General features: G+C 38.3%; 1 protein-coding gene and 1 pseudogene across 1 annotated transcript; both read left to right on the forward strand.

The window, feature by feature from the left end:
- The first annotated feature begins 22325 nt into the window (after positions 1–22325).
- Positions 22326–29346, forward strand: LOC126631484 (developmentally-regulated G-protein 3-like). Its single transcript, XM_050301627.1, has 10 exons — positions 22326–22528; positions 22835–22888; positions 22981–23154; positions 25117–25188; positions 25455–25514; positions 26461–26570; positions 27263–27562; positions 28254–28445; positions 28788–28839; positions 28979–29346. The coding sequence occupies exons 1-10, from the start codon at positions 22487–22489 to the stop codon at positions 29027–29029; spliced, it is 1107 nt and encodes a 368-aa protein (XP_050157584.1). The 5' UTR covers positions 22326–22486; the 3' UTR covers positions 29030–29346.
- Positions 29347–55503: 26157 nt separating this feature from the next.
- Positions 55504–94812, forward strand: LOC126629906 (sugar transport protein 9-like; annotated as a pseudogene).
- The last annotated feature ends 33850 nt before the right edge of the window (positions 94813–128662 follow it).

Raw genomic sequence — 128662 nt, forward strand, 5'->3', positions numbered from 1 at the left:
TCGGAGGTCGGCCCGTTTTCCGGCGACGGCAAGCTCGCGAGTCGTTGCAATTCTCCCGAGATATCACTGCTGCAGGCAGAGAAATCGCTGAAGGCTTGGGAGAGCTGGAGGTACTCCTCGTCGGAGGAGGCGGACTTGGCGGCGGAGCTGTGGGTGCGTAAGGCGAGCTCGCCGAGGCGCATGTCAACGACCGAATCAGTTAGGTTCTCGGAGACAACAGGCGATCTTTCGGCGGCGAAGGAGGTTCGGGAGTCCAGGTGTGAGTCGTGAACTCGTCGTGGTTAGTGGATCGCGTTTTTGGTTGTTGTTGTCCATGAGAATCGATCAGGACGATCCGCCGTGGAGTGGTGGATTGTAATCCGCCGTGAGAATTGAGCATGAATTTGAAGGATGAGGGAGAGAGAGAGCTGGGAAGGCTTCTGATGATCAGGCCGAATCTGCCGCTGGGCTTGGATTTTAATTGATGGGCTGATGAGAAATGGGTTGAGAGAGACTTGGGGAGCTGGATTTATGGCTGGGCTCATCACGATTTCAAGCCCCAATTAAATGATTGCTGCGCCTTCTAGATTTTCTAGCCCAAGAACTTTGATCCATCCACTTCCTTTTTTTATTTATTTACTTATTTATATATATATATATATATATTTTTTTTTTTTTAATATATGTAAATTTTTTTTTTTTTTAAGTACATAGTAATAACATATGTATTCTTTTTTTTTTTTGTAATGAAATTGACTTTCATTAATAAAACCCTTATTTTTTATTTTGATGTGACTGAACTCGAAATTGAATATTCAAGCTGCCTACGTACCCTTCCAAAGAAGAGATCAAGTCTTAACGTAGTTCGAATACATTTTTTTTTCTTTCTTGGTATTTTCTTTTGGTGCCGTTTGCAGTTTCAACTCATGCAGACAAGGAGTGTTGGCGTCGTTTGCAGTTTCAACTCGTGCAGACAAGGAGCATTTGGTGCCGTGTTGCAGTTTCAGCTCGTGCAGGCAAGGAGCTTTGGGTTGTCGCCTTTTAGGCTCGTGCAGACCAGGAGCGTTGGTGTTGCCTTTTATGCTCGTGCAGACCAGGAGCTTTGGTGTTGCCTTTTATGCTCGTGCAGACCAGGAGCTTTGGTTCGTGCAGTTTTAGGCTCGTGCGAACAAGGAGCATTTGTTGGTTCGTCAAGCGATTTGAGAGAGTCGTTCCTCGCAATCTTCATAGCAATGAGCCTTGACCGAGTGATTGAAGAAGTCTTCGGGTAAGAAATCACGCATCGTGATGGGGATGGACGATCTATATGTCGAAATTTCATCATCTTCAACACGTTCACGTTGCTTTGAAGGTTGACAAGAGCTGCTTTGCCCCCTTTCCGATTGGCGGACTTGTGGAGGAGACGTATGCTTCTTGTGCAATTTCTTAAGAGTGACTTGAGTCCATCCTTCAATTTTGCTTGTCTTGGACGATGCCCCCAGCGGTTGAGGTGAAAACTCTGAGTCGGAGGAGCCAGAAGTGAAGGTGGTATAGTTTGACTTCACCACATCGTCCAGATCTAGCTCGATGATTCCTTTCTGAGCCAACTTCATGATGAGATCTTTCAGCACGAAACATTTTTCTGTCGGATGACTGATGAAGCGGTGGAATTTACAGTACCTTGGACTGTTGGTACGATTCATCTCTTCCGGCCGTCTGCACTCAGGCAAACTGATCACCTTTTTGTCTAACAGGTCATCCAGCATGGCAACTACATCAGAGTCGGGGAATGGATAAATTTTTTTCTCAAGCTCCTTCAAAGTGCGTCTACGCATCTCTTGATCACGAAAAGCTTCGGTTTGAATCGTCTTGCCTCATGTGGAGATTTTGACGGGAGCTGTGTTGACCGTCATCGCTTCCTTGGTGGGTTTCCATGCAGCCTTTTCCACCTTTGTCCCAAGAACTTTGTCGTTCTTGTAGTCGGCGATCGGTTATTTCTTCCCATGATGAGCGATGCTCAACTCCATGTCATGGGCGCGAGTGGCCAATTGCATGCCTTGGATGCACATCTCGAAGGTCTGTGGTTTAATGCCTTGAAGGATGTATTGTAAACCCCATTGCATGCCTTGGATGCACATCTCGATTGAAGAGGTTTCCGAGAGCCTGTCTTTACAGTCGAGGCTTAGAGTGCGCCATTTGTTGATGTAGTCAATGACTGGCTCGTCCTTCCACTGCTTTGTGCTTGTTAGCTCTAGCATGCTCACAGTGCGGCGGGTGCTGTAGAAGCGATTGAGGAATTCCCGCTTCAATTGCTCCCAACTGTTGATGGACTCAGGCTCCAGATCCGTGTACCACTCAAAGGCGTTTCCTTTCAGCGAGCGCACAAACTGCTTGGCGAGGTAGTCCCATTCGGTTCCTGCGTTGTTGCAAGTTTCAACAAAGTGGGCAACATGCTGTTTCGGGTTTCCCTTTCCATCAAATTGCATGAACTTTGGTGGTTGATAACCCCTCGGCATCCTTAAGGCGTCGATCTTCTTTGAATACGGCTTTGAGTACAACCCGGAGGTATGTAAGCTCCCTTCGTACTGTGACTTGATGGTGTTGGTGATCATCTCCTGCAGTTGCTGGATAGAAAGAGATCCCATGAGTGCCGCTGCTTGGTCTGGCTTCGGCTTCGCATCGTTTTTCTCCACCTGAGGCTCCTCTTCTTCGTCATCTCTTCTCTTTAGTGGATCATTCTCTAGGTCGGGTTTATCGCCGTCCTGCACCTCTAGTCGATTAACGAGCACTGCAATTTGCAAGTCTTTTTCTTCCACAGTTCGGGTTAGCCTTGCGATCGCTTCATTCATTTGAGCTAGTTGTTCTTCGATGGAGGTAACGCCGATGGTCATGACTTGTGCAACCAATAAACGTGACTTTCCTTTAGACATCCAGGATGCTGACGAAGAACGTTGTTGGCTGTTTTGGGGTGTCATCTTGTGTGCCTCAGCAGCATGCTTCGGTGCCCCCAGCGAGGTCAGGTTGATGACAGACTCACACCTTTGATGCTCCCCTTGCTCTTTTAGCGGCACCAACTTTGAAGTGGCATGTTGAGGAGCGGTTGTGGTGCCAATGGATTGTCCGTTTGCGGCAGAAGTGCTTAGGATCCTTCCCTCAGTGGTTGCAAGAACGGCTTGTCCCTTGCTTGATGCCATTGACTTTGAGGTGTGCTTGGATTCTTTGAACGGAGGAAGAGATGAGAGGTAGAGATGGTCCCACTGGGTGTGCCAATTTGTGAACACGGAAAATTCCTGAAACGAAAGAGACAAGAACGAACGCGCACAAACAAATATTAGGTATTTGATGATTTTGGGTTATAATCTCTCTCTATTTTGATCATCTGATTCGATCTCCGTAAGGTGTGTATTTGTGGATGTGTGATTGATCCAAAGGGCCGTTGGGCTTGATCTAAGGATGAACGTTCTTCAAGGGCCGTGGACTTGATCTTGAAGGTGGATTTGAGCGGATCTTCAAAAGGGCTTTTGGGCTTGATCTTTGAAGAACAGTGATGAACGGATCTCCAAGGGCTTTTGGGCTTGATCTTGAAGAACAGTGATGAACGAATCTTCAAGGGCTTTTGGGCTTGATCTTGAAGAACGGTTGGATGTGTGGATTTGTCGACGTTGTTGATCCAAAGGGCCGTTGGGGCTTGATCTTGGATGAACGGATGATGAACGATGGTACTTTCTTCAAGGGCCGTCGGGGCTTGATCTTGAATTGGTGGATGGTTGATCCAAGGGCCGTCGGGGCTTGATCTTGGAAGAACGATGAACGATGAACGAAGAACGCTTTCTTGATTCTTCGGGAACCTGGATGCTTGAGAGCTTCGGAGTTTCAGAGCTTCAGGGCTTCAAGGTGTAATATGAATTGGTCCCTTAAATGAATGAAATGGGCTTGTATTTATAGAATTTTCCAAGGCCTAATTTTGAATATAATATCCCGGATGAAATAAGTCGTTTCTGCCAGGTGTTGACACGTGTCCTATTTGATGACTTTTCCAACTCATTTCAATTTTCGTTGAGTCACACGCTACGTGTAAAATTTATGTAATACATGAGCGTTGACACTTTGATTTATCGGTCAACATTTATTTACCGAAATTTCGATGTCTACACCTACATCCCTACATCCATCCTCACACCAAGCTCAATCATTCTTTTTAGCTCAGAATCCTTGTACATCGTTTTCAAATCTTAAGTTCTTATTACAATGTCTTCTTCAAGGAGAGTGTATAAACAGTTGCAGGAGCAACAGAAAAGGTTGTTGGCACAACAGGCAAAATTGGCCAATCTCGAGGAAGGTGGAGGTGGAGATGAGGCTTTCTTCATGGAGGAGGATTAGGATAATCACCATAGAAGGCAGAGGGTCTCACATTCCTGCCGTGGGTTAAATAGCTAAACCAAGACGTGCTGCAAACCTCGATAGAAAAAGGGAAAGATGAGGTAAAGATCACTTGGACGATTATTTTATTCCCAACAACATATTCCCTGATCATGTTTTTAGACGTCGTTTTAGAATGCAACGAAATTTGTTCGACAAAATCATGAGTGCTATTTGCAACCATGATCCATACTTTGTGCAAAAAGAGGATGCTTTTCATGTTCTAGGTCTTATTCCCGAGCAAAAAATTACGACCTCCTTACGAATGCTTGCATATGGAGTATCTACAGATCAAGTGGATGAGATCGCGAGGATGGGAAGAACAACTGTTCTGGAGTCCCTGATGCAATTTTGCTCTGCAATTGAAGCCCTCTACACCAATGAGTACCTCCAGACACCCACGCCAAGGGACATGCGAAGGCTTTTGAGGAAAGGTGAGATGCGAGGCTTTCCTGGCATGATTGGAAGCATCGACTGAATGCACTGGACTTGGAAAAATTGTCCAAGTTCGTGGCAAGGAGCTTATGGCGATAGAAAAGGAGCCAAAAGCATCATTTTGGAAGCGGTGGCTTCATTTGATATATGGATTTGGCATGTTTTTTTGGTGTTCCAAGAGCTCAGAATGACCTAAATGTTTTTGCCTAATCCCCAGTGTTCGACGAACTGCTGCAAGGAAAATCACCGAGATGCACATATTGGGTTAATGGTACCCAATACGAGGGATCATACTACCTTGCAGATGGCATTTACCCAAGGTGGTCAACATTTGTCAAAACAGTGTCACATCCACAGACTGAAAAGGAAAAACACTTCGCAAAATGTCAACATTTGACAATTTCCCAACATTCCCATTTGTTGAATGATTTGTTCTGTTTCTTTGAATTGTAGAATGCTTGAGCTTGTAGTGTCTATAAAAATGTGGGATAAGATAGTGTTAAAAAATGCGGGTGTAACACAAATAAATAAATTCAAATATTGATGCGGGTGGAATGCATATAAATTACATAAAAATGACATAAGAAATTAAATAAAAATTACATAAGAAATTAAATAAATTAAAATTTTGATGCGGGTGGAATGCATATACAAATTACATAAGAAATAACGTAAAAATTACATATGAAATTAAATAAATTTACATATTGATGTGGGTAGAATGCGTATAAATAAATAAAAATATTGTCACCTGATCCGCTAAACTTGTCCCACTACGGAGGTTACCGGAAGCATGAGAGATGGTGTTTTTCCAACAAGTAAAGGATGCGTTGAGTTTTTTTCCAACGACCTTGAAGACCTGGAATAGTTCTGTCGTCTTTTCCATGTACATCGCAAAACGTTTTTGTAATTTTACTCCACATTTCTTGCTTATCCATCTCATTACCCATAATCGGGTCATAAGTAGTGTGAACCCAACATTCACACAACGTAACATCTTCAATGAGCTTCCACGAAGACATTTTTTTCTCTTGAAGTGTAGAAAATATTGAAATGTAGATAGTATAGAAAGTGTAGAAAATATTGAAATGTGGTGTAAGATGGAAGATGAGAGTTAGGTATTTATAGAAAAAAAATAATAACATTTTAAAAAATTTTATGTATTTTTTTTTTAATTTTCTGTACTTTTTAATATTTTTCTATATTTTTTTATAATTTTTAATATAGTTAATTATTCTGGATCGTTGGATTTGAAAAATATTCAAATCCAAGAGCCAAGGAGTTGCCATGTGGCCATCGGTCATATTTCTGACTGTTGGGCCTTTTTTATTATTTTTATTTTTATTTTTTGGGAAAAAGTGGACCATTGATCTGTGATCGGACGGTCCATTTTAAAAGTCAAATTTAAATTTTTTTTACCGTTGGAAATCCAACGGTCTACAAAAACTAGCCGTTGGAAATCCAACGGCACTGAGGAGGGCCACGTAGTCCTAATCCAAGTGAATACAAGTGGGCTGACAAGCAGGCCCCGCCGCTTGCACCCTTGTGTCCTACTCGCGCCCAGTCGCGAGGGTGCTGCACGCGCCAGCCAAATAGGCCGGCCTCTGGGTTTGTCCGAAATGGGCTGGTCTGTTGCCTGGCTTAGGCTGGGTGCCAGGCTGTTTTGTGGGCTAGAGCAAATTGACAGGGTGCTAGGCTGCTTTTTGAACTGGGTGCTGGGCTAAATTGTGTGGGGTGGACTTGCTCTGATACAATTTCCTACAGTGGAGATGTACGCCACGCAACACGTTCCCAATTTTAAAGAAATTTCTGCCAAAATCATACTCCGTTAGCCATTAAATTATCCATTGAACGATAACGTAGCAGGCCCTTGGCTCACCAAAATTAAAATCATAAAAAAGTGTTTGGAGAGAACTACATGAACATGTTCGACGCACAGATGGACATGATAAGCTCATATATATACACACACATACATTTTACATTAAATTCACTTGTCTTTTCTTAGTTAGTTCCTCATATTTTTAAGCTATTTACTTTGTTTTTGTGTTTTGTAGGATTTTTCAAGCAAAAAACAGAGAAAAATAGCACAAGTTGGAGTTTAAATAACAAATTCGTCAAAACTGCTTCTGCAGATCAGCTGACTTTGGAAGCGAGTTGAGAATAGCTCAGAATGAATTAGAGAGTGAGCTTTATATGCTTGGAAAGCTACGGATGTCTATATCATTTTTCTAGAAGAAGTTATACCTGTTTTAACTGAAAGGTTCCCAAAAGACTGAGCAGTTTGTAAGAAGCAATGAAAGCAATAAACCCAATAAATCCTATCAGCCAAGAAAACCACTACCCATAGAGTTATAATTGTTTTACCATTTCCTCTTCACTTATTGTCATCACTAAATGGCTATTAGTGGGGTGAGTTATTGAGAAATAAGAAGATGGCTGACTGAAAATTTTAAAAGAAAGAAAAGCAAGAAGGCTGCAGGTTGCAGCGGCAAGGTGGGAAGAAAAGAAGAAAATAGAACAAAAATAAAATGCAAGGAGAAAAGGAAGCTGATGGGAAGCAATAGAGGAGGAACGAGGAAATTTTGACATTCTCTTCTTTCAATTTTATCTTTTCAAATTCATGTTTTTCTTTTGGTTTTGTTTAAGGATTATGTGTAACTAATTTTTAGAAGTTAGGGGCTGTTTTGAAGCCTCGAATATGACTGCAAATATGTTATGACATTTCTTTTCAATTTCTTTTATGAAATGATGAAAATTGCTTCACTACTTGTCTCAGTGATGAATTCTTTATGTGTTTTCTATGGATACATACTTAGTAAGCATATCTAGGGTTCTAATGCTATGAATATGTGTGTGTCTGCCCTTGTTGAATGAGAACCTACATATGTTCTAGAGTAGTCTTGTTAATAGCAATTAACATGTGAACCAATATCTAGGATAAGTAAGACACCACTATTTATAATGTCTTATGAAGACTTCAACTCTTTTCGTTTGTAATGATTTCTACTTGTTAAATCTATGAACACGCCATTTTAGGTTGCATGTTGGGGACTAAGTTAAGTTAAAAACGTCATTTTCTTAACATACTAACTAAGAAAGAGTAATAAGTTGAGTTCTAACATTGAGCCAACTTGAGTATCTTCATCCGGAAATAAAAGGAATTTTAATGAAACATAACATATTTGAATGATTATTTGGGGGTGGAAATCAATTCCCCTAACCTGTTTTCTTAACTTGTGAGCTACAATCTATTTTATTTATTTAAAAGCCGTTTTTGTCTTGTTTTTGTTCGATTTAATTAAAATAGAAAATGAACTCCCAAAATTTTATGTGAGTGTACCTCTGTGTGTCTAGTGTCTACATATAAAATTTCGTTGAATTTAGATAAGTGTAAGTTGGTCTAATAATTATTTTTTGGTGGCTGGTCAGTAGGGACAGCAGCCCAATTTTTGTGACATTTTAAATAGTTAGATAAAACAATTTTCTGCTGGAAAGACCCTTATTTTCATATGTTACAATTGACTAATCTTAGTGTTAATAAGGAAAATCAATAGGACATTTGTGTGCTACTTTGTGGTGTGCTTTTAATCCTATCAGGACACGGGTCATAGGAGTATCCGTTGGAATAAAGAGAGAGGGGAGGAGTCCAGTGGTGGTGGGGATGATGTGCAAGAGATTGCATGGGTGGGGACGAGATGGGAGTGGTAGAGAGATTTTTTTTTTCTTTTGTATTTTAATTTTTCAATACTTATGTTTTTTTAGTAATAAAGATAAGATTTTTTATCTTTAATTAGTTTTAAATTTTTTTGGTGGGGCTAAAGGCATGCCACATCATCGTTTAACGAAGGATTTAATGGCTAGACTAACAGAAGTAAGACTTTGAGAACAAATTGTAACTTTAGGTGTGAAAGTGAGATGGAAAAAACACTAAGGGTAGCAAAGTGCGAATTTCACGATATTTGAGCGTTGTAAAATGACAATTACCCTTGAATTAAACATATCTAACAACATGAAACTGAATTACAAACTAAAATACTACAATTCCTAATTTCCATTGTCTCTGCCACTCAGTAATACGGTTTAGTGATATTCCTCTTCATTTGGAAGTGAGAGATATTAGGTTCGAATCTTGTGGATGACAAATTCATACCAAATTAGGTTGCCCATTGTGTGGCTTAGCCGAGCTCCCCCTCCCCTTAGTGTAAAAATATCGATATACTCAAAAGAAAAAAAAAATTTCCACTATCTCTAACCTAGATTTCTAATTTTATGAGATTCATATGTAACTACAAAGAACTAAATTGCAAACTAAATAAATTTACACAAGTACAACGGGAGGGATGAGAGTCGAAAAGAGGAAAGGGCTAGAGTTAGGGTTAGGGTTTCGAATTGGGGTTTCAAATTTCTCTTGTTTGGCCCCAATTCGGCTAATTAGTTTAGGAAATTGCTGTTGTTGGAAATGTGTCCAAAAGCCAATCATAAGATAATACTTTACGAACATTTCGCATATTAAACTAATTTAGTTTAATGTAAGGGCAAAAATTATTGTTTAAAGCTGTCTCATTAAATGTTTTACGCTTAAACAATAAGTTCAAGGAATATGTAATTAAGAGAATGTGATCTAAAGAAGTTAGATTCATGAGACATTTCTCCTTCACACACATAACCTAGAAGTTCATGATCATATGCTTGCTAATTGAATTGACAATCCAGATTGATTAGTACATGATATGTCTTCTCTTCGAAGAGATTGACTGGTCTCGAGTCATTGTTGTGTATGACCTCAAGACAAGTATGAAGGTGTTCAAGATGGTGAGTCCATTGAACGTGATCAACAAAGAGTTCTCATACTTATGTCACATGAGAACTCATCGTTGGGATATTGCAAAGTAGTCCTTTGACCTGAGACATCATACTTATCTTATGGTTAGGTCCTTAGTCTTTAACTGTGTTAAAGGCATTCCATTTGAGGGTGACATAGTTAGGGTTAAGCTACTTAATCATGTCAGTATGTGAATGTCCAACAAGGGATCTCTAACCTTCAAACCGTTGAGAGAGAATAATCTATGATATGATTAAGCATCTCTGGCCAAATTATGAATGAGATGTAGGAAGTTGTCCAAATCACATTCAAGGTAGTCATATAGACAAGAACATCAAACTAAATAGTAGACATGAATTAACTATCATCCAAACAATGTGATGAAGAGTATTAAATTAGAGAAGGGCCGTATTGCATTGTAATCCCAAACTAAATAGGTTTTCCAACCTCAAAAGCTTAGTAGCCATGACAGACTGCTAGGTGTCACTCATAGTTTGTGGAAGACCTCAAAATAAATTATCACTGAAAGGAGAATTGAAAGTAAGGTTCAATTCACAATCGATGAGTAAGACTTCTAATCCCCTACTGCCTCACTAAAAGAAATCTAATAGATCGCACACCGTCTAAGGTAGTGATTGAAGGATATAATGAAGTTAAGTAAGAACAATTAAGTAGTTTAATTTTTTATGGCTAAGAATAGTTAAAAGTTAATTAATCAAAGATAAAAGGTTCGTATTGAGCCTTAAGTTAGTTCAGGGGCCCAAATGAGTTTTGGTCCACAAGGCCCATTGAGTTTAAGTTATACAATAACTAAAACAAAATGGGAAATTTGTCCACTAACAATAGGGAGGTTGACCATGGAGGGTAAATGTCTTTAATTTCAAGTTTGCTTCTCAATTGTTGGGTGGTATAAAAGTGTGCTTCAACTTATTTAAGTAAACACAAACTCTCTCCTTGCTTAGAGAGGCCGGCCATATGGAAGGAAATAACTTGTAATCTCTTCATCCCATATCACTCATCTCCATCCTCAATCCTTCCTTGGTGTCGAAACTTAGAGGCCCTCTCCTTTGGGGGCTTCTGAAGAATTTCTTCCATCCAAATCCAACAAGGAGCCAAGAAGCAAAGTTCATCTATCCATATGCATGGAGCCATGGAGCCATGGAGCAAGGATGCAAGAGAAATGAAGGCCCTCTCATGGGTGATTAACCTTTGCTAAGCAAAGTGGTGCTTCAAAGGTATAATGTTTCTCAACTCTCTTTGTGATTTGAGTTGGGTCTTGGTTCACCACCACTATTGGGCTTTGAATTTCATGGTTCAAGTTTTTATTTTTATTTTTTATAAGTGCATACAAGCTACAAGCATGCTTCCGCCATTTAATTGTTAAATGCATGTGTTATTTTGCTTAATGAGCTTAGTTTATCAAATGTTATCCATCAAGTGCGAGATAATGGTTTATTGCGATTGGGGAGCAATTAGATTAAGTATATGATTAGTTTATGCTAGATTTAAGTTCATCAAGCTATTGACCCTCGTCAATTTAGTCTGGCTAATTTGCCATAAAGGTTTGGAAGAGATCTAGGGTTTATTGGAAATTTCCAATTGAGTTTTTCTCCTAAAAGCTTGAGATATTATTTGAGTATTTGGCCTGGATTTAAGAAAGATAAAAAGTGTCTCTGCCGTTTCATTCCTCTGTATGAATTTGTTAACGAGTTGGGAGGAGCCAGTAATGATGGTGAGGAGTTGTTTGGTTTCCATAAGGGTGCCTACGTGTGGATGTTTGCCTATGGATAGTCGATAATTACACTGTAAGTCTTTTCTCACAGGGAAGTTAAATAGCTTGCTTAATGTGTTTATTTTCATGTTTTTCGAAGCCAATTATATCTTGTGCTTGCCTTTGGACTTGGAGTTTTACTATTTTTCTGTCTTTTCGCTATGTTTCGAGATAATTATAGCAGTTGGTAAGGAAATGATTGAGTTTGGTAGGCTAAGTTTTTTAGGGACTAGTTCCAAGAGATGCAAATTGAGAACAATAAAGCTAATTGATGAGATATTTGACTAGTCCCAAACAACAATAAAAACTACATATGCAACAATTAAAATTGCATAGCTATTCAACCTGTTCAATTGATTGCACATAGGACAACATACCATCGAAGATTTTTATCTCCTCGATGGACAAGAGTACTTGTTAGATGTTTAACTAGCTGTTTCTTAAGCGGTACTAAGACTAGAGCACTTTGTCATTCTTTCCAACACTTAATCAATGAGATGAAATTCAGTTTCAAAATAATTTGTTGATAATTGTTGAACAAGATTCATCTAGAAGTCAATGTTACACACGAGATCACAATGAAAACAATTAGCAAAAGGTTTCACACCAAGATTATTGAACATATACAACATCCATACCAAAATATCACAAGGAAACAAAATAGTATGACACATGAAGACATATCTTTGGTTTTCAATGCAACAAGCAATTAAGATTGTCATTATCTTCCTATGAGACACCATTAGATTTTGGTCATTTGAGATCATTTCAACCAGATGTGAAATTATTGGAATTTTATAGTAGGTGACTTCCATATGAGACATCATAGAGTGCTTTTCCACATTACGAGATTCACATAAGTGGCATTTAGAGAAGAAAAGCAGTGGCAGCCTGTTTGTGATAAAAAATTCATTAGTTTCTTTACCCCACAAAGACCATTCATTGTTTTTAGAAACCACAAGAGTGCAGCAATTTTCTTCTGATTTGGGAACAATAAGCAAGTTCTTTCCCTTCTTATCAACCACCCTGCAGCCTTTCTTGGAGAAACAGACTTCATCGGCAAAATCATCACAAATTTGGCTAATGCTAAGTAGGTTTGTAGTCAATTCAACCACATAATAGACATCTTCAAGTTGAGGAAGACCAGGAATCTTGACTACCCCATTTCCACTAATTTGACACATGTGTCCACTATCAAACTCAATAACATTCCCATTATTTGGTACAAGTGACACAAAAACATCTTTATTTCTCGACATATGACATGAGCAACCATTATCAAAGTACCAAACGTTTGGTTTTGAAACTAAAAGAGCACAATGAGTAACTACACATTTATCATAACCACTTTGATGCCTCCGTGAAATAGTCTTGGTATTGTTCGAAATAGAAGAACCAACAACTTGTGCCATTCTGTTGACTTCCATGGCTAGTCGATCAACCAAATCCTTTAAGTCATCCTTATTTTTCACGGAACTTTTCATGCACAATGGTCGAATATGACCAAGTTCACCACAGTGATGACATGTGGGAATGAATTTTTTCTTTAAGGAAGATTTAGCCATATAGGTTACAGGTAATGAATTTTCCACAACATCAATATAAGTGCACACAGAGTTTGAACCTGCTTTGAATGAACCTACATCACATAAGTCACTAGCTGGTTTTCTAATACCTAATAAATCATTGAACTTCTCGTCCCTACTGATTAAGCACTTTAAGTGGTAGTTAGCCACTTTTAGGTCTGACGTTAACTTCAAGTTAGTATTTCAATATATTTCATTATTGGTCTTTAACAAATGAAGTTGATGCAACTGAGTTTCTTGTGAAATCATCAGCTCCTGAACTTGAGCTTCAAGCGCAGCAATAAGATCATATCTTTCATCTTCATTACCACAAACATAACCCCTTTGAGCCTCAAGGGAGATAACTTGTTCACTTATATCAATTCTTGCTAGTTGGAGAGACTCAACTTCTTCTTGCAGTTTAGTAATCTTTAGATTTAGCTTAACATTGTCCAATTTGGCAACACACGTCTCATCGAACAATGATTCATACATGGTAAACAGATCCTAACAGGACATCTTCTCATCATTATTCAAAGTTACCTCATCATTGTTAGAACACACTTCTTTAACAGAAACAACATAAGCAACTACATCTTCTTCAGCATCTGATGACTCTTCAAAGCTGTTAGAAACTTCATCTTCACTATCACTCCATGTCGCCATCATGGCCTTATCACGTTTTTGACTTGACATTTTGTTGTTTGCACACTTAGCAGCATGATGACCATTTCCACAACATGCAAAGCAAGGTCCATGTACATTTAAGAAAGACTTGTCCGTTCTATCAACAAAGTTCTCTTGCTTTCTTCCAAGGTTGAGCTTTTCATGAGGTTGAATCATGTAATTAGTTGATGACTCTCCAGTCTTTTTGACCTCATTCCCCTTGGTTTTAAGTATCATTTGAAATTGTTTAACAAATAAGGCAAATTCATCTTCAGAGGATTGATCACATGATTTATTTTCAACACAATTGTTTCTCACGCTTTGAAAAACCACACAAGCTCAATTCCTAGATCCTTATCTACAGAGTAGCTTGTACCTTTGTGCAACCTTGCCTTTCACGAGATGAACTCATTTGGTCTTCATGAAGTGGTAGCTCCTCCTGATCTCTTCACCTTGTGGCACCGATATCCGATCAACATATGCAAATGATATTATGATGAAGTTGATGCAAATCTGGATTCAACCGTCTAGTTAGTTTCACCAGTCAAACATTTGAAAGATGAAACTGACTCGAATCCAAAAAGAGGTTAGCTCAAAGATTTGAAACTTAAGAAGCTTGACCTAGAACAAAAATCAAAATCACAAAAATAATGCTACCCTAATATGCAATGATGTGAGTGATTAGTGCATAAGTGTGATTTTGTGGCTAGGGTTTTCAAGTGAGAACCAAAGGGCGGCTCCAAGTTAAAATCAACCTTTAAAAAAAAATTAAAAAAAAAATTCTCCTAGCCAAATTGAAATGAAACCCTAAATTAAGCTTTTATAGTGGTTTGTTTCAGACAGAGAGAAGGGGATCGAAAAGCCACGTGTTATGTGCAAAAGCAATTTGAAAAGATCTAGGGATGAAAAACTGTCTTGGGGAAAAAGCTATTAGAAAGCCCATGTGGGTTGTGTTAAAGTGTGTGCCCAGCTCGCTTGAAAGCAGCGAGAATATTTGACTAGACAAAGCCATTAAACAGAATAAAGTGGAATTAATGACATGAAATGAATATGTATGAACGAACCTTTGATGTTGATAAATTAAGCTCTTGAGATGAATATTTCCAGCAGCATGATCCCAAAGAAGTATTTTAACCCTAAATCTAACTAGAGCATGTGTGATACAATTTACAACATTTGACAAGGGAAGCTAAACAATAAAACTAGACTTCACAAAGAGGCTCCTTAACCAAAAGAATTCCCAATTGATAAAAACACTATGAATGTCATTGATGCTTGGAATCATTGTGAATTTCTCTGAGAAATTACATTTTCAATGAACTAGACAACAAACTTTATGATGTGTATGTATCTTGTAGACAACAAACTCATCGAGGGGAATGAGGCTAAAGCAAATTGAATGAGTTAGTCTGACGAAAACCTAACCTAGATGATTAGACTAGGTTCAATAGGCAAACTAGTTAGATATATTTCAAACAGACGAATACACCGTACTTCATTCTTAAGGTGATTTTGTGTATTGTTTGCTAGTGTTAGGATATTCATATTTAATAACACTAATATCTTATTCACAAGAGGAGTATACGCAAAGTACTTTTAATTAGTATTACCTATATGGGAGTAATGTGGGGTCCCATTTATGAGAATGAGATGGCTTAATTTCTCTAAAGCTCCCATAAATTCAGGATTTGTTCAGGACCAAAATGAACACAACCATAAGCGCTGAACAAGTGTTAAGAATTGATGTGTGTGAAGCTTATTGTTTTAGTTTTTTTCTAAAAATGGTGAACAGTTCAAGATGTAATATTCACTGCATCACTATGTAAGCGTGGTAAGTTCTCACTAAGGAAGGTTCAAGTCTAAAAGACACCTATCTTGATGCATATCATTTCGACGAACTCTCTCTGCTACTATTATATATATATTTTAGATAAAATTGCATTCATTTTTTCCAATTCAAAATGTGGGGTATTGTTGGAATTTTGAATGGAAAAGACCATGAGTTTATTTTAATCCGCATTGGTGGATTGGTCTTTGCACATTCAAATTATGTCTTACAACATTAGATTTAGCATATTGAATTAAGTATGAATTGAAAGAGTTTGGTATGGATTAGGATGCAGCCCATAATTAAAGCAATTTAGATAAGGGCTCGGGCATTGGGGCCTCACAGATAACTATGAGTTTCAATTTAAATCAAACGTTGCAACTGAAATGATCAGTTATGTATCAAACGACACAACTGCCAAGGGGAGTTGTTTATTCTCGTCCAAATAGCATGGACAAGTCTATAAATTCACCAACTCGTTCCATTCAGAAAATCAACTTTTTTTACAACCCAATTTTCATATAACATTAATATTTTGCAGAGAAATACTCAATACTTCGATAGAATCAAAGCCCTAGTGCAAGGACTTTGATTGTGATAGTTGAATCCTAGTGACAGAATCTTACAAGAACTACCGCACAAATGTAGAGGCCAAATTTTTGTCTACAAGGACATTGCAAACTTGCAAGCCTTTATCATCCATCGGTTAGTAAATTCTTGCTCATTTAATATATTTCATTTTCATTTGCATTGTCCTTATTATTATTAGTAGTTTGTCATTTCTAATACTGTTATCAATAAATCATATTTTCAGTTTTGTTTCCAACACCAAGTTGCCTTGAGTTGATGGGTGATGAGCTTTAAATTTCAGCTTAAAGATGAGACTTATAGGGCCAAAATAGTCACCCATCTTGAAACTTCGCAAAACAACGAAAAAAATCCTCAACAACAAAGACATAATTTTAGCTAGATAAGAGACATGTCCTAAGACATTTTAATCACAAAAACACACAAATCAAATAAAAATAAAAAACAAGAAAACATATATGGGCATTTTGGTATTTTTATCTTAAAGTTCATTTTCCCACTTCTATAATGTTTCAAGCTTTGAAAAAGTATGTAATACGAAAATAACCAATGACTTCTAGGATGAAGTAAACAACTAAACCCCTTTTTTTGTTGGCCTTATGTCACTTTTATGTAGTTTGAGGTTTTAGGTTATTAGACAAGTGGGAAAAAAAGTATAATGAGATGACTGTGCGATATAATGCACGCCTTATGGCATAAGGTTTCTCTTAAACGTTTTGTGATTGATTGCAGTTTATGAATGTGGATATTGATATAGAGATTTACTTGTAAATTCCTGAAGAATTATATGGACTAGTTCAAATAGTTCCAAACTACGAAATACCATTTCAACTCAAATAAAACAATTGGAGTGGATGTGGCATCCTCTTCTAAGTGATTATTTCATCAGTTAGAGTTATGAATATAAAATGCATTTGCATGTTAACTAAGAAGTATTCTGAGTTGCTAGAGTTGTAGTCTATGTTGATGACATAAATCCCACTAAGACTCTGGAAAAGCTTGAGAAAGCTGCGTCACACCTGAAGATGGAATTTGGGATGAAAGATCTTGGGAAAACTCATTTTTACCTTGACCTGCAGTTCAAGCATTGTTTTGACGGTATTCTGGCTCACTAGCTACACCTCGAATGTGTTACCTTTTGAATATAGCCATGATCATTCATACGCTACATGCAAATGAGACTCTTTACGAGGTGATAGGAGCATATTTATGTGACTGAGTTAGCTTGTTCTCATGCATTTATGTTGTTATTTCTTAGTTAATTATGTATTTTAAGCTATTTTCGTGTGTTTGTAGGTCCATATGCCTTATCAATCAATAAGATGCATTTTGATGCATTTTGGAGCAGTTTTGGGCTTGGAATGAATAGCACATGCATGGAGCAAGGTGGATGGACGAAATTGAAGACTAAAGAGGCTAGGAAAGTGTTAAAGAGAAAGAAGAATTAACGTAAAAATGACAAAGAGCTCAGCCACAATGGGGTGTCACTCCACCATTACCTTTCCATCATTGTCATGCACCACCATTGCACCCCCTTTGGATTCCTATGCCGTGCATCATCATCCATGTTCCCTCCATTGACTCATTTGTTGCATCATTCCACTTCCTTTCCTTTGTCTACCATGTGCACAATATCCTTTCACCTCCTTGCACTCATTGATTCACCACTTACTCACCTTTCCACCCATGCCATGCATAATCACCCTTATTCCCTCCATCATTTCAGATTTCATGCATCATTACATTGAATCATTGCACTCAATTGCTACATCATTCCTTGTTCCTTCCATCATTTCAGATTCATGCATCATTACATTGAATCATTGCACTCAATTGCTACACCACTTCATGTTCCCCTCCATTGCCATGCACTTCCTCTATAAAAGGAAGTGTGTGTAACATAAATTGAGTCATACTTTGTTAGATCATTCACTCCCATTTCAACACAACCTTCATCCAAACACATCCATTCATCTTCACATCCATTTCTCCATACAAACAAACCTTCAAACACTCACCAACACCTTGTGCCATAGCAAAGGAAGGGAAGGAAAGTGCTTGGACGTGCTTGCTGTCCAACTTGGATCGTTTGAGCGTTTAGGTGTTTTCTTTCTTTTGTTTCTAATGTTTAAATTCATTTCCTTTCGTTTTTTTGTAAATATGAGTGGCTAAACCCCTCTTGGTTAGGGGTGATTTCAAAGCCATGATTATGTGTGCAATATACTTTGATAAATTCCAGTTATGAACTCTTGAATTGTGAATGCAATTGGCTTAATTATTTGATTGATAACTTATTTGTATATTTTAATTAAGGGTCGACACTTAATTGGCATGTATAAATCTGTTGCTAGAATATAAGAAAGTTTCACATAATCGTTACAAATTTATATTCACATGTAGTGAAGGTCGCTTATAAACGATCACGTTAAGTTCAATTCCTAGCATGAGTGACATAATGTCATAGTTGCAAGTGATTTGTCAATGCTTATGATTTTCATTAAACGTAATGATCTTTGATTGTATCTCTATTATGATGTCATGTAGGGAACTTTAGAAGAATGTTTTGGGTTGTCGAATGATGTCATCCAATCCAATAAAACAAGGAAAATCTGAGAGTTAACTAGTGATGTCACGATTAATTTGGAGCATTGTCGTTCATAATTCAATGAAGTAGTAACTGGAAATCAAATTATTTGCATACATATCATGTGTGGAGAAAAAACCTCTAGCTATCCCATCCATCATCTTATTTCTCAAATTTGTTTTACAATCTGTCTAGTTTTTCATACTTGTTTGTTTGTTTCAACTTCGTCCAAAACTCAATCCCCCTTTACTTTAGTGTGTCTAATTAGTTAGAATCTGTTTTAATTTGTGTTTTTAAATGTTTTGATTCAAGTAAAAGTCAATTTTCGTCCAAAGTCATTCATAGTGTCTAGTTTAAGTTTATTTAGTTGTTTTAAGCTGTTTTGAGTATTTTAAGTTGGCTTTGAGTCTTGTGAGTCTTGTTAAGTGTTTTTAAATTTAGTTTTATGTTTTTGAGTCAGTTTAGAGGTTATTAGTAAGCCCTCCTAATCCCCGGTCCAGAACGATCCCTACTTATATTTGTACTACAATTGTCAAAAGAGGGTTAAATTTGTGTGTTAAGATAATTTTCGCATCACGAGGTTATGGAACCTAAAATTCCATATCTAAGTTCAATTTTGCGCTTTGTTGTACTTAGCTCATTGCATTAGACATATCATCTCCTTCGCTATTAATCTGTTGACAAGATACATCACTACGCCTATAAACAACCATTGAATTGACATTAAAGACGGTTTTTCGCTACCTTGAAGTTATTACGGATTTAGGCCTATCCCTACGCATTCCGAGAAGGATCCAACCTTATGATCCTCGAATGATGCTTGCCTTGTTTTTTATGCTGACACTAGTTACTTATCAATCCCACACAAGATACGTTCCCAAATGGTTATGTCTTTACCACTTGGTGTACTGCAATATCTTGCAAGTCCACGAAATATATCTTAGTTGCGAAATCTTCAAATCATTCCAAACTCATCGCACATCCTACACCATACCTGAGAGATATGGCTGAGAGTTCTTGTTGAGCATATTCGAAGTATCTGTGGTTTTTCATACATCATTGAGTTCCAACAACGATTTACGAAGATAATGTTGTATGTATCGACCAGACCAAGACATGATACATCAACAAAGTCAACGCCAAAAATATTGCGCCTTCATCACATTAGCAAAACTTTAAAAGATTGAAGTCAAGCAAATTAGATCCCAAGACAACCTTGCTGACCCCTTCACAAAGTCACAACTGAAGTCAACCTTCCAGAAACTTTTATGAGGAATTAGTATCCGTACATTGTTTGATTTTCAATGCTTATAGTTCTCATTTAGGAGTTTTGTTAAACTCAGGGAAGTATCCCGAGGTATACTCACTTGATCTTAATTACTATTTTTCCTGTGTTAGGTGTATTTTTTCTATTGGATTTTTGCTACCTGATGAGGTTTTAATGAGACATCTATCTTGGGTCGGTCATACCCTTGTGTGCTTTCTACTTGCGTCCTAAAGGCATTTAGTTTTGACTTAATGCAATTTTTCATTTTTCTCCTTAGAGTATGGGTATTATCCTACCTTGGGTTTTACCATAGCCAGGTTTTGTAAGTTTTACTACTTATGCATTTTTCCGTATATTTTGAGATTCGCATTCGCTCATTGTACCGACTGGATGAGACAACTTTATCTACTATTTCTACATCATCAGTGAAGAGTTGATGCACCATTTAGTTTAGTATTTACACACTAGTCCAAATTTCATTAGGAGTGTGATTGTGTAAATCCTAGTAGATTATGTATAGGAATTCTATGAGCCACTTACTTAAGTATTTACATACACTAGTCCTAATTTGATTAGACTTGATGCGCCATGTACTTAAGTATTTACATACTAATCCTAATTTCATTCGAATTATGTTATGAAATTCCGAAATAATACTGATTCGGAAAAAGTCTGAACATTCTGAAATTGATATAGAAGTTTGGTTTCGAAACTTTTTGGATTGGCAATAGAATGTTCTCATCCGATTTGATTCAATTAAAGTCACCCCTTGGAACGTCCATGCTTATGTGGTGCATTTTTTAATTCTCCTATTTACTTTTTTGTGATCTCATTATACCTAAATCTCTTGAAATTTGAGAATTCCTAACCTAAACATATGCTTGAAATCAGTCTCATAATTACAAAAAAATTAAATAAGAAACAAGTGAAATAATTCGCATCAATCAATTTAACAAAAATTGTAAATCTACATAACATACATAATTTGTAATATGTAGCACGTAACCAAAATTTGCAGTTTCTTTGTCGAGCACACGCAGAAAGGCTAGTTGAAGGGTAAAATGGGATTCTACAAAGTATTCATATTTCATTCATGCTTTCTCACACTCTGAAGTGTATACTTGGCATTCGTGTCGTGTTTTTCGTGTTCGTGACATATCTGATATTTTAACAGATTGTGTTGTGTAACACCCGTTAAAATAAATGAGTAATATGACTCAACCCGAAATCGACCTGTTAATATTAATGGGTAATACGACTCTAAAGAAAATATATTTTAAATCAACAAATAATTAAATGAAAAACATAATACTAAGTATGTATATACTATATTGTCACATAAATATTACTTTAAAACATAAAAACACATTTGTCTTTCAAATATAACATACCACAAAATAAGAGTCTAATGACAAAACATTAGTACGTTACTACAAAATATCAAATGTTCAAGGCTATGCAAAATGAAGAGAGTTTTTTTTTAAGGCTCTAGAGCCTTTCTCACAAGTCAAAAGTTTTACATTAATTATTGTGAATTTTTATGAGTTTTGCATTCACATAAAAACCTATTCATGAGAGTTTGGAGGAATTTAAGAATCTAAACGACGATGTAACCATTGTCTAAGGGTATAGTGTGCAATCACAAGCGTTTATTATTCTTTCATATTTTTCAACTTATAAATTAATTATTATGAATTTTTATTTATTTTGAATTGCCCTAAAAATACTATCCATGAAGGTTTGTAGGGTTTTAAAAATTCAAACAACGATGTAGCCATCATCAAAGAGTAAAGAATGCGACCATGAGCGATTAAATATTATTTTTTTCCACATTTTTCACACTTGTAAATGAATTATTATGATTTTTTTTAATGTGCTTTTGTATTTTTAATATGTTTTGGAAATTTTTAATCTCACTTGTATGAGATTATGTAAGTAACTAGTAAGCTTTTTTTTAGTAATTTAAAATTATCAAACTAACTTTTTCTTAACGGTGCGTTAAATGGGTAATCAGATTAGTTATTGTGTGAATAATGAATTATTAACAAATGACTTGATTAGTTATTGTGTTGATAAAAAAATTCATTATTTGTGTGTTCGCTTTGTGGGTGTTAAGGTCATAGGAAGTTACTAGGTCTATTGTAGTGGATAGGTTTGTGAAATATGTGTTTTTGGTATGCAGACGGGACAAAACGAGATGAGACGGAACGAAGGTGTAATTTTTGAAATAGACATGGGGTATATTTGTCTTAAAATGGTAAAACATTGTGTTCCACAGATGTGGAACAAACCCGTTCCGGGGGGAGGCGGGACGCAAAAACACCCGAAATCTGTCCCATGCAACAGCCCATTCCACCCATTTTTGGCGCACCAAACGCGGGAAGGAACGAGCGTCCCGTCTCGTCCCACGTACCAAACGCACCTATGGGGAGGAGGAGGACGTGCCCTAACCCCATTTACTTCTGGTACCTTCTCCTCTCTCCCTCTCTCTGTGGCGTAGTAGGCTAGTAGCATTTGAGCAGAATCATTACAATCCGACGAAAACCCTTTCCTCTGTTTCGGAGCTAGCGTGCTTCAACAATGGCGACTCTGATGCAGAAAATCAAGGACATCGAAGATGAGGTACTTTTGCCTGCACCCCCAGTCTCGTCTACTTTCTCTGCCAACGACAAATCCTAAATTAATTTAGGGAAATTGAATGCTTTATATATACCCTTATCACTTGTTAGATGCTTAGGGATTTCAATAAATTTGTCGAGTGAAAAATTTGCCATGACGAACTCAACTCTCTCCAATCAACGAAAATTTGATTTATTATTTTCTCAGTTAACCGTCGAAATCCGTTTATTGTTTCCGAAGTGATGCTTCTGGAATCTGGGTATTTCATATTAACTAGAATTTTAATATTTATTTGCTTATTAATTGCAGATGGCTAGGACTCAAAAGAACAAAGCTACTGCCCATCACTTGGGATTGCTGAAGGTGAGTTATTCTTTTTCATTCTAATGTTCGTCATGAAATTGCCTTTCATGCTCAATTTTTCTTGACAATAGTGATCCATCATTTTTTGCTAGGCTAAACTTGCAAAGCTAAGGAGAGACCTACTTGAGCCTCCGTCAAAAGGCGGTGGCGGTGCTGGTGAGGGTTTTGATGTCACTAAAAGCGGAGATGCAAGAGTTGGTTTGGTGGGTTTCCCTTCAGTTGGGAAATCTACACTGCTGAATAAATTAACTGGGACCTTTTCAGAGGTACAGAACTGTTGATTTATCTCACTTCAAACGTTATCTGTGTGAGGCAAACAAATTTTTTATTTGAAGAGAGACAATTATGTCCCAGAGATTCGTTATGTTAGGCATGAAAGCATGTAGAGTTTGATTATATCACTTATTATGTTTTAACTGTGGGTCTCTAATATTAGGTCGAATTTGAGCTTCTAACTCTCTGTGCAGTCTACTGGGAATCGTCGCCTGGTCTCCCAGAGATTCTTTAGAAGCGGTTTCTGTCTGTATAGAGATCTTATATACTGTGGAAATTCGTCACTAGTACTAGAAATGTAAAATTTATTTAAGTGATGCTTTTTTATTTTTTATATTTTATATTTTATATTTTTTAAATATTAGCTGAATATTCTTCTCTTAGATGGATTAACTTATTGGGGAGTTCAGGTGTGCACTAAAACTAATTGAACATAGTGATAAGCCCTCTTTCAAATGTAGTTATTTCTTAGATGGTTGCTTTGTGATTTCAACATTTTAATGTCTTTTGATCTATTTATTTCAAAAGTTGGTTCATGGACCATACAAATTGCTATACTCTTATTGATGTTGTTAGAACAGGATGACCTGAGACTGTAGAGGAATGAGACATATAATTATATGTCCAGTGGGAACATTCTGCTTTGCTGACATTCATCTTAGCTTTTGCATATGCAAGTGACCAATATTCCAATGACTCTGTTTTGACGGTTATAATGTGTAAATATGTATATGTAGCACCTTCCAGTTCACATGGATAAAGAAAGATGACATCCCAAAATTTAGAGGAAACTGAAGGCGCAAGGATGCCAAAAAGTAAGACACTACCCCACAACCTTCCTCCTTCCTAGAATTTTCAGAAGTCGAGTTTCATTTCATTCACACTGCCCAAAAGTGGCCAGCCCACAACTCCCAAGAATTTTGCTCTCCACTTCTCCAAAAGCATAATGCTTCTCAACAAGCATGGAAATGCAGAGTCTAGAAATCACCTGTTACGCAATCAATTACTGTCGAAGATTAAAGTGGTACAACAATGAAAAAATAGGTGGTCTATACGTGCAACCTCATTTTTGTAAATAAGGTCAATAGGAAGATAAACAAACATAAGGCCTCCTTTGGACTATGTCACAAGTATTGATTTGATCATGAATGCTAATCCAATCTAGGGCTAGAAGATCTGTGGGAGAGGGTGGGGTCCTTTGGTCTTCAGTTTCGTCAGAATTCAGACATCTACATTCTCCTTTCCTTGTAGTTGTTTTCGTTGTTTTTCTTTTGTAATCAGATGTACTTTTTTTATTAGTGGACCTCCTTTTTCACTATTTTTGTGTACCTTTATTCAGTTGAAAGGAGCCATTTTCAAGCAAAGAGAGTGGAGAGATAGCTCTCCTACCTCCAGATTATTTAGACTTCTCTGGAAAAGAAAGTTCCAACTGGTTGGAAAGGATTCAACAAAGATCGGCAAATTTGGTAGTGTTAGAGTTTTAAAGTCCTGAGTCCATTAAGTTGTAGAAAATTATATGGATCGGATACTTCTGGATCATCACCTAGAACCTAATATTAATGCAGAAATGGAAAGAAACAAATCTCAACTACAATATTAGGGTCCCACCATTTACAGGTTCCTCGTATTCTATTTGGTCTGATGTCTTCCAAGCTTTATATTGCACTGAAATCTAGGAAACTGTTTGGGAACGGAGGATTGTATTGAAATCCTTTTGAAATTTTGATTTCTTTTGTACCTTCTGTGTGAAAACTTAGGGGTAGCGGGTGTCAGGATTCCTGTGTGTGATAAGACCTAAATTGTTGCTTGCTACGTGAAACCTGAAAGTTATTATTGTTATTCTTTCCTTCATTGTGCAGCCATGCAATAAATGTAGGCTGCCTACTGAGATAATTTATATCATTGCAAAGAAAATTCTTGATGTTTTGAGGACCACCTAATGTGTTTGTGTACAGGTTGCTTCCTATGAATTCACTACTTTAACTTGCATACCAGGAGTGATCGTGTATCGAGGTGCGAAAATTCAGGTACTATAATTTTATAATTTGCTTATATAATTGGAATTTAAATAATTAGTTGGTGGTTGTAGTTTTTTGGTTTTTTTTTTGGATTTGGACTTCTTGTTCACTATTCTTGTACTTATGTCTGTTTATTTTTGTGTGTGTGTGTTTTATAAGCTCTTTCCCAATAAAAGAGAAGCTTTTGATATATACTCAAAATAGCTGTTCTAGATTTATGATCCATTTGCTCCCTTACAATAAATATTTTTAAATTGTCACACTTTAATGTGCAGTTGTTAGATCTCCCTGGAATTATTGAGGGTGCTAAGGATGGAAAGGGTAGAGGAAGACAGGTAAAGTGTGATATTTGTTCCTCATTTTCTACCGTAACATGCTGGTGTTTTTTTTTCGGTGCACTTACTTCTTATACTTAGTTTTTTCTTCATATTTATATTCACAGTAACGGTTGTGAAATACGGGTACTTGACACCATCGCAATAACATTTGTGTTTGACATGCAAAGCACATGACATGAATGTAACGGACATGTTAGAGAATGGGAATTGCAATCTCTCTCTGCATTCCTTCTCATGTCAAGAGAATGTTAATGTTGACTGTCTTGAGTTAATCTTAGGCATGAGGCAGAGGTCATGTTCCTGACATGCTTGCAGCTGTACATTAATTTGGGGGCAAGCATGTTGTAAGCATTGATTTGGGCAAGCATGTTGTACAGTATGCATATATGCTTCAATACCCTGTCCATGTCCTTAGAAAGTAGGCTATATTTTACAAGGCTGCTGGACAAGACCTGAACAATGGTGTTCTATGAATATAGATGCATGCCTTAAGATCAGTTTTTGTAGCAAGAAAATTTGTACAATATGTGGTTGGATAGATAGACCAAACAATGTTTGAATAAATAAATGACCAATATTGTACCCTTGCATGGATTTACAAGTATTCTGATGGTTTTTGATCATTTAAGTGTATGGAATGGCTTTCAAAAAAATGTTTGCATAACAATGATCTTGGCTAGTTTATAAAGATCTGGACTAACATAGTTCTGCAGGCAGACCTTCCGTATATGTTGTGAACCTTTTCTAGTGGTAAAATATGCTTGAGGTATATTTTCCTTTTGGCTGTGAATAATGTTATAATTTGTTTGATATATCACACTGATGAAGGCTTGAGATATGGCAGAGATTGTTTGGAATACAGAAAAAGTTTGCTTTTGCCCTTTGTCTTTGGGTATTCCTTATGTGCTTTTAGATTCACTTATTGGACTTTCATGTCATCCAGGTTATCAGCACTGCTAGGACATGCAATTGCATTTTAATTGTTCTTGATGCAATAAAGCCAATAACTCACAAGCGTCTAATTGAAAAAGAGCTTGAGGGATTTGGTATAAGGTGAGCTATAGCTTTGTTTCTGGTCTGTATAGCTTTATCATTTTGTTACTTCAGTTTAGCAGATCTTAAGGCCATTTATGCATTGGTCAGTAATGCATGACTTTCAGAAGTTCTCCGTTTCGTTTACATAATTTCAATCTGCTGGATTTTCAAAATTTGATTATACCTGTGCTCTACGTTATGTTTACATCATATGAACTCTTTTGTCAAGCCTTTATGAGATGCTGATTCAACCTTATTTTTAATTTAAAAATAAAAATTTATGCGAAATCTTCTAGGATGTACATTTATGTGGACGATGTGTTGTTGAATTAGCTTGTATAGGCTTGTCTGGATTCGAAATCTTTTTCAGGTTATATAATGCTTCAAAGTTCTTTCCCCCTTTTGGTAAACATCAGAAGCTATTAATCCTTCCTTTTATCAAATATGGAAAGTTCAGTTCAGTGACCTTTATTCTTTTGCTGCAAACACCATGTCTATTGAGTTAGTTGACAAAACCTTTAAGTTGCATACTTGTGACAATTTATTCAAGTGCCCACACGCACACAGGTAATGCTTACAAAAATGTTTTGCATGTGTATATGTAGATGTATGCGCATGTAATCTTTCTCACACTATCTAGACCCTTTGCTTGTATCTTCTCTTCCTAGATAGTTTATACTTATAATTAGCTAAATGTTTATTGTGAGCAGGTTAAACAAGGAACCACCTAACCTTACATTCCGGAAGAAAGATAAGGGTGGTATTAATTTCACTTCAACGGTTACAAACACACATCTGGATCTTGAAACTGTGAAGGCAATATGCAGTGAATACAGAATTCACAATGCTGATATCACTCTTAGGTTTGATGCAACGGCCGATGACCTCATAGATGTAATTGAAGGCAGTAGGATATATATGCCTTGCATCTATGTTGTGAACAAGATTGATCAGATTACACTTGAAGAGCTTGAGATTTTGGATAAACTTCCTCACTACTGTCCTGTCAGGTAATCTTTTATCTAAACCACAGTTTATAGTTTCATAGTGGATTATTGTTGCAAAATGTTTTTAGGATAATTTGAAATTTTTGGATGTTCCATCTCCCTCTCTTTTGAGAACTTGCACTTCCATGTATTATTGAGATATTACACGTTGGAAACTCCAATTCAAAATGTTAAAGCTTGTTAGGGGAGTAGGCCTAATGTAGTTTCGAAACATTACTGGCAGAGGATACTATCGATGTTTGACAACTCTACATTGCATCAGTTAAATATATTATAGCTTGTTAGAAGAGTAGGCCCTCCTAGGGTAGAAACACGACTGGCAGAGAACATCTCCATTTTTTGACAACTCTACAATGCATAATGTATCAGCAGCTTATATAAAACATTGTAACTGAAGCATATAGAAAAAATTGTAATCCTAAATAATGCTTAATTATACACTGGACTGAGTGTTAAAACTGTCTGCAGTTGCACGAAGATGACAAAATGAATAATTTCAAATAATAGCATATGGATTGTGTAGCGTTCATGAATCATTGTTTAGATTTGTTTTCCTTGGAAATATTTGTTATTTATATTAATGCTGTTTATTTCTTTTTAACTTTTCTTCATTTTCAGGTATAGTTTTGCTGGCTTATTATTTCTGAATTTTTTGTTAATTTTACTTGTGCAATTTGCCATGACTGATCTGCAGTGCTCATCTGGAGTGGAACCTTGATGGTTTGCTGGAGAAAATATGGGAGTATCTTAATTTAACTCGCATATATACAAAACCTAAGGGGATGAATCCAGACTATGAAGACCCTGTGATCCTGTCTTCTAAGACAAGGACGGTTGAGGATTTCTGCGAACGGATTCATAAAGATTTTATCAAACAATTTAAGTTGTATGTACCTCTCTTTAATTTTCTTAGTTTTGATCCGTCTGATATTTTATTGTTTTTTAAATGATAACAAGCACTCTGGAAATGGAGAAAGGTACTTTAGCCGCTTGTGTTAACGGCTGTGCAAAACTAGAGCATAAGTAAATATAGGCTTCCACTTTGTTTAGAAGTTTCAACTCAATGGTATGTTACTTTTGGACATTAAAAGACTCTTTTAAGTTTTTCTGATCTGAAAAAGATAACACAAACTTCTGGGGAAAGAAAAAAGGTGCTTGTGTCAACATCTGTGCTAAGTTAAAGCTTTAAGGAGGATGTGAATTTGAAGTTAACTTTGTTTTTTGGCAGTGCTCTTGTTTGGGGGTCAAGCGCAAAGCACAAGCCCCAAAGAGTTGGCAAGGTTGGTTGGTTTGTTTTTTTAATTTTAAATATATGTTACACCATGCTTATCTCTTCCACATGCGACTACTTGATTTATTTCTATCAATGGACGTTGACTGCGTTAATTAATATGCATATTTGCTGCTTTGACACAACAGGAACATCTGCTTGAAGACGAAGATGTTGTTCAGATTATCAAAAAGGTGTGATTTGGTGCAAAGTCGGTAAGTCTTATAAACTTAGCACATCAGAATGTCACCGTGCGAGAGTAAAGCTTTTTGAGATGAGGCTTTCCTTTTCAACCAACTTTGGATCGTTGTAATTTGTAGACCATACAGCACTCCTCCGGTGTCTGCTTATTGGGGTGTAAGGCTAGGCAGAACTTGAGGCAGTTTGATATTTAATATCACACTGCCCTTTTTTTGTGTTGTCGTTTTAAAAGTTCTTTAGTTTGTGAATTGTGATAGTATAATAATATCATGTATTACGAAGTTCAGAGGATTAAAGAAAGTTGTTTAGTTTGTGATTTCCCTTGCTTTCGCCACTTATATGTTTAAGTTGGCCAAGTTTTGCAAGTCCAAAGGGCACAAGGAATGGGATTAGGAAGCTCTTTTTTTTTGGTAAATTTTTTACTCTTGGTTTACTGCGATCACAATGTGCGCTACATTTGGTTCGGGCCGTAATGATGGATTAGTCCAGTTTAAGAAATGAAGAAGGGGAAGGGAGGAAAGAGTACACAATATATAATGGGGAACTTTAACGAAAAGCACCTGGTACTGTTCAAACTCTGTTTTTCAAGTTTCATTTAATCGCGATTCCTAAGGTGCGGATAGAGCTTTGTGGACGGTGCGTGCAGACGGGATATGGACTGTAGGATTGAACGGCTGGAAACGAATCCATTAGAAAGGATTTAGTGTGAAACCGGGTTAAAAAAGACCCGTAAGTTATTGAAAACGGTACCCGTGAGATTCAAAAAATTAAACTCTCCTCCCTCCCATGACAGTAAAAGTTGAAACCATAAATTTTTTTCTTCTCTCAAAAATCTATTTCTCACCCTGAGATCGTGCTTATTCAAAACTTTGGTAGAGTACGAAAAGTTCGTTTCCATTCGAAATCTAGTCGGAGTATTGGTGTGGTTGTTTCCGGCTCAGTGTACTTTGACATTCAGTCATCTTTGGTTTGAGGGTTAGCAGTTGCTTACATGGAAAAAATCCGGTGGTTCCTTGATTGGAGTGGGTTCAGAATGGTTGCTTCCACGGAAGTCGACGTCAAACTTGATTCTGGAAACTAAATTTGAAATTTGGTGAGTTTGAAAATTTGGAACCCTAGAAAATAATTTTGTTATGTATGTAAAATTGTGTATTTTTTTAGGGTTTATGGTTAATTATGCAAGTGGGTTGATGAAATTAGTTGATGCGGAAGTATTTGAAAAATTTAGTGAGATGTAAGTTTATGAACTGTGGTTGACAGGTTGTGTACAAGATATATGTGCTTCAGTTTGTTTTGTTGAGTTTATGTTGTTCACTTTGGAATGAATTTTTTTTCTATCAATCTTTGTTAATTTTATGAATTAATTTGGGATTTTGTAACTCATGAAAATAAGTTCATAGAATTGGTGTATAACTATGAGAATTTGTTGACAGACTATGTCAAGTGCATGTATAGATATGATAACCTGTTGACAGCTTGTGTCAATGATAAACATTGTTGTACTTGGTTGTTATCAGGGTATATGTTGTTCAATTTGGTAGTGATGAATGGTTGTATTGTTATGTGTACACAAGATGACAAATCAGGTGGTTGAGCTTGCAACAAAACAGGAAGAATCTTATAGAGGAAGGGTTAACAACCTTTCTCAAGTTAGTCATGTTGTAGGAGTCTTGCGTCACAAGTTTAATGATGCACAATTTAGGGCCTCATGATTTGGACACTTAGAGAGTGTCGATAGATTAGCCTTTAATAGGCAGCTGGTGCATCAATTGTCGATTCATAGAGTGGCAAATCAGGGGATGAAGGACCTAGAGGAACTCACATATTTAATAGGCTACGAGGTCATCCGGTTCACAAAGGACTTTTGCCTCATTACAGGGCTTCATTGTGACGAACCCTATGATCTAGAGGTTTAGCTTTCCAACATTAGGCTATTGACTAAGTATTTTCCTCAGAAGTTTGGTTTTGTTGGAGAGAGTAGCAAGGGTAAGGGCAAGGGTAATGGTAAGGTTGTGAAGGGCAAAGGTAAAGTGAAGACCACCCCCAAGAAAGCTACGAAAAAGGTTTTAGTGACAAGTGTCGAACTTTAAATGGCGTTTAAACAATGTGAGGATGAGGATGATGCATTGAAGATGGGGTTGGTTTACTTCGCCGAGGGTGTGTTGATAGGGGTAAAGAGTAATGTGAGTGTGAACCTAGAGTACTTGGACCTCGTAAAGGACATGGATAGGTTCAACACTTATTCTTAGGGTGCCATATCGTTCGAACAACTACAAGACAACCTTTGTTTTGCTGCTACTAGGGGAGGAAGATGAAGAGGGGATGGTGATACGGAAGGAGATGAGGAGGATGAGGAGGATAAAGAGGAACAACCGAGGGAAAATAAGAGGAGGCAGAGATTCAGATGGGGCTACAAAGGGTTTAGTTATGCCTTTCAGGTACAATTTGTTGGTTTGATTGAGTACTAATAAGGGTCAATTTATTGTGATTTTGATGAGCACTAATTCAGTGTACGTGTAGGTGTGGGCATAGGAAAAAATTGTGCAACTGCATAAGCCACTATGCTATTACAAGATGACTGATTCGGTAGCCATCCCAAAATTCTTTGGTGGTTGACAACGAATAAGCAACCGATTGATGAACAGGTCTAGATGCACATAACTGAGAGCCGAGAGGTATGACCTTATTTCAAAAGTTATGAAATTATGAATACATGTTTTGAGAAATGTACATAACTGAGAGCAGAAATGTACATAACTAAAAACAGAGATGTATGACCTCATTTGAAAAGTTATTAACTTTATGAGGAATTGTGAAGATATTTGAATATCAGTGTGTTGACCCTAGAAACTACCAAGCCTACGTGGCGCGCAGGCCGAGTAATCTATAAGCTAACTACGTCTTTCGATGAATGCGGGGCGTGCCAACTCGTCGGCCGAGCTCGGCCGAGGAGTAAATTTGATGATGTTGCGTTGGGTGTGCGGCTGACTTCTACGTCTTGCGATTGCGACCGAGGAAGGAACGCGTCTCGGCCTCTTGGGCTCTCGAACCTGAAGACAAGGTTACTATTCTTACGAAGTTCACGAGTTGTCGTCGGATTCAGCCACCATGATGTTATTCGTCAGAGTAAACTCTCGCCGAATCGACACCAAAGTGTAAGGGCATAAATACTCAAAACAGATATAAGTTTTAATAGTGAATGTGGTTCGGCCGTCCGAATGCCGAACTCTAAATCCCACTTAGGAGTATCCAATCATAAAATAACTCGGTGTGTAATGCGTCGAGCTCGATATACTGTAACACCTCATTTCGCCGAGAAGGCTAATGAGATGACCTCAATCAATAAGGATCCGGAAATCCTTCTCGACCGAGACTTGGATAGGTAACCAACCGTTCTCGCCGCAGTACTGTTGATGCCAACGGAAGATACTGCGAAACCGACTGATTCTACGATGACAGAGCTATCTATGCTGACTTAAGATATCACCGGTTGCTTCCACAGTGCTATTGATGCCAACGGAAGATGTGTCAGCGAAAAAAGAAGGAAAAAATCTCAAGTTGTTGAGAGAGTTTGCGCAGGGTAGTTTTGTGTTGAATTCCAGGGCCTTGAACGATGCGTAGCCTCTTCTATTTATAGCAACGGCTCCCCCCAAGGTCGAGTTAAAACCCTATTCGGACAAGGACTTCTTTTCCCGATCAAACACTGACTTCGACTAATCCTACTTTCATTATGACTGTGAACCTAGTCCTTTATTGAGCCGGATTCAGTCTCGGGTTATTAATCCTGCCGAGACTCCTTATTGCACCAGGACTCGACTTATCCTACGTCCTAACCTAGCCGACCTAGGTTTGGAGGCCCACGTACTGAACGATCCATGCCGCTAGGCCTTCCGGGCCGAGAATGATTCTCTACTCGGCCCAAACTATTATTTTGGGCCTAAACACATGGTCAAATTTGGTGAACCTTTATGCATGTTTATGAAAGCTTGTTTGGAGAAATGTAATTTTGATGACTGGCGATAAATGGTAGATGGTGGGAATTCGGGAGATAGTGCCCACTGTAGCGAATAAGAACTTAGGCTATTGGACATAGGGCGATAATGCTGATGTTGTGATGCCGAAAACCCTGACTCCGGATACAAATGATGTCGGCCAGCTTAAAGCACAAATTAGGGAGTTGAAGGTGGCAGTGGGGTGTTTGGCCCACAAGAAGGATATTTTTCAGAGGAATGTGTTGAAGAAGGTGGAAGAGTTAACGGAGGAGGTGAATGTGACGAAGAAGAAAAAGAAGAAGATGTAGATGATGATGATGATGATGATGAGGGGAAATAAGTAGGTAAAGAACAGGTAAAAGAAGAAGAAGATGGCGGTCAAAGTTGCGGCGCTGTATGAAATGGTGTCCACAAAAGGAAAGAACAATAAGAGGGTGGTCAAAACAGGGGTGAATAAGGTTAAGTGGGGGAAGCCGAGGGATCAAGAGGGAAGGAGATTATGGGAGGTGTGGAGGAAGTGGGTTTCTAGGACCTTGTAGGGGCTTTTAATTTGGAATGTCCTGGAGATGTGTGAGAAAAGATGCTTGCACTGGTAAGAGAAAGGATAGCGCATGACCACATAAAAGTTCAAAGTTCCAACCAACACAAACGATTGGTATCTGGTAAAATATCCAACATAATTTGTGCTACTTATGTAAATATATGCAATTGTTATGCTGAGTGTGATTTTGGGCAGTAGAATTGTTGTACATGTCTTTTACTTAATACTTTGATTGTGTACAGACGTACTGTGAACACGACCACACTCAAAGGACAGATCAAAGAGCAACCAGAGGGCGGAAACCAGAAACGTCTACTCCATTTGTACCTGTCATTTTGAAAACAGTGAAGGAAGATGGGGAGCCATTTTCTACATTTTGGCTGGTTGATGTTGAAAGGGTGTACATGCCCCTTAACCTCGATAACCATTGGGTTGCTGTGGAGATGAACTTAAAAGCTTCGAGAATCACAATGTTGGACTCCTTGCAATCAACAACACACTCTCGAAAAATGATGAAAAAATTGGCTCCAATCTCCTATGTGCTGGCCGATGTCCTACGAAGCATGTCGAGGGAGGTGAAAGATGGGCCTTAGCCCATCGTTGTAAGTAGAAGGGTTCCACAACAAAACAACGGGTTAGTTAAAAATTTATTGAATTGTTAGTTAAGTTAAATGATTACATTGTGTGTGAATTGTTTCTGAAACTTGTTGGTGGCATAGGGGGAAGTGTGGGATTTTCACTTTAAAAGTCATAGAGTTCTTGTCTGCCGGCATTCCTCTCGATCTTATTAAGCCGCAAAACGTCCCTGCATTTAGATTGAGGATGGCGGTCGACATGTTGCATGAGGTGCAAAATGTGTAGGCGGCGTTTGATAATTCAATGGTTGTCAATGTAATCTTGTAGTTGATAAAACAAATAGTATTACTATTTTGTAGAATATGTGGTGGTGTATATATTTTTATTTTGTTAACACATGTTCCATTGCTTGGGAAGAATATAATTTAATGTCCAAGTCTTTCATTGTGGATGATGTTACATAATGAATTTACTTGTCCTCGATGATTTTAATGAGTTTTGGGATGCTTTGGTTATCTCATTCCTAGTTTTTTGTTGTTATGGATCAGTTAAATGGAATGAATTTGAGCAGCAGTGTTTCAAACCACCTCTTATGTGTTGTGAAAGCAAGTGACAATTTATGAATTCTTTATCTCAAGATATGAATGTTTGTAATCAATGATATCCTAGAGCAAGTTGGAGTACTGTGAAACCTACTTCAACAAATAAGTTTGACAATGAACTAGAATCAGACAAAGGAAATTGGAAGGTAAACTTTAATAATTGGACAATTTGTACTTGGTGTGGAAGAATGTAATGGGGTTGGGGATACTTTCTTTATCTCCTTCCAGATGATTTGTTGTTATGGATGAGTCAAGTTGATTAATTTGAAAGAGAATTTTTGAAACATCGTTTATGCATTATGAATACTTGTGAAAAATATATGAATCGATACTTATTTCTTATGAATGTTTGTGATCAAGTAGTAGGAAAGGGTCATGCACAAATGACAGGAGACAGTGATACTGAAAGTGACAAAATAAATTGTACAGTGCAATGTGATGTTTCCATCCCAACCAACACACTAAAAATAACCTTCTTAAACGTAAATATTTCAAACTTAAAACCAACTTAATTGGTTAAACATAAATATAAATTAATACATGCTAAAATGAAATCTACTCATCCGACCACCTGAACAGTGATCTATAAAAAATGTCCAACATAAAAGACTAAATCTAAAACATTAATTAAAACATGTTAACATTTAATCTAAACTACTTAAATCCATTTGGCCACTTCATTACGTCATCCAGCGTCATCAATTATTTGCACCTAAGCCATCACCAGCACTGTACTTGGACCTGTAGCCTTACCTTCACCCTTTCTTTCATCTTCATTGTCACCTTCAGTTTCTTTTTTTTTTTTTTTTCCGAGTTGTCCGCACCCACCCCAGAGTGTGCACCATCAGTGACAGACTTTGGTGGTTGAGGGAAGCAAATGATGAGGTCATTGTCAAGGTTGCCTAAAGTGAGATTCATATTGTTGAAATCTTCAGGTAGCATGTTTGGCTCATTGCTGAACACCTTGTTCACCATAAACTAATTGGCATCCAACACATTGACATCGTAGCCGCATTTGAGTATTGTTTTCCTCTAACAGTAGGAGTAAACCTCAAACAAACCTTCATAATTGAGGAAGGTTGGCAGCTCTTTGTCTCCATTCACCACAAAGATGCTACAAGGGGAGACGAACATCCACTTCCATTAACACCCTTATGGCCATTCCATTGAGGGAGTTAATACAAGGGTCATGAAGCCTAACAAGGTCGTCGATGGGTTTAGTGATAGTTTTCAAGATGTTCAGCTTCCTATATTGTATTGGTATTCTAGGGATTTTAACTCATACCCTCAAGTAAAATATAGGGTCTGATTCCCTAAAGTCTGCCGTCCACCTTTGTAAGTGGAAGATCTGGCCCATCACAAACCACAGATGTCTCTCCACCACGTTTTCTTGTTCATCCTCGTCAATGAACTTTAATGCAAACCAACTCCAGCCGAAATGGTCGATAAAGAAAGGGTTTTTAACGGCTTCACCAAATGACAGAGTTAGTTCGGTTTGTATGACCTCGGCGCTCTTTGGTTTTGTGCACAACCTCCTTATCAAAACCTACCACTTTATACGTTCGACGTTTGTGGTGGAGACGACATCGGTGTCAACCATTATGACACCCCTTTCAAATTTGAACATGCAATTGTCATTGCGGATGACAACTAGGCCTTCCCCCGAGTTAGGAAGTGGGAATGGGTTTGCCCAGGAAGAAAGTTTGAGCATGAAGATTGATTGTCATGGATGGGACTAAGTTGCAGCGAGGGCTAAATGTTGTGCCATTACTGAAACCAAACAGTAACGTGCAGTTTGCAGGTTGGGTTTTTAATAACGTTAGAGTATTTGAGCTATGTGAAGATGGACAAATGTGACGACCAATAAATATAGGGTTATAATGACCTCTGGAAGAACGCGAAAAGTCTGCATGCCAATAGGTGGTAATCATGGCAGTTATTCCCAACATGCGTCTTCCCAGCAGGCATGTTTTTTATGACAGCTTGTGAAACATTATGACTAGAAAACCCTAAACCATTACGTGTCTGCCTATCATTATGACTGTTAAGAAATCCAACGGTCTACGAAAAGACACCTCTTTCCGTTGCTAACCGTGAGATTGACCACATGGGTGGCTGAGATTTGCCCCTACCTGTTACCATGCAACCTCACACATTCTCTCCCTCTACCATAATGCGACTCAAAATTTCTGACGTGGCCCCTTCAAGGTTTCCATGTGGATTAAAATGTGTACTAACATGATATTGTTAATGAAAATTAATAATAAAAAAATTTCCAAACGGGGAAAATGCAAAAAAAATTACAATTAAGCTAGGGCTGTCATCATGCACGACATGCGGTTCATGATCGGAAAAAAGGCTGCATTAAAGGATCGAAACACCTGTGAATAGTGAGTTCACTGTCAAGGGGACTAACATTGAAAATCAATTAGTAACTAATTTATAGCTATTAAAATTTGAGAAAATTACTGCAAAATGTCGTCACCACAACGGCGGCAACTTTCCTGAAGGATGGTAGTTGAAAACCTGCACCCATCATGCAGATTGGGCAATGGCCAATAATAATTGTCGGTTCGTAGTATTCGTTTGCGCTTCAATCGGGGATTGCCGTAAGGGTTTGGGGGTAATTTTTTTTTCTTTTCAAATTATAATCTTTTAGCGGGTTGCAAGAGATGAACGGTTTGGATAATTCACATAACATTCGGACATTTTTGGATTGCTGAACTATTGCTTGATGTTTTATATCTTTTAGAAACTTATCAAACATTGAGCAATATTTCAGCAAACTAAATTTTTTTGAATGCGATGTCAACAATTCGAACCGTTCATCTTTTTCAGGCCTCTAAAATATTATACTTTTAAAATAAAAAGTTACCTCGAAACCCTTACGGCGATGACTAAAGAAGCCGTAATCGTAAACGATAATTTGATGGTTAGCATTGGCCCCAACGGATTCTCCATGATCGGGTTGTGGGTTAGACTTCCATCGTTCACGAAAGTTGTATCCCTTGTCCACATGATCATTGCTATTAATTTTTCATATTTTTCCAATTTATGAAAAAAATTACTTTATTTTTAACAAATTTATAGCCAAACTAGTGAAACCCCCTATTCACCAGCGTTTCGATCGTGAAAAAAATTCCACAGCACCATATGCCCATGTTCATCACATACAAGATGTTGTCTCGAGCGTGTCCATAATTTTTGGGTATTTTTAACATTTTAAAATTTTTTGTTTGAATTTTTATGCATAAAAATTCAATATTCCTATCATTTTCCACGTGGCATTAGTTGACCTGCTGGCGAGAATTGAAAAATGTGGGGATCTTTTTTCCTAAAAAATCGTCTGATTTTGCAAAAGGCAGGAAAAAGGGGATTTTAATCCCACATTTTCACCTAGTTCGGCCCCTACTTCCTGTCAAGATAGTTGATCAATTCACATCTCTATCTAATGCCCACCTGTCCTTGCATGATTAAATTTCCTAACTATCTTTACATGTGTGTTGAATAAGTAACTCCACTTAAACATCCCAATAGCTCTCAAGCGTTATTGGAAGAAATGTTCATATTCTGTCATAAACATTCATAAATATCATAACATGTCACACCTTATGTAGGCCAATTTTGAACAGTGGTGTTATGCTCAGTTGACAAAAACAACCATGGTTTAAGATGACTGTACCCCTCTCTGTAGTGAACAAAAACACCTCGGTGAGGCAAAAAAAAAAAAATTAACGGTCTAATGTTTCAAACTCAACCCATCATTGTGGCAGACAAAAACACCCCCAGTGAACCAAAATAATTTGTATGACATTTTATGTAGGTTTGATAAAGATTTTATCATGTATGTTAGTGTATATGAATCATCAAATTTTGGCGTATGAAGCAGTGCCAATAATAGAAACCCATGGTTATGTTATGAATACTTGTGAGCTTTTTGTGAGAAATTATTTATGTATTATGAATCAAGGGTCTTACGTTTTTATCTTTTTACCATATTACATTTACAGTTATCATTTAGAAATAATAGTACGAGCAGACATTTAGCGATCAGAAAAGCAACTATATTAAGGACTGCAAGTTGGACTACTAAGTGGTACATTCCCAACAACAGAAGGAAATTTAGCAAAAAACATTACGTCTCTACGTACTATGTAAACCTTAAAGCATAAACCATCATATACATCAAACTTAACAATCTAAAGCATTACTTAAAACATGAAAACATGAAACTTCATATCATACTAATTCTTCCTAATCACCACTAATTTTCACCCACGACATGACTACAACCTGCACCTTCGCCTATCAGATCTCGTCTTCTTTTTTTTGGTGGACCCTCAACCACATGAGTGACTGTCTTGTCACTGTCATCCAGGCCCACACTTGACTTGTCTCCTGGTCTATCTTCCTTGATAATTCCTAGTTGAGGGAAGCAAAAGATTAGATCATCCTATGTGTCTGGCAATGCAATCCCTAAACCCTTAACACCCTCATCCGATAGCACATTGGGATCATCACCGAACACCTTCCTGACCATGAACCAACTGACATCCTTATCTTCCTCATCACATCCACAATTCTCTACTTTATGTTTGCCACACTAAAAGCAAACCTCGAACAATTTTTTTTCGTAACTGATGAAAGTTGGTAGCTCCTCAGATCACGAAAACCTACTTGAGTGGCAGACAAACAACACCCTAATGGCCTTGCATTCAGGGAATTAATAGAAGCATCATCAAGCCTTACAAGTCGGCCGATGGGTAGAGTGATGTTTTTCATGATTTCCACCTCCCTAAACTTCATTGGTATTAGAAGGATTCGAACCCACACCATAAAAAAAGTTATAAGGTTTGATTCCCTGAAGTCTTCCATCCACCTTTCCAAGTGGAAAATCTAGCCCCTCACATACCAAGGAGGCCTCTGGAGCACATACTCCACTTCATCTTTGTCAGTGAACTCCAACGCAAACCAATTGCGGCCAAAATTGTCCACAAAGAAGGCGTTTTTGGCACCTTTATACCAAGATAGAGCGAGTTCCCTGTGGATGGCATCAACTTTCTTGGGTTTACCAAACAGTTTCCCCATCAACACCCTTGTCTTTGCATGCTCAACATTAATGGTGGAAATGACGATGGTCTCAACCCTTAGGACACCCTTTTCGGCTGTGAACTTACAATTCTCTCTTTCGACAACAACATGAGGCTCCCCTCAGTTAGGAAGTGGGAATGGGTTCGCCCAGTCAGGAAGCTTGCTCATGGAGATTAATCTCCTAGGGCAGGAGGAAGTTGAATCAAGTTGGAAGTTTGATGCGAAAATCACTTAACACACAAATTAAACCCTCTTGTATCAATTGTAGTAAAGAATGTAAGTAGGGATCGTTTTGGACCGAGGATTAGGAGGGCTTGCTAATAACCTCTAAACTGACTTAAAAACATAAAATTAAGTTTAAAACACCAAACTAGACTCAAAAGATGCAATACAAACTAAAAAGACTCAAAACTAGTTTAAAAGACTCAAAACAGCTTAAAACAATGAATTAGACTCTAAACTGACTCTAGGGATGGTTTTGGACGAAATTAGGTTCTAACTTGACTCAAGACACTTAAAAACACAAATCAAAACAGATTTTGACTAATAAACACTTTAAAGTAAAGGGGGATTTGATTTTGACGAATTTGAAAACAAAACAAACAGATTGTAAACTAAAACAGATTTTGGACGAATTTGGGTAAACTATGGATGATGAGCTAGCTAGAGGGTTCTTCTCCACACATGACACACTTGCACATAAACCAATTTTCAGTTGTTCTTTCGATAAATCATGAAACTTAACACCCCAGGTTAATTAAGTCCGCTTAAATTAACCTTCAAGTTCTACTTAAGTTATTGAATTGGATGGGAAAACGCATACAACAATTCAAGCATTCTTCAAAAGTCCTTTATGTGAACAACACAAAGATCATTAAGCATTATGAAAACTATAAGTATTGATGAGGCATTCGTTACTATGATGAGCATGAAACTCCTGCCAAGAATTCATTTAACGCGATCGTTTATAAGCGACCTCCACTACTTGTGAATATAAGTTTGTAACTATTAGGTGAAACTCCCTTATACTCTAGCATCAAATTCATGCATGCAAACTAAGTGTGCACTCTTAATAAACATACACGAATAAGTTATCAATCAAGCAGTTAAACAAATTGAATTCTCAACTTATGAAATCACCACTGAAGGTAAGCAATTCATATTGCAAGTATGTTCATGGCTTTGAATTCCCCCCTAGCTAAGGGGGGTTTAGCTCCTCATACTCACAAAGCAAAGATAAACAAATTTAGATATTGAAAACAAAGAATGAAAACACCTAAAAATGCTCCAACAATCCAACTTCAATGGCAAGCACGTCCAAGGGTCCTCATTCTTCTCTTTGTTGCGGCACAAGGTGTGGTTTTATGGATGAGTGCTAAATTATGGTGGTGGATGGATATAAGTGAGTTATGGTGAAGGGTGGATGGGTGGATTGTGTTCTCTCGGCCAAGGAATGAAAGTGTAAGTGTATGGAGTTGTGAGATGTGAATGTAGTGTCTTTTGATGGATCTTTTTCTCCCCCCTTTGTTATGGTGAAGGGTGGATGTATTTATAGGCTAGGGAGAGGACCACCATCTAATTAAGGTGGTAGTGGTGTATGTTGTGGTAATGAGTGGATGTAATGGATGAGTGTTTGGTAATGAGTGGATGTAATGGGTGTAGTGGATGAGTGTTTGGTGTAGTGGATGAGTGTTTGGTAATGAGTGGATGTAATGGGTGTAGTGGATGAGTGTTTGGTAATGAGTGGATGTAATGGGTGTAGTGGATGCATGTTTGGTAATGAGTGGATGTAATGGGTGTAGTGGATGAGTGTTTGTAGTTGTAGGTCAACACACTTGCACACACACATGCTGATTTCTAGCCTTCTAATCTTGAAAAACGTCCATCCTCATGTCTCCATGCTTGCACTATCCAATCTTGGCCCAAAAATGCTCCAAAGTGTTCCAAATAGCACTTTGTTGCCAACTTTGTTATTTGAACCTACAAACACACGAAAATAGCTTAAAATACATAATTAACTAAGAAATAACAACACAAATGCACAAGAACAAGCTAACTAAGTCGCATAAATATGCTCCTATCAAATTCCCCCACACTTAGCTTTTGCTAGTCCTCGAGCAAAACAAAAGAAACAAAACGAAACAAAATAAACAAAACAAATAAAACACAACCTAACCTTCCAACATTTGCCTCGGGGATTTTCAATGAAACATGACATGCCAAAGATCACCACTTACATAGATTTAAGCAATCCTTACCCTCGAGCATACTTAATCATTACCACCATTCACTAGCTCACATTTAATTAATTAAAACAACATTTTGAATGTAGTAACATGCCTTAGAGAATTTCCTCAATTCCTTACTAGATACTCTCTATTTTCACACACATTTTCTGACTACACACCCTACACTAGTTATATGTGAGAAGATTGATGTAAACATGGAAGACTAGTACTCACATATGTTATAACAAAGAAAGCAATTTTTTGGAGTTAATAAGCATGTTTAGATATGATCTCATGAATAGTATGCTACTACTTAGATGCGAGAACCAGTGACACCATATGCTCATACCAATTTCGAACTCCACAAATTGAAACACACAACACTCAAGATTGAAGTCAAGGGTTGTAACAAGGCTTGGGGGTAATGGCTAACAAAGAAATGATAGGAATAACGAACGTTCTTAAAGCGATAGCAAGCAAAGCAATGAAATAGACACTTGGAATTCACTTTAGAATGCAGAATCAACTTTTACATATAAAGGGAAGATTCATGCAACACTTAGGGCCGAATTCAATGTTTTTGGACCCTTTCTTCAACAAACGACACTTTAAAGCTCTTTTTCACAACTTTTCTTCTTTTCATTCTATTTTCCACGAATTTTTCTTTTTCTTTTTCTTTCCTACCCGTGCCTTATTAAGGACTTTGGCACACACACACAACAAGAATCACTTCCCCTACACTTGTTTTCTGCAATACATTAATAAAAAGGAATTCATTTTGAGTCATGCTTTACTATGTTTCAAGAACAAGGGTATGGATGGTTCTAATCTAGGCTAGGTGAGGACAATGTGGGTTAACAAAGAACATAGGCTACACAAGGCTCAACGGGGTTAAACTTAAACATATAATGAAGTAGGATACACGGTAGTTTGGCTTTGGTGGTGGTTACTACACAACTTCATCTTGAATATGTGTTATGCAAATCAATAGCATACTTTGAATGAAATGGGCATGAGTTCTAGCATTTGGAACTAAATGATGAAATGCCTTCTAAGTAGTAACCAAGCAAAGAATAATGAGATCATGCAACGACTTTAGAAAACAAGTATGCACAGATTATTAACTCCCCAAATAAACGTTTTAGGCTCAAGTCTCACAAGGTTGTAGCGTTAATTTGAGTTCCTTCCTTCAAGCATGTTACAAAACTGATTTTTCTTTTATGATTGCATGTGAATTCATAAATTTAAACCACAACCAAGCATACACCAAAGAGTAAATCAAATTTTCATCCATGTTTATAATTCTCTTTAACAGTCATGTAATTAAAAACCAAATCCTCATCATTGTGTTGGAAGGTACCCTAAGACACAAACAAACACATAAAAACAACTCTTTTTGGGTTTTTCAAAACAATTTTTCAAATTTTTATGAGATTTTCGAATTTTTATGTCAAAACACACTAAAACAATCCAAAACAGCTTAAAAACACTTAAAACAGCAAGGAACAACACTGGAAGTAATGGGTGATAAACTCCTACGAATTTCATGCAAAACAATGGTTACCCCCCACACTTAGATCAAACATTGTCCTCAATGTTTCAAGCATAAACTCACACAAAAACAAGCAACCAAACAAACAACGAATAAACATGACAAGTATAGCAAAGTAAAAACCAGACAGAGTAGAGTTTAAGAACGCAAATCTGGTTTTGGAGATAGGTGATCTTGTTGTCTTTCCACAACTTTGATCTCGAACTGGTTCAGAATTCTGAGCGAAAGTTCCTTGGTTTCAAATCAAACTCCTTCTGCTGGGTTGATTTGATTATGCAGTCTGCATTCTTCTCTGCTTGTTTGTTTTGCACGACAGGCAAGCACGAGGTAGAGGTGATGGTCTGTTTTTTTCTTCAATCTTTCCAAGTGCCCACCTCTTGCTTTCTTTCTCCTTGTCCCTAGCTGAGGATGAATTAGCACATTGTCTCCACATGCTTCGAGTTATCATTTTCACTTCCCTTATCTGTTCCCCAGGCAGATGTGGTAGACGAAGAGGAAGCATAAGATGTTGAAGATGAGTACTCGAGAGCAGGGCTAGGTAAGCAATCAGGAAGGGGTTCTAGGCAGTCAGTTCCAGATTGGAAGATTGATACCAAGTGTTGGCTGATTGCTCTTTTTCTCCTTGTCCCGCAGATGAAAACAATGACAAGGAGAAAGACAGGGAGAAAACATGATATGAGATACTCTTGCTTTCAACCTTCATGATATGAAATACTTTTTCTTTGGATGAGTTGTTTGCAAAGGTACCCCAAGGAATAAGGAACACTGAGTGACTCGAGAGGCTTCGTTGGGAAGGCATTCTAAGAGATGACGGAAGGTTATGTATGTCTGCCTTGCTATGGAGGGTGAAGGTCGACATTTATAGGAAATAATAGTTGGTACTGAGTGGATGTAATGGGTGTAGTGGATGGATGTTTGGTAATGAGTGGATATAATGGGTGTAGTGGATGAGTGTTTGGTAATGAGTGGATGTAATGGGTGTAGTGGATGGATGTTTGGTAATGAGCGGATGTAATGGGTGTAGTGGATGAGTGTTTGTAGTTGTAGGTCAACACACTTGCACACACACATGCTGATTTCTAGCCTTCTAATCTTGAAAAACGTCCATCCTCATGTCTCCATGCTTACACTATCCAATCTTGGCCCAAAAATGCTCCAAAGTGCTCCAAATAGCACTTTGTTGCCAACTTTGTTATTTGAACCTACAAACACACAAAAATAGCTTAAAATACATAATTAACTAAGAAATAACAACACAAATGCACAAGAACAAGCTAACTAAGTGGGATAAATATGCTCCTATCAAAGTTGTAAGCCATTGATAACGTGAAACAGTGACTTCCAGTTTGCAGTTAAGGGTTTCAATGAAGAGATAGCATGTGTGGTGATGTGATGCACAAATAAGAGGACCCAATAAATACAGGTATATGGTAACGTGCACAAGCACATGAACAACCAATGATGATAGCAAATGTCGCATTACATGTGCAGATATGGCAATTATGTTTGCATTTACAATAATTGGCATTTGTTCCCAACACTGGGTTTTCCAACTTGGGTATTTATGATGAAGCCGTCAGTTTAGTTATTTTCGAATGATGGGTTGTGAAAGGTTATGACACTAAAGCCTGCGTTTGTAACCCAGAAAAGAAAACTACAACCTATCAAGATGGAGGCTTATAATTTGGTCCCTATTGGGAAAGCCAAATGTTGAAGTCAAAGTCCCCCACCCCACCCCTCTTCCTAACCACTTGATTGAACACATGGGCGGTTAAGATTTTCCATGGTCTTCATCAAGCACCTAAAATTATGGACGTGGTTGCGTCATGGGACCGCCACGTGGCATTTCATGATGTGTAATAACACAATTTTTGTCAAGTGCAATTTTATCACAAATATGAAAAAATATGGAGATGGTTGAGATGACATCTAGTATGATATGATTGGGTTCATACGCCGATCTTGGGCTGGGGAACAAACTCAACGGTTGTGAATACTGATTAAACTAAGATATGACATTGTTTTCGACAAAATTGTGCAAAAAAAAATTGGAAACGCTCTTAAACTCAAGGGCCAATCAATGTGTACGAAGGGTTGAACTCGAAAACCTTAACCCATCGTGCATAAATATGAGTCATGAAAACTAACTGTCTAATTTGAGTTTTAGTTGACGCCCTCATGGTCATTGCCGTTAAGGTTTATGGGCCTTTATTTTTGTCCAATTTTCATATTTTGGTGGATTGCGAGAGATGAACGGTTTGGATTGTCATAGATGAATGGTTTGGATTGGAAGAGATGAACTGGTTCACATAACAGTACATTTGGTTTTATTTTTATACAATGTTGTTATTAGACATGCAATGCCACGTGGCATCCCCTTGAGGCCACCACCTGCATCATTTTATGTGGGAAATTCGGGCGGTAAATCAAAATGAAGGTGAACTTTTCCCTCATAATCCCTCAATTTTTGCACACACTCGCAAAATGGGACTTTAATCCCATGTTATCAGCTTTTACCCCCACCTAATTGCATTCCACTTATTTTAATTGACCCCACCCCTCTCAGCTCTACAGTTTCATTTACTACACTAAACCATGGCAACATCACCCAATTCGCCTCCATTCTAAATCAATACACCAACAACACCTAAAAATCCATCCCAAATCTTCTTAAATACACCAACATCCATAACTTCTCCTCCAATTAATACCCCACCTCCCAAAATAAATCCCATCATCTTTAATACTCCCAATGATGATTGTGTTGAGGCTACACCAAACTCCAAATCTCAGCATCCAATCACCCTAAATGCACCCCCTATGAAAGAATCAAACTGTGGTAAGAAGCGACCCCATCCGAAGCCAGGTGCTGGTACCCGTCTTTACAAGCGTGTGTCATTAGGTAGACATATCTCAATGTAGTGTATTTGTTTTGAAAGAGTATACACCTTGAGTTAGAAGGGGAAATGGAGCGTATTCGTGGAAAGTTGAGTACTGTTGAAACCCAGGCCGAGACTTAAGGATGAAGGCATCTAGGTTGCTATCCGACATCCACCACATGAAACATTTGAATGAAAATTATACAATAGAGATTTCCAAGGCGTCCACCTACATTAAGGAGGAAGTTGAAATAAGGAAGAAAGATGATGCGCACAAAGGGGTTAATTCTATGAAGTTTTATGCCCAACTTGTGATGCCTAATGATCAAAAAATCCTTCAAGTAGCCATACACGAGGTCCTTGGTTATGGTAATGCTTCACCTCTTTAAGTTTGTGGGGCTGGCTGGGATGACTACATGTTTTTTGGAACACAAATGTTTGTAAAATGTCCGCAATAGTGGATGTGGGAGTAGGATGAGTACATGTTTTTTTTGGAACACAAATGTTTGTACAATGTCTTCAATAGTGGATGTGGGAGTGGGATGAGTACTTTTTTTTTTTGGAACACAAAATGTTTGTACAATGTCTTCAATAGTGGATGTGGGAGTGGGATGAGTACTTTTTTTTTTTGGAACACAAAATGTTTGTACAATGTCTTCAATAGTGGATGTGGGAGTAGGATGAGTACATGTTTTTTTTGGAACACAAATGTTTGTACAATGTCTTCAATAGTGGATGTGGGAGTGGGATGAGTACTTTTTTTTTTTGGAACACAAAATGTTTGTACAATGTCTTCAATAGTGGATGTGGGAGTAGGATGAGTACATGTTTTTTGGAACACAAATGGTTGTACACTTTCTTCAACATTGGATGTGGGAGTGCTCACACGTTTCTGTGTAATACTAATTTTTTGTTTCACTTGTGTGTTTCCAAAAACATTTTTTGCTACTTGAAGGACCAAAGTGACAAGACTGCGTGAGGGCAGACAATGGTCATCATAAATGCTCATAAACACACACATATATAGAAAGGTCAATTTTTTTGCCCTATTAAAAGTGACAGTATACGAACTCAACATTTTGATGCCATTACAACACTTTCTTAATGTCGTTACAGTAAAAGGTTTAGGATTTGGAAGGATTTTTTTATGAACAAGAAGTTGCAAACTTAGTTCCTGACAGCCTGAACACCATTGTTCACAAGCCATCATATACCTACAATAGGCAATCACAAATCAGTCAAGTCCATCCAGTTTTTGTTGGTCTCACATTTAATGACATCTAAATTAATCATCTACACATGGAAAGCAAGGACAAGTCATTGGAAAACACTTGGTTTGTACACGATACATTCCTAATATAGTTACACAAAAAAGGGTAAGCAATTGGAAGAAGTATTGCTAACGAACTAGTTGTAAATAGATAATTTGTTTCCATCCATTTATATCTTCCTGTGACATTTAATGACATCTAAATTGATCATCTATAAAATGAAGGCAACAAAAATTTACTAGCCATGGTTTAGCCACACATGTCATGGCTCTGTCGGAGAGTGACGGTGATTCTAATGATCTAATCGATCAAATTTCAGAATCAAAGGCCAAATTTTTTGCAAACTCACGCTCTATCAATGAGTGGCATGAAAAGTGCCTCGAAAAGGAGTACACATTGGTTGCATTATAGCAACAGCTGAACGAGGCGTTGTGCAAATCAGCAAAGTACAAGCGCCTAATACATAGCCAAAAGTGTAAGTATGAAGCACTAGTTGAAAAAGAGAAGGAAGATGTACGTCGTAGGTCAATCTATTCATGGCAGACGAAGCATCTCCAAGAAGAGTGTGACTCGGCTTTCTATGATGGGTTTGACAAATTTCATTCCTAACTTCATCGGGTTCGGCTGGATATGATTAGGATTGCATTATGGCCTCCCAATTGGAAGACATTGTCAGAGATGGTAGTGAGTACACCGAACACAAGTACATGAAGACGGCTCACAACACACCCAAAGATGCTTAACTTCATATCTCCCTTGCTATATATTTCCTCCCATCCTAATTATCTACATTTTCTAGGGAGTTTTGTAACTATATAATGATTCCAAGCTTAAGTACGTATTGCAACTACAAGTTTCATAGATGTTCCTCTGTATTCACAAATATTCATACGATCTCATAACATGTCAACTGCAGTTGATGACACATTCCAACAGTAATGTCACCCACACAAACTTTGAAAAACCAACTGTGGCCATAGGTAAATAATAGTTCATCCCCCTACAAAATTAACACATCTTGCTTAAAAAATGAATATCCACAATTTTAATTATTCACAACCCATTTAATGGTCATTCATCATATATTCTTAAAAATCATCTAGCACCCCCGAATTACCACCCGTAAGTTCAATGTTACTGCTTTGGGTTGGCATTGAATTAGGCTCAGAGTCAGCAACTTCATTTCGCCTTGCAACATCACCATGACCGGGCCTCGATGTGGCCTATGTACGTTCTTTGGGCTCGCTCTGGCAGGAACTAAACAATTATAAATCAATCCAAAGTTATTTCAAATATTACAGCCATAAATATATTGTCAAGCAAACCGTATTTATGTTGCGGACCTTCTGTCTGGCCTTGGACAATTCTTCTTCCCACCCCTGCGTCTCCAATTTTGATGCCTCTTTTCTTGTAACTTGAATGAGATCTTTAAGCACCTTAAGTTAGGAACTCCTAGCCCTCTTTGCAGTTTGTTTTCTTTACCGATCGCGGTTACCACCACTTAAACAATTCAGCTTCGTATCCAACGCTTTCAAAGTCTGGGAAAGAACTGTGGTACCTTCCTCTGACATCACCGCCTTGTTAATCAAGTCTGAAGTTTTTTTTTAGAAAACTGAGTTGTTTTGGACACGGTAGAATTGTCAATGTGTTTGCCTACTTCTTTCCCTTCCTTGTCCAAAACAATGCTGCATTTAACGTTTTAAAGCCACCTTTTTAGTATGTAACGTTTCGGCAGCAGCTCTATTTGTTTCATTCTCAAATATGCCAATATGTGTCAACAAGGTGAAGGAAAATATTTATGAAAACTAGTTGATTTGAGCAACATCTATGCATGCTATTCACAATTAAAAGGTAGAATCATGCTTGTATGCACTCAAAAACAAAACTTAACCCATTAAATTCAAAACCTAGTAGTTATGGTGAACCAAGACTCAACTCAAAACAAAATGAGTTGAGAAACTTTATACCTTTGAAGCACCTCTTTGCTTAGCAAAGGTTAATCACCCATGTGAGGGCCTTCTTTCCTTTGTGACCTTGCTCCTTGTCTCCATGGAATTGGATGGAGGAACTTTGCTTCTTGGCTCCATGTCTTCTTGGATATGGATGGAAGAATTGGGTTCTCCAAAAGTCCCCAAAGTTGGAGACTTCTAAGTTTCGACACCAAGGATGGTTAAGGAAGAAGATGAGTGACCATGGAAGAATTAGATGCTAGTAAATTCCCACATGGTGGCTAGCCTCCTAGAGGGAAAAAGGAGAGCTTTTGTTCTCTCCAATTTTCTTAAGAAAACCCTAATAAAGAAAAGGCTATAAAGTCACATTTATACCTACCTTCAATGGAGTGGTAAACTTGTAATAAGTCCAAAACCCACTCCCTCTCTAAGAATGGCCGGCCTCCCTATTTTTAGTGGGTTAATTGCCCATTTTGTTTTAGTTGTCACACAACTTAAAACTTATGTGCCTTGTGGACCAAAACCCTTTTGTGTCCTGAAGCCCAAAACTAACTTAAGGCCTAAAACGAACCTTTCGTTCTAGATTAATTAACTTTTAATTAATCCTTGCCATATACAATTAAACTATTTAATTGTCCTTACTCATCTTCATTATATCCTTCAATCATTACCTTACACGGTGTTCTATCCATTAGGTTCCTTTTAGCGAGGTAGTGGGCGATTAGAACTCTTCAAATCGATTGTGAATTAAAACTTACTTTCAATTCTCCCTTTAGTGATTATACACCTTTAGGGCTTCCACAAACCATGAGTGACACCTAGCAGTATGTCATGGCTACCCAAGCTAATCAGAAGAGGTGGATAACCTATTCAGTTTAGGATTCCAATGCAATACGGTATTTCTCTAATACAATACTCTTGACCACATTGTTTGGTTTGATAGTTTATTCATGTTTACTATCCAATGTGATTCATTTACGTATATGATTATCTTTAATGTGATTTGGAACGACTTCCTAAATCTCATTCATACTCTGGCCAGAGAATCTTAATCATATCATAGAGTACTCTCCCTCAAATAGTTCGAAGGTTAAAGATCCCTTGTTGCGCATTCACTTGCCTCCATGGCTAAGTGGCTTAACCCCAACCATGCCATGGACACCCTCTGATGGAGTGAGTTTGACATAGTTAAAGATTAAGGACCTAACCACAAGACAACTATGATGCCTTAGGTCAAATGACTACTTTGTATTATCCCTACCATGAGTTCTCATGAGTTCTCATGTGACATGAGTATGAGAACTCCTTCTTGATCGCGTTCAGTGGACTCATTCTCTATTGAGCACCTACGTACTTACCTTGGTGTCAGTCACACTAATGACTCGAGACCAGTCACTCTCCTTAAGAGAAGACATAGCACGTACTGATCTTAACAGATCGTCAATGCCCAATTGGCAATTCTATGATCAGGAATGTTTAGGACATGTATACGAAAGAGAATGGTCTCATGAATCTAACTTCTTAAGATCACATTCTCCCAATTACATATTCCTTGGACCTATCATTTAAGCATATAACATTTATATGAGACGGCTTTAAACAATACTCTTTTCCCTTTATATTAAACTAGATTAGTTTAACATGTGAAATGTTCATAAAGTATCATCATATGATTGGCTTTAGGGCACATTTCCAACACGGAAGTCCTCGAAACTCCATCTCTTTGTAGATGCATTTAACATAACCTAAGGTCGTATCAACCACCAACCTTTTCATCTTTGTCACCTCTACATCCCTCTCAAGTACTCCATACAATGCCTCATTCCTGTGCCCAGACCGCTCCCTCAAGAAACAAGTCAAACTCTTCAATTCCTCCACGTGAAACTTTTCGAACATAAACCGTATGTACAATTTGGCCATTTGCTCTTCCATTGGCGTGCGAAGCTGCAATGGAGGGACACGATTTTCATCATTATGGTCACCAACCACCTCCTTCTGATGTTGCCATCCAAAAGCTTGATTGAACTGAATGCTCAATTCTACCAAAGAGTACTTCTTGTGCATATATTGCTTGAAAAATGAGTGACTACTCTCAACACGTTGACTGCTCGACATTCCGTAAAAAAAAAAGCGTGCTTACAAATTTCGGAACCCATTGTGCACACAAGTCATAAATGTCCTAAAGCCACATTTTATCAACCAACTCACGTTCTACCAACATCTTCCACCTTGCCTCAAATTCTTCTTTGCTTTCGATATCCCATATGCAATTATGCAAATCCTTGAAAGCACCTCCAACCCAACCCTTGTCATTGAACTTCCTACTAATATGCCATATGCAATACTGATGAAATGTGGTTGGTAGTTTGCTGCCAATAGCCTTTGCTATGGCTCCATCTTGATCCGTAATTATGACATTTGACTGCTCACCCGGCATAGCTTAAGCATTTCTTCAAACAACCACTCAAAGCTCTTAGTTTTTTTATTTTTCAAGAATACACAACCGAATATCGTGGTTTGACCGTGGTTATTAACTCCTAAAAATGGAGCAAACATCATCCCGTAGACATTAGTGTTGAAAGTGGTGTCAAACACAATCACATCACCAAAAAGGCCGTAACGACATCGTGACTTGGCATCTGCCCAAAAGAAATTCCCAAGTGTTATACCTTCATCAATCTTCATTTGAAATAGAATGAATCATTGCTTTTTTCTTTCTCATCCTCAAAATGCTTATCCAACATTTCGGCATCATGCCCGATTAGATGGGCTCGTAATTGCTGTTCCGAATTATACATAAACTTGGGGGTGCAACCAATATTTTCAATTCCTCCATTTTGCACCTCCAACAAAGCCACTTGTTTACTTACAAAAATATTGGCCTCCGTACATTGTTCAATCATCACATTCTTTTCCTCCAAAACTCGATGGTGTGATCTAAATAAGTGTGACGCACTTGACATAGGATGATTGTGTCCTTCAATGAAAACCATTACAACAAACTTTTCACAACACTTCCCCTATTTAGTGCAAGTTTCGCCTTGCACTAAGCTATAACATCTCCCCCTTTCCCTTTCTTATTAGGTTTAGGATTACCTTCCTCCCTCTTCTTCCTTTGTTTGCAACAAACAGATTCTTTCCTTAACCAACATTCACCATCAATGGACTTTCTACTACTATGCTCCCGAATCCCAAACCCCACTGCAAGTGCATAATTGTTGTGAAACCTATACCTTTCATCTAACTAATCAAACTCCATTCTCAATTTCGGTTTCAACTCTTCCTTTACTCTTGGTACCACAAATTCAACCCTCCATGCACCTAATTCATCCCCTGCATCTACATCCTCCCAGTCGATGACAATTTCTTCTACTTCTACCTCACCCCCAATCAAATTATACTTCAATGTCTACCTGTAACAAAGTTATACAAGCACAACACAACTTATCACAAGCCAGCACAACGTTTACACCTATATATCTAAAATCCACTTTCACAATTTCAACCAAGTACACTGATAACCACCGACCATTATGGTTTCAAATCCCAGGTTTAAAAAAAACCACACTTGAATGGAAATGCAATATAACATAGGTTATGCAATTATTCAAACACTTAACTTTACAATCTGGGTTTTTTCTGAGGTTGTAGATGAACCAACTGTGTCAACTCCAATCCAAGCACAACTTCAATCATCTATAAATTGAGAGCACACACACCTTTCAACACTGCCCTCTCTCTACCCCTCTTCCCCAGTGGAGAAAACCCTAATCTACCCTTCCCTTGCCGTCACAAACACACCCAATGAACAATTTTTTTTTTAAAGTTAAGGGATTATCGGGTCGCAGCCGCAGCCCAACTTCGATCCACAACAAATCTGATCCAAACTCCAGCTTCGTATGTTTGCCTCTCTTCCCCTCTTTTTCCTTTTCAACATGGGCAATGACTAACCCTTATTTCCTGCTTGCCCCCATTTCTCTCCGTTAGACAAAAACATGCCATCTGAATAAAAAAGTTTAAAATTTTCTAAATGCACCGAGTCATAACGACCGGGTTCTACTCGTCAGCTCGTCCATTTTTAGTTGTTAGATCCTTGTTTGCACCTTAGACTCGCCCTTCATTTAATAGTCATTGCAAAATGTTGGGCCTAAATAATTGAGACATCTAATTGCGCATAAACAAGTCCAACTGTTTTAAGAAACATTAAAATTTTATTATAAAAATGTAGAGCAAGCCCCACAACCACAAGTAGTCCCCATTCACAAAATAGGGAATGCGGGAATCCCTTTTCTTAAGGCGTGTCCATATATATATAGCCTTTAAGGGAAGGGATCCTTATTTTTTTTTATAAAAATGAGGATTAGCTATGGGGTCCACACCACATCGAATTTAAATGATCCGAATCGTCCATTCTTCAAGTTGTACCTCATAGATCATCCTTGCAAAATATTAGCCAAATCGGAAATATTTAAGACACCTAATTGGATTCAAAGAAATGAACAAATACTTAGTTATATAAGAAACAATGAAATTTGATATTGATAATTAAATAGGCAAATGGTTTCGGATTGAATTGAATTGATTTTTTGCAAGAATGATCTATGAATCTAGACCAACAAAATAGACGGTTCGGATCATTGAAATTCGATGCGGAGGAGGCCCCACACCTAATGCCCTTTTAAAAAAAAAAAAAATGGGAATCCCTTTGTATAAAGGGCCTATATATATATATATGTATATTATATGTATACCTTATTTAAGTTGCCTTTAATTTAATTTATCATCGATAAATCTTCCTTAAATAAATTTGAACAAATTTAAAACCATTAAGACATCCACCATTTAGTACTACGGTCTAGTAGTATTTCTGTTCATGTGTAAATGAGAGGTCTTAAGCTCAATTCTCGCCAAAGGCAAATTTGAACGACATTATTGCTAATCTATTATGAGGCTTAGCCCACTCCCACACCTCTTAGTGTAAAATATCATTTGTACAAAAAAAAAAAAAAACAAAACAAAAACCATTAAGACATCCAATTGTAATGAAAAAAATGGATGAATACGGTTTTTCAAAGAAATACCAAAATGACTACCATTAACTCGTCACATAGTTTCAAATTTGTGTATTTTTTGGTAGTGATAATCTTTGAGGGAAGACTTAAAGATAAGCGATTAGATCATTCAAATACATTGTGAAGTGAGCCGTAAATAAGATCCATTAAAGAAGTTTAGTTGAAGGACCCCTCAACTGAAGCTTACTCTGTGTGTGTGTGTAGGTATATATATAATACCTTTTTTTTGGGCTGGGTAGTGACGGTAGTTGCGGCAGCGGCCGTCGCGGCGGTGATGGCTGGGGGGGGGGTGGATTTGGGGGAATGCCCAAACAAAACAACACAAAACCTAATACATATGTTGGGAATCGTTAGTTACAACAGTCAATCAGTCGGATGTGGTGGAAAGTAATTATGTCTTTGCATACTCTATTATTACATGGTGTCTGTCAAACTGCTTCAACAATTCAGGCCAAAAAAACCAAGCAGAAATTACAAATTGTTCAACAATTCAGACCTAATTATGGCATATAGAAGGGATGGAAAGAGTTTCACACATTGATTACCGAATGTGGAAGTTGTAAGATTATTTTTACATGTGTCTTAACAAAACAACCGAGCTAGCTAGCTTGTTGCATTTTTTTGGGTCTTTATAAATTAAGTTGAGCAATTTGATGTAATTACGGAACCAAAGGAGTGTCTTGATTTCTCTTTGGTTTCAGTATCTTTGCAGACTGATTGATGGCAGGAGAAGGAGCTTCTTTTGGTGAGGGAAGAGGAGGGACGACCAAATATGAAGGAGGTGTCACCAACTTTGTGGTATTAACTTGTCTGCTAGCTGCCACCGGTGGTCTCCTCTTCGGATATGATCACGGAATCTCAGGTTTGAATATGTACACGCGTGACGCGCTCACATACACACATTGATTTTTAATAACAAACTGATTATTAAACAAAGAAAGAATTTTTTTTTAAAAAAAGGTGTATATATGCAGGTGAAGTTACTTCAATGGAGTCATTCTTGAACAAGTTCTTCCCATCAGTGTTCCACAAGATGAAGAATGAGTCTGGTGAACATAACAGTACTGCAAATTTGACAGCCATCTCCTCACATTGTTCACCTCTTGCCTTTACATAGTGACGTTCGAGGCCTCCTTTGCTTCATCTATAACTCGGATCTTTGGCCGGAAAATATCCATGTTGGTGGCAGGCGTTGTATTTTTCATTGGATCCTGTTTGGGTTTATATTTGACATTGGACTTTGTGATAATGAAGGCCCAAAGGCGCAAAAGAAAATGAAGATTTGCCCGAGCCCAGTCGATAGGCCCGAGATAAATTGAAAACAGCATAGGCATAGGCCACATGCCTATGATTGAAGTGATGGGCAGTAGAGAACAACTCACCACCAGCCAAGAAGTACTTTTTCAAGGGCATGATGAGTTGGGACAGCAGGGCAAATTGTCTATAAAAGCTAAGAGAGGCACCAGAGACAAGGACACTCAGCCAACCAATCAAAATCATACAAACTTTGCTCTCAAACAAGTTCGTACCCAGAAAGCTGAAGTTTGTCTAGATTAGGTCCTTTATAGCTATAATTTCCCTATAGAAAGCCATCTTATGTAGAGATTAGAAGCTCTACTACCTTCCCTTAGTGTTGTAGTATCAATTCCCTCTAGTAAAATCCTTTTACTTTTCATCCTTCAAAGTATTTAAACCCTTGTAAACATAAAGAGAAGTGGCAACAAGAAGTTGAACCTTGCCCGACAAGGTTAAATCTTGCCCAACTCTCTTTTGTTCGTACTTTCATATAGTAGACACTACTAAGAATAACTACTTGGGTGACGAAGGGGAAAGTGTAGCGCAAAGGCCAATACCGTCATCGGAAACATTAGGCGGCCAAGAGAGCATTGCACAAATTCTGTCGCGCAAAGCTTGTGAGATCAGGCATTGCGTGACGGAGGAAAGCTCTTTGTCGCGCAAAATGAAGATTGCACGACGAAATTGGTGGTCGTTACGAGTACCAAGCAACGAAACTGGGGTTCGACCCCCAAACTCTTGCATGATGGACGTAGATGTTCGACCCACAAACTCTTGCGTGATGGATATAAAGGCCGTCGCAGTAAGATTTTAAAATTAGTTTTTTATTTTTTATATAATTTTTTATTTATTTAATTTTTTTCCTTTTAAATGTTGCTAATATTGTTTTATGTAAAAATAAATTTGATTTTTAAATTTGAAAACAATTTAAAACAAAACTAAAATAGGTAGTCCTTGACGTCACAATAGCCGGCTAATGGTGTTGTTGCTGCGTCGGGTGTAACATCCCACATCGCCCAGGGGAGCGATCCTTAAATGTATATTCCCATCCCTACCTAGCACGAGGCTTTTTGGGAGCTCACTGGCTTCGGGTTCTATCGGAACTCTGAAGTTAAGCGAGAAGGGGGCTAGAGCACTCCCAGGATGGGTGACCCACTGGGAAGTTGCTCGTGAGTTCCCAGAAACAAAACCGTGAGGGCATGGTCGGATCCCAAAGCGGACAATATCGTGCTACGGTAGTGGAGCGGGCCCGGGAAGTGGTCCGCCCCGGGCCGGGATGTGACATGTGACATCGGGGGGCTGGGAGGTTGTTTTTAGAGGTGGTTCAATGTAGGGTAAATGAATGCCAAAGATTTAAAGTGCGCGACGAATTTGGTTCATCAAATTGTTTTGGACCGTAATCTGCTGGGCAGTAATCCGCTCCTGTAGGTCCACCACTTCATATGTCAACGTTTTGACCTCTTATGTTCTCTGCCTGGAGGATGAGGCAGACGGGCCCCAAAGGCCGGCTTGCCCAAGCCCCCGATGAGCATTCCCACGTCGACAACCAAGGGTCTGATTGAGTGTGTCTGTCATGATCTGAAAACTAGCATCCTCAGGGGTAAACACCTCCTCGATCGAGGTCTCTAGGGGAAGCTTGGAAGCCACCTCCTCCAGAACGGTATGGCCTTTCTCCACCATGGTGGACTAGAAAAATGAAATAAACAAATTAATTTGAATATACATGTAATTAATATTAATACTAATTGAATATTAAAAAATTGAAATAACTTACATGAAGCTGCTTCGTCAGCTCATCCCTGGGCCGAATGTACACTTCCTTGAACCTGTTAATTTTAGGAAACTTTAACCCCTTTGAAAAAAATTGAAAAGTGTTAACATAGATTACCAATTGTGTAGTAAAGAGTAAAAAGATCGAAAACTTAAAATAAATATACGGTTACCTTACGTCTCTCCTCTAACCTATAAGAGAAGCGTCGTGAGCCGGATCGGTGAGGAAGTTTCTTCTTCGACCGAATGATCGAGTTTGCCTTCACATTTTTTTGTTGAATTAAAAAAACCTATTAGTTTAGATATTTATAACAAATGAATGAAAAAATGAAATTTTTATTTAAAATTGTAAATTTTTTTATTAATATATTATTGAAATATATATTATACGTATGAGGTATTTCTCATCTTGAAAATGACTGCAGAGCCACTCCCATTCATCCCGACGGTCCATCAATTCTATAGGGCACCCAACTGCTTGAGCGACCTGCGGACTGTCATATAGCTCATAATGCTTGTGGAGGTTGCTCTTCCATTGAGTGAACCTACCGGAGCAAAGGTCATTGATGTATTGCATTTAATTGGCATCGAGGTTGGAGAACTCATAGTGATGCTGCAAAACTCAACAAATAAATAGTAGTTAAAATTTAAAAATCTTTGTATACTTTAATAAAAAATTAGTATTTGAGGTTGAAAATACTTACTGATAATTCATGAAGAACGACTTCCTTGACTTCATGTGGGACAACTTTCCATGACTCCCACATGTTGGTGGCCAACGCACTGTGCTGCTCCTTTGTTGCAGCCACATGATGTCGAGGATGCCACGTAATGGTGATCTTCTCGGTTGTGGTGCGAGTGGTTTGTGACATCTTAAGTAGTTTGCAAGGGCCCCTAGTTTTTTTTTTGAACTACCAAATAAACAAAGTAAACACTAGACAACTTCTATTTTCTACTGAAAATTTGGCAAAACATCCCCTAAAACTTTAACATTTCCTAGAACCTGCAGACAATATAACAACAAAAACAACACATCCACCCAACAATTCAATTAGTTTATACCAATTGGGGACGTTAAAACAAAATTTACAACTTGTTGACATGACTTCACATTGCGATTTGCAACAAGCTTTGGCTTCCAAGGCCAGGTGTGCCAACTTAAATCGTTTACAATAGTGGTTCTACTAATATAGAGAGCATCTATTTGTGCGATTACACGAACTTTCAACAATAGAGGCAAAGCACTCAAAGCCAAGTTCTTAGTAAGTTCGTTCTAATTAATGGGAATGTGATAGTTTTAAAGGTTCAAGCATGCCTACAGACTAATGTCAATGTTGCTTTGCCCATCATGAATCTAGAAGCAAGCTTATCAATGGACAAAGCAAGCTTACCTGTCTGGGACCTCTTTCCATGGATAGAGGAAGTCCTTACTAGACTGCTGAGCCTTCTCAGAACTCCAGGGTCGTCAATGAGTCCGCTGGACGCTTAGTACATGATGCGTCACTGAAGAAGTCGATGACGTAGGAATCGTAGACATCGTTGGCCCCAAAGGTGTGACCGAAGGGACACCCGTCGTGCCCATATCAGGTGTGAAGATGGCAGCAACACTACATCCTAGAGAAGGTGTCTGACTGCGCCTACTAGCTGCCCGATGATTTGATATTAAGTTTGACATCTACAAAAACAATTAATAAAAAAGTTACATTCCACTACTTTAATTTGGTTTGGATATACTAAAAAATATCCTAACCTTTGATAGGAGCATATTTATACGACTTAGTTAGCTTGTTTTCTTGCATTTAATTAGCTAAACTATGTTAATTATAGTGTTTAAAGTTATTTTCGGGCAATTTCAGGTTTTAGTGTCAAAGTATGCAAAAAGAAGCAATTTGGAGCATTCTAGAGCATTTTTGGGCCAAGATTGGATAGTGCAAGCATGGAGGCATGAGGATGGACGAATTTGAAAGGCTTGAATTCAGTTAGGGAGCTGCAAGGGGGCCTAAAAACCTGATTTCTAGAAGGCTACATTAGTGCCACATGTTTTTAGACCTTGTTCTTCTAGAAATCAGCCATATAAGCATTCCTTCTAGAAGGCTTTATCTATTCACACATGGTGCCTAATTTCTGCCTAATTTATGGTACAAAACCTTATTTCTAGAAGGCTTTATCTATTCACACATGGTGCCTAATTTCTGCCTAATTTCTGGTACAAAACCTTTTGGTTTCAACTAAGTTCTAAACCTTTCCTAGCCCTATAAATAAGGCTTTGCAGCAAGGCACTAAGGGGGATCACTCATTCACCCAATTTTCGTCCATTCATCCAGCCACACCACTCTACACATCCTAAAATCCTAGAAACACAATTCCAGCCACTTTTACCACCTTTGCCGTAACCTTCCATCCAAGCAACCATTCAACCACCATAACCACCTTGTGCCGCCACCATTGAAGGAGAGGAGGAGTAGTGCCGTGCAGTCCAAAGGAAGGAAGAAACCTTGCACATGCAATCTGCAACTATTGGAGTGTTTGGAGTTCTTTCTTCTCTTGGTTTTGTTTTCATGTTTAATTTAACTTGCTGTTCAATTATGTTAAACATGTGGAACTAATTTCTTTTTAGTTAGAGGCGAATTTGAAGCCATGGACATATGTTGGTTATGATTTGATTTACTCCAGTTATGAATTCATGAGCTTTAGATGTGGTTTACTTTTCTGTTTTGATTAAGAACTTGTTTATGTATGTGGGTTGAGGGTCGACACTTAATTTGCATGCCTAAACTTGATGCTAGGATATAAGGGAATTTCACCTAATCGTTATGAACTTATATTCATGAGTAGTAAAGATCACTAGTCACGATTGTGTTTAAGTAAACCCTAGGCTGGATTAACATGCGTATTCCATAGTTATGAATGCCTAGTCGATGTTTATGATTTCCGTTGAACTTAATGATCTTTGTTGAATGTCTCTATCATGCGTATTCCATAGTTAGGGACTCTGATGAGGAATAATTTGGTTGTAATGCGTATCCCATTCAATCCAATGAATCTAGTGAAATCTGAAAGTTAATTTAAGCGGACCTAATTAACTTGGAGCATTGTCATTCATCGTTTGTTGAAGTCATAACTGGGAATCAAATTATATGCATCTGTTCATTTGTGGATAAGGAACCCTCTAACTAGTTTCTCATCATTCTATTTCATCACAATCTGTTTTGTTTGAAGTTTGTTTACAAGTCTCTGTTTTAAATTCAATTTCGTCAAAATCAATCCCCCATTTATTTTGAAATGTTAGAATAGTTAGAAATCAAGTTAATTTGTGTTTTTAAGTGTCTTGAGTCAAGTTATAACATATTTTCGTCCAAACTAGTGTTTGTGCTCAAAACTGCCCAGAAAGTGATTTTAAGGCAGTTTTGAGTGTTTCTGTGTTGTTTTGAGTCTTTTGGTTTGTTTAAGTGTTTTAAACCCTAGTTTTGCATTCTTTGAGTCTAGTTTAGTGTTCTAAATTATGTTTTTACGTTTTTGAGTCAGTTTCACATTGATTAGCATCCCTAGTTAATCCCCGGTCTAGAACGATCCCTACTTGCATCATTACTACAATTGTCATCAATAGGGTTTAATTTGTGTGTCAAGTAATTCTCACATCAACCTTGAAGAAAAATAAGATATATCCTTAATTTCATTAATACCATTAAAGAAGGAATCAAATTATCAAATTACCCATTCAACCGTAAAATATATAGTCATGCACTATAGGAACATATATAGTATCCCACATGCCTATATGTATAACCTATTTACATGCCTTATGCAAACCTATATGATAAACATGAAAAAGAAAAGCTAAAAGAACAAAATAGTTTGCAAGACAATGCAACTTGCAAGGAATCGATGAATGATGGAAGAAGGCAAGCATGTACTAAATATATATGTGTGTGTGTGTGTGTGACAACCCGTCCCAAATTTTTCGTTTTATAAATTTTAAAAGCGTGAATTGACGAAAATGCCCTAGAAGCAAGGATTTTGACTTTCGTTGGCCACTGTTTAGAGATACGTATGAGTAATTCTTTTGGAGTATTTGCATGCTAATCATTGCCACGAATGCATAGGCGAAAGCCGTTTGTGAGTTCGGATTATAACGGTATAGTTACGTACGTTTCAAATCGTTCTACTAAACTATGGGTTTTGCATTAATTAAACCCCCACTATGTGGGAATGAGAACCAATTAGAGGCTTGGTTTCGGCCCAATCAGGTATGTGTTGTTGAAGGGACCAATCAAATTAAAAGAGTAATGGACCAATCAGGAAAGGGAGAGAAAGCTCCCAGCTTTCACTTTGACCCATAGACCCGGAGTGATTCTGGTCACCTCCACCATATTTTTTCAGGTCAAATTACCTTGTATTTTAGGTTTATTGGACTTGTCTGACCCTCAAATTCTTGATTGTTCTTTTTGGTGAAGTTTTGCTAAATTTGAGAGGGAAATTCAATATAAAGCTGCTCGCTAGGACATCGTGAACTACATTATTTGACTACTTGGTGTGCATATCATGATTGCATATCTCTGTGACACACATTTTATTTCCCAGTCTTGGGAAACCTTTTTGAAGGTAATGAGTACTAAGTTTGTGTCCAGTATCACGTTTTTACCCTCAGACTAATGGCTAGTCCGAATAAACTATCCAGACCTTAGAGGACATATTGCTTTTGAATATTTTACAGTTTTAGCCAGTTATGGTAGGCACTTAGCTTTGTTAGAGTTATGTGTAACAACGGTTACATTTCTGGTTTGGCTATGGTATTGTTTGAGCTTGGGTATAAAGATTTTACGCACGAAACATGTTTGACAGATGAGTATTGTGAACAGGTATTTGAATGATCGAGATTACAATATAGAAATTGTGATTATTGTTGATGTTACTCATGAGGGTAATGCATGAGAAAAATCGAGGTTTTGTTTAGACGATGTATGTGTATTTCCCAATGGGGGGCCTGATGGTAATATTGCACCTCGGGAATTTGTTACCTGCTTACCGAGACGATAGTGGGTTGTCGGTATTGCGGGCTGCAGACCGTAATATCAATAACTTATTCGTTGGGTTCGTTAAGCAAGTAGACAAGTAGGTCATTCTATGTTAGCATTTGTATTTACTTATTTAATTAATTATTCATTGTTTGGGCTTGACCCAAAGATGCTACATGCTTATCTTCGGAGTATGTAACGCAATGAGTGCGCAGGTGAATTATTATTTTTTTTTTTTATGTTTAGTTTGGATTTCAGTGCAATTATTTTAAATCTTACACTAATATACACGTATTTTGGCATCTGTTATTATATACCTATTTTGACTTTCTACTTTATAAAAGTATTGTATTATAGTATTATACTGAAGAAAAATGAAAGTTGGAGTCTGGAGGAATGAAAGAGGTATCATTGCACTCTGATTGCGACGGAATGACATTCTCTTTTATGCAACTACTCTAACTTGATGTCTTCTTTACATATTTATTTCCCTGCTATCTTTTCACTACTTTTGTATAACAAATGGTTTTAAATTTTGGGGACGAAATTTTTTTTATGGTGGGTAGATTGTGACAACTTGTCCCTAATTTTACGTTTTATAAATTTTAAAAGCGTGAATTGACGAAAATACCCTAGAGGCAAGGATTTTCACTTCCTTTGGCCATTTTTTAGAGCGATGTATGAGCCATTCTTTTGGAGTATTTGTGTAGTAATCATTGCCACGAACGCATAGGCGAAAGCCGTTTGCGAGTCCGGATTATAAACGTTTGAAATCATTCTACTAAACTATAAGTTTTGAATTAATTAAACTCCCACTATGTGGGAATGAGAACCAATTAAAGGCTTGGTTTTGGCCCAATCAGGTATGTGTTGTTGAAGGGACCAATCAAATTAAAAGAGTAATGGACCAATCAGGAAAGGGAGAGAAAGCTCCCAACTTTCCCTTCGACCCGTACAACCACGCAGCAACCTAGTTCGACCCGGAGTGATTCCAATCACCTCCACCATTTTTTTTCAAGCCAACTACACCCATCCATCACCTACAACCTCTTTCACAACCTCTCCTCTACCATTTCCACCCAAGATTGAAGGATTTTAGGTCCTATTTCGTGTAGAATTCCACTGGAGCACGAAGGTGCTCGACGGTGATTCCTTCTTTCCAACGAGTTGCACCACCCACCACAAGACCTGGCATTTTCAAACCTGACCCGTTAACCCGACCCGACCCGACCTGTCCAAATTAGTTTTCGGGTGAGTGATAAACGGGTCGGGTGGTTAACGGGTCAACCCGTTAAGCACTCGTTAAATAACGGGTCATTTGGGTGAACCTGCGAAACTCGTTAATCACCCATTTATTGAGGACTTTTGTGTAATTTCAAATCACTGTCGTGCTTTCCCTCATCAAATCATCGCCATGCTCCGACCTCTGCAACTCCACAAGCTTCTCAATCAACCCCTTCTGTAGCATCGCGTTAAACGTTAATAACCTTATTCCGCCTGAAATACCCAATTTCGAACACACACACCATCGTCATCAACCCCTTATGAACTTGGGTATTTCTTCGTTGAACTTGATCTCATTGACGAGTGGCAATTTGATCAGCCTGACGAGCGTGCAAAGTACCCTGATCTCGTTTGTAGACGTGATTTTTATCAGAAAGCTGATCGTGGGCCGACCCATCAAAACTTTACCCATGAAAGCATCTTTATTAAACTTGATCAGAGCTGCAATGGCAAAAAAACAATGCTCTCTAACTCGCTGCGATGACCTAGTCGACTCGCACTGAACTAAGTCGAGCGAGGTGACAACTTTGGACTTCAAGATCAAATCTTGCAACTCATGGTTGAACCTCTGCGCAAATCGGTCCTCGAACTGAGTCAGTAGCTTAATCAACTCATCCTTGTTGAAAATTGGGTTCTCGTCCAGAGCTCGTGTCAAGTTATCCAAGCACTCGCGGTTGATCCAAGCTTGAATTTCAGATTCGATAGACCGGGCGAGTTTGGAAAGGTAGTGAGTCGAACAACAGCGAGTAAAGAAGGAGCGGATGCAGAGAGGGCATTAATGGCGGAGGATGAGTTCGAGTGGGTGAAACGGGTGACCCGTTAGCTTAACGGGTTAGGTTTGGATGACCCGTTAACTTAACGGGTCAGGTTCGGGTGACCCGTTGGAACACCAAGGAAGGAGAATCAAAGAACACCTACCTTAGGGTTTCCGGCTAGTTCGAGCTAAATTGGGATTTTTCCGGGCTAAATTGGACTTGGCCACAAGTATAAAACTTGCTCTACTCACTTAGATCTTCAGTTCTATGAAGTTTGAGAAGTTTTTTTAAATAGTTGATTTTTCCGGCGAGTCAGGATGGCCAACTGTCATGTATAGCAGCGCATGGGCCGAGGCATCCCTTGACTTTCTTAGGCTAAATTTGATTCTCCAATTCTGTATGTGAAGTTTGATTGACGAATTTCCGTTATTTAAACCTAGTTCCATTATGGTCTGCCACTTAAATATGACCGTTGGATCATCACCAAACTTTAATACCTTATAGTACGTAATTTATGGGGATCATAAGAACTTACTGATAAGAAATCCGACGTATGGATATTCCTGAATTGGATTGGTTAGTTCATAAAATAAAACGTTGACCACCACTTGAATTTGCAATTAGCGGAGATCCAACCGTTGGATCATAATGAAACTTTAGTATGATGTTTTAGATGAATAATGTGGATCTTTGGAAGTTACGGATCGAAAATCCAAGATGCGGATCTTCTGGATTGAGTTACGTTTATATATATATATATATATATATATTTTTTTTTTTAAATACTATGATATTGTTAAGTTTTAGATTGCATCATGGCATATCCATATGCATATTACCTGCATATAATTGTTGTGAATGCTGTGAAATGATAAAGGGAACGCGGGACATGCAGGTAAGTCCAAGTAAGGTTATGTGGTGGATTGAAATGGTTGAATCAATTTGGCATGCATATGTTCATATAGTGATCATCATTGCTACACCCTGGTGTTAGTACTCCCGCCCCGGGCCAGGACACAGTCTTTCACGTGATGTTCACATCCCACACTACACGCTTTCCTTGGATCCAAGTAGTTGCTAGTCTATCGTACAAACTGCATTAGGTAGTTTCGACTTGTAGGTGACCTATGCATAGCACCAGCTGCACGTGATCGTAGCACTAGAGCGTTTATTATTACACCTAGCATGTCGTATAGGTCACATTAGGTGACTCCGACTTGTGTGTTAGCATAGTCTGATGAGCGATAGGTGCAGTCGTACAGGTCACATAATGTGACTCCAACTGACATGCTAGTATAGATTACTGAGCACATGATCATATCTATATTACTGTTGAGCTATTCTGGTGTGGCATATTTATGGACTTACAGTTAGCATGCATTGGATTTTCATACTTATACTTAGTATGATATTTTGGAAACTATACATGTTTTACGGCGAGGGGTTATAACGTTTTCAAAAAGGTTTTTATAAAACCTTATTTTCAGGCCCACTCACCCTTGTTTTTCGCCCCTCTAGGTTTTAGCTGCTGAATGGTTGCATTGACGTGGATTCTTAGTGAATCTTAGTAATGGTGGCTACTTCTAAGGGTATAATCCTTATCCACTCTACGTACTTTACTTATGCTCTGACGTCACGTGTGAAATGGGTTCATTCCCGCTCACCAGCGCACCCTTATATTTAGGCACTTTTAGGTTTTAATTTATTCACATTTTCCACATTACTACACTTTATGGCTTCGTCACCTTCCAGGTGTCAGCCAGCACAGCTCGATTCGGTGTCCTATTGGACATATCGGGTCGGGGTGTCTCAGTTTGGTATCAGAGTATAAGTTGGGTAGTATTGCATTCATCACACGCATGATGTAAGCATTCTAGGTTCTTGAGCCTAAGCTTTGGACAGTTTTGTCGACTTGTTGACATTTTAGAAGATCACCTTGGCAAACGCCTTAGATTTAAAGCAAAGAAATTCCCTGCCAAGGAAAGGTGTAAATTTGAGGCAGGTTGATGGCCCTAAAGCAAGGCTACTGTATCGATCAATGTGAATCACCGGAGACTTTACCAACCATTTCCATCTCTATTCTCCAACCATCAGTAGTAAACCTTTTTAGATTGGATATCATAAATAATTTTGATTCCTTGGCAGTATCCGTTAGAATACCACATATTAGAATTCCTACCAAGTCTACTCTCGTTAAGACTCTAGAAATGTCTCGTCTGATGATGTGGTGCTAAAGTGGTAGCACTCGATGAAAGAACATCTTGGGACAATCACTTTTGGTCCCCAATAACACTAATCTTTTCAAACATACTGGTGATCATTTCGACTCTTCTAGAGGAAGATTGGCTTTCATTTAAGTCCATTCTAAGGTAGATTGTTAGCAAATTCTGTTTCTCGGCCTTAGGACATTTCAATCAATACTAGTTTCCCAAATTTCTTTAGGGTTGTACTTGTCATTTCAATGAGCATAAGCACAGGTGTACAAGTTGTTATACTTACAGTTAGTAGAAACAACTGAATCACCTCATCGGACCCGTTCCTTACTAATCGTCCGAACTATCCACCTGAGTGGGCTCTTAACTGTGATCAGTCCATTGTAGCACTACTAATTAACAATATTATCCAATATCTGGGAGCTGTCAATCAATATTCAGGCAGTATGACTTCTGATACCGAACATATGTACTAGTATCTGGGAGTGATACCTTTATACCAGAACGCTAATTCACAGTTTCAAGATAACGAACAATATCAATATATTTAAAATGCGTGATTAGCGGCGCGATTGATAGATTGGTTAACAGTGACTACTTGAGCCGAAGAAACTAAATCTCAGAAACTTAGGAGCAAACCTCTTAGAAGGACTGTAAACTCGCACTCATGTTAATTGTTTTATCGATCTAGGTAACTAGAACATTCTTGACCATCCATCCTCTTACTTCCATCCACAAGCATTAGAATTGAAGCATGAGTTAATTTCCCGCTGTAAAAGCAAGTTGAGTATCGAGAAAGTCATGAAAACCTATTAGTAGGTGTCGTAGGGAAAATAAGTAGTATGGTGCGTTTCAAGGACGAATACCTTTGGCGGCATTTCCCAAAATTTTATCTGGGAAATCATCAAATGGTGAAGTGAAGTACATCATCAACCCACTTCCTAGTATTACACCAATTTCCCTTACTCATATTGAACGTCCCCGACGTCATTGAGAAACTTAGTTATAAGGTTTACCAATTAAGAACTTACCTAACCCAGGGCTAAACACCTTATCTTGGAAACCTCAAACTTACTCACGAAGGCGAAAGATTGAATCTTAGGGTCATACCTAGATTCTAGCAACTTCCCCGGGTGACGATAAAAAAATTAAAAAAAAAAAATAAATAAAATTGTTATCCCCTACTTCGAGTTGATGGTCTAGCTGACCCACCTTTGTAACTCGAGTTTTCTTCCATAACCTGATGAATTTGTAGTAGCTCTGTTGACGACTTACTTATTTACTCCAGTGACAAATCTAATCTTTAGACATCAACAGTCAACTTTATATCAAATTGCTCAACTGTTAACTTTGATTAAATTGGTACTTTTCTCGCCGTAGACGATATTCCTTTCTTTTTCCAAAAAGATTGTAGCGGAAGAAAGTAGAAATTCTCACAAAGTATTGTGAATTTCGAGGTATCTTTGGTCTTATTGATTTTATCGACAATTGGTTAGCGATTTTCGGCTATAGTGTTTTTCCTCACTCACAACCGAGGAAAGTTAGTTTAGTTGTGATGTTAGTTAGGAATAAAGTTTCTGACAACTGAATTGTTGTCTCAACCTACCCTTATGTTGCACCTTTTGATGACATTGATCATTTGGATATCCATGATGATGTGTTCTTTGGATGTTTCGACTGTGCTGAGGCAGTATGACAGAGAATTGCTTATACTTTCCAACGGTTAAAACCATTTGAAATGAACCATCCTATTGATGACTTAGAGTCAATTGTTAATATCTTCATTTGAGATAAGCTAAAATTTCTGATAGCGACGATGGAAGAACCAAATCAACGCCTACGATTGCACTATCGTGTATTACCTCGGTGGTGAAAACGTAGTTACTGAACACCTTTAGCTTGTCCTATCCCACCTCAGTTGGAATTCACAAGTATTGTTTTGACGTTACCTGTGAGATATCGATAAATTGTTTGGATGGTTATAATCACTTCATGTATCTGTATTAGGATGGGACAAGTTAGCCTATCACCATTAGCTTACAATATAAGGTATATTGTACATATGGAGTTATGATGATGTTTCAGTGACCATCGACCGACGCAACACGTTAGCCCACTTTCCATTGATTCCAAGGGACCACATTTAGACCACTTGATAAAATTCTTCATTCTTGAAATTATAAATACTCTGCTAAACGAATCTTAATCGTTGGTGATTGCATGTTCCAAGAGCTACAGCGGTAGCGAGATGTCATGCATTAATTTCAATTACCTTGTATTTTAGGTTTGTTGGACTTATTTGTCCCTCAAATTCTTGATTGTTCTTTTTGGCGTAGTTTTGCTAAATTCGAGAGGGAAATTCAATATAAAGCTATTTGCTAGGATATCATGAACTACATTATTTGACTACTTGGTGTGCATATCATGATTGCATATCTCTGTGACACATGTTTTATTTCACAGTCTTGGGAAACCTTTTTGAAGGTTATGAGTACTAAGTTTGTGTCCAGTATCACGTTTTTACCCTCATACTAATGGCTAGTCCGAATGAACTATCCGAACCTTAGAGGACATATTGCTTTTGAATATTTTACAGTTTTAGCCAGTTATGGTAGGCACTTAGCTTTGTTAGAGTTATGTGTAACTGAGGTTACATTTCTGGTTTGGCTATGGTATTGTTTGAGCCTTGGTATAGAGATTTTATGCACGGAACATGTTTGACAGATGAGTATTGCGAACAAGTATTTGAATGATCGAGATTATGATATAGAAATTATGATTATTGTTGATGTTACCCGTGAGGGTAGTGCATGAGCAAAATTGAGGTTTTGTTCAGACGATGTATGTGTATTTTCCAATGGGGGCCTGATGATAATATTGCACCCTCGAGAATTTGTTACTTGCTTATTGAGACAATAGTGAGCTGTTAGTATTGCATGCTGCAGACCGTGATATCAATAATTTGTTCGTTGGGTTTGTTAAGCAAGTAGACAAGTAGGTCATTCTATGTTAGCATTTGTATTTACTTATTTAATTAATTATTCATTGTTTGGGCTCGACCCAAAGATGCTACATGCTTATCTTTGGAGTATGTAATGCAACGAGTGCGTAGGTGAATTTTTTTTTATGTTTAGTCTGGATTTCAGTGCAATTATATACATTTCTATCAGATGCATCCATCGATAATTGACAGGTTTAGGTAGAAGTGCCTCCTTTGGCAAGTGAATCACGATGTGGATCATGCTTGTGAACAAAGCTAGAGGAAATATTTGTTCAAACTTGCATAGCACTTCAATAATATCGTCGCACAACTATTTAACATCAGAATTGTGCAAAGATCTTGCAGTTAATTGAGAAAAATATCTAGCCAACAACATAATCGACTTTACCACGTCTTTTAGCAAGAGGTGTCGAATTCATACTAGGAGATAGCGTTGAAGCATGACATGACAATCATGACCCTTGAGGCTAGAAAATTTGCCTTCGTCCACGTTTGCGCAACGACCGATGTTTGAAGCATACCCATCTAGAAACTTTACAGAAGATAGAAACTGCAAAAAACTTTTTCCTCTTATCCTATTTCATCGAAAACCATGCGAGCTTCTTTCTGTCTATGTCTCCATCCCTCGTCATCCATAAACCTGGCCTAATGCCCATTTTTTCAGATCGATTCTAGCTTTTATTGTGTCCTTTGTTTTTCCCTCGATGTCTAGTATAGTTCTGACCAGTGTATCAAACATATTTTTCTCAACATGCATTATATCGATGTTGTGTCTCAATTTTAATTTGAACTAGTACGGGAGCTCGAACAACCTCGTCTTATGTGTCCAGTTTAGATGTGTGTCTAGTCTTGTCCTATTTATGGATTTGCCCAACAAAGAAAAATCCAACTAATTCACCTGAGCCAAAATTTCATCTCCAGACCATTATCTAGGTCTTGGCCTAAGCTATGTGCTGTCGAACAAGGCTGTCTCGTTCTGACGCCACTCGTGGTCCCATGACAACCATCTACAATGCCCTAGGTAACAAACTTTTCCTGCGTGCCAACTAGACGTTGTGTTCTCTTTACAAATTGGGCATGTGTAATAGCCCTTAGTCATCCACCCTTACATCATAGCATACATAGGAAAATCATCTATAGTCCACATTATGGCTGCTCTCAAAGTGAACATCTTCCCGGTAGATTTATTGTATGTGGGAACACCGTTTTCCCATAATTCTTTTAGTTCATCGACCAACAGTTGTAAATAAACATCAATAGATGTTCCTGGATCTTTGGTTATCAACAATGTCATCATCATATATTTTTTTTTTCATGCACTTCCAAGGTGGCAAATTATACGGAATTGCGAAGATTGACCAAGTGTTATGGTTTTGGTTTAGAACCCTGAACGGATTAAACCCGTCCATTGCAAGTCCCAATCTAACGTTCCAAGGCTCATGTGTAAAATTGAGGTACAGTCGATCAAATTCTTTCCAGGCCTCTCAATCTGCAGGATGTCTCATAACAACGTCATCCACTCGTATATCCTTATGCCACCTTATGTCGCTTGTAGTGTGCGTCGACATATACAATCGCTACAACCTGGGCTTTAATGGGAGATAACGCATAACTTTTTGTGGAATCTTCATTTTTCTATTCTGAGAGGTCATTTTAAAATACGACTCATTACATACAGAGCATTTATCCAACACCTTATTCACTTTATAGAACAAAATGTAATTATTTTTACACGCATGAATTTTTTTTCATATCTCAATCCAAGACTACTCAACACCTTCTTTAAACTTTTATGATCTTTAGGAAGGCAATTGTCCTTTGGAAGCATCCGATTGAAAAGCCCTAAAAAGTAATCAAAACACTGGTTCGACATATGAAACTTTATTTTGCCATGCATCAACTCAACAATGGTCGTGAGCACCAAAAATCCTTTGCAACCGGGGTATAATTCTTGCTTGGCACTTTTTAATAGTTTTTCATATTTTTCGAATGCTTCATTGTCCATGGTGGGAGGGACGTCATCTTCTACTTCCTCATTCGTATTCGAACTAGTGGTTGGAAAAGCATCATTGATAATGTCCATAATTTGGGCATTTGGGTCCACAATAGATTCAAATGTATCCACTGTTCGAGTAATGTGGGAGGATGAAGCATATTGTATTTGTTCTCCATGAAGATTCCACGTAATATACGTTTCCATCATCCTATTTTTGACTAAATGGTATTGAACAGTTTCAAAATATTCAATCATTAAGTTGTTACACTTTCTACAAGGACACCGAATTTGAGTTGAACTGCGGTTGTTTGCAATTACAAAATCAATGAACTAATTTATTCTACAAGGTCACCGAATTTGAGTTGAACCATGGTTTTTTAACGTTCATTTTTCAAAAAATAAAAATAAAAATCATTCACTCTTCAAATTTTTGCAAACCACATAAATACTTAATAAATCAAGAACTTATTTCATTATACCATTTGTGTATAATTAATTAATATACATATTTATTAAAATGCATTAAGTTATTCATAATAAACATTAAGTACATATTTATTAAACTCTTCATACTAAAAAAAAAACTTAAAATTCAGATATAATTATTAAATAAGCAATGAAATTAAAATAAAAAACCTTATTCTACTCATCGGTAGTTCTGGTTCTTGCTGTAGTTCTGCCGCGCGTTGATTATCAAACTTCCACTCCGAAAACGCGACTTGATCATGTTGTCGATAGCCTTCATCAGATTTGGATCACTTTTGTCAATGTCCCAATTGGGCTGTCATGCAAAAATTAATAAATTAAAAGCTCACTATAATATTATATTTAACAAACATTATTATTTAACTAATAAAATAAACACATACAGCTAACTCATTAATCATGTGCATCTTGAGCTCCTCGGGGATGGCTCTCCAAGATTGCCAATCTGCAACACATTTGGTATGCACCAATGCTCCAATGTTGGACCAAAAGTTGGCGCGTTGTTTTGACTTCACAACCCTTATTACTTCGTCAGTAGTGATTCAGTAACGGCTACGACCATAAGTGTGTCGAACCCGTACCACAACAAATTTCTTTGTCTATCCACAAAATATATTTTCATAATATTGAAGCTAAATAAAAAATTGATACAAGATTCAAAATTTACAACGCAAACCATTTCCAGAACCTTCGCCATCCGATGTCTTTGACGAACGCGCACCACTGTCGGCCATCGTGCCAACAATCAAAGAACAAACTAATTATAATCTGTGGACTTGGTAAGTGTTTCCGAAAAGAATTGTGAAGAATAAGGAGAGCAAAAGCGCATATTTATAAGAAGGTTACGGACTTTGAGCGATGAAGACTTTGTCGTGCAAACATCTGCACTAAATACAGTATTAATTTCTCTGATTCAGATGCACCAAATACGCTAACCTAAAACTGAACGCCATTTCCGCGATGAAGGCTTTCTCGTGCAAGGTTTTGCACAGCGATAGCCTTTGTCGTGCAAACGTTTTAGCAACGAATGTGATGGATTGTAATTATGAAGTTTACGTAAACATAGATATCTATGTTTACGTAAACTTCATAATTACAAACAAATTTTCAGTTATAATATTTATTCTAAAAATAATTAAAACCTTAAATAAATTGATTTTATATTCCATTCAATTATTTATATAAAAAAACAGGAATTAAATCCTAATTAAGTCCAAATACATAACTTATAAAAAACCTTAAACTTAAATATTGTCCTCAAAAACATAAATTTAAAACTACTATTTCGATGGTCCTCATTCCACTCGACGTCATAACGCCATCACTTGTAACCACCCTTCAACGCTGCCTCCATCAACTACATCAACTCTTCGTTCGTATCATCATCAAGAGTATACTTACATTGTTACACATATATGCAAATAATTAATTCCAACATATAACAAAAAAATTCACAAAATTAATTATTGATCCATCAACAGTATACTTACTAATAATTCATCCATCACCGCCTTCTTCACATTCTCGGGCACATATTTTCAAGAACGTCACTCAGCAGTAGGACAATTATTATGCATGGCTACACCAATCACAAGTGCGAATTCCACATGTTGCCTCAAATCATACGGGTTGGCAAGCACGCTCTGATCATTGTTTTTATCCTCCATCCTAGCACAAACAAAATTGTGAAGAATAAGGAGAACAAAATTGTGAAGAATAAGGAGAACAAAATTGTGAAGAATAAGGAGAGCAGAAGCCCATATTTATAGGAAGGTTAGGGCCTTTGCCCGACTAAGGCTTTGTCACGCAAAGACCCACACTAAATACTGTGTAGATTCCTCTAATTCACATGCACTGAATGCTTTGACTCAAAACTAATTGTAACTTGCGTGACGAAGTCTTTGTCGCACAAGTGTTCCTCTGATTCTCATGCATTGAATGCTTTGCCCCAAAAACTAAACGAGCTTTGCGCGATGAAGACTTTGTCGCGCAAAGGTTCTGCGAGAAAATCTTTGTCGTGCATTTATTTTCGCGCCAAAAAAAATCACCCGCGGTTTTCTTACTAGCTTTGCGCGACGAACATCTTTTTTTGGTCTTGCAAACATTGTTGTGCGACGAAGTTCTCCGTCGCACAAAGTTCACCAACCTTGTGCGATGAAGATATTTTTTTAGTTGCGCAAAACATCCTTGCGTGACGGATTTATTTTCTACTGGGATTTATTTTTTAATGCAGTTTCCTTCATGTTTGTAAATCATTTCCAACTATTTTCTACTTAAGAGTTTCCTTCACAATCAAATTTGGTTAAGTTAATGATCCTGTTTTCATTAAAGCAAACTTTGATCAAGGAAATGGTTCATCTTGGACATACAAAATTATGAATAAAAAGTCCTTGTTTACAAGGCAAGAAAAGAACCTTGTACAGACTTAACCTATATGTGATGATCCTTTCATAAATTAGAGGTCTAAATAACTTGTGGTTCAAGTAACAAATTTAACTCATACCTATTCAACAATCTGTTATACAAAGATAACAGTGGCACGCTCAAATCCTCGTTAGTTTTGATTGTGAGCCTCATGGCCTAAACCAAAGGTCCCACAAAGGCACCTTTCAAACTAACAGTAAACTTATATTACAACACACCAAGCAACAAGATCTTACCTGACAGGCAAAAAAGAGGTAGAGCCCCGTGGAGTTGTGCGAGGGACCAGATCCAGAATCCAGCCTGAACAGATCCATCCTAAATGGTGTCGCCGACAACGTTACATTTCTCATTATTGGTCGTCTTGCTTGGTATTGGTGTGGGTTTCCTTTCAGATACAGCTCCTAGCTAGCTTGCCATATTTATATCGCTCGCTTAATTTATGCATAAGTTTAACGTAACATATATATATAAACAAAATTTAGAAATAGCGGACTTTCTTTCGGACCATATTAAATGATTCTGGATGTGCCTATGTTTGAATCTCGTTTTCAGCAGTTTAGATTGGTTTAACATAGAATACTTTGATATATGGTATAAATAGTATCATTATGCATGAAGTAATTAATTAATTGTTTGGTGCAGGCTGTTCCTGTTTATCTAGCGGAAATGGCTCCAACATCAATACAAGGAGCACTGAACATGGGGTTTCAAATGGCCATCACCATTGGTATTCTAATGGCAGGTCTTGTCAACTATGCTACTGCCAAAATCGAGGGTGGATATGGCTGGAGACTCTTTCTTGCTCTTGCAGCCGTCCCTTCCTTGCTGATGACTCTTGCTGCCCTCTTTCTTCCTGACACCCCGAATTCAATCCTGAAAAGAGGTCGCCCTGATGAGACCAAGGAAATGCTACAAAAAAATCCATGGCACCAACGACGTGGACGAAGAGTTCCAAGACCTTATTAATGCAGCTGTGGCTGCAAAGAAGGCAGAGAACCTGAACCAATGGAGAAACATCATAAAACCAAGCGTAGATATGTAAATTTCGTTGCATACAAATGATGCATCACAAAGCTCTATGTGGCATATGACTCATTACAAATGGACAAGTCACCAATGACATGTGACATAAATCAAGCAAGGGAAGTATAAAACATTCACAAAATTCGTCTCAAGGGAGAAAACTCCCTTAAATTTGGCAAAAAGGTCTAAAGTGATCCTAAAACCGGAAAAAAAGCTAAGGCATCTTCACAAAACAAGCAAGAATTGAAGACTGTTTACAAAATAGGCAATAAAGCCTCTAGATTTCGGCCAAGGGAGTAAAGGTGGCTGAAATTAAGACACAAAACATCCCTAACTGGCAAGTACATAGATCTTCCCTTATCTATATTTATATATACGAATATATATATATATATATATATATATATGTAAATATATAGATAAATGGCTCAAAGCCTCATAGTGATATCAGACCATCATCACGAGAGAGAGAGAGAGAGAGAGCGAGAGAGAGAGAGAGAGAGAGAGGAGGGGGGGTCAATGTTAAATACAAATTAACCCCGAATTAGGGCATAAATCAAAGCCAAATCCACCCAAAGGCAAACTTTGAGAAGCCTATAAATACAAGGTCTTCCCACAAGCATAGGGTCGAAAAATTCTACATTGAGAATAACCTATGCACAAATCTTTTATTAAGACTAATACGCTGCCGAAGCTCTATCCGAATAATGTTCAACCAAAGCCGAAGCTTTCTTTCAACCAAAACCGAAGCACTCCCTTGAAGAATCAATAAGCACTCGTGCTGATTCCTTCAAGACTTTGTTGCAAGCTCAAAACTTGTAATGACATTCGTTTCAAGATCAAGTCGTCAAGACCCTTGAATCAACGAAATTCTACATCAACACTCCCTTTCCCATAGCCCTAAACCTGAGGTCAAGACTATCCATGCATCGTTTCAAGCTCAAAACTTGAAGCAATCGTTCAATCGTTCGTCCGAGATCAAATCTTCAAGACCCTTGGATCAACAACCTACGCATCGACATCAAATTTGAAGACTAAATCAAGGGAAAAGTTGTAAACAGAGATTGTAACCTACAAATTCAAATCAGTACAAATCTACTTTGTACATGTGTTCTCATTTCATTCGTTACAGAATTTTCGTGTTTACAGCAAGATATAGGCCTCAACTTATCATTTGTTTTGTCATTCCATTCTTTCAACAGTTCACTGGCATCAAAGTCATCATGTTTTATGCTCCACTTCTTTTCAACACCATGGGTTTTGGAGAAGAAGCTTCCCTCATGTCTACAGTCATCACTGGCGGTGTTAACGTCATCGCTACCTTAGTTTCCATGTTGACCGTCGATAGGTTCGGAAGAAGGGCCTTATTCCTTGAAGGTGGTTTGCAGATGATCATTAGCCAGGTACTTATTTGCCATCCAACATTACATAAAAAATCTATATTGAGGTTAGAGCATGATATTGTTTATTACAATACTAACGGTTGATTGTTACACTCTAAACACTTATTATAGTATAAAAAGTAAGTTATTATTAGTGAACATAATGAAATTCCCAACGTTAATTGTAGGTTGCTGTTGGAATCATGATTAGCGTAAAGTTTGGTGTTAGCGGAGAAGGATCGTTGACGAAAGACGAAGCCAATTTGCTCTTGTGCTGGATCTGTACGTACGTTGCAGCGTTTGCATGGTCGTGGGGTCCATTGGGGTGGCTGGTGCCGAGTGAGGTATGTTAGCTTAATTACATGAGATTTCTTTTGAGTTTTAAGAAGGCTAAGAAGGGAGATATAAAATGAGATTGACAAGAAGAAAAATAAAAGAAGCTTATACCTCATTTACAAATCCAAATGCTTAATCCAATTAAATAATAAAATGTTACTTATTTATTTGGAGCCCAAGTTTTTGATCAACCATTCACATTACTTCATCAAATTAATTAATAAAATGTAACTTAAATAATTAATTTTGCTTGTATTAAAAAAGAAGAACTTACACATAGTATATACTTTTAATACTTAATTGTATATTGAGACAACACTTTTTAAACATTACAAGGAGAGACAAAAATACCTTTTTTCTATGGAGTGTAAGTTATAAAAATACCTTTTATAGTAGAAAAGTTTTTTCAAACTTTTATCTCTTCATCTATTGCTTCATTCTCCACAAAAAGCCACGTGGTGCTCCCTACCAATAGAAATTTGACATCTAAATCTTCTTTTATTCTTTTTTAATCAAATAAATTATTAAAAGCTGGAAGTCCAATAGTCAAACAAAAATTAAAGGATGTGAACTTTTCCATCAAGCACTTCTACAACTTGCTTTTGAATTCCATCATATTTCCTATTCGACTTCAAATTCAATCTTGTTTGCCCAGCACTCGCCCTCCACTTTTGAATCAAAAACTGCAGTCTACAAAGAAAGGAAAAAATTAACAGAGGTGAACTTCTAAATCCCAAAGCATGCCGCACCCAAACCCGATTATCTCTCTCTCTCTCTCTCTCACGTTTTCATTTTCTGGGTGCCGGTAAATTTTGTGATGATTTCTGAATCAGTGAAAGTACAACTCTGTTAAATTTGTTTATACCATACTTAGGGCCTCCGTATTTAGATCTAGTATAAATACTCATGGGACTTAAGTGTAATTATGTAATAAAAGAAGGGGCAAATATGTAATAAGTGAGGAGCCCTTATTCTATAAAATGACCCCTCACCCTCACAATTAGGGGAGGCCAATTCCTAGGCCATGAGAATCCTCACACTCTCTCCCTCACAATCCTCTCAGAAATACAATATCAGTGTGGACGTAGCCCAAACTTTAGGGTGAACCACGATACATCTTTGTGTTCTTTACATTTCTTGCAGATTCACGCCCGGATTTATGTTGTTCCAAGACCTCCGGTTTTGTGCATCAACCAAATTAATTTGTTTTCCATATACGATTCAATATCTCAATTTTTAAGAATTAAAGATATAAAATAAGATTTAGATGTCAAATTTCAATTGGTGGAACACCACTTGGCTTTTGTGTCTAGAACCCCAAAAAATTTCTCCACATTGAGCTGGCGTTTCTGTCTTCGGATGAATCGATATTGATATTATCGATAAATGGTTTTGGTTTGAGGTACTATTCAGGCAATAAGCATTGCTGAGAGATCCAATAAATGGTGTGGGTTTATAGTCACAATTTTAAAGAAACTTTGGTTGAACTGATTATGCAAAAATGGTCGAAGACAAATGGTCAAGGACGGGTTGAACTAATTTTGTAAAAATGGTGGGTTGAACTGCTTCTACAAAAATGGTCAAGACTTATTAAACTGATTATGTAAAAATGGTCAATGACGGGTTTGGTCGAGGACGGGTTGAACTGATTCTGTAAAAATGGTCGAAGACGGGTTGAACTAATTCTGCAATAATTGTCAAAAACGGGTTGAACTAATTCTGCAAAAATGGTTGAGGACGAGTTGAAGTGATTATGCAAAATTGTGGGTTTAATTGATTCTGCAAAAATGGTCGATGACTAATTGAACTGATTCTGCAAAAATGGTAGATGACTGATTGAACTAACTCTGCAAAAATGGTTGAGACTGGGTTGAACTGATTCTGCAAAAATAGTCAAAGACGAGTTGAACTGATGCAAAAATGGTCGATGACTGATTGAACTTGTTTGTACCATACTTGACCAATCCAGAAATTACTGAGCACCGGTCAACGTCATACCGTCAAGGACCCAGAAGAGTTTCCCTCCAACCAGGAGGCCAATCACAGCGCGACACGTGTCGACATCAGAAGCCAATCATAGCACGACACATGTCAACATCAGAAGCCAATCACAACACGACACGTGTCAATGTCAGAATAAAACTAGAAACTCTCTTCTATAAATAGAGATCATTCTCTCACAATATTTCCTAATATCATTTGTACTAAATTATTCACTAGTACTCACTAAAGGAGAGCTTGAACATATGTATTTGTGTAAACCCTTCACAATTAATGAGAACTCCTCTACTCTGTGGACGTAGCCAATCTGGGTGAACCATGTACATCTTGTGTTTGCTTCCCTGTCCCTATCCATTTACATACTTATTCACACTAGTGACCGGAGCAATCTAGTGAAGGTCACAAACTTAACATTTTCTGTTGTACCAAAGTCCTCACTGATTTTGTGCATCAACAGAACTGATTCTGCAAAAGATGTTGAGGATGGGTTAAACTGATTCTGCAAAAATAGTCAAAGATGGGTTAAACTGATTCTACAAAAATGGTCGAAGACTGATTAAAATGATTCTGCAGAAATAGTTGATAATGAGTTGAGCTTATGGTACATATATTAATTTTGTTGGAGTTGTGAGGGTTGACTTCTATAACAGCCCTAAAGCCTTGGGGGTATGGCTGGTATTTCAAAACATTGTTTCCATGTTTTTGGGCTGAGTTTTAGTTGTTTTTATGTTTTTATCTCTCATTGACATGTTTAAAAACTAGTGGAATCCCTTGAAATATAGTAAAAAAATTGTCTATATATAAAGCTCCCATTAAAAAACAATTGATTTATAGGGCGTATGAAATTTAATTTAAATGAGAATTATTATAAAATAATAATAATATTTATCAATAATCCAAGTTTATTTTGGACTCTTATTTTTTTAAATAGAAGCTTCATTCTGTACATGTTGGACTGATTCTTCCGAAATTGACATAGCTGACTAAGGGGGAATTTGCAACTCATTTTCTTGGGTCGTAAGACTATTTCTCGCTGCTCTCCAGATGACTTTTATGGGCGGTGGGAGATTGATATCCATCTTGTGCACTGTTTGGCGAGAAGTGCAAGATTAAAGTTTTCCAAACTACGAAATCCCTTCCACCTTCCATTTTGGCCAACCCTAAGGACTTTGACAACGCAATGAATCCCCCTTCTATCATTTTTCTACCCCCCCCACCCCATAAAAAATTCTAGTAATCATCGCCTCAATTTCTTTACAAATGAGGATGGCTTGCGCCGCCACTTTTATCAAGACCTCCTTTCTGGCATAGGACAGAAACTGTTGTTTCCAGCTTTGAACTTGGTATTGATATTGCTCTTTGAGGTTTACCAGAGCTTCTCTGTTGTACCTCCTCCATATAGTTGGAAGGCCAAGGTACTTCTATGGAAGTATGGATCATCAACCTTATGCAATCCCAAAATGTCACTTAAGGACAAGTGGGGAGAAGGGGTGTGATGCGAAAATTAACTTAACACACAAATTTAACCCTCTTTTGATAATTGTAGTATAAGTATAAGTAGGGATCGTTCTGGACCGGGGATTAGGAGGGCTTGCTAATAACCTCTAAACTGACTCAAAAACATAAAACAAAACTTAAAAATACTTAACAAGACTCAAAGACTCAAAGCAAACTTAAAATACTCAAAACAGCTTAAAACAACTAAATAAACTTAAACAAGACACTAGGAATGACTTTGGACGAAAATTGACTTTTACTTGAATCAAAACATTTAAAAACACAAATTAAAACAGATTCTAGCTAATTAGACACTCTAAAGTAAAGGGGGATTGAGTTTTGGACGAAGTTGAAATAAACAAACAAGTATGAAAAACTAGACAGATTGTAAAACAAATTTGAGAAATAAGATGATGGATGTGATAGCTAGAGGCTTTTTCTCCACACATGACATGTATGTAAATAATTCGATTTCCAGTTACTACTTCATTGAATTATGAATGACAATGCTCCAAATTAACCGTGACATCACTAATTAACTCTCAGATTTTCCTTGTTTTATTGGATTGGATGACATCATTCGACAACCCAAAACATTCTTCAAAAGTTCCCTACATGACATCATAATAGAGATACAATCAAAGATCATTACGTTTATTGAAAATCATAAGCATTGACAAAGCACTTTGAACTATGACATCATGTCACTCATGCTAGGAATTGAACTTAACACGATCGTTTATAAGCAACCTTCACTACATGTGAATATAAGTTTGTAACGACTATGTGAAACTTCCTTATATTCTAGCAATGGATTTATGCATGCCAATTAAGTGTCGACCCTTAATTAACAAATACAAATAAGTTATCAATCAAATAGTTAAGCCAATTGCATTCACGATTCAAGAGTTCATAACTAGAATTTATCAAATTATATTGCACACATAATCATGGCTTTGAAATCACCCCTAGCCAAGAGGGGTTTAGCCACTCATATTTACAACAAAACGAAAGGACATGAATTTAAACATTAGAAACAAAAGATAGAAAACACCTAAACGCTCCGACGACCCAAGTTGGACAGCAAGCACGTCCAAGCACTTTCCTTCCCTTCCTTTGCTATGGCACAAGGTGTTGGTGAGTATTTGAAGGTTTGTTTGTATGGAGGAATGGATGTGAAGATGAATGGATGTGTTTGGATGAAGGTTGTGTTGAAATAGGAGTGAATGACCTAACCAAGTATAAACTAAATTTATGTTACACACACTTCCTTTTATAGAGGAAGTGCATGGCAATGGAGGGGAACATGGAGTGGTGTAGCAATTGAGTGCAATGATGCAATGTAATAATGCATGAAATTTGAAATGATGGAGGGAACAAAGAATGGTGTAGCAATTGAGTGCAATGATTCAACGTAATGATGCATGAATCTGAAATGATAGAGGGAACAAGGAATGGTGTAGCAATTGAGTGCAATGATTCAATGTAATGATGGATGAAATCTGAAATGATGGAGGGGACAAGGGTGATTATGCATGACATGGGTGGAAAGGTGAGTAAGTGGTGAATCAATGAGTGCAAGGAGGTGAAAGGATATTGTGCACATGGTAGACAAAGGAAAGGAAGTGGGATGATGCAACAAATGAGTCAATGGAGGGAACATGGATGATGATGCATGACATAGGAATCCAAAGGGAGTGCAATCGTGGTGCACGACAATGATGGAAAGGTGAATGATGGAGTGACACCCCTTTGTGGCTGAGCTCTTTGTCCTTTTTACATTAATTCTTCTTTCTCTTTAACACATTCCTAGCCTCTTTAGTCTTCAATTTCGTCCATCCACCTTGCTTCATGCATGTGCTATTCTTTCCAAGCCCAAAACTGCTCCAAAATGTACCAAAATGCATCTTATTGCTTTATAAGGCCTATGGACCTACAAATACACGAAAATAGCTTAAAATACATAATTAACTAAGAAATAACAACATAAATGCATGAGAACAAGCTAACTCAGTTGCATAAATATGCCCTTATCAGGGTGTGTTGTTACCGAATAACATACTAGATTTGAGATATTAATGCACCACAAAACTAAGAAGTAGAGGTGTTAAAATGAAAAAATCTGCAATGTAATAATGCATGAAATCTGAAATGATGGAGGGAACAAAGAATGGTGTAGCAATTGAGTGCAATGATGCAATGTAATGAAGGGGAACATGGAGTGGTGTAGCAATTGAGTGCAATGATGCAATGTAATAATGTATGAAATTTGAAATGATGGAGGGAACAAAGAATGGTGTAGCAATTGAGTGCAATGATTCAATGTAATGATGCACGAAATCTGAAATGATGGAGGGAACAAGGAATGGTGTAGCAATTGAGTGCAATGATTCAATGTAATGATGCATGAAATCTGAAATGATGGAGGGGACAAGGGTGATTATGCATGGCATGGGTGGAAATGTGAGTAAGTGGTGAATCAATGAGTGCAAGGAGGTGAAAGGATATTGTGCACATGGTAGACAAAGGAAAGGAAGTGGGATGATGCAACAAATGAGTCAATGGAGGGAATATGGATGATGATGCACGACATAGGAATCCAAAGGGAGTGCAATGGTGGTGCACGGCAATGATGGAAAGGTGAATGATGGAGTGACACCCCTTTGTGGCTGAGCTTTTTGTCCTTTTTACATTAATTCTTCTTTCTCTTTAACACATTCCTAGCCTCTTTAGTCTTCAATTTCGTCCATCCACCTTGCTTCATGCATGTGCTATTCATTCCAAGCCCAAAACTGCTTCAAAATGTACCAAAATGCATCTTATTGCTTTATAAGGCCTATGGACCTACAAACACACGAAAATAGCTTAAGATACATAATTAACTAAGAAATAACAACATAAATACATGAGAACAAGCTAACTCAGTTGCATAAATATGCTCTTATCAGGGTGTGTTGTTACCGAATAACATACTAGATTTGAGATATTAATGCACCACAAAACTAAGAAGTAGAGGTGTTAAAATGAAAAAATCTGCAATGTAATAATGCATGAAATCTGAAATGATGGAGGGAACAAAGAATGGTGTAGCAATTGAGTGCAATGATGCAATGTAATGGAGGGGAACATGGAGTGGTGTAGCAATTGAGTGCAATGATGCAATGTAATAATGCATGAAATTTGAAATAATTGAGGGAACAAAGAATGGTGTAGCAATTGAGTGCAATGATGCAATGTAATAATGCATGAAATTTGAAATGATGGAGGGAACAAGGAATGGTGTAGCAATTGAGTGCAATGATTCAATGTAATGATGCATGAAATCTGAAATGATGGAGGGAACAAGGAATAGTGTAGCAATTAAGTGCAATGATTCAATGTAATGATGCACGAAATCTGAAATGATGGAGGGAACAAGGAATGGTGTAGCAATTGAGTGCAATGATTCAATGTAATGATGCATGAATCTGAAATGATGGAGGGAACAAGGAATGGTGTAGCAATTGAGTGCAATGATTCAATGTAATGATGCATGAAATCTAAAATGATGAAGGGGACAAGGGTGATTATGCATGGCATGGGTGGAAAGGTGAGTAAGTGGTGAATCAATGAGTGCAAGGAGATGAAAGGATATTGTGCACATGGTTGACAAAGGAAATGAAGTGGAATGATGCAACAAATGAGTCAATGGAGGGAATATGGATGATGATGCACGACATAGGAATCCAAAGGGAGTGCAATGGTGGTGCACGGCAATGATGGAAAGGTGAATGATGGAGTGACACCCCTTTGTGGCTGAGCTCTTTGTCCTTTTTACATTAATTCTTCTTTCTCTTTAACACATTCCTAGCCTCTTTAGTCTTCAATTTCGTCCATCCACCTTGCTCCATGCATGTGCTATTCATTCCAAGCCCAAAACCTCTCCAAAATGCATCTTATTGCTTTATAAGGCCTATGGACCTACAAACACACGAAAATAGCTTAAAATACATAATTAACTAAGAAATAACAACATAAATGCATGAGAACAAGCTAACTCAGTTGCATGAATATGCTCTTATCAAATTCCCCCACACTTAGCTTTTGCTAGTCCTCGAGCAAAACAAAACAAACGAAACAAACAAAACACAACCTAGATCTTCCAACATTTGCCTCAGGGATTTTTAATGAAACATGACATGTTAAAAATCATTATTCCCACAGATTTTGGTCATCTTTACACTTGAGCACATACTTAATCATGGTTCCCACTTACTAGTTCACAATTAACCAATTAAAACGATGTTTTGAATGTAGTAACATGCCTTAGAGAATTTGCTCAATTTGTTACAAGATACTCTCTATTTTCACACACATTTTCTGACTACACACCCTACACTAGTATATGTGAGAAGATTAATGTAAACACGAAAGACTAGGACTCACATACGTTATAACAAAGAAAACAATTTTCTGGAGTTATTAAGCATGTTTAGATATGATCTCATGAATGGAATGCTACTACTTAGATGCGAGAACCAGTGACACCATATGCTCATACCAATTTCGAACTCCACAAATTGAAACACACAACACTCAAGATTGAAGTCAAGGGTTGTAACAGGGCTTGAGGGTAATGGCTAATAAAGAAAGGATAGGAATAACAAACATTCTTAAAGTGATAGCAAACAAAGCAATGAAATAGACACTTGGAATTCACTTCCGAATGCAGAATCAACTTTTAAATACAAAGGGAAGATTCATGCAACACTTAGGGCCAAATTCAATGTTTTGGACCCTTTTTTAACAAACTTTTTTCTTTTCACTCTTTTTTTTTTTCTACCCGTGCCTTATTAAGGACTTTGGCACACATACACACTAAAGAATCACTTCCCCCACACTTGCTTTCTGCAATACATTGATAAAAAAAAGGAGTTCATTTTAAGTCATGCTTTACTATGCTTCAAGAACAAGGGTATGGATGGTCCTAAAACTAGGCTAGGTAAGGATAGTGTGGAAGAACATAGGCTTAACAAGGCTCAACGAGGTTAAACTTAAACACATAATGAAATAGGGGCACGGCAATTTGGCTGTGGTGGTCACTACACAACTTCATCTTGAATATATGTTATGCAAATCAATAGCATGCTTTGAATGAAATAGGCATGAGTTCTAGCATTTGGAACTAAATGATGAAACGCCTTCTAAGTAGCAACCAAGCAAAGAATAATGAGATCATGCAACGACTTTAGAAAACAATGATGCACAGATTATTAACTCTCCAAATAAACGTTTAGGCTCAAGTCTCACATGGTTGTATCGCTCATTTGAGTTCCTTCCATCAAGCATGTTACAAAAACTGATTTTTCCTTTATGATTGCATGTGAATTCATAAATTATAACCACAACCAAGCATACACCAGAGAGTAAATCAAATTTTCATCCATGTTTATAACTCTCTTTAACAATCATGTAATTAAAAACCAAATCCTCATCATTGTGTTGGAAGGTACCCTAAGACACAAATAAACACACAAAAATAACTCTTTTTGGGTTTTTCAAAACAATTTTTTCAAAATTTTATGAGATTTTTGGATTTTTATGCCAAAACACACTAAAACACTCCAAAATAGCTTAAAAACACTTAAAAACAGCAAGGAACAACACTAGAAGTAATGGGTGATAAACTCCTACGAATTTCATGCAAATCAATTTGGTTACCCCCCACACTTTAATCAAACATTGTCCTCAATGTTTCAAGCATAAACTCACACAAAAACAAGTAAACAAACAAACAACGAATAAACATGACAAGTATAGCAAAGTAAAAACCAGACAGAGTAAAGTTTAAGAACGCAAATCTGGTTTTGGAGATAGATGATCTTGTTGACTTTCCACAGCTTTGATCTCGAACTGGTTTGGAATTCTGAGTGAGGAATATCAGAATTCCTTAGTTGTGTAGTCTGCATTCTTCTCTGCTTGTTTCTTCTGCAAGGCAGGCAGGTACGAGGTAGAGGTGATGGTCTGTTTCTTTCTTCAATCTTTCCAAGTGCTTACCATTTGCTTTCTTTCTCCTTGTCCCTAGCTGAGGATGAATTAGCACATTGTCTCCACATGCTTTGAGGTATCATTTTCACTCCCCTCATCTGTTCCCCAGGCAGATGTGGTAGACGAAGAGGAAGCATAAGATGTTGAAGATGAATACTCAAGAGTAAGGCTAGGTAAGCAATCAGGAAGGGGTTCCAGGCAGTCGGTTCCAGATCGGAAGATTGATGCCAAGTGCTGGCTGATTGCTTTTTTTCTCCTTGTCTCTCAGATGAAAACAACGACAAGAAGAAGGACAAGGAGAAAGCATGATATGAGATACTCTTGCTTTCAACCTTCATGATATGAAATACTTTTGCTTTGGATGAGTTGTTTGTAGAGGTACCCCAAGGAATAAGAAACACTGAGCGACTCGAGAGCCTTCGTTGGGAAGGCATTCTTGGAGATGAAGAAAGATTATGTATGTCTGCCTTGCAATGAAGGGTGAAGGTTGACATTTATAGGAATTAATAACCGGTACTATGCTTTCACTCTTGTTAGCAACCGTTGGATGATTTAACAGTAAACTTCACGTGCCTTCTACGTCACAAGAAATCTTCGACTGATTGCCCGTAATTTCCGCAAGGCTGAGTGTGCATATGACAGGCGCTGACACGTCTGGAAAAGCAAGTGCCCATTCGATATTTGGAATCAGCGCTTCGACAAACTGCCCGTGATTTCCACAAAGCTGAGTGTGCATGTGACAGATGCTGACACGTCTAGAAAAGCAGATGCCTCTTCGATTTCTAAGCTTGCCTCTTCGAGTTCTGAGCTCGCCTCTTCGAGTTCTGAGCTCCGTCGATTGCAGAGGTTGCATGTGACAAGTGCGGACAAATCTGGAAAAGAAGATTGGCCCGTGGTTTCTGAGCAAGCCCAGCTTTTGAGAAAGCTAGCGCCACTTTGATTTTTGAATTGGCCTCTTCGATTTCTGAGCTCGCCTCTTCGATCTCTAAAATCCCGTCAAGTGCTTATTTTTATAGAGGCGCGCAGTTCGTTTCAAAGCACACTTGAATTTCCGCCTGTAGAAACTCATTTCATTACACTTCTAAGATCTCGATTAGTTCGACCTCTTCTTTCTTCAACACCTTTGAAAATGTCTGGCCCCTCCGACCGTCATTTTGACTTAAACCTTGGTGAAGAGGCATCCATGCCTTCTCCAGACAACATATGGCGCCCATTCTTCATATCCCCTACTGGTCCTCTTATCGTTGGGGATTCGGTGATGAAAAATGATATGACCGCTGCAGTGATGGCCCGGAACCTTGTCACTCCCAAAGATAATAGACTACTTTCCAAACGATCTGATGAGTTGGCTGTTAAGGATTCTTTGGCTCTCAGTGTGCAGTGTGCAGGTTCTGTATCCAATATGGCCCAACGTCTATTTGCTCGAACCCGTCAAGTTGAATCATTGGCGGCTGAAGTGATGAGTCTTAAACAGGAGATTAGAGGGCTCAAGCATGAGAATAAACAGTTGCACAGGTTTGCACACAACTATGCTACAAACATGAAGAAGAAGATTGACCAGATGCAAGAATCTGATGGTCATATTTTACTTGATCATCAGAGGTTTGTGGGTTTGTTCCAACAGCCTTTGCCTTCGTCTTCTGGGGCTGTACCGCGTAATGAAGCTCCAAATGATCAACCTCCGGTACCTCCTCCTTCTGTGGCTCCGCCGACTGCTAAGGCTCCGCCAACTACTGAGACTTCTCATAAGCAGCCTTTGTGAAGGCTATCTCTTGTATTTTTCTGCCTCCTGTTCATTTTCACGAATTTTAATGTAAAAGTACCTTGCATATCTGTCAATGTTTAAAAAAATAAACCCACACCAAAAACAATTAAACAAGCAACAAATAAAAAATAACAATCATGGCAAAATAAAAATGCAGAAAAGGGAAGGTTTTTAGAAATGCAAAACCAATCGTGGAGCAATTCAAAAATCTTCCTTATTTGAGTACATGGGTTGCCTCCCAAGAAGTGTTTGCTTTAACGTCTTCCAGCCGGACGATACCTCCATTTAAGCTTGAATAGGGCCCACGGCATGGAGGGGTATGTCCTCTACAGCATGCTCCTCAAAATACTCATACATTGGCTCTATGAATGGAAGGGGATAGTAATCCTTCCCGATTGGGGCGTTGAGCATCCTTAAGTCAATGTAATCATTCCCACCAGCTTGGATTCGATTGGGGACCTGCACCATACAAGGTAACAACCTATTAGTTGAAATGGGAATCGAAATTGGGATAGGTGGTTTACCAATGTGTTGCAATGAAGTGGCAGCACTGTTAACAGATTTTCCAAATGTGCTTTCGACCAGATTATGCATTTGGAGGTTAGTGGTGTGTTCTTTATGCTCCACTCCAATTTCCTCTTCGTTGGTGGTTGGAAATTCATCCTTCTTGGTTGGTGCTGAAGGTTCTTGTCCTATGTTTTCAACTACATCAATAAGATTCACATTAGATTCAAGAATTTTAAAGTGAATCATATCACCACCAAATGCCATTGTTAATGCTCCCTTGGCCACATCAATCTTAGTTTGAGCTGTTTTCATGAAAGGTCGTCTAAGTAAGATTGATGGTGGTGGAGAGTGGGTTGCATCCTCCATGTCAAGCACATATAAATCTGCAAGAAAAATCAAATGGTCTACCTGCACCAAAACATCCTCCAAAACTTCTTTCGGGTAGGCATTAGATCGATTGGCTAGTTGAATAACAACACCATCATGTTTAAGCTCTCCTAGATTCATAGATGCATAAACAGAATATGGCATGACATTAATTGATGCACCTAGATCTAGCATAGCATGTTCAAACCTCGTATTTCCAATAACACAAGAGATAGTGAAACTACCTGGATCTTTACATTTGGGTGGCAGCTTCATTTGCAACATTACAGAGACATTCTCATTCACATGTACCACCTCTTTCTCCCGAATCCGGTCCCTTGTTGTACAAAGCTTCTTTAAAAACTTAGCGTACTTCGGGATTTGTTTGATGGCATCTAACAGTGGAATATTGACTTGTACTTTTCTAAATGTTTCAAGGATGTCTTTTCACTTTCTTCATTCTGTGTTTGCATGAATATGCGAGGGAAAGGTGCATTTGGTGGAATAACATTAGAATTAACCGAATTGGAACCTTTCTTACCTGTGGTGGATAGATTGGATGGATTAGGGGGTGTAGGAGTGCACGGCAAGGCTGTTTCCTTCATTGCCATGGGTGTGTGTTGGACATCCTCCTCTTGTTATAGCTTCTCGTCCTCCGTTTGGGCAGATTTTGATGGTTGGGGGTCCGTTCCAACTTCTTTTCCACTTTTCAAGGTAATGGCCTTTACGGATTCAAATCCTCCCCTTGGATTCACAATGGTTGTGCTAGGCAGTTTGCCTTGCTCTTTGATTTACCCCATCAACTCCGCCATTTAGCCCATTTGTTTCTTCAATTCATCCACCTCCTTAGCTTGATTGAGCATTGTTTTATTTTGATTTTGTTGCACCTGCACTAAAGAAGTTAGTAATTGAACAATTTGATCATTATCCATGGATGTACCTGAATTGGTTTGGGTAGATTGTGGTTGGACTTGAGTGGGTACATATGGCCTTTGATACATCCCAGGGGTTTGTGGCCGAAATCCTCTTTGTTGGGCAGATTGTTGTGGTTCTCTCCACTTGAAATTTGGATGATCTCTCCACCCTGGATTGTAAGTGTTGGAGTAGGGGTCATTATGTTGCTGATTGTGGCCTTGAAAATCTAGGCATTGGCAGATTCCCACCCTTCATTCTCGATCAATTGAGGGCACTTATCCGCGAGATGTCCTTGCATTGAGCATACGCCACAAGCAGCTACACTTTGTACCTTTGGTATTTCAACCACCTGCAAAAGAAGAGTAGTAAGATTAGCCATTTGATTTTGAAGTTCGGAAATAGCACTTACCTCATTAACATGTTGCTGCCGTGGGATGTCCCTTTAACCAACGCCTTCATATTGTTGAGCATTCAACGCACGGTTAGTAATTAAGGTCCTGACAGCCATGGGTGTTTTGTCCACCAAAGCTCATCCCGCTGAGGCATCTAGCATCTGACGTTCTATTGGTAAAAGCCCTTCGTAGAAATATTGAAGAAGAAGCTCCTCCTTCATTTGATGTTGTGGACATGAAGCAACAAGGGTTTTAAAACGTTCATAGTAAGTGGGAAAGGATTCACCTTGGTTTTGCTGAATGCCATTAATCCTTTTGCGTAGTAGAATGACTCGAGAAGTTGGGAAAAACTTATCCAAAAATGCCCGTTTCACACTCTCCCATGATGTGACAGTTCCGGGGGCTAGTTCATATAACCAATCTTTAGCCTTTTCCAAGAAAGAAAAGGGAAAAGCCTTCATTTTCAGAACGCTCCCATCAACATTCACAGGGGTCATGCTCGAACAAATAACCTCGAACGCCTTCAAATGTTTATTAGGATCTTCCATGGACAACCCAGGGAACTTAGGAATATGGTGCAATAAACTGGACTTTAATTCGAACTCATCGGTCTTTCCTTGGGCAGCCACGGGGTATTGAATGCAAAGTGGTGTGGCATTGTCCAATCCCGAAGCAGAAAGCTCCTTGATTGTTCGATTGTCCGCTGCCATGTCTTGTACTTCTTCAAAAATCTGAGCCAGTTGAGATAGTTGGGGTTCTTGTTGATTCCTTGCTCGTCTCAAAGTTCGTTCAAAATCGTCGTCAAAGTCAAGGATGTGCTTATGAACAGGTTGAGAACTTCGAGTCATAAACCACCTAAAACAAGAAAACAAGTAAAGTCATAAACTAGGAACAAAAACACATGAAAATAAACAAAAAGAAATAACAAGGTTGCTAATCCCTGGCAACGGCGCCAAAAACTTGATGCGAAAATTAACTTAACACACAAATTTAACCCTCTTTTGACAATTGTAGTATAAGTATAAGTATGGATCGTTCTGGACCGGGGATTAGGAGGGCTTGCTAATAACCTCAAAACTTACTCAAAAACATAAAACTAAACTTAAAAATACTTAACAAGACTCACAAGACTCAAAGCAAACTTAAAATACTCAAAACAGCTTAAAACAACTAAATAAACTTAAACTAGGCACTAGGAATGACTTTGGACGAAAATTGACTTTTACTTGAATCAAAACATTTAAAAACACAAATTAAAACATATTCTAGCTAATTAGACACTTTAAAGTAAAGGGGGATTGAGTTTTGGACAAAGTTGAAATAAACAAACAAGTATGAAAAACTAGACATATTGTAAAACAAATTTGAGAAATAAGATGATGGATGGGATAGCTAGAGGCTTTTTCTCCACACATGACATGTATGCAAATAATTCGATTTCCAGTTACTACTTCATTGAATCATGGCTTTGAAATCACCCCTAGCCAAGAGGGGTTTAGCCACTCATATTTACAACAAACGAAAGGACATGAATTTAAACATTAGAAACAAAAGAAAGAAAACACCTAAACGCTCCAACGATCCAAGTTGGACAGCAAGCACGTCCAAGCACTTTCTTTCCCTTCCTTTGCTACGGCACAAGGTGTTGGTGAGTGTTTGAAGGTTTGTTTGTATGGAGGAATGGATGTGAAGATGAATGGATGTGTTTGGATGAAGGTTGTGTTGAAATGAGAGTGAATGATCTAACCAAGTATGAACTAAATTTATGATACACACACTTCCTTTTATAGAGGAAGTGCATGGCAATGGAGGGGAACATGGAGTGGTGTAGCAATTGAGTGCAATGATGCAATGTAATAATGCATAAAATTTGAAATGATGGAGGGAGCAAAGAATGATGTAGCAATTGAGTGCAATGATTCAATGTAATGATGCATGAATCTGAAATGATGGAGGGAACAAGGAATGGTGTAGCAATTGAGTGCAATGATTCAATGTAATGATGCATGAAATCTGAAATGATGGAGGGGACAAGGGTGATTATGCATGGCATGGGTGGAAAGGTGAGTAAGTGGTGAATCAATGAGTGCAAGGAGGTGACAGGATATTGTGCACATGGTAGACAAAGGAAAGGAGGTGGGATGATGCAACAAATGAGTTAAAGGAGGGAACATGGATGATGATGCATGACATAGGAATCCAAAGGGAGTGCAATGGTGGTGCACGGCAGTGATGGAAAGGTGAATGATAGAGTGACACCCCTTTGTGGCTGAGCTCTTTGTCCTTTTTACATTAATTCTTCTTTCTCTTTAACACATTCCTAGCCTCTTTAGTCTTCAATTTCGTCCATCCACCTTGCTTCATGCATGTGCTATTCATTCCAAGCCCAAAACTGCTCCAAAATGTACCAAAATGCATCTTATTGCTTTATAAGGCCTATGGACCTACAAACACACGAAAATAGCTTAAAATACCTAATTAACTGAGAAATAACAACATAAATGCATGAGAACAAGCTAACTCAGTTGCATAAATAAGCTCTTATCAGGGTGTGTTGTTACCGAATAACATACTAGATTTGAGATATTAATGCACCACAAAACTAAGAAGTAGAGGTGTTAAAATGAAAAAATCTGCTTCTAATAGCAAGGGGGGCGGATGATGTAATTGCACTTAAAACTAGTGTTGCTAATAACAAATGGACAATACTTGGGTACTCATTGGGGAGCACCCAAGTTTTACTGACCTTGATCTGGCCCAATAATATTGTAACATGTGTACCTCTACAAATTTTCTAAACGAGCAACCAAACATATAGTTGTCTAATTAACAGCCATCCAAAAGTCCCTTATGAGAATATTGATCTCCATCTCCCTCTCCTCTCTTTATATAAGACAAGCCCCAAAGAGAAAACCTTGCACAGCCGCTAGCCCTAGCCTTTGGCTTTGGGTCAATAGCAGCTTTCAAATCTCTCTTGTTTGCTTCTACTTTTCCTTCTTCTCTTCCTTCATTTTTCCTTGTCTATGCTTTGGTATGAGCTTTGTCTCATCCATCTGAGATTTTGGCTCAGTTTTGTACCCTATCCTTACTCAACTGCTATTCACTGACTCTGTTTTCCTCCCTCCCTATCGCACATGTCTCTCCTTCCTCCCCTTTATTGCCCTTCATCTTTTCCAACCCATAACCATGAATTAGATCTCATAGCGTTAGACTCTGCTAGACTCAAGACCCAGCCCATAGAGTCCACTGCCAATCCGGCTTGCTGGGAAAATTAGGCGAAGTGTGGAACGATTCACGTCGGAACAAGGGTGTTTTACACACCCCCTTCACCCTTCCCCTTCTACTGTTACTCTTTGTGACTTTTCTTACAGGTATGGTTGAGGAAACTTTTGTTCTTGGTGGATGGATTCCACGCAATACTCTCAAATATAGGTTTTGGTTTGGGTGCATTTTATAGTTTGCTGTGATGTCTTCCTTTACGGTGGTAGCGGCAGTGGTGACTGGATTTTGGTAACTGGAGATTCAGGTTTTACTGTTTATTTTTTTCTTTTGTTGCCTACAGGCCTAATTCTGTGTAGGCCTCCTTTGTGGCTTGGGTTGTAGCTGTCATTTTTGGCATGTCTAGTGTTTTATGTTTTGCTTTGTTGTGTAGGGTTTTGTGTTTTGTTTGGGTTTAGGCCTTTCTAACACAAATTGTATTTCCTTTTCATGATTGAAGCTTTATTCTTGACCAAAAAAAAAACAAAATCCCTTACGAGATTTTTTATTTTTTATTTTTATCTTTTAACAAAAACCCTATCAGATTTGGCAACCTATTTTCTCCATTCCTGGCGTTCTTCCAAATTCACGGCCATGGTAGAAGGATCCCAGCATCAATTCATTGTCACGTCATATCAAATAAAGACCAAGACCCATTTCTTGTCTTGATTTCTCACGGACCGAAACACCTTCTCTCCACCTCTCAGCCACGGAGATATCAGTGATGACAGGGGAGCATGGTGAAGCAATGTAAGATCTGGGTTTACAAATAGGGGGATCGAGACGGTGGAGGGCGGGTTAATGGAGGAGAGAACTTTTAGGAGGGGACGAGATTAGGGTCGACATGAGACGGAAATGGAAATTCGAGGAGGAGACAGAAGTGGGGTCAATGAAGGAGAGAGATTGGAAGAGGAGACGGGGTGTGGTCGATGGAGTACAGTGGTTCAAAGAAGGGATGAGTTCTTCAAATATGCAGCAGTGGCTGTGGGAGGAAGAAAGTGAGTGTTTGGTTATAACAAAAGCAATATTTTGAGAGAATGTTTAATTAACAGGTGTTATAATATTATTGGCCCACATCAGTGGTTAGTAAAAATTGGTACTCTCTTGTGAGGGAAATAGATCCTTTCCGGATCCTTTCCACCTAATCCTCCTCATCAAATAATTCGGGTCCTTGAAATTTGATTCAACGGCTAAAATTATTATAACTTTAAGAGTGGGCCCGTGTTTGTAGTCGTTGTATCAAATTTCAAAGGTCCGAATTGTTTGATAAGAAAAACTAGGTTGAAGGGATCCGAAGAGGATCCCTTACCTCCTGTGAGTACCCAATATTGTCCATAACAAATGGAGTAGGATTTTCTCCCCTCATATTCCCATCCTCTTCCCTCCCCTCCTCTCACACATTGCTTTTTGTCTTATTGTCTCTATAAAAAAATTAATATAAGATGTTGACATGGCTTAACCATGACCTTCAAATAGGAGGGGAGATTAGGAAGGGAGAGAATCCTCCTCCATAACAAATAGGGTGGAAAGTACATATTTTTGCTCCTAATACTCTTATTGCCATGTAAGCATCTTTATCGTTGAAAAAACAGTAGGTGCAGATAAGCAAGCTATTAGGGGCATTTATATCTGCCCCAAACATGTTTTCTACATTCATTACTATTTATTCTCCAAATTCATTTAAGTCTCGGTTAATTTCCAAAATCAAATGTCGGTTTAGTTTTCAAATCCTAATTTATGTTATATATCACCAATATTTACTTTATTTTATTGATTAAACAAGAATAACATTAGGGAAATCGGAATTTTTAAATTAAATTTGCAAACTAAATGATGTAGTTGTTGATGATTGGATTATTACTTAAACGTTGATTAACATACTTATTTCCTATTGGTGACACATCATTTGGTTTGTAAATTTGGTTTATCTAGCATTACCCTTAAGTGAATGTGTTTGAGTGTTTAAGCAAAGATTTCTCCGGAGAGGGCCTATCGGCACTCAGATTTCTTCGGAGAGGGGCTATCGGCACTCAGCACAGCTCCCCAAGGGATTGACACTTTGGATGTGTAGTCAGGCTCTTGCCTGCTGATGTGCTGTAAGAAGAGGACAGGGTTAGTTTTGAAAGGTGCCTTTGTAAGGGCTTAGGTGTAGGCTTTGAGGCTCGCAATCAAAACTAACTAAGTGTTAGGCGTGCCACTGCTATCTTAGTATAGTAGATGTAGAAGAAAATTATGTTTAGTCGATTACTTGCACCCCAAGTTACTCGGATTTCTTGTTATTAAAAGATTGTCGTGGATGGCTTAAGTCCACATTAAGTTCTTTTTCTTGCCTTGTGACCAAGGACTTTCAGTTCATAGTCTTGTATATTCGAATTAGGGGAGTCCAAATCCCTTAAGTCATTTGTTTGGTTCTTGATTGGTTTTAAATGAAAGCATATTCATTAAACTGACCAGATCCAGATACAAATAAGACTTTTAAAGTAGAAAAATAGGCGGAAGTGACTTGAATACATGCTGGAGAATACATTAAGTAGTAGATCTATTGTCGGCCAAGGTTGATCTTCTTGCAAACACTTCTCTATGAGTTTACAAAGGTTTCTATGCTAAAAGGGGATGATGGAAAACAAGTTTACACAAGGGAATAGATACTACGCCACTAAGGGTGATAGCAGAGCTTCGAAACAAGATAAAAAATAGTTTTTGTGAGGGAGATAACCTGAAAAGGACTGAGATTTGGCCTGATTACAGCTTTTATATACAAATCTGGCTTAAGAGCAGAGTTTGTATGTTTGTTTGTTTGATTGGTTGAGTGTCCTTGTCTCTAGGGCCTTTTCCTCCGTTTATAGGCAAATTAGCTCGACTGCAGTGACTTTGTTTTTACCCACAAGTACTTGGAAGGCAATGAGTCATCGGCTTTTTACTTGTATTGCCACTAAAAAGTACTTTTTGGCTGATTATGAGTTAGTCCCCAACACTTGACATTTAAATCATATGCACATGGCCTATGCATTAATGGGAAGGCGTCAATTTGTCTCTAGGCTTGATGTTTGGACCTCAGGCAAGTCTCCTCTCTAATTAGCATTTCTGGGCTTCCACATACATGCAACCCAATGTTCAAATATTAACCCAAACAGTGCCCCCTTTAATCATTGTTGAGGCTGCAATCTCAGGCACTAATAATGATTAAATAGTCGTCGTATATTAACAATCGTCGCATGCCTTCTCTCGGGACTTGCACTAATTAAAGTGGATGTTGGTTAACTATAACCCTTGCACTAACCCACGAACTCCATCATTAAGTAACCGCTCACTATATAATTCTTACTTAACCTCCTCGGCAAAGCAACTTAACCATTTAAAGTCTTCAAACTCCCAAGAATTCCAGTACATTCTTGCCTTCTCAACTATTCAACTCTTACCCCCTTTATTCCGACTTTTCCTCCTATCTTCTTCTCGAAGTGCTCAATGGCACCCAAAGTTGCTCAAATTAAATCTCCCTACGAGACTGGTGAGGAGATTTCCACCATGTGCCATTTACTTAATGGCCTTTATCACCTTCGGGCAGGCCTACATACTAAACTCTTCTTCGAGGAGGGATGAGTGCACTCCTTGGGACCTGCATGGACTTCTCATGTCCCAATTACCGTTAAAAACATCATGCCTAAAGAGAAATCAATTTTTATAATATCCTTGGAAAAGTGCACTGCTTCCAGCTTCTGTTTCAGGACTTCTATGGCATTGAGGAGTAACCGAGCAGCTTTAATCGTACCAGTAAATTCTAGTGGATATAAAGCTATCTTCTCTTGCACTGATATCCATAAGCCCGGACCTTCCCATAGCTTCTACTTTCTTGATCACTTCTTCATCATGGGTGTATGCTTCGAGATCAACTACCACGACCTTGTTGATTTTAAGATCATCATCAAAGACTTTGGTAAGACTTGTGGAAAAAAGCTCTGCTATAGAGACAATGATCACAGAGGTGTCTTCTGAAAATGAGAGGTTGGAAGAGCAACTATCAAGTGACCTTTTGACAACTATGATTCTAAGATAGTTGTTCTATTCAAGGATGTAAAACTTGTTAAGTTGATTCTTATGTAACTTCATCATTCAATGAAATGAAAATGACATCTTTAATTCAATTTGTCTTGCATTTCCTTCTTGAAACTCAACTATGATGAGCACATAAGCTGACTTTAGATTTCTTGCAATGCTTATACTTCTTCAATGTAGCAATCTCTAACATCCCACAAGGTTGGGTGATATTTCTTCAAAAACTTAGCGTTGATTGGATGCTTCTGTAAGCTTTCTTCCACATCTGCCAAGTAATATCCTCCTTTGTCCAGTACTTGGTTGATAATGAAATAACCCTCCCAAGTTGGGCTCCATTTCCCAAATCCTCTAACTTGAGCTCCCAAAGGTAGAATTGCTTTCCAAACTAACTTTCCTTCCTCAAAGGTCTTTAATTTTACCTTCTTGTTCTATGCTCGGGCAACAGCTCTCTTCCCTTCTTGAATTTTATCTAGAGTTTCAATTTGAGCTGTATCTAGATCTTCAACTTCTTGACACATAGCCTGAATGTATTCTTCACTGTGTAGCCCGAATTGGTTCTAAATCCTAACATAATTCACATTAATCTCCATGGGGAGTACAGCGTCTTGCCCAAAGGTTAGAGCATAAGGAGTAATTCCAGTCGCTGCCCTCTTAGAAGTTCTATAAGCCCATAAAGTTGCTCCTAATCTATCATGCCACTTTTCTGGACTCTCGGCCACCATTCTTTTAATAATGTTCACCAAGATCTTGTTACTAGTTTCTGCTTGATCATTTGACTGGGGGTAGTAAGGACTAGACTGAATCATCTTTATTTTGAACTCACTTGCAAATTCCTCTACTTCTCTTGAAATAAAAAATGGCCCGCAGTCTATAACAATTGTTTCGGGCACCCCAAATCTATGTAAGATCTTGGTTTCAATGAACTTTTTGACTGTGGTTGAAGTGATAGTCTTCACAGTCAAAGCTTCCACCCACTTGGTGAAGTAATCTTTCGCCACTATTATGAACGCGTGTCCCTTGCTAGAGGCTGGGTGAATTTTCCTGATGAAGTTCATTGCCCATCCTCTGAAGGGCCAAGGTTTAACCACGGGGTTCAAGGGTATTGAGGGCATATGTTGGTGAAGTCCATGCCTTTGACATTCTTCGCCCCTTCGGGCATAAACCTTATAGTCCTTCTCTATCTTGGGCCATAAATAGCCATATCTTCTAAGCAACCATCTCATCTTAGTTCCAGCCTGATGTGCCCCACAGATTCCTTCATGTACTTCGGCCATTACCCTCATTGATTCTTCATGGCCTAAACATTTCAGCAAAAGTCCATCTGGAGTCTTTCTTAATAAATTTCCCTCCCACAAAACATACTTAGTTGCTTGTTGTCTATTTTTCTTACTCATGGGGAAGGATGGATCTTTCAAATACTAAACAATAGGTGTCCTCTAATCCTCTCTCTCTCTCTATTTCTTCAGTCATCACATCTAGGCTGAATCGTCTTTCAAAGATAAAAGGGATATGTCTTTTCTAAACTTCTATATCCCCTTCAAACTTCCTTTCTTAGATCTGTGCTCCAGAAGCTAATTGTACCATCTCATTAACAATCATGTTTGATTTTCTGGGAATATGGCTAACTGATACTTCAGTGCCCCAATAGCTCAATAGTTGTGTAGATGCCAAATAGTAACTTGCCATGGTGATGTGTCTGCACTTGTATTCTCCATTTAACTAATTGATCACAAATTCTGAATCACCAAACACCTCAACTTCAATTGCCCCCAACTCTATCAAAATTTCCAGGCCAATTATCAATGCTTCATATTCTACCCGATTGTTGGTAGTCTCTTGATAATCCAGAAGGAATGAATAGCAATGGTGAGTACCCCTGGGATCAATGATGACAATCCTAGCTCCCACAACAGTTTGAGTGCAAGAACCATCAAAATACAGTCTCCAATAAGTGATCCAGAAGCTAGTTATTCTTTTTATTTCTTGTTGGACCTATTCTTCTCTGCCTGAGAAGACTTTGCTTGGTGGGATCCATATATTGGCTACCTCCAAAGTTCCTAGGATATTGATAATCTCTTCTTGAGACTCCTGGTGCTCAGCCAAGAAGTCTGCAATGGCTTATCCCTTGATCGCTCTTTAAGGCACATATTGAAAGTTGAACTCTAATAGTACTAGAACCCATTTTCCAATTCTCCCAGTTAGCATTAGTTTTGGCAGCATGTACTTGATCACATATGTCTTGGCGATGATGTGGATGTGGCAAGGCAACATGTAATACCTTAGTTTTGTAGGCAGTGAAGTATAAAGCCAAGCACAACCTTTCCACTGGTATATATCTCGTCTCTACCTCAGTAAGGCAACAAGCTTCCCATTGACTTTTCAAAGGCAGAAATATAAAGTTTTAAAGGATTTCCTCTCTGAGGTGGCATGAGCACTGGTGGGGAGGCTAAGTAAGCCTTTATTCTGTCGAAAGCCCCTTGGTATAGTGGTGATAGGAGCACATTTATGCGACTGAGTTAGCTTGTTCTCATGCATTTATGTTGTTATTCCTTAGTTGTTTTAGTGTTTAAAGTCATTTTTGTGCAATTTCAGGTTCTAAGGACAAAGTATGCAAAAATGTGCATTTTGGAACCTTTTGGAGCAATTTTGGGCTTAATATCACATGCTTGGAACTAAAGGAATGGACAAAATTGAAGACCTAAAGATGAGGATTCCTACTTGAAGTAGAAAAGTTAAGCCAAGGTTTCCTATTTTGGTTTGATCTTTCCTAAATCCTAAATGTCCCTAAGTTCCAGCAACATTGAAGGTTTCACATGCATTTTAGGACACAAATTAAGGGTTCCTTGTACCATAACAAACCTTTGCCCTGCACTCCATCCATGTTTAATTCTTGCATCAATCATCAATTCACTTTCACCTTTGAATCATTTCAACACAACTCCATTTTACCCATGCTTTGCATCGTTACTTCACTTTCACCTTTAAATCATTTCAACACCACTCCATTTTACCCATGCTTTGCATCATTACTTCACTTTCACCTTTGAATCATTTCAACACCACTCCATTTTACCCATGCTTTGCCTTGCACTTCCTCTACAAAAGGAAGTGTGTGTAACGTAAATTGAGTTCATACTTTGTTAGATCATTCACTCCCATTTAAACACAACCTTCATCCAAACACATCCATTCATCTTCACATCCATTCCTCCATACAAACAAACCTTCAAACACTCACCAACACCTTGTGCCATAGCAAAGGAAGGGAAGGAAAGTGCTTGGACGTGCTTGTTGTCCAACTTGGATCGTTGGAGCATTTAGGTGTTTTCTTTCTTTTGTTTCTAATGTTTGAATTCATTTCCTTTCGTTTTGTTATAAATATGAGTGGCTAAACCCCTCTTGGCTAGGGGTGATTTCAAAGCCATGATTATGTGTGCAATATAATTTGATATATTCCAATTATGAACTCTTGAATCGTGAATGCAATTGGCTTAACTATTTGATTGATAACTTATTTGTATTTGTTAATTAAGGGTCGACACTTAATTGGCATGCATAAATCCATTGCTAGAATATAAGGAAGTTTCACATAATCGTTACAAACTTATATTCACATGTAGTGAAGGTCGCTTATAAACGATCGCGTTAAGTTCAATTCCTAGCATGAGTGACATGATGTCATAGTTGCAAGTGCTTTGTCAATGCTTATGATTTTCATTAAACGTAATGATCTGTGATTGTATCTCTATTATGATGTCATGTAGGGAACTTTAAAAGAATATTTTGGGTTGTCGAATGATGTCATCCAATCCAATAAAACAAGGAAAATCTGAGAGTTAACTAGTGATGTCACGGTTAATTTGGAGCATTATCATTCATAATTCAATGAAGTAGTAACTGGAAATCAAGTTATTTGCATACATGTCATGTGTGGAGAAAAAGCCTCTAGCTATCCCATCCATCATCTTATTTCTCAAATTTATTTTACAATCTGTCTAGTTTTTCATACTTGTTTGTTTGTTTCAACTTCGTCCAAAACTCAATCCCCATTTACTTTAGTGTGTCTGATTAGTTAGAATCTGTTTTAATTTGTGTTTTTAAATGTTTTGATTCAAGTAAAAGTCAAACTTCGTCCAAAGTCATTCCTAGTGTCTAGTTTAAGTTTATTTAGTTGTTTTAAGCTGTTTTGAGTATTTTAAGTTTGCTTTGAGTCTTATGAGTCTTGTTAAGTATTTTTAAGTTTAGTTTTATGTTTTTGAGTCAGTTTCGAGGTTATTAGCAAGTCCTCCTAATCCCCGGTCCAGAACGATCCCTACTTATACTTATACTACAGTTGTCAAAAGAGGGTTAAATTTGTGTGTTAAGTTAATTTTCGCATCAAGTTTTTGGCGCCGTTGCCGGGGATTAGCAACTTTGCTAATCCCTTATTATTTGTTTTTGTTTATTTTCATGTATTTTTGTTCCTAGTTGCTGATTTTACTTGTTTTCTTGTTTTAGGTGGTTTATGACTCGAAGTTCTCAACCTGTTCATAAGCACATCTTTGAATTTGACGACAATTTTGAACGAACTTTGAGACGAGCAAGGAATCAACAAGATCCCCAACCATCTCAACCTGCACAAGATCTTGAAGAAGACAAAGTAGAAGAGCAAGAGGAAGCCACGGCAAGGACTTTTGAAGAAGTCCAAGATATGGCAGTAGACAATCGAACAATCAAGGAGCTTTCCGCTTCGGGATTGGACAATGCTCTGCCTTTATGCATTCAATATCCAAGGGCGGCCCAAAACAAGACCGACGAGTTCGAATTAAAGTCCAGTTTATTGCATCATATTCCTAAGTTCCATGGGTTGTCCATGGAAGATCCTAATAAACATTTGAAGGAGTTTGAGGTTGTTTGTTCGAGCATGACCCCTATGAATGTTGATAGGAGCATTCTGAAAATGAAGGCTTTTCCCTTTTCTCTCATGGAAAAGGCTAAAGATTGGTTGTATGAGCTAGCCCCCGAAATTGTCACATCATGGGAAAGTATAAAACGGGCATTTTTGGAGAAGTTTTTCCCAACTTCTCGAGTCGTTCTACTACGTAAAAGGATTAGTGGCATTCAGCAAAACCAAGGTGAATCATTTCCCACTTACTATGAGCATTTTAAAACCCTTGTTGCTTCATGTCCACAGCACCAGATGAAGGAGGAGCTTCTTCTTCAATATTTCTACGAATGGCTTCTACCAATTGAACGCCAAATGTTAGACGCCTCAGCGGGATGAGCTTTGGTGAACAAAACACCCATGGCTGCCAAAACCTTAATTGCTAATCGAGCATTGAATGCTCAACAATATGAAGGTGTTGGTCAAATAGACAACCCACGGCAGCAACAAGTTAATGAGGTAAGTTCTATTTTCGAACTTCAAAATCAAATGGCTAATCTTACTACTCTTCTTTCACAGGTGGTTGAAAAATCAAAACAACAAAGTGTAGCTGCTTGTGGCGTGTGCTCAATGAATGGACATCTCACGGATAAGTGCCCTCAATTGATCGAGAACGGAGGGTGGGAATCTGCCAACGTCGTGGGTTTTGGGAGTCAAAACCAACCAAGGAATGAGCCGTTCTCGAATACATACAATCCAGGTTGGAGAGATCATCCAAATTTCAAATGGAGGGAGCCCCAACAAACCCAACAACAAAGTGCATTCAGACAACAACCTCCGGGATTCTATCAAATGCCGTATGCATCCTCACAACCCCAAACACAACCTATCCAAAATAACTCAGGTTCGTCTTTTAATAATGCTCAAGTTATTCAGTTACTAACTACGTTGGCGAAGGGTCAGGAAAATCAAGCCAAAGATATGCACAATTACGCCAAGGAAGTGCAAAATCAAGCTCGAGAGGTGACTGAATTGAAGAGATAGATGGCACAAATGGCTGAGTTCATGGGGTAATTTAGTAGAGAGCCAGGTAAGTTACCTAGTTCGACGGATGTTAATCCAAAGGGAGGCTTCTAATCTGCTAAAGCCATCACCTTGCGAAGTGGACAAGAAGTTGGATCTGATCCCAGCCCATCTAAATCCAATTAAAAAGAGGACGAAAAGATGCAATCTGAGGAGAAAGAACAAGGTCTGCCCTCGGCAAAGATTGAGCAATCGTTGCCGCAGCCACCTACATACCCTAATTCGACCACCAAAGGTAAGTTGGGTTCAAATTCCATGACTTCTAATTCCATTCCAACCAATGCACCCTTTCCTCGCAGGTTTATGCAATCAAAGAAGGATGAGAGTGACAAAGACATCCTTGACACATTTAGAAAGGTGCAAGTCAACAGTCCACTTCTAGATGCAATTAAACAAGTCCCCAAGTATGCTAAATTCCTGAATGAAATGTGCACTACAAGGAAAAGGGCTTCAAACAAAGAGGTGGTAAAGGTAAGTGAGAATGTCTCAGCTGTGTTGCAACGAAAACTACCTCCTAAGTGCAAAGATCCAGGCAATTTTACAATTCCTTGTGTTATAGGAAATACTCGCTTTGAATCTGCCCTGTTAGATCTAGGTGCATCAATAAATGTCATGCCTTATTCAATATATGCATCTATGAACTTGGGAGAATTAAAAAATGATGGAGTGATCATTCAACTGGCTGATAGATCTAATGCGTATCCAAAAGGTGTTTTGGAGGATGTTTTAGTGCAGGTGAATCACCTAGTCTTTCCGGCGGACTTCTACATGCTTGAAATGGAAGACTCGAACCATTCCTCTCAATTACCAATATTACTTGGTCGACCATTCATGAAGACTACCCGTACAAAGATAGATGTATTCAAGGGAACATTGACCATGGAATTTGATGGGGAAGTTATTAATTTCAATATTTCTGATGCTATGAGATATCCTCATGATGGTCACTCTTGTTTCTCTATTGATGTGATTGACTCTTGGGCGCAGGAATTCCTTGATGATTTGAATGCAGATGCACTTGAAAAGACTCTCACGCAAAGCATTGGACTCAAAAACGAAGGGTTATTACTTAGGCATGCACACGGCAACAACAAGGAACATCTTGCCGTGCCTATTCAAGAAGAATTTGTGGAGATGGTTGCTGCCCTAGAGTCAAATCCAAGGCATATTGGTAAGTCTCCTAACCTAATTTCAATTCCCATTTCGACTAACAAGTTGCTTCCTTCTGTAATTCAACCCCCTTCCCTAGAGCTTAAACCATTGCCTAGCCATTTGAAATATGTGTTTTGGGGAGAGCAAGAGACGCTGCCCGTCATCATCTCTTCTTCACTCACTGCACAAGAGGAGGACAAGTTGGTGAGGGCGCTTTGGGAATACAGAACTGCCATTGGGTGGACATTGGCCGATATCAAGGGAATTAGCCCTACCACTTGTATGCATCGAATACTCTTGGAAGAAAGAGCCAAACCATCTAGAGAAGCACAACGCCGGCTCAATCCACCCATGATGGATGTTGTGAAAAAGGAAATCATCAAGCTACTAGATTGTTGAGTGATTTACCCAATTTCTGATAGCCATTGGGTCTCGCCGGTCCAACTTGTTCCTAAAAAGTCCGGAGTCACTGTGGTAAAAAATGAAGATAATGAGTTTGTGCCCACCCGAATCCAAACCGGATGGAGAGTTTGTATTGACTATCGGAAGCTCAACGCTACGACAAGAAAAGATCATTTCCCACTGCCCTTTATTGATCAAATGCTGGAAAGGTTAGCCGGTCATTCATTTTATTGTTATCTTGATGGCTATTCGGGTTATAATCAGATTGTGATAGCTCCCGATGATCAAGAAAATACTACCTTCACATGTCCCTTTGGTACCTTTGCTTATCGACGCATGCCATTTGGGCTATGCAACGCACCAGCCACATTCCAAAAGTGTATGGTAAGTATTTTCTCAGAATTTGTGGAAAAGATCATTGAAGTGTTTATGGATGACGTTAGTGTCTTTGGTGACTCATTTGATGCATGCTTGAATAATCTTGTCTTGAATTGGGAAACTAATCTTGTCTTGAATTGGGAAAAGTGCCATTTAATGGTAAAACAAGGTATAGTTTTGGGGCATATCATATCAGAAAAAGGGATTGAGGTTGATAAATCTAAAATATATCTTGTACGTCACTTACCCTCTCCCACTTCGGTGAGGGAGGTTCGTTCTTTTCTTGGCCATGCAGGATTTTATAGGAGATTCATCAAGGATTTCTCAAAAATCGCCCAACCCCTTTGCCGTTTACTCCAAAAGGAAGTAGCCTTCGAGTTCAACAAGGAGTGTGAGACCGCTTTCAAAACCCTCAAGGACATGTTGACGTCGACCCCCATCATCATGCCACCAAATTGGAGCCTTCCATTTGAGCTAATGTGTGATGCAGCTGATTATGCCATTGGTGCTATTTTAGGCCAAAGGAGGAACAAACAGCCCCACGTCATCCACTACGCTTCCCGGACACTAAATGATGCTCAATTGAATTATTCTACCACTGAGAAAGAACTTCGTGCGGTTGTATTTGCTTTAGATAAATTTTGTTCATACTTACTTGGCACTAAAGTGATTGTATATTCTGATCATGCAGCATTGAAGTACCTCCTCACGAATAAGGAGGCCAAACCAAGGCTGATTCGTTGGATGCTCCTACTTCAAGAGTTCAACATTGAAATAAAAGACAAAAAGGGAGTGAAAACGTGGTGGCTGACCACCTCAGCCATTTGGCGCACGAGGATGACTCCTTACCCATTCTAGAGACCTTCCCTGACGAGCAATTATTGTCCCTAGAGGTAAGTGAGCCCTGGTATGCTAATTTGGTCAATTATTTGGTCACAAAACAAGTTCCTAGCACTCTAGATAAATACAAGCGTGATAAACTCAGAAATGATGCATGATTTTATGTGTGGGATAATCCATATTTGTGGAAGTATTGTCCTGACCAGATTATTCGTAGATGTGTGCACAATTCCAAGTTTAATTCAATTCTTGCATTTTGCCATAATTATGCATGTGGGGGTCATTTTGGCACCCAAAGGACAGCCCTTAAGGTTTTAGAGAGTGGTTTCTATTGGCCTACATTGTTTAAGGATGCTAGAACATTTTGTATAACTTGTGATAGATGCCAAAGAACAGGTACAATCGAAGCCAAACACCAAATGCCGCAACCCTAATCTTTAATGTTGAGATCTTTAATGTATAGGGTATGGATTTCATGGGACCCTTTCCGCTCTCATATGGTTTTACTTATATTTTGCTAACCATTGATTATGTGTCGAAATGGGTGGAAGCCAAAGCCACCCATACTAACGATTCTAGAGTGGTGGCAGGTTTTATCGAGGCTAACATCTTTTCCAGATTTGGCATGCCGAGGGTGTTCATAAGCGATAAAGGCTCCCACTTTTGCAATCGCACTATTGAGGCGCTGTTTAAAAAGTACAATGTGAAGCATCAGGTTTCCACGTCATACCACCCTCAAACAAGTGGCCAAGCCGAAGTCTCAAATAAAGAAATCAAGCAAATCTTGGGGAAGACAGTTGGGCCAAACCGGAAAGATTAGAGCTTGCGTTTAGATGATGCACTGTGGGCATATTGCACTGCCTACAAAACACCTCTGGGGATGTCTCCATTTCGACTAATCTATGGCAAGCCGTGTCACCTACCTATGGAACTGGAGCACAAAGCGCACTGGGCTGTGAAAACATTCAATTTGGACTTAGATGTTGCTGGAATGAATAGGAAGCTCCAACTGAATGAACTTGAGGAGATACAGAACGAAGCCTATGAGAATGCACGAATTTACAAAGAGAAAACAAAGGCGTTTCATGACAAAATGATTCGAGGAAAAACATTCTCAATTGGACAGAAAGTGCTACTATTCAATTCTAGTCTATGATTGTTCCCTAGTAAGTTACGGTCTAAGTGGATTAGGCCATTTGTTGTCACTAATGTTTTTCCCCATGGTGCAGTCCAAGTTAAAAGCTTAAGGAACGGCGACGAATTCAAAGTGAACGAGCATCGCCTGAAGCTATACTATAAGAGTGATGTGGGGCAGATTGTGGAAGAAATCCCACTCAGTGTCGTGGGCCCTATCCAAGCTTAGAAGGAAGTTTCGTCTGGCTGCAAGACGTTAAAGCAAGCGCTTCTTGGGAGGCAACTCATGTTTTGCGTTCCTAAAAACCTTCCCTTTTCTGCAATTTTATTTTGCCATGATTGTCATTTTTATTTGTTGCTTGTTTAAGTTTTTGTTGTGGGTTTATTTTTGAAACATTGACAGATATGCAAGGTATTTTACATTAAAATTCATTGAAAACGAACAGGAGTCAGAAAAATATAAGAGGGAGCCTTCACAAAGGCTGCTTAGGAGAAGTCTCAGTAGCCGGCGGAGCATTAGTAGTCGGCGGAGCCACAGAAGGAGGAGGTATCGAAGGTTGATCATTTGGAGCTTCACTACGCAGTACAGCCCCAGAAGACGAAAGCAAATGATGTTGGAACAAACCCACAAACCTCTGATGATCAAGTAAAATCTAAACATCAGATTCCTGCATCTGGTCAATCTTCCTCTTCATGTTTGTAGCATAGTTATGTGCAAGCTTGTGCAACTATTTATTCTCATGTTTGAGCCCTCTAATCTCCTGTTTGAGACTCATCACTTCAGCCGCCAATGATTCAACTTGACGGGTTCGTGCAAATAGACGTTGGGCCATATTAGACACTGAACCCGCACACTGCACACTGAAAGCCAGAGAATCCTTAACAGCCAACTCATTAGACCGTTTGGAAAGTAGTCTATTATCTTTGGGAGTGACAAGGTTCCGAGCCACCACCGCAGCGGTCATATCATTCTTCATCACCGAATCCCCAACGGTAAGAGGACCAGTAGGGGATATGAAGGATGGGTTCCATATGTTGTCTAGAGAAGGCATGGATGCCTCTTCACCAAGGTTCAAGTCAAAACGACGGTCGAATGGCCCAGATATTTTCAAAGGTGTTGAAGAAAAAAGAGGTCAAACAAATCGAGATCTTAGAAGTGTAATGAAATGAGTTTCTATGGGCAGAAATTCAAGTGTGCTTAGAAACGAACTGCTTATCCTCTATAAAAATCAACACTTGACGGGATTTCAGAGATCGAAGAGGCGAGCTCAGAAATCGAAGAGGCCAATTCAAAAATCGAAGAGGCGCTAGCTTTCTCAAAAGCTAGGCTTGCTCAGAAACCACGGGCCATCCTCTATTCCAGATTTGTCTGCACTTGTCACATGCAACCTTTGCACTCGACGGAGCTCAGAAATCGAAGAGGCAAGCTCAGAAATCAGGGAGGCATTTGCTTTTCCAGACGTGTCAGCATCTGTCACATGCACACTCAACTTGCGAAAATCACGGGGAATTTGCCGAAGCGCCGATTTCAGATATCGAAGAGGCATTTACTTTTTCAGACGTGTCAGCATCTGTCACATGCACACTCGCCTTGCAGAAATTACGGGCGATCTGTCAAAGATTTCTGGTGACATAGAAAGCACGTGAGGATTACTATTCAATCATCCAACGGTTGCCAACAAGAGTGAAAGAATAGTACCGGTTATTAATTCATATAAATATCGACCTTCACCCTCCATTGCAAGGCAGACATACATAACATTTCTTCATCTCCGAGAATGTTTTCCCAACAAAGCCTCTCGAGTCACTCAGTGTTCATTATTCCCTGGGATACCTCTGCAAACAACCCATCAAAAGCAAAAGTATTTCATATCATGAAGGTTGAAAGCAAGAGTATCTCATATCATGCTTTCTCCCTGTCCTTCTCCTTGTCGTTGTTTTCATCTGTGGGACAAAGAGAAAGAAAGCAATCAGCCAGCACATGGTATCAATCTTCCGATCTGGAATCGGCTGCCTGGAACCTTTCCTGATTGCTTACCTAGCCTTGCTCTCGAGTACTCATCTTCAACATCTTATGCTTCCTCTTCGTCTACCACTTTTGCCTGAGGAACAGATAAGGGAAGTGAAAATGATACCTCGAAACATGTGGAGACAATGTGCTAATTCATCCTCAGCTAGGGACAAGGAGAAAGAAAGCAAATGATCGGCACTTGGAAAGATTGAAGAAAGAAACAGACCATCACCTCTACCTCGTGCCTGTCTGCCGTACAGAAGAAACAAGCATAGAAGAATGCAGATTGCACAACCAAGGAATTCTGATATTCCTCACTCAGAATTCCAAACCAGTTCGAGATCAAAGCTGTGGAAAGTCAACAAAATCATCTATCTCCAAAACCAGATTTGCGTTCTTAAACTTTACTCTGTCTGGTTTTTACTTTGCTATACTTGTCATGTTTATTCGTTGTTTGTTTGTTTACTTGTTTTTGTGTGAGTTTATGCTTGAAACATTGAGGACAATGTTTTATTTAAGTGTGGGGGGTAACCAAATTGATTTGCATGAAATTCGTAGGAGTTTATCACCCATTACTTCTAGTGTTGTTCCTTGCTATTTTTAAGTGTTTTTAAGCTATTTTGGAGTGTTTTAGTGTGTTTTGGCATAAAAATCCAAAAATCTCATAAAATTTTGAAAAAATTGTTTTGAAAAACCCAAAAAGAGTTATTTTTGTGTGTTTATTTGTGTCTTAGGGTACCTTCCAACACAATGATGAGGATTTGGTTTTTAATTACATGACTGTTAAAGAGAGTTATAAACATGGATGAAAATTTGATTTACTCTTTGGTGTATGCTTGGTTGTGGTTATAATTTATGAATTCACATGCAATCATAAAGGAAAAATCAGTTTTTGTAACATGCTTGAAGGAAGGAACTCAAATGAACGCTACAACCTTGTGAGACTTAAGCCTAAACGTTTATTTGGAGAGTTAATAATATGTGCATCATTGTTTTCCAAAGTCGTTGCATAATCTCATTATTCTTTGCTTGGTTGCTATTTAGAAGGTGTTTCATCATTTGGTTCCAAATGCTAGAACTCATGCCTATTTCATTCAAAGCATGTTATTGATTTGCATAACACATATTCAAGATGAAGTTGTGTAGTGACCACCAAAGCCAAATTGTCGTGCCCCTATTTCATTATGTGTTTAAGTTTAACCCCATTGAGCCTTGTTAAGCCTATGTTCTTTGTTAATCCACACTATCCTTACCTAGCCTAGTTTTAGGACCATCCATACCCTTGTTCTTGAAGCATAGTAAAGCATAACTTAAAATGAACTCCTTTTTTTATCAATGTATTGCAGAAAGCAAGTGTGGGGGAAGTGATTCTTGTGTGTGTGTGTGTGTGTGTGTGTGTACCAAAGTCCTTAATAAGGCACGGGTAGGAAAAAAAAAAGTGAAAAGAAAAAAGTTTGTTAAAAAAGGGTCCAAAACATTGAATTCGGCCCTAAGTGTTGCATGAATCTTCCCTTTGTATTTAAAAGTTGATTCTGCATTCTAAAGTGAATTCCAAGTGTCTATTTCATTGCTTTGCTTGCTATCGCTTTAAGAACGTTTGTTATTGCTATCCTTTCTTTGTTAGCCATTAACCCCAAGCCCCGTTACAACCCTTGACTTCAATCTTGAGTGTTATGTGTTTCAATTCGTGGAGTTTGAAATTGGTATGAGCATATGGTGCCACTGGTTCTCGCATCTAAGTAGTAGCATTCCATTCATGAGATCATATCTAAACATGTTTATTAACTCCAGAAATTGCTTTCTTTGTTATAACATATGTGAGTACTAGTCTTCCATGTTTACATCATTCTGCTCACATATAACTAGTGTAAGGTGTGTAGTCAGAAAAAATGTGTGAAAATAGAGAGTATCTTGTAAGGAATTGAGCAAATTCTCTAAGGCATGTTACTACATTCAAAATATCGTTTTAATTGGTTAATTGCGAACTAGTAAGTGGTGACTGTAATTAAGTATGTGCTCAAGTGTGAAGATGACTAAAAGTTGTGGGAATGATGATTTTTAACATGTCATGTGCATTGGAAATCCCTGAGGCAAATGTTGGAAGGTTAAGTTGTGTTCTGTTTGTTTTGATTCGTTTGTTTCTTTTGTTTTGCTCGAGAACTAGCAAAAGCTAAGTGTGGGGGAAATTGATAGGAGCATATTTATGCGACTGGGTTAGCTTGTTCTCATGCATTTATGTTGTTATTCCTTAGTTGTTTTAGTGTTTAAAATCATTTTTGTGCAATTTCAGGTTCTAAGGACAAAGTATGCAAAAATGTGCATTTTGGAGCCTTTTGGAGAAATTTTGGGCTTAATATCACATGCTTGGAACTAAAGGAATGGACAATTGAAGACCTAAAGATGAGGATTCCTACTTGAAGTAGGAAAGTTAAGCCAAGGTTTCCTATTTTGGTTTGATCTTTCCTAAATCCTAAATGTCCCTAAGTTCCAGCAACATTGAAGGTTTCACATGCATTTTAGGACACAAATTAAGGGTTCCTTGTACCATAACAAACCTTTTCCGTGCACTCCATCCATGTTTAATTCTTGCATCAATCATCAATTCACTTTCACCTTTGAATCATTTCAACACCTCTCCATTTTACCCATGCTTTGCATCATTACTTCACTTTCACCTTTAAATCATTTCAACACCACTCCATTTTACCCATGCTTTGCATCATTACTTCACTTTCACCTTTGAATCATTTCAACACCACTCCATTTTACCCATGCTTTGCCTTGCACTTCCTCTATAAAAGGAAGTGTGCGTAACATAAATTGAGTTCATACTTTGTTAGATCATTCACTCCCATTTAAACACAACCTTCATCCAAACACATCCATTCATCTTCACATCCATTCCTCCATACAAACAAACCTTCAAACACTCACCAACACCTTGTGCCATAGCAAAGGAAGGGAAGGAAAGTGCTTGGACGTGCTTGTTGTCCAACTTGGATCGTTGGAGCATTTAGGTGTTTTCTTTCTTTTGTTTCTAATGTTTGAATTCATTTCCTTTCGTTTTGTTGTAAATATGAGTGGCTAAACCCCTATTGGCTAGGGGTGATTTCAAAGCCATGATTATGTGTGCAATATAATTTGATATATTCCAGTTATGAACTCTTGAATCGTGAATGCAATTGGCTTAACTATTTGATTGATAACTTATTTGTATTTGTTAATTAAGGGTCGACACTTAATTGACATGCATAAATCCGTTGCTAGAATATAAGGAAGTTTCACATAATCGTTACAAACTTATATTCATATGTAGTGAAGGTCATTTATAAATGATCGCGTTAAGTTCAATTCCTAGCATGAGTGACATGATGTCATAGTTGCAAGTGCTTTGTCAATGCTTATGATTTTCATTAAACGTAATGATCTGTGATTGTATCTCTATTATGATGTCATGTAGGGAACTTTAAAAGAATGTTTTGGGTTGTCGAATGATGTCATCCAATCCAATAAAACAAGGAAAATCTGAGAGTTAACTAGTGATGTCACAGTTAATTTGGAGCATTGTCATTCATAATTCAATGAAGTAGTAACTGGAAATCGAGTTATTTGCATACATGTCATGTGTGGAGAAAAAGCCTCTAGCTATCCCATCCATCATCTTATTTCTCAAATTTATTTTACAATCTGTCTAGTTTTACATACTTGTTTGTTTGTTTCAACTTCGTCCAAAACTCAATCCCCTTTTACTTTAGTGTGTCTAATTAGTTAGAATCTGTTTTAATTTGTGTTTTTAAATGTTTTGATTCAAGTAAAAGTCAATTTTTGTCCAAAGTCATTCCTAGTGTCTAGTTTAAGTTTATTTAGTTGTTTTAAGCTGTTTTGAGTATTTTAAGTTTCTTTGAGTCTTATGAGTCTTGTTAAGTATTTTTAAGTTTAGTTTTATGTTTTTGAGTCAGTTTAGAGGTTATTAGCAAGCCCTCCTAATCCCCGGTCTAGAACGATCCCTACTTATACTTATACTACAGTTGTCAAAAGAGGGTTAAATTTGTGTGTGAAGTTAATTTTCGCATCAGGTGTCCCTTATTCAAATTCTTCCTCGTCTTTCAATCTGAGCAAAAAAGTTAGCAGCTGAATCTTACCCGCCAAGTTAGCGATGAATCTCCTCAAGAAATTGATTTTCCTCAACAGCCTTTGCAGTTGCACTTTGTTAGTAGGATTAGGTGATTCCACTATTGCCCGAACTTTATTCTTGTCAACCTCTACACCTCTTTAATGAACAAGGAATCCTAAAACGTTGCCCGATCTTATCCCGAAAGCACATTTCTTTGGATTCATTTTCAACTTATGGATTCTTATTGTTGTTAAAGCTTGTCTGGGGTCTACCAAGTGATGTTCTTTAGTTTTAGACTTCACCACGATGTCATCAATGTATACTTCCACGCTATGGCCAATTAAGTTACGAAAAATGGCATTCATCGCTCTTTGATAGGTTTCACCATCATTTTTTAGTGTAAACGGTATGACTAAGTATTCATATGCTCCTACATGACCTGGGCACCTAAAAGCTGTTTTGTGTATATCTTTTTTAGCCATTTTTATCTGATTATAACCAGCATTCTCATCCATGAAAGATAGGACTTTGTGTTTGCCAACTGCATCTATGGATAAGTCAGCCATAGGCATGGGATATTCGTCTTAGGCTTGACTCCATTAATGTTTCTATAGTTAACACAACATCGAACTGCATTAGTTAAAGCCTTTAATATAGGTACAATGTTGGCCAACCACAAGACATATTTGGCAGGCCTAATAAATCCAGCCTTTACCAACCTCTTGATTTCTTCTTTAACTTTCTCTTCGATTTCCTTTGACATCATCCGTGGTAATTGCTTCATAGGTTTATATTATTCCTTAATCGACATCTTGTGTTCTACTAAGGTTGGATCTAAACTCGTCATCTCAGTGTAATGTCAAGCAAAACAATCTTTGAACTCGTGCAAAAGGTTGACAATTCTTGCCCGATCCACTACTTCTAACAAGCCACTAATTTGTATAGGCCTTGGATCTTCCTTAGACCCCAAGTCAATAATCTCCGAGGGCTCATGCACCTCTGTCGGTGGCTTGTCAGGTTCTGCACACAAAAACTCGACTAACTCTGGATTCTCGGGCAAGTCTTTTGGTCCATCCAGGTCATATATACATTCAGCCATTTGTATGGCTGCTTCTAACTTCTTCCCAAAAAAACTCTTCTTCACCTATGTTCTGGGTGCTTGAGGCTGCTTCCTCTTGTTCCTTAGTCAAGCTCTCTCTTTCTTGTTTTCTTCCTCTCCCATACATCAACAATTTACATCAATAGTTTTTTTATTAAGGCCTTGACTGCCATTACCTGGTCTTTCCTTCTTTGTTTTGACATTACTGGCTTTGAGGAGTTAGGACAATATGAGGTCTATCACATTCTTCTTTGGTGAAGAACAATCCTTGCTCCAAAAGCTTTTAAGTGGTCACCTTAGTCAGGCTGCCGTTCTCATCAGCTCCTAAGCACTGGAGAATCCCAATACTAGGATTGTAAAATGTGGCTTTTGCAACATTAGTTACGGGGAAGAATGGTCGTGACTCGGCCTTCACCATCTCCCAAAATCCTGGTCCCATGGTTCCTTCCTCATGGTAAACTGCTACATGTTGGTGTAGGGTGGAAGGCACAGATAGACTCTGATGAATCCAATCTTGGCCAAGCAAAGCTTCATAAGTGGAAGCATTGTCTACCACGAAGAATGCTAGCATGATTTGCTTGGAACCCAAGTCAACTTCTAGGGGCAATATCCCATGAGCTCTAATAATGGCTCCGGAGAAGCTAGAAACTGTTAGATCCGTGGGGATGCGATCCTCCTAACCTCTACACATTTTTTTCATTTGCCTATACAGCAACACATTAACCTCAACTCTTCCATCAATAAAAACCTTCTTGAATGGCACTTCCTCCAAATGAGCAGTTACATAAATAGGCTTGAGATGGTTAGCTAAAGTCAAGTTTGGGCAATTGAAAACCATTATGTCCGAGTACATTCTCTCAGTCTCTTTCTTTGCAAGCTCAGGCAAGCTTATTATGCTCAACTCCTCTTTTCCTGCTTCTTCAACACTAACATGTGCCATCATAGGTTCTATTGCCAAGTAATCACACTCCATTGTGGCAAGTTGATCATGCTTGGGACAAAACATGGCAGATAGAACATTTGTCGTGTTTACGTGGAAGTTGCTAGGTCCAAGTAAATCCTTCTTCTTGCCCTCAATGTGGCTCATGAATTCATATAACTAGGCTTCTACTTCTTTAGGTAACATCAGCTCGGGCTGCGCTTTCTTTTGAGTTATGCCAAAGTTTGGCACTGGTCTTGGAACTTCACAAAGAGTATCAATCAACAAAGATAAGGGTATCCCCCTCTCAGGTGAGATAGTTCCAAAGCATATTGGTTCTGGACTCCATCTTGGGGTTGGCATCATTATCATATCCTCTTGACCTCTCTTTAAGATTCTGTACTTCCCAGGATGGGGGCTTTGCAGCATATGATCCCCTTCCCCTTCGATCTTGCTATTAGCTTTCTTTACCTCTTTTTTGCTTTTCCACTGAAGTTGATTTCTTCCCCCATGAGGTACTTTCTCAAACTTCACATTCTCGAAGCTTTCTGAGACAGTGGGGACTTTTAATGAGTTCATGTAGGCTTTGTGCTGCCTCTGAACTCTCCTAATCATAGAAGCTCTCATTTTTTTGACGGGTTTCCCATCCTTTCCAACCATATACCATTTTCGTCCGAGTTGGGCAGGATTCTTCTTCGTGACTGGGTTCACTATCATTTCCCTTCTTCTAACATCTCCACCGGCATAGCTTGGCTGGGGTGGCTTCACATCCACCCGTCTTGGTGTTTTGGCTTCTTTGTCTTCCACTTCTTCAGAGGCTTCATAATTTCTGAACACTTCTGAAAAGCCTTTTGGTTGAGAATCCCCTCCCAACCTTTGGTAAACATTTCTTGAGGTCCCTCTCTCAGCTGTTTGCAAGACATTTCTACGGGCTTCTTGGTCTTCTTTCTCTCTTCTTCTGATCAGCTTATGATTGCTAATAGCTCATGACGCTGAGACTTCCAACTCATACTCACATTAGCATTTACTACGCAACATGACTCCTTTAATTATGGTTGTTTTGGACTTCTCGGGCAACTTGATAGCTCATTTAGTCAGCCTATCAACTTGCCTCCTTTCTACCTTGACTTCCCAGGTGGCCTTCCCTTTCCCTTTCTTAGCCCAAGTCAAGTTGATCATGTTTATTAGGGCTTCCGAGAAGGGATCCATGTCAATCATCATATTGGCCTGCGGTTTCTCCAACAACAACTTTCCCTTTACTATAAGGTCTTGGAAATAGTCCCCCAACTGGACACAGTTGGTTATAGAGTGATTAAAAGTATAATGCAGCTTACAATACTTATTTCTTTTCAATTCATCGGGCTTGGGCAGTTTTTTAGAGCTGTAGGGCACAATCACTCTCGCCCAAACCAACTCCTCATATATCTCTGCAGCCTTGGTCAAATCGAAAGAGTAACTCTGGTATTTAGGGGGTTTCATCGGGACAAAACCATCATCATTCATTACCACTTTCTGATCTTTCACTGGCTGGACTAACCTCTTTGCTATTAAAGGCTTAAAGGGGGTAGTCATCTCCGCCACGCACATGCCCATTCTCTCTCTTCCATGGACATTACTCTCTTCTGGCTCTGCCTCTTCAAACTCCACTTAGTGAATAGCCGCTTTGCTTTGGTAGAAATGAGGAGTCTTAGATGAGTGTTTCACTTACTGTTCTTCAAGTAACAACTTCTTATACTTAGTGGCTGCAATCACCAACTCTTGCAACTCTTTGAATTGTATGTTGTTGATGCACAAAACCGAAGGTCTTGGAACAACGTAAATCCGACTGTGAATCTGCAAGTAATGTAAATAACACAAGATGTATCGTGGTTCACCCCCAAGGTTTGGGCTACATCCACACTAATTATGTATTTATCTGAGGGAGAGAGAGCTCTGAGAGGTATATCTTTAAGAGTGGGTGAGAGGGCCTAGGAATTGGCATCCCCTAGTTGTGATGGTGAGGAGTCCTTTTAAAGAATAAGGGCTCCTCACTTATTACATATTTGCCCATTTCTTTATCATATAATTACATTTAAGTCCCCCGAGTATTTGTACGAGATCTAAATACGAGGCCCTAAATATAGTATAAACAGTAATCCCCCAAGTCTTCAGTCAAGAGAGTCTTTTGGCTGGAGACTTGAAATTCAGTCCATGTGTGGGCCAAAGTAACTAGATGGCGTCTGGCATTGATACTCGACATGAGGCGGTGCCCAATCTGAAATGATACTCAACTAGAAGTAGCACATGTTGCGAGGCTGCTCGGTTTGTGGCTTATGTTGCCTTGGTTGGCTCGGCTTGTGGCGTTGAAGGTGAGGGAGTCCTTTTTATAGAATAAGGCTCGCTCCTTAATACATAAATGATGGGTTAGGAGTGATGCTCGCTGTGAGGCGGTTGCTCAGCTGGCGGCGTTGCTCTCTAATGAGGGTGAGGGAGTCCCTTTTATAGAATAAGGGCTCGCTCTTCAATACATAAGTGATGGGCTAGAAGTGATGCTTACGGCGAAGTGGTTGCTTAGCTGGCGGCTTTGCTCTCTAATGAAGGTGAAGGAGTCCCTTTTATAAAATAAGGGCTCGCTCCTCAATACATGAATAATGGGCTAAGTCCCCCAAGTATTTTCCATGAGGCCCAGTTAAGGCCCAATATATGGTACATAATGTAGTCCCCCAATTCTTCGGTCAATAGAGTCTGTTGGCTGGAGACTTGAAATTCAGTCCATGTATGGGCCGAAGTAACTAGATGGCGTCTGGCATTGTTACTCGACATTAGGCGGTGCCCAATCTGAAATGATGCTCAACTAGAAGTAGCACATGTTGCGAGGCTGCTCGGCTTGTGGCTTATGTTTCCTTGGTTGGCTCGGCTTGTGGCGTTGAAGGTGAGGGAGTCCCTTTTATAGAATAAGGGATCACTCATCAATACATAAATGATAGGTTAGGAGTGATGCTTGCGGCGAGGCGATTGCTCAGCTGGCGATGTTGCTTTCTAATGAGGGTGAGGGAGTCCCTTTTATAGAATAAGGGCTCGCTCCTCAATACATAAGTGATGGGCTAGAAGTGATGCTCGCGGTGAGGCGGTTGCTCAGCTGGTGGCGTTGCTCTCTAATAAAGGTGAGGGAATCCCTTTTATAAAATAAGGGCTCGCTCCTCAGTACATGAATAATAGGCTAAGTCCCCCAAGTATTTTCCATGAGGCCCAGTTGAGGCCCAATATATGGTACATAATGTAGTCCCCCAAGTCTTCGGTCAATAGAGTCTGTTGGCTGGAGACCTCAAATTGAATCCATGTATGGGCCGAAGTGGCGGTTGTTCGAAAACGGTATTTATATACCCTGCACTGAAGCTTTGTAAGTGAAGCTTTGCAAGTAAAGCTTTGAAGCTAGAGCTCTGTAAATGAAGCTATCGAAGCTGGAGCTTTTGTAAATGAAGCTTTTGAAGCTAGAGCTCTGTAAATGGAGCTTTTGAAGCTAAAGCACTGTAAATGAAGCTTTTGAAGCTATAGCTCTGTAAATGAAGCTTTTGAAGCTAGAGCTTTTGTAAATGAAGCTTTTGAAGCTGTTTGACATGAGTGATGCTCATGAATGTTTGATTAACATGAGTGATGCTCATGGATGTTGACATGAGTAATGCTCATAAATGTTGACAAGAGTGATGCTCCTGAATGTTTATGTATGATTGATATGAGTGATGCTCATGAATGTTTATGTATGATTGACATGAGTAATGCTCATGTATAATATGAAGTACTGGGCGTACTTTTGATCACCTGGTTGGTGGTAATAGCAGTAGGCTGCCGAATAATTTTGGAGTACTGGGCGTACTTTTGATAACCTGGTTGGTGGTAATAGCGGCAGGTTGCCGAATAATTGTGGAGTACTGGGCGTACTTTTGATCACCTAGTTGGTGGTAATAGTGGCAGGTTGCCGAATAATTGTGGACTATTGGGCGTACTTTTGATCGCCTGGTTGGAGCTATTTTGGGTTTATGTGCATTCGCCCTCTACACAACATTCCAGCCCATTTATTTTGGGCTTTGCCGTTTTTTTTTTTTTTTTACCCTCTGATGGGGTTTATACAGATGTCTCTGAAAGATACAAAAAATAAATTACATGTTTTCAGTGTGTTGATGGGCATCTTCCAGAAAGTGGAGACGGGAAACCTTGGTGGGCATCTTCTTATCTTTAATCATGTTATCCCGTAGGATAGTGGAGTTGTGGAATAGTGGAGCATCTTCTTTTCGGCTTTTCCTTTTCTGCTTTCTGCTTTTCTTTCTGATTTTCTTTTTGTCTTTTAACCCTGATGAATATGGCAAACAAGAAATGATAATAGATTTAATAGTAAGAAAATAATCGTATCTCCGTTTTTGCTTTGCAAAAGCTTTTGCTTTCTTCTTTTCACTTTTCTTTTTGTTTTTGTTTCCTTTTTTTCTTGCTGCATGGTCACTAGGTTGAGATTCCGAGTTTGAGGGGTCCGAATCGGGTGTTGGAACAAATCGGATGCTTCTCTGATATCTACACCACTCATATACAGGTGCTGTAGCTTGATGTTTGAGTCGGGCGGCGACGGGTTTGCTGAGAGTTTTGATGGCAAGAGTCTCGAGCTTCAGGAGCGGAAGCACCATGGCTGCGTAATCCGATCGTGCTTCTTTCACCAGCGCAGTCACGACGATGTAGACCTTCACCATCGCCTTTTCTTGCTAGTTTCTTCTTCTTTCTTAAGTCAAGGAGGCTGACAGTGAGCGAGCGTCTGTGACGAGCGCGGCAGCACGAGACATGGGAATTCCAGCATGAAGTTCATGGCTCCGTCGCCGATGAGAGAGACAGTAAGTTAAGTCGTCGTCATCGTCAATCGCTGGGAGAGCTTGAAGGGGTTCTCCTCGCGCAAATCCCTGGGAAGGGTTGGGTCCTTGCAGAGGGCCTTGTACAGGTTCCGCATCACGTTGCAGATGGTTTTGCTGGTTGACTCGATGGTGGACTCGTGGATGAGGGCGGCTTGATGGGCGCGGGCATCGCAGCGGGAGCAGAGGAAGGTGGAGTGGAAGAAGCAGAGGAATCCTGGTCGCAAAGCTCGCAAGCCCTATAACTTTCTTCATTTCTCGATTTCCTTTTGAGTTGTGATTTTCTTTGTGTTCTCAGTCTTTCATCTAATCTCCCATTTGCTTCTCTGGCTTCCACTCTTAGCTTCTCATCCATGTATGCTTGGTTCAGTATGCTTCGTTGCAGTAGAGAAGTGGAGGTGTGGTGAGATTCATGGTTGCTAGCATACAAACAGAAACAAGAGCGCCTGGTGCTACCATGGATGCCGCCGACACACGGTGGCTCTCCCCTTTGATGGACTCGTCTCCTCCGAGCACTTTCCACACTAGTGAGCATTCCAGCCATTAATTTCAACCTCGAAATTCCAATGACACAAACCCCAACAAAGAAAACAAGTGTGGTTTTAGAGACGGTTCAACATCTTTCTACAAAAAACATTTGGACAAGTGTTGATTTTTGGGATTTTTCAGGAGCTTGCAGGTATAAGGCTTTTGGGATTTTTGTAGATTCACAATGGTGAGATGAAAAATTGAGAGAGAACCGACATAACTTTTCGTGTCGTTTCCCACAGATGGCGCCAAATGTTGATGCACAAAACCAGAGGTCTTGGAACAACGTAAATCTGACCGTGAATCTGCAAGTAATGTAAATAACACAAGATGTATCGTGGTTCACCCCAAGGTTTGGGCTACGTCCACACTGATTATGTATTTATCTAAGGGAAAGAGAGTTTTGAGAGTGAGAGCTTTGAGAGAGGGTGAGAGGGCCTAGGAATTGGCCTCCCCTAATTGTGATGGTGAATAGTCCTTTTATAGAATAAGGGCTCCTCACTTATTGCATATTTGTCCCTTCCTTTATCACATAATTATATTTAAGTCCCCCGAGTATTTGTACGAGATCTAAATACGAGGCCCTAAATATGGTATAAACATACGTCATAAAACTTTCTCCTTAAAGGCAATTGTAACGCCTTCTGGGTGATGGATATGAGTTATGCATGATTTATAGGGAATTGGCACCTCATCCTTGTTCTCCTGAACCTTATCATGAAATCTTCAGTTGACTCATGCTCGTATTGCTTGACTTCCACCAGATCGTTGATAGTCATCTCGGGCTCGACCCTGTAAAACTGCTCATGGAAGGCCATCTCCATTTGCCCCCAGTTAGCAATAGAATTGGGTGGCAACAAAGAGTACCACTGAGATGCTAAGCCACCAAAGTTTCCAAACAATCTCAACTTATAGTTGGGATTGTCTTTAAATGCCACACAATGATTAAAGAACTTGAAAATGTGATCTCTGGAAAACACATTATTGTCCTCTCCGCTGAATGTTGGGAACGCGGGCATCTTGAAGTTGACTGGAAAAGGGTTTTGCTCGTCAACGTACTCAGGATAACGTTTTTTATAGGTGATCCTGAACAGCGGGCCAGCCTGGGGTTGAGCATTCTGGCCTATCATCCTTCTTAACTTGGTTAATTCATCCCTGAGCTGTTGGTGAGCTGCATTATTAGGCGGGGTATAAGGAAGTTCCCACTTCGGGCTACTATCATTGCCTGGGAGAGTCTCCTTTCTTGTTTCAGGGTTCCTCAATTTAGTCTCTCCTCCTCTAGTAGACAATGGTGGTGGCTTATAAGGATGAGGCTTGTCTGCCTCGGTGGTTCACATTTTCCAATGGATTCCCAGATCAACTGAGGCATCCTATACTTCGTTCTTTCTTGCCCACTTTACCCCCTACTATTAAGTGAAAATAGTAGGGGTCAAGCAACTCTGCTTTTAGGATTTCCTCCAACACTGGCTGATCAATTCCAGATCCCTCCTTGTTTTTATCTTTACCATTCTTTTCCTCGAGCAAAAGAAAGAATGGAATAACTGGTTCTTTCTCAGGGCTTGCTCCCTTCACATAACCATTCTTTGGAGTAGAGTATTCCAGATCTAGTCTTCTTTGCAAACTCCCTGTTAAAGAACAGAGTCTGCTTACTTCTCCCCTGGTTTCCAGGGAAATCTTCTCCATACTTCTCAGTACTTGTACCATGGTGGCTTGCAAGTCCTCATTGGTCACATTCCCTCCTGACTTCTCAGATGAAGTCCGGCTTTCTAGAATAACTGGTCCTTGGAGGGAAGGAAAATCCTCTGTATGATTTGTCATGCTTGTTTTTGGTAAATACTAGGGTGACCCATATTCTATATTCCACATGAAGGTTTTCTCCTTCCTTCTTCGTCTTGGCATACAAGGCTAAATGTGTCCCACCAAGAGTGCAAAACTATGTTCGGGCGAAGATTTCTCCGAAAATGGCCCATCGGCACTCAGTACAGCTCCCCAAAGGATTGACACTTTGGATGTGTAGTCGAGCTCTTGCTTGCTGATGTGCTGCAAGAAGAGAACAGAGTTAGTTTTGAAATGCCCCTTTGTAGGGCCTTAGGTGTAGACCTTGAGGCTCGCAATCAAAACTAACTAAGTGCTAGGTGTGCCACTGTTATCTCAGTATAGCCAATGTAGAACAAAATTGTGTTTAGTCGATTACTTGCCCCCCAAGTTACTCGGACTTCTTGTTATCAAAAGATTGTCGCGGATGGGTTAAGTCCACATTAAGTTCTTTTCCTTGCTTTGTGACCAAGGACTTTCAGTTCATAGTCATATATATTCGAATGAGGGGAATAGATCCCTTAAGTCATTTGTTTGGTTCTTGATTGGTTTTAAATGAAAGCATATTCATTAAACTGACCAAATCCAGATACAAATAAGACTTTTAAAGTAGGAAAATAGGCAGAAATGACTTGAATACATGCTAGAGAATACATTAAGTAGTAGATCTATTATCTTAGAAAAACGCACAAAGAACTTTAAGCAAGATTTCACCTTGTCAGCCAAGGTTGATCTTCTTGGAAACACTTCTCTTTGAGTTTACAGAGGTTTCTATGCTAAACAGGGATGGATGGTAAACCAGTTTACACAAGGAAATCGATACTACGCCACTAAGTGTGATAGCAGAGCTTCTAAACAAGACAAAAGATTGCTTTTGTGATGGATATCTTGAAAAGGATTGAGATCTGGGCTAATTACAGCTTTTAGATGCAAATCTGGCTTGAGAGCAGAGTTTGTATGTTTACTTGTTTGATTGGTTGAGTGTCCTTATTTCTAGGGCCTCTTCCTCCTTTTATAGGCAAATTAGCCCGACTGTAACGACTTTGTTCTTGCCCGAAAACACTTGGAGGGCAGTGAGTCATCAGCTTTTTACTTGTATTGCCACTGAAAAGTGCTATTTGGCTGATTGTGAGTTAGTCCCCAACACTTGACATTTAAATCATAGGCACATGGCCTATGCATTAATAGGAAGGCGCCAATTTGTCTCTAGACTTGATGCTTGGGCCTCGAGCAAGTCTCCTCTCTAATTGGCATTTCTGGGCTTCCACACATTTGCATCCTAATATTCAAATATTAACCCAAACAGAATGTATGTCCTTCCACTTTAGTCTGCCATTTTAATTTGAATTAAATAGGCAAATGGTTTAATTCATATCATGTTCATAATGGTTGCCTTCATGGTATGTTCTTCCTCTCGAGTCTGCCATGGCCATGACTTGTAAACATAGTAAAATGAATCTATCATATAAAGAAGAAGAAGAAAATTACAAATTAACCAAAAAAATTCCTTAGAAACGTAACGATGAATAAGATTTCTGAATACAAAAACTAAGGTTGAAAATTATAAAGCAATAACACCTTCAACATTCATCGCTTGAGCATTCAATCCTTAAGAACAGAAATCACTAAGTGAGCCAAACCAAATTTACACGAGAAAGATTAAAAAAATAAACAAATTTATAGTTGCATGATTGGTCGAAAAAAAAAAATATATATATATATATATATGAACGAAGATGTAACTGATTGATCAATCCACAAGAAAAATTATACAAAGAACAATCAATGGAGAGGGCTAAAGGTTTAAAAGTCAAAAAATTGTCTAATTTGTCCAAAAACTCATCTCCAACCGATAGTTATACTATAATTCTATAAAACCCACCATGCTATTATTTGATCAAAGGGGCATCTAGCTGGCCAAACGTTGCCCCCTCTTAGCCCCTTTTTTGGGGTCAAGCTCTTCAGTTGCAATAATTTAATTCAAATTCAACGGCTAGATTTGAAAACATCTTTAATTGAATTAACCAATAAATTGAAAGTATAAACTAAAAAATGATAAATTATTGAGGATGTTATACTTAATCTCTTTGATTGAAAATAAATTTTTAAGCAAATCAGATCTTTTTTTTTTTTTTGGAGACCTTTAGCAGAGAGCCAAAACTTACAAAGCAAAGGCAGAGAAGCAAAAGCATTGACCGAAAAACCTAGAGAGTAGGCCTGGCAAACGGGTCGTGTCAGTCGTGTTCGTGTCGTTTATGTGTAACACATGTTATCTTAATGGGTCGTGTCGTGTCACACCTGTTATCTTAACAGATCCTTAACAGGTCGGGTCACTTTACCCAACGGGTAAAGTGACCCGACCTGTTATGAAAAATATATTTTTTTCTTAAATTTGCACATACCACATTTTGCCACATAAATATTACTTCAAAACATTAAAACGCACAATTTAATATATATATATATATATATATATATATATATATATATAATTATTTTACTTTTTAGGGATATAAAATTGTTAAATTAATATATATAATTATTATAGTTTATTCATACTTTCATTAAGTATAACATAAGATTTTGTGTTATTCACTAGTGTAATTTTTTAAATTGAAGATCAAATTCATTAATTGTATTCATAGGGTCAAGGAGTGTAGCTGCAAAAAAATCATCAAAATCGAAGTTAAAATAACCGTTAAATCGTGATTTTTTGTTTTATAACCGTCGAAAAATTTTGTCCCGTTACTTGATTTCTGAATGTTTGTTTTTTGATATTTTTGGCGTATGCGATCTCAAAGTATATACAAACATGTTTGACGGTTGGATCATTGAAACTAGTTTCGTATAATGCGTATCCCATCAAAACAATAGATTCACTAACACTTAAAAGTTTATTCATACTTTCATCAAATATAACATAAGATTTTGTGGTATCCACTAGTGTAAATATTTTAAATTGAAGATCGAATTCATTCATTGTATTCATATAGGGTCAAGGAGTGTAGCTGTAAAAAATCATCAAAATCGAAGTTAAAATAACCGTTAAATCGTGATTTTTCGTTTTATAACCGTCGAAAAGTTTTGTCCCGTTACTTGATTTCTGAATGTTTGTTTTTTGATATTTTTGGCATATGCAATCTCGAAGTATATAAAAACATGTTTGACGGTTGGATCGTTGAAACTAGTTTCGTAGAATGCGTATCCCATCAAAACAATAGATTCACTAACACTTAAGAGTTTATTCATACTTTCATTAAGTATAACATAAGATTTTGTGGTATCCACTAGTGTAAATATGTTAAATTAAAGATCGAATTCATTCATTATATTCATATAGGGTCAATGAGTGTAGCTGTAAAAAATCATCAAAATCGGAGTTAAAATAACCGTTAAATCATGGTTTTTCTTTTTATAACCGTCGAAAGGTTTTGTCATGTTACTTGATCTCTATATGTTTGTTTTTTGCAATTTTTGGCGTATGCGATCTCGAAGTATATACAAACATGTCTGACGGTTGGATCGTTGAAACTAATTTTGTAGAATGCGTATCCCATCAAAACAATAGATTCACTAACACTTAAGAGTTTATTCATGCTTTCATTAAGTATAACAAGATTTTGTGGTATTCACTAATGTAAATATTTTAAATTGAAGATTGAATTCATTCATTGTATTCATATAGGGTCAAGGAGTGTAGCTGTAACGAATCATCAAAATCGGAGTTAAAATAACCGTTAAATCGTGATTTTTCTTTTTATAACCGTAAAAAAGTTTTGTCCCGTTACTTGATTACTGAATGTTTGGTTTTTGGTATTTTTGGTGTATGCGATCTCGAAGTATATACAAACATGTTTGACGGTTAGATCGTTGAAACTAGTTTCGTAAAATGCGTATCTCATCAAAACAATAGATTCACTAACACTTAAAGAGTTTATTCATACTTTCATCAAGTATAACATTTGTGGTATCTACTAGTGTAAATATTTTAAATTGAAGATCAAATTCATTCATTGTATTCATATAGGGTCAAGGAGTGTAGCTGTAAAGAATCATCAAAATCGAAGTTAAAATAACCGTTAAATCGTGATTTTTCGTTTTATAACCGTCGAAAAGTTTTGTTCGATTACTTAATCTTTGAATGTTTGTTTTTTGCAATTTTTGGTGTATGCAATCTTGAAGTATATACAAACATGTTTGACGGTTGGATCATTGAAACTAGTTTGGTAAAATGCGTATCCCATCAAAACAATAGATTCACTAACACTTAAGCGTTTATTCATACTTTCATTAAGTATAACATAGGATTTTGTAGTATCCGCTAGCGCAAATATTTTAAATTGAAGATCGAATTCATTCATTGTATTCATATAGGATCAAGGAGTGTAGCTGTAAAAATCATAAATATCAGAGTTAAAATAACTGTTAAATCGTGATTTTTCATTTTATAACCGTCGAAAAGTTTTGTTCGGTTACTTGATATCTGAATGTTTGTTTTTTGCGACTTTTTAATGATGCGATCTCGAAGCATATACAAACAAGTTTGTGGTTGGATCGTTGAAATTAGTTTCGTATAATTCGTATCCCATCAAGTTCAATGATATATATATATTTATTAAGTAGATTTAAATCTATTTATTTTGTATGTATAATTATTATAGTTTCTCAGGGTATAAAATTTAATTTAAAATTATATATATATATATATATAATTATTATAGTTAATATTTTGGGGGTATAATTATTATAATTATTATAGTTAATTTAATATAATTATATATATAATTATAGTATTTTTTAGGGTTATAAAATTATTAAATTAATATTCTGCTTATCGTGTATCGTGTTACCTACGTATATACTCAAACTAACTCATTATCTTAACAGGTGCTTATCAGGTTACCCGATAA

The sequence above is a fragment of the Malus sylvestris genome, chromosome 1 (assembly GCF_916048215.2).
Source record: "Malus sylvestris chromosome 1, drMalSylv7.2, whole genome shotgun sequence".
Classification (NCBI taxonomy): Eukaryota; Viridiplantae; Streptophyta; class Magnoliopsida; order Rosales; family Rosaceae; genus Malus; species Malus sylvestris.

What these genes read in the sequence shown, in the direction of transcription:
- LOC126631484 (XM_050301627.1), top strand. Translation starts at nt 22,487, where the DNA reads ATGGCGACTCTGATGCAGAAAATCAAGGACATCGAAGATGAG. An exon ending in GAAAGGGTAGAGGAAGACAG is followed by an intron (nt 25,515 to 26,460) that starts GTAAAGTGTGAT and finishes CATGTCATCCAG; the next exon opens with GTTATCAGCACTGCTAGGAC. An exon ending in AGCCCCAAAGAGTTGGCAAG is followed by an intron (nt 28,840 to 28,978) that starts GTTGGTTGGTTT and finishes TTGACACAACAG; the next exon opens with GAACATCTGCTTGAAGACGA.